Source organism: Styela clava, chromosome 14 (genome assembly GCF_964204865.1).
Source record: "Styela clava chromosome 14, kaStyClav1.hap1.2, whole genome shotgun sequence".
Lineage (NCBI taxonomy): Eukaryota > Metazoa > Chordata > Ascidiacea > Stolidobranchia > Styelidae > Styela > Styela clava.
In genome coordinates this window covers 10,934,808-11,050,479 of record NC_135263.1, presented here as the reverse complement: position 1 = coordinate 11,050,479, position 115,672 = coordinate 10,934,808, and the positions used below count along the sequence as shown (strand labels likewise).

The 115,672-nt window shown below is 34.7% G+C and overlaps 15 protein-coding genes and 1 long non-coding RNA gene across 21 annotated transcripts; 10 read left to right on the top strand and 6 right to left on the bottom strand.

Annotated features, from left to right (window-relative positions):
* The first annotated feature begins 566 nt into the window (after positions 1–566).
* Positions 567–3,372, top strand: LOC120340586 (ranBP-type and C3HC4-type zinc finger-containing protein 1-like). Its single transcript, XM_039408884.2, has one exon. The coding sequence runs from the start codon at positions 602–604 to the stop codon at positions 2,330–2,332; it is 1,731 nt and encodes a 576-aa protein (XP_039264818.2). The 5' UTR covers positions 567–601; the 3' UTR covers positions 2,333–3,372.
* A 6,210-nt stretch (positions 3,373–9,582) lies between these two features.
* LOC120340843 (1-acyl-sn-glycerol-3-phosphate acyltransferase epsilon-like) lies at positions 9,583–12,352 on the top strand. The gene has a single exon (XM_039409226.2). The coding sequence runs from the start codon at positions 9,660–9,662 to the stop codon at positions 10,800–10,802; it is 1,143 nt and encodes a 380-aa protein (XP_039265160.2). The 5' UTR covers positions 9,583–9,659; the 3' UTR covers positions 10,803–12,352.
* Positions 12,353–12,389: 37 nt separating this feature from the next.
* Positions 12,390–13,461, top strand: LOC120340844 (uncharacterized). 2 transcript variants are annotated; one of them, XM_039409227.2, is made up of 3 exons: positions 12,390–12,524; positions 12,590–12,692; positions 12,847–13,461. In XM_039409227.2, the coding sequence occupies exons 1-3, from the start codon at positions 12,393–12,395 to the stop codon at positions 13,335–13,337; spliced, it is 726 nt and encodes a 241-aa protein (XP_039265161.2). In that variant the 5' UTR covers positions 12,390–12,392; the 3' UTR covers positions 13,338–13,461. The 2 variants fall into 2 exon arrangements, with proteins under 2 accessions (XP_039265161.2, XP_077975966.1); XM_078119840.1 differs by having other exon boundaries at positions 12,826–13,461.
* A 2,687-nt stretch (positions 13,462–16,148) lies between these two features.
* LOC120340605 (protein-glutamine gamma-glutamyltransferase K-like) lies at positions 16,149–31,688 on the top strand. The gene is made up of 15 exons (XM_039408904.2): positions 16,149–16,259; positions 17,068–17,253; positions 17,996–18,103; positions 18,490–18,642; positions 23,631–23,749; positions 24,123–24,242; positions 25,011–25,173; positions 25,534–25,666; positions 25,801–25,948; positions 26,885–27,092; positions 27,530–27,681; positions 28,137–28,206; positions 28,785–29,014; positions 29,893–30,036; positions 30,443–31,688. Exons 1-15 carry the CDS (start codon positions 16,241–16,243, stop codon positions 30,581–30,583), a joined length of 2,094 nt encoding a protein of 697 aa, XP_039264838.2. The 5' UTR covers positions 16,149–16,240; the 3' UTR covers positions 30,584–31,688.
* Positions 31,689–35,998: 4,310 nt separating this feature from the next.
* LOC120341313 (beta-1,3-galactosyltransferase 6-like) lies at positions 35,999–40,496 on the bottom strand. The gene has a single exon (XM_078119872.1). The coding sequence runs from the start codon at positions 39,679–39,681 to the stop codon at positions 38,491–38,493; it is 1,191 nt and encodes a 396-aa protein (XP_077975998.1). The 5' UTR covers positions 39,682–40,496; the 3' UTR covers positions 35,999–38,490.
* A 2,471-nt stretch (positions 40,497–42,967) lies between these two features.
* Positions 42,968–46,958, bottom strand: LOC120341315 (uncharacterized). Its single transcript, XM_078120078.1, has 3 exons — positions 44,725–46,958; positions 44,225–44,244; positions 42,968–44,176 (listed from the first exon to the last, which is right to left on the bottom strand). The coding sequence occupies exons 1-3, from the start codon at positions 46,327–46,329 to the stop codon at positions 43,150–43,152; spliced, it is 2,652 nt and encodes an 883-aa protein (XP_077976204.1). The 5' UTR covers positions 46,330–46,958; the 3' UTR covers positions 42,968–43,149.
* A 4,419-nt stretch (positions 46,959–51,377) lies between these two features.
* Positions 51,378–55,604, bottom strand: LOC120340580 (polycomb protein suz12-A-like). Of its 2 annotated transcripts, none has more exons than XM_078119835.1 (2): positions 55,513–55,604; positions 51,378–54,425 (listed from the first exon to the last, which is right to left on the bottom strand). In XM_078119835.1, the coding sequence occupies exons 1-2, from the start codon at positions 55,587–55,589 to the stop codon at positions 52,046–52,048; spliced, it is 2,457 nt and encodes an 818-aa protein (XP_077975961.1). In that variant the 5' UTR covers positions 55,590–55,604; the 3' UTR covers positions 51,378–52,045. The 2 variants fall into 2 exon arrangements, with proteins under 2 accessions (XP_077975961.1, XP_039264811.2); XM_039408877.2 differs by lacking the exon at positions 55,513–55,604 and adding an exon at positions 54,723–54,926.
* Positions 55,605–55,747: 143 nt separating this feature from the next.
* Positions 55,748–59,666, top strand: LOC120340581 (deoxycytidylate deaminase-like). The gene is made up of 5 exons (XM_039408878.2): positions 55,748–55,907; positions 56,386–56,488; positions 56,879–57,014; positions 57,477–57,593; positions 59,256–59,666. The coding sequence occupies exons 1-5, from the start codon at positions 55,879–55,881 to the stop codon at positions 59,459–59,461; spliced, it is 591 nt and encodes a 196-aa protein (XP_039264812.1). The 5' UTR covers positions 55,748–55,878; the 3' UTR covers positions 59,462–59,666.
* A 952-nt stretch (positions 59,667–60,618) lies between these two features.
* Positions 60,619–69,590, top strand: LOC120340567 (atlastin-2-like). 4 transcript variants are annotated; one of them, XM_078119895.1, is made up of 17 exons: positions 60,619–61,135; positions 61,885–62,007; positions 62,923–63,084; positions 63,526–63,579; positions 63,777–63,999; positions 64,161–64,330; positions 64,664–64,732; positions 65,045–65,236; positions 65,592–65,663; positions 65,957–66,154; positions 66,829–66,900; positions 66,994–67,194; positions 67,425–67,484; positions 67,632–67,826; positions 68,301–68,342; positions 68,550–68,609; positions 68,980–69,590. In XM_078119895.1, the coding sequence occupies exons 1-17, from the start codon at positions 60,947–60,949 to the stop codon at positions 69,058–69,060; spliced, it is 2,163 nt and encodes a 720-aa protein (XP_077976021.1). In that variant the 5' UTR covers positions 60,619–60,946; the 3' UTR covers positions 69,061–69,590. The 4 variants fall into 4 exon arrangements, with proteins under 4 accessions (XP_077976021.1, XP_077976020.1, XP_039264791.2 ...); XM_078119894.1 differs by having other exon boundaries at positions 60,621–61,135; positions 68,977–69,590; XM_039408857.2 differs by having other exon boundaries at positions 60,622–61,135; positions 68,547–68,609.
* A 46-nt stretch (positions 69,591–69,636) lies between these two features.
* Positions 69,637–74,878, bottom strand: LOC120340569 (CCR4-NOT transcription complex subunit 7-like). Its single transcript, XM_039408860.2, has 6 exons — positions 74,671–74,878; positions 73,567–73,760; positions 72,284–72,445; positions 71,560–71,704; positions 70,893–71,003; positions 69,637–70,513 (listed from the first exon to the last, which is right to left on the bottom strand). Exons 1-6 carry the CDS (start codon positions 74,785–74,787, stop codon positions 70,397–70,399), a joined length of 846 nt encoding a protein of 281 aa, XP_039264794.1. The 5' UTR covers positions 74,788–74,878; the 3' UTR covers positions 69,637–70,396.
* A 2,347-nt stretch (positions 74,879–77,225) lies between these two features.
* Positions 77,226–80,939, top strand: LOC120329965 (uncharacterized). Its single transcript, XM_039396775.2, has one exon. It carries the CDS (start codon positions 77,226–77,228, stop codon positions 80,937–80,939), a length of 3,714 nt encoding a protein of 1,237 aa, XP_039252709.2.
* Positions 80,940–82,365: 1,426 nt separating this feature from the next.
* Positions 82,366–84,452, bottom strand: LOC144431959 (uncharacterized). Its single transcript, XR_013480309.1, has 2 exons — positions 83,799–84,452; positions 82,366–83,513 (listed from the first exon to the last, which is right to left on the bottom strand). It is a non-coding gene; the product is annotated as an uncharacterized LOC144431959 (long non-coding RNA).
* Positions 84,453–84,602: 150 nt separating this feature from the next.
* Positions 84,603–85,970, top strand: LOC120340571 (dehydrogenase/reductase SDR family member 13-like). The gene has a single exon (XM_039408862.2). It carries the CDS (start codon positions 84,634–84,636, stop codon positions 85,648–85,650), a length of 1,017 nt encoding a protein of 338 aa, XP_039264796.2. The 5' UTR covers positions 84,603–84,633; the 3' UTR covers positions 85,651–85,970.
* A 53-nt stretch (positions 85,971–86,023) lies between these two features.
* On the top strand, positions 86,024–87,043 carry LOC120340570 (DNA-directed RNA polymerase II subunit RPB4-like). Its single transcript, XM_039408861.2, has 2 exons — positions 86,024–86,218; positions 86,443–87,043. The coding sequence occupies exons 1-2, from the start codon at positions 86,033–86,035 to the stop codon at positions 86,692–86,694; spliced, it is 438 nt and encodes a 145-aa protein (XP_039264795.1). The 5' UTR covers positions 86,024–86,032; the 3' UTR covers positions 86,695–87,043.
* Positions 87,044–87,190: 147 nt separating this feature from the next.
* On the bottom strand, positions 87,191–92,767 carry LOC120340568 (homeodomain-interacting protein kinase 4-like). Its single transcript, XM_039408859.2, has 9 exons — positions 92,697–92,767; positions 92,298–92,450; positions 91,910–92,064; positions 91,643–91,810; positions 90,991–91,114; positions 90,758–90,896; positions 90,370–90,590; positions 89,737–90,222; positions 87,191–89,558 (listed from the first exon to the last, which is right to left on the bottom strand). Exons 1-9 carry the CDS (start codon positions 92,748–92,750, stop codon positions 89,022–89,024), a joined length of 2,037 nt encoding a protein of 678 aa, XP_039264793.2. The 5' UTR covers positions 92,751–92,767; the 3' UTR covers positions 87,191–89,021.
* A 7,982-nt stretch (positions 92,768–100,749) lies between these two features.
* On the top strand, positions 100,750–106,191 carry LOC120340707 (POU domain, class 4, transcription factor 3-like). The gene is made up of 9 exons (XM_039409048.2): positions 100,750–101,425; positions 102,552–102,759; positions 102,921–103,065; positions 103,144–103,331; positions 103,427–103,511; positions 103,694–103,804; positions 103,892–104,081; positions 104,456–104,584; positions 104,861–106,191. The coding sequence occupies exons 1-9, from the start codon at positions 101,087–101,089 to the stop codon at positions 104,873–104,875; spliced, it is 1,410 nt and encodes a 469-aa protein (XP_039264982.2). The 5' UTR covers positions 100,750–101,086; the 3' UTR covers positions 104,876–106,191.
* Positions 106,192–115,672: the final 9,481 nt, after the last annotated feature.

Below are 115,672 nucleotides of genomic sequence, written 5' to 3'. Positions count from 1 at the left end.
CCGCAAGGAGTTCACCGATCCTCTCGCACATAACTATCAGACTATATACCCGCATGGGATTCGAACCTGTGAACCCCATGCAGAGTAATCTTAGGTGCGGTGCCAAGCGTATTCCCAACGCTTAGCACGATGCGCCACATCATTAGGTTTCAGATTGTTGTAGTTGAAATATTGTTTCGTGTACTAAGGCTTTGACAATCAATCAGACAAAACTGACCGATTAACTTTCCAAAAATATTGGAATGTTTATATCCTTGTGACTAAATGCTCATTATTATTAAATAACATTCAATAGCTATTTCTAGCCTGAATTTATGGTTGAAACTATGGTAATGGTACATTCTTACTTTGTTATCTCCAGCAGTTATTGTTTGATTTTCCGAGTGTATACCAGGTGGGTTTATGATATTCTTTTGAACTAAAAACCATGGAAGATAAATTGGTTGCAGATTTATTTATTCATATAGGGTTTGTGCCATTAAAAAAAAAGAAGTACAGCTTAAACAGATGAGATCACCAATATAGGATTGATCAACTTTAATTATTACCATCCCTAGTCATCTATTATCATATTCATTTTATAACTATTTAGAAATCAAACATGAGTGATGATTCAGATAAATACGTAGACAAAGCACAAGTTGCGTTTGTAAAAGATCCGGGAATACTGAAAAAATTTTGCAGAGATCATCCAGAAGATGTTGATGATGTCATCAATTACATTGGAAATATTTTGAACAAAACGAAACAAGCAGAACAATTTATTGTTGCAGAACTTCACATTGAGGAACGGTCTAGATCTCGTGATCCTGCAGAATTTCGCTGTTGTCCCAAATGGACAGTACTTACTGCCAAGTTTAAAATTGTTGAAAAATACCCCAATTATGCTCTTAACAATTTGTATGTCTTGTATAAAAGAACCATTGCTAAGGATTGGATGCATTTGAAAGATTGTGGTGTGGAACAAAATGATGATGTATTATATGTTTATGTGTTTTATCCTCAGCCAAGGATGTTTCCTCTCACGACAAAGCCCAAAGATTTAAAGCGTACTGATCCATTTTTAATTCAACAACCACCTGGCGGGTTTCAAGATATAAATAGGGTCGCAACAAATTTTCAAAACACCCCATCTTTGACTGGGAATTTTGATTTGCCAGATAATGATATCGTACTTCCGCCACTACCCAATGGTGGTTTGGGTGCAAAGTTATGGACTTGTAAATTTTGTACATTTTTAAATGAAGATTGGAGACCTGGATGCGTTATGTGTAGTTCTCCAAGGCCGGGAGAGGAGCTGAAGGACGAAGACATACAAATGATTCCTGATCCTATCCCCACAAGTTTTGAGGAGATATCGGCGAAACCTGAGACAGATAGCCCAGGATGGAAATGTGTTGAGTGTACATATCTGAATGAGCCCACCAGACCTGGATGTGAAATTTGCTCCAAACCTAGGCCTGTTGATTATCAAGTTCCACATGATTATGTGCCATCTAAAAAAGAAGCTGAAAGAATTGAAAAAGAGAAAGAAGAAGAGAAGGCAGCAGCTGAACAACGATCTTTAGAAAGAAGGGAAAATTATAATCGTCATCTTTCAGTATCAGAACAAAGTATTATTCAAAGTATGGAACCTGTAGAGTGTTTGATTTGTTTTGAGGAGACAAATCCAGAGGATACAATAGTGCTTCGTGAATGCCTTCATCGCTTTTGTAAAGATTGCATTGCAGAACATGTCAAAAATAGCGATGAAGCTATTGTGACTTGTCCTTACATGGATGATAATTATAATTGCAACAGTGTAATCACTCACAGAGAAATAAAAGCTCTGTTGCACAACGAAGATTTTCAAAAATATTTGAATCGTGGCCTGATGCAAGCAGAAAAAGAATCACCCAATAGTTTTCATTGCAAAACACCTGATTGCAAGAGCTGGTGTCTTTATGAAGACCAAGTAAATAATTTTTATTGTAATGTTTGTCAAAAGACTAACTGTCTAACTTGTAAGGCCATTCATGAAGGAAAAAACTGCAAGGAATATCAAGATGAATTAACAAGAAAGGCAGCAACAGATGAAGAAGCAAAGAAAACTAAAATATTATTCGATAAAATGGTCAAAGATGGTGACGCAATGCATTGTCCACAGTGCAATATCATCATACAGAAGAAAATCGGATGTGATTGGCTAAGATGTCCAATGTGCAGAATTGAAATATGCTGGGTAACGAAAGGGCCAAGATGGGGACCTAATGGAAGAGGCGACACAAGTGGCGGATGTAGATGCCGAGTTGGAGGCAAAAGCTGTCACAAGGACTGTAATAATTGTCACTGAATTATTCACACTTTTTGAAATGTATCATAAGTTTGTAGCTACTTTGATTCATTTACCATAGTTGTAGAAAAATGATTATTACCCAATACTATTTTAGTATCTGTCATGTTTGAAGTGTCCATTACTCTACAAATGTCATTACAATGCATGATCACTTTCTGACATCTTATTATATCATTTTGTTTAAATTTCAATTACTTGGATAATACCAAACTTGGAAATTGTTTTGTGAAAAAATTGTTCTACTCTGGCTAAATGTTGAACATGTTTTAAAGCGATATAAGTGAAGATTGTATCGACAATAGATATATGCATATTATTCCCCTGTTGGTACTCATGATGTTGTACATACTAGTTGTAATATAGGACTACTTATTATTGTATTAAGCAACATTTTATAGTGTAATATGTGCTTATTGTAATCATTTGAACCTCCTTTTATTATGTGCCAGAGAATCCGCTCAGGTGGATTCGATCATTATTAGGAAGATGTTTAGTTATCAGCTCAAGTGTTACTGGCCGCCCCAAGTATATTAATAATAATACAATATAATTTTTAGAAACAAAATCCTACAAGAGTGATATTGAATGAAAATATCGAACTCGTCTTGCCTAAGCATGTTCACTTGGGCTGCTTCAAGATTGTGTTAACCTTGTTCTATTGTAATTAAACAACCAGAAACTATCACTTATTTGTAAAAACGCGTTCAGTGTAGCGTAATGAATGCAGCTTGTAAATATGAATTTTATTGTTATTACACTGCTTTGTTTTATTAGCTTATTGAATTCAATGACAATAAGTAATCAGGACTGTTTCATCAAATGGTGATTTATAAACTACCAGTGGAGCAATCAGTGACGTGTTCCCGGCCTCCGCTCGAGAGTTGAGAATATAGCCTTTTCATGTTTTTCTTTGCGGCATTACTGACTTGAATTTCAACTGTTTAACTCGTATGAAAGTTTAAGTGTATATTTCAATATATCTGTATATGGATTAATTCATTGCTATAACACTGCATTACAATCTATTGTGTACTTTTTGACATGTGAGGAGTCATTTAGGGTTATTCCGCTAAAGTACGTTAAATAGTGCTAGCGTGAGAACACGCACAGGGCCATCTTCCTCCCACACCAAAATTTAATCAATACAATATTCGATGCCCTAAAATGTTTTTATTTTTTTATTATCAGTTCAAATAATTTTTGTACCAAATATTTCCCGTTTGAAAAGTTAAAAATTTGGTTACGTCAAATACCTCTTATTTTATAAGTTATAAGTTTATTTTGACCTCATAGTCAGCAAAAAAGACGATAAAATAATTGATAAACAAAGTAAACGAAACTGATTACAGAATCTGGGAAGCGAACGAATCCTTAAGAAAAATTAAAACGTACAGATTATGACGTAACTTTTTCCTGTGCCATTACGTTTTATTACAGCCTCCTTAAATCAGGTACAGGCTCCTCAGCGCAGGTAGGTATCAAATATTTTAATGAATTTAGGACTTCATCACATATCAACACAAATATAAGAGTAAATATTTCTAGAAATCAAGTGAATTCTACTCAAATGAAATGGTCCTTAGAGCTAATGTAATTATTTGCTTGGGCCGCTCGTCGTCTAAATGTTGCTTAAATCTTTAAAATTCTTCGCCAATCGGTTAAGGACTACTTCTTTGAAGTATCGAATCTTAGCTTGAAACAATTTATAGCTAATTTCAATGAAACAATTATGAACCACTTAATTTAGAATTCGGAGCAAACTAGGTTTCGGGATAAGAAAGATTATCATTAAGGGATTAGCCATATAACCATCCTTTACCTGCTTTTGTTTCTTGTGTCCCCGGAGTGGATGATAAGTTGTAAATTTCAATAAAATGCAAGTCCTCTGTGTGCTATTTATGTCAGAGGATTTCGGTGTCAGCACAGAAGTAACAATAGGAATTTTTCTAGTCGAACGAAAAGTTTCTCCGCCATATTGACCTATTTGAGCATCATTTTTAGCAGGGTATAATTCATGAATGTAGAAATTGTCAGTCAGTTGAAGAACTGAAGCACGAGATATACGGCAGCATTTCTCAACCTTTTTTTGTCGCGGACTATTTATTTTCTCACCGGCAAAAACCTCTGCGGACTCAAGATGCGTTTACGTTTATTGCAACCGTACTATGTGTGAAGAAGCAATAAAACCAAACACAACATGAATTTTTTAACGAATTTCAAAACCGTAAATTCGTCGCAGTTACGTGTTTGTTAAAAGAGCACACTTTTTCAGTGTATAATGGCCTTTTCTGTCGCACAATATGCAGTCCATGACAACGACGAAAATTTAAAATGTCTTTCTATTTTAATTTAATTGTGTTCATGGTAACTCGCGGTTGCGTCGACTTACGACAAGATGAAAGCATTACTTCCTTAAAATGCCACGGCAATCTGCGAACATAATAATGTGAGAATATATTGCACGATTATATTCAGTTTTGATACATATTTTTTTGCGAATTTGTTATCGCCGTCAGAAAAATCCTACTATCTGCTATAAATTTCCAGAAAGTACAACTTGATTTAGCACTTATTAAAAAAAAGAGCAATGCACTGCCCGATAAAACCCAAATTTTAAACAAAAATATAATCTTATCTTCAGTAGTTTTTATTAAATCAAAAATTAAGCAGATGTAAACGCTGCATTCGATACACGGGTGCTTAAAAGTTAAAAACTATTGCATTTTAAAATTAAAATAACCAAATTGGCAAAATTCAGATGCTCTGTGAAAATGCCCATCCCAATCCTAGATTTAATATTAACGAAGATTGCAGAACAGTTCTCCCAAAAGTAGAAAATACATGGGGTTTGCATAATTATTATTTAATATCGTTATTTCTGAGTCAAATCAATTTGAAATGAAAAAGTTGAAATGAAATTTCAGAAAGTTTATTTTCAAGAACATTTTCATAGCCAACAGCGCATTATAGTATTCTCATGTTAATAGTGACAAAACAACTAGAACATTTCTGAAACAGAGCAGCATAAAATAAATATATATATATAAAAAATTGCCAATGCAAAGGTTTCTCAAGTTTCAAGTAATCAGACTGCGGATGCAAACTGAAGTAGTTATCTATATTACGATATTGAATCTACGCGGCCGTTGTTAAACCTTCGTATTTCAATGTTGATACAGGTCACTACAAATATAAAATTGCTGTAAACCTTGCACTGAGTTGGCGATGGACATTTTAATTAATTAGGCAAAATCCCGATTCATTTGAAATCAATAAGCTAACCAAGCAAGCTTACATATTTCGTCAACACGTGAAATTTTGGTAAATATGTTCACATAATCAGGTTCGTTCCAGAATTTAAAAACAAACAAACACTGATAGCGACAACCGTACTCAAATTGTTACGCCAAGCCCCTTAGAAGTTATTGAGGTAAGAAACTACACAATATCCCCTGGGCACATGGGAAAAAATAAATCTTCTTAGAACAAAGCAACACAAAATAAATATAAACGTTCACTAATGCAAAAGTGTTTAGAATTTTCAAGAAATCAGATTGTACGGTGCAAAATGAAAGAATTACATTACTATATCGAGATCATATAGAAGTTGATTTGATCCTTTCCATTTCGAATGGAATTCAGCTCTGTGTATAAAGCACACCCCAATCCCACAGCAATTTAGTAAAAGACGAATAATTCTGCTTGGAAAATAATAAAAAAATGATACGAATTAAATTTTACATAATATTAATGCAATCATAAAGTATTCAGAAAAAAACTGTTTGCTTCAATACATTCTGGGCGGATAATAGCACGCTCCTTCAATCATTTCAACGTTCACATATTATTTATTCCGGTTCATCTAGTTTCTGATGTTTTTCAGGGCTAAAAACATTTCATTTGGGCATTTTACCACGGTGTAACACGTGTGGCAAGATAGTTCATTACACGTTCATTTGGAATCACTGTTAATGGTCTAAATCTGACATGGGCAAGCTACGGCCCGCGGGCCGAATCCGGCTCGTGGGGCAATTCAATCTGGTCCGCCTGATACTTCCACAACCACATTTTGAGGCTTTAGCGTAAAAATAGCTCAAAAGAAATTTGTGGAGATCAAATTTAGTTTTGACACGAGGCTTATTGTTGTCCCTATTTGCTTTCGTTACACTGTAAATATTGTTCATGAAATGCAACTTTTACGTACCAATTCCGCTTTTTTTTTGGTCAGCCTCAAATGGATAAAGCACATTTAAAAAGCACGGAGTGTTGAAACATCTCACCAAAATTTTAGACAAAAGCGAGAATGTTTTTTTTTCGTAAATAATGGGACAAACCATTCAAATAGTGAAAGATGAAAGACAAATTACGTCACCGTATATGTAGCCTCATACCAATACCCACAACTACAACGACAACTACATAGTGCATAGTGAATGCTACTAGAAAGATTAGTAGTATTATATTATATTTCGATCGCAGTCAATTTTCGATTATCTGGTTTTATACGATACAATAAATCGTTTGATTTTTCATCGACTGACTGCGCAAAGTAGACAAAACGTTGAAGAAAGCGCTCATTTAAGTCCGGTTTTCAACGATATTCCATAACATAACATACTGATTAATGTTTTTATAATTCCACACGATACTATGATCCACATGGATATCATAGTGACAAATAAAACCGCATCTATATATATTGATTTACACCAATTAATATTTATTTCATTTAATCCGTTCATCGAATAAAATATACAGTGCAATGCCACAGTTAGAATTTTTATTGTATCCACGTAACCGAATCTGTTTTATATGTTCAAAGTCGAAATTGACTTTGATGTCCGGCATAATCTTAATAACATGCTTGATTGACTCATGGCGGACTAGCTGCATTCTTCTGATTCCTGGAACCTTAAAATTGGATATATACATATCAATAAATATGTTTGGGTTAAAAGTCATAAAACTATTCATATAAAACATCAGTGAAAAAGCGCGATTCCCCACTTCATAAATCCAGCAAACGCAACATTTTTCTTTTATTATTTATTAGCGTCGGTAAAATTTTAAACAATTTGATGGGAAATGGTATAAAGTAGTAGGAAATGATCCCGAGTTTATATCTGTAATCTTCAACATCCGTAAATAACCTAACATGGCACAATATGAGCACACCTACACCACAAAGCAAAATTAAAAAAAAAGTTTTCATGAAAAGAAACTTCTACAAAATATACTAAATAGTATTTCGTCACAAAACATAACAAATTTGTCAATGAAATTGCGTATCAATGAATCATTCATCCAACGAATGCCCGAAACTTTCAACCGCAAATCATTTATATAACTTTTTGTTATTTTTGCCACATTTTGATAATTTACTTTATCTGATCGGGGTCTACGTTTTTGGCCCGGTTTCCTTGCAATTTCTTGGACAGTGACTGTTCTAAATTTGATTACACTGGCGTTTGTCGTATTTATAAGGGTAAAATTTTCTTGTGTGCGAATTCTTTTTTTCATAAACTTCTCAAACGATTTGTCTTTTTCGTCAACGTTCATCGAGCACCAGACTGCATGAGTTCTAAGACGCTTTTAGTAAGACCCTGTTAACGAATGATTGCCTTTTCCACGAATCGCCAACTTCAAGTCTCCGTATTGAAGGTGGACAGCATTTTGGAGGTGTCTTACCAAATCTGGCAATTTATGTGGTTTCCACTGCAAATCTAACTTCATAATATTGTTTATACTTAGACAATTATTGTTTGTCCATAGTTTTTCCAAATGTTTTATGCTAAGCGGCTTGATTACAAACTCTTAAAGTGCTGGCAAAAACTTTTCTGATAAATATTTTTGCAGATCTTGATGGTCAGCAATCTTATTGTTTATAATCTTCACTTTATTCATTTATTGTTTTATTTTTTAATGAATCAGCAAAGACGACGCTGTTTTCTGAAAAAAAAGTCGTATACTTCGGATCTTTATTTTAGGGCAGGGATGGCGAACCACTGACCCGCGGGTAACAAAGTGACCCACCGCAATTTATTCGTGACCCACCAAGGCACGAATAAAAAAAAATCAGTGATCAAAATTGATGAAACCGGCCTTAAATTAATCTAACAATAACTAACCTATTATAATGTACCGTCAGTTGGGCAGTCAGGGCTCCGATCGCTCATATTCAAATTGCTAATTTTCGGACGGTATGGTGATTTTTAAAATCCCTAATCTTGAACGTTTGTCTGCACTGATGTGTACTGTTAATACTAATCGATTTTAAGATCGGTAAGTATGTTGATAGGTATTTGTCTGTTTGTATGTTTGTCTGTTAGACACTTTCGTATGTTACTCGATCCCCTCCAAATTTTGCATGTGCATTCATCATCAAAAGCCTATTGATTTTGGACGAATTATATCGTATAATTAGCGAGTTATTAATTAATTAGTGACGGGACACACGGTGTCACTATGGAGTAAGAGCGCATGAATCGATCGATAAGTCATCGGTCTCCGACCGATATTCTTGTTTAGCAATTGGCTCTAACATCGTTTATGACATAACAATGCTATTAATCAATGTAACGTCTTGCCTTTTCAAGCGTGCATCTGCAGACTGTTTTAGGGTTTATACGAGAACTAGATACTACCGGTACTTTGCATTTTTTACTTATCGATCTTGATCGGTAAGTTTGTTGATAGGTATTTGTCTGTTTGTTTGTTACGTTTCGATCTTAAGATCAGTAAGTATATTGATAGGTATTTGTCTGTATGTATGTCTGTCTGTGTGTGTGTCTGTTAGATGCACGCGATATCTCACGAAAGCGAGATTGAATCTGCGCCAGATTTTGCATGTGCTTTCATCTTATCTCGGACCAGAAGCCTATTGATTTTGGGCGAATTATGTCGTATAATTAGCGAGTTATCAATCAATTATTGATATAGTGATCTAGATTTTTGTAAAGGAGAGAATTTTGAAACCCGCCGAGTGTGTGTGTGCGATGCGCAGTGCGCAAGTTACAAGAGCGGAATGTGATGAACTTCATTGTGTTCTTGTATTAACACATATTAAAAAAAAGAAATCTGGGAAATATTAGCTGGAATTTTCTGATTGCTTTTTTATTTCTTCTTTGATTCAAGTTATAAATCAGTAAATGATGAGTCTCAGTAATTTCCTAGGGTGACTTCGGAGAGTTAAATTACAATGACATTCATGTTTTTTTGGTATGTGTTGTAGATTAATCAATCTAATTTCAACTGTTATGATATATTTTTAGATTCATGAAATTGTTTAATAAATTTTATCAGTGGCAATACCTTATCTTACAAAATGCTATTAACAGCATTGGCGCACTTGAATAATTTGCGCCCTATTGTGCCAACGGCTGCATTAGTTGCTGTTTCACCAACGATTTTCATTGTGCACTCATCCTGGCGACTTGTGTCAACTGTATTACCAAGAAATATGTTTTATCCAGTTGAGGATGCTATTTGGGGGTGGTATCAAAAATTTGTTGTGTTCGTGTTTGAGGCATGTACTGGCGTGGAAATTATTGTAAAAGGTGACATACCTGACAAAATTGAAAATGTTTTAATGATATGCAACCATCAGACTGCAATGGATTGGATTGTTGCAGACTTTATAGCACTTCGTCAAGGTATGATCGGACATATGCGATTTGTATTCAAAAACATTCTCAAATATTTCCCTCTTTATGGATATGTCTGGGGTGTGCATGGAGGTATATTCGTTAGGAGAGATGGCACTTATAACGCAATGAAGATGAAAAAAACTTTGAAAATGCTCATGGATAGGAAAGTCCCATTATATTTAGTGATATATCCAGAAGGTACAAGATTTTGTCCTGGCAAGACATCTCTTCTAGAAAAGAGTCGAGCGTATGCTTCTGAAAATCGACTCGAGCCGTTAAACAATGTTTTGACACCTAGGATCAAAGCTTTTCATTGTGCAATATCAACACTTGGTGATTACTTGGACGCAGTGTATGATGCTACATTCATATATGAATTCAAAGGTGAGGAATCAAGTGAAAGAATTCGACACATAGCTCCATCCATGTGGGATTTCCTTGCTGGAAAATGCAGCAGAGTGTTTATACAATTCAATAGAATACCTGCATCTGAGGTACCCGTTGTAGATGGAATGGAAGGCCCAACTTTCCAGTGGCTCCACATGCGATTTAAATTGAAGGATAATTTGTTGAAGCGGTATTACAGCTTTGATAATAACAATATCACGGATGCAGATTCAAAAGCAGAATTGAAAAATAGAATTCTACAAGTGTCTGATATGGGATGTGTTTCACCAATCGGTAATACCATTGCTGCTTCGGTATCTTTAGTTGGATTGACCCTCTTGCTTCTGAGTTCTCATACGGGAAGAATGGTATATGCAACAACCGCTGCAGCGGGAACTGTATTTGGTTTAGTTTATGCACATTTAATGTTTTAAATTGCATTAGTAGGAGACTACTAAATTCTTAGAATTGTATATATTGCTATGCACACACTAACTAAGTTCATACACACATAGAATTTAATAATTTTTGCAGTACTGAATTATGTTATGAATTTTCAAATGCAAAATAATTTTATGAGCCATCTAAAGTTGTTCAATTTAGTGTTACGGAATAGTGATAGTTTACCCCATGATTTCATGTCATGGTCTCAAATATATAATTCGTAATGCTGTTGAAAATGAATTTTCCATTAATTTATAGTTCACTTAATTATCTCACTTTTTATTACCTACATATTACTGCCTATTGCATTCATTAGGTTCATGCTACATGTTACCTATCCTAATTCTCTTGCTGATAGTTAGGACTTCTTCAGGCAAGCAATTTTCAGCTGGGAATAATGTAGAATATTGGAAAATTTGTCTGAACAATTCTGACGAAACGTTAGCGGAATACATTTTTGTTGGTGTGGAGCAAGACTCTTGAATCAAATAGAATAGTCATCCTAATTCAGCATCCTTGTTACAGCATCCTTGCGTTACACGCATACATATCCGCGAAATTGGGGGGATAATGCAATTCTCTTCTATCAATAGAAGATGTATTCGATTCGGTTTTTGCATTATTATTTCCCCCATATTTGTGTTTATTTTAAAAAATATGGTGCCAAAACTGCATCAGTGTAATTTAGTATTCTTGTCAGCTACTGTATTTTTTGATGCACGAGTACTGTTTGTCTCAATGATTCAATATGCTTATTTGCACACATATTTGATGTTTTTTTTCAACTGATATCAAAGACATCAATTTATGGAAAAACTGGAGAACAATTGTTTAACAAATATTTTTTTTCTTTATCAAACCATTCTCATTGTTTGTCATACACCCACACCCTAATATACAATTTTTTTATATCAAGATATTTACATTAAAAATCGATTTCCAAGTAACTTGAAGGCAAATTTATTATATCATCCCAAGTTTTATCAGAACTCTATTTTTTGTCAGTATATGTCGGTGGGTCTTAGTTTTCAATATGGTATATTTTATGAATAGTTAGAGATGCAAAGTGACCAAAAAAGTTCAGTTTTTTTGCCATATTTAAGATTTTATATTGTTGTATGATATATCTGTTGTAGTACTTATGTTACTAGTGTGTGTCAAAAATTGAAATGTGGAATTAGTATAATATATAACTTTAATTTGGATTGTCTTCATTCAAGATTCGCTTCTGTATAAAATTGTTCATGTGCTGCAAATGTTTTATTACAAATACTGATAATTGCTTGTTTTGTTTTTTATCCATGCTTTCATATTTTTTATACACTGTATGGTAGTTGTTTTTGTGTGTATTGCAAGTGTGTATCAGATGGATGAATAAAATGAATTGGAATTACCACAGTATATATTAGTATTGCAGTTAAATAGAGTTGTCGTCTCTCTTTATTTTTGAGTGTTGGCATTGATAGGTACATGATCACCAGACTGCATTTTAATATTTGAAGATAAGCATTTTTTGTTTATGCACTCCTGCAACTTTTAGTGTTTATTTTATATAGACCTGTCTGAGTTAATAAACAACAATGCCTCAAGAATTTATGATTTTAAAATGCTTCACTTGTTCCATGTTTCAAGTACATCAGATAAGAAAAAGTAAAACATGGACATGTAAAATGTGCAATGAAAAACAGAGTCAGCAAAAGTTGTATGGGCAGGTTGGTGCTATTTTTAAATCTAGACTTCTTCAGGCAAGCAATTTACTTACATCTATTGTAACAAGGGTTCGGGAAAAGAATGTCGGATGATGGTGCAACAACTCAATATAAAGAAAAGAGAGTTGGAAGACGTGGAAATTGCAGATCTGGATGTTGAAACTGTTCAAGGTATTTACTTACTAGCAATACTTCTTTCAATGCTTTTTTGATAATAAAATTTCAATTTGCGATTTTTATAGATCTATTTACAGCTGACGTGATAATTTTTTTCAATCATACACAGATTTTGTTATTATTACAGGGTTATCATCAATTACTTCAGGGGTCAGAACTAAAACTCAGTCTACCAATGGTGGCAGCCAAACAAGTAAATGGCAAATATTCAAAGAAAGTTCCAATATTCCCGAGGACAGTTGTCATAAATCGTCCGATGATGAAGATGACAGACGGATGACACCATATCATATTAAAAATATTATTACCTCTACTACACTGGACGTTGATGAATGGTCAGGTAATAGGAAAAGAAAAATGCGAGGAAACAATACAAAACAGGCAAAGCATGATAAGGACTTTATAGTTGATCAAATTATGAAGCCTGAAAGAGAGAATGTAAATGTTGGTGTCAGTCCTCCGAAAATACCAAATTTCTCAATGAGAAAAGATGTTCCTATGAAAAGGTGTTATGAGTCAACAACAGTAGCTGTTGCCACCCAAAATTCTGAATCTGCAACGTCCTCGAAATGGTCGAAATTTGGTTCTAAGGAAGAAGATTCTGACGAAAATTCGTCTGGTGAAGATTATTTAACCTGATATTTTTGAAGCTTCCTGTGTATAGACTTTTAGTACATAACGATGTATTTGAATGCCACATTATACTTTTCTGTCTTTTGTTTTGATATTTTCATTTTTATAAAATAAACTGATTAAATGACAATTTTGAATTGTGATAGTACTGGCTATCCAATCAAGTTGGCAAATTTGCAAAGGTATGTTGTGGCGCTGAAACCATATACTATGTCTGGCTGAAACACTCTTACGTGACTAAAACCAATTTGTATTGTAAAACTAATCAATACGGTATATTCATATTGCATATATATTTTTTTTAAATGCAAGGCGGACCTACCGTGTTTTCCCCAAAAATAAAACGGTCTTGTTTCAATTTTATTTCGAAAAATACCAATAAGGCTTATTTTTGTGCGATGTCATTCAATTTCATTTACCCAAAACAAAATTACAAAGTAAAGAATTACGAGATTTTCAAATATACAAAAGATGAAAACTGATGTCCATTTACTTATAAATAACGCATTTTTATTTAAAAAAAACTGCTAAACATTTATTATACAAAAATAACCATATCATCATCCTATGGAATATCTTGCAAGTCACTATGTTCATATCGACTAGATAAAAAAAATTCGCGCTATCGAGTAGGTCTTATTTTAAGGGAATGGCTCATATTAAAATCATTTTTAAAATTCAGGTTAGGTCTTATTTTCGGGAAAACACGGTATGTCACATTTTGGAAACGTTTCTGCCTTCTGCACAAAAAACTTATAAGACGTAAGTGTCTCCAATTGTCATTATCGATCTTAAGATCGATAAGTATTTTGATAGGTATTTGTCTGTTAGATGAACGCGATATCTCACGAAGGCGAGGTTGAATCTGCTCCAAATTGCATGTGCATTCATCATATCTCGGACCAGAAGCCTATCGATTTTGAATGAATTATGTCGTATAAGTAGCGAGTTATTAATTAATTAGTGATGTGACACGCAGTGTCCGTATAGAGTCATGAATCGAAACCGCAGTTTCGATCGATAAGTCTTCGGTCTCCGACCGATATTCTTGTATTGCTTGCTATCATCATTATTGTCATTTTCTCTCGGGAGCCATGAAAATTTGCGTATTTCAATAATCTAATTAGTAATTCTGACCAAAATCTTCAAAAGTTTAGAAAAATGATAAGAATTGCTATTAGCGAGGTTCTTCTTTTAAATTTTGATGGTATAAAATTCTTATTTAAGAATTGTCAATTATCATATACCAAGTATTTAAAAGACGTTGATTTCATTTGTTTTGAACAAGTATTGGGAAGACCAGCATTTGAAAACTTCGAGTTGACCAGTTTTGTTTTTTGATTCATCCTTTGTGGGCTAAAAGTTTTTGCACATCCGCTACGACCCCTTGATTGACGTGATCGTTGTTTGTTGCGTTCGTTATTTTGTAAAGACGTTTCTATGGTTTGGAATGTATTTTTTACCCAAAATTCACATCTTAAACAAAGCTGGAACTTTGGAACAGTCACCTGCTGTACCAATACGAATGTTAATTGTACCCGGTCCTAACCAACGGTCGGCAACCAACTTGTCTAATGTTAAATAAGTTCAAGGACGCCATATCTGGAAAACGCGAAACAATAGAGTCTTATCGAAATTTTCGTCGTGTTGTTGTACCGAATCGAACAAGCCAGCTGTTATAAGGACTGGAATGAAACCGGAGAGTGGATTTTGAACTTTAAGTTATATGCTACCTACATATATAACGCATTTAAAAATGAAAAACTATCTAATACGTTAAATTTGGCCACAAACACAACGTAGAACCATTTTTTGGTCATTTTTTTTCGAAGATTTTATAGCGATACGCCAATTTGACGCTGTAAAATGTCTTCGCAACAATCCTACAATGTCATTTGTTCTTCTGACATAGCTTGGAGCTGAGCAGTAGGGCATTATGGAGCTTGACAGATGAAAAATGTTACGCAGAAAATAAAAACTGCCATTGAAGCGAAGTTGAGTCGGCCGGTAATTTCGACGAATAAATACAACTTTTCATCTGTGACGTTATAAGGAACTTCATTGTCAAATGGTTAATTAATAATAACAAAACGATGCATAGGTTTATTACGTGTCCAACAATATGAGCGCGTTTTTCAATACCGCAATGGCAGCGGGAAAGAGTCATCACGTGACCCATGTTTTGGATTGCTATAGGCTGAAAGTGGAAGCAGTCTGCACCTTGCAGTCGGGTGAACGGCTGCGACTTTTGCAGTGCTGCGTATCCAATTTAGACCAGGTACTGAGGTTATCGACAAAGCGGCTGTGAGAGGATTTGTACTCTGTTATTATGTCTGTATGTTGTTGTTACTATTCTTATGGTGAAAAAAATCTATCTTCTTAACTAATTCAGCAATTGCCTTTACTGCTTTAAGTCTGTAAGTGGTTTAAGATTGTTGTCACTCTGTGACTGCTTAAAGTTATTTCTGTGAGCTCTATTATGTCACTGCAGCACTGTGACGTAATTTTCGAGTGACGTTGTCAGGTGGGGGTGGGGATTGACATTGTTAATCTACGCCCAGTCAGCCAGTGGACGTACTTTCAGCATAGCCTAAATACGGAAATACAGAAATATCCCATTCTAAGTTCTGAAGTTTGAGCTTAATCTTGCAATTCTTTGCAATTTTCCTGGGAATCAAATTCATCATGCTGTCATAGGCTACTGTCATACATTTTCAGACTTTTATTGCAGTATTGTCTTTTCAAAACCTAAGGTTTAGACCCTATAAGTGTATTAATTCTACACTCATTGATTATTCTGTTTGTATTTAAATTATATTTTAGTTTTATCTGCACCAGTGTGAGTAGCAGTATTGTTACGATTTATGTTATTGATATAACATCTATTCAAGATCAAAAATCAAGTTACAATGTCAAATTACAATAAAGGTGAGTAATTTAAACTTGGCTTCTATACCGTAACCTGTTTGTTACACTTACTGCTGTACTGCAGTACTGTATTAAGCCTGCCACCTGTTGACCTATTTGGATCAATCTGATATAAATTGAATATTTTATTGAATTTTGCAACAATATATATCTACAACTACAAGCACAGTACTATATTCTGATATTTCACTCGGAGAAGAACAGGCATTTCTTTACGTCAGTATTTTAGTGCGATTCAACTTCGTCCTAACTTTTATTTTCTCGTGTCTGCGCGTAGTTTCGTACCTCAAGTACATCTAGTTGGCGTAGGATAGGCCTAACAATTTTTGCTTGTGTCAATCCCAACCTCCTCATGACTATGCCATCCAAAAATTATGCCATATAGCTTGCTGAAGTATAGCTACGATCACCTGAAATGGCATCTGTGCGGACGATAATGAGTTCACGCCAGCGATCTCTCTCATATTGGGATCGATGCGGCGAGAAAACGAGAGAAATAGCTTGCTCGATGGTTGATCGTCTGCGCATCTTGGATGACAGTTTATATAGTTTGAAGGGCCTTATTACGTCACTGTGACGCCATAGTGACGTAATTTTTGGATGACATAGTCAGGTGGGGGTTCGGATTGACATATACAAAAACTGTTAAGCATGCCCACTAGAAGTACTTGAGGTACGAAACTACACTGGACCAAAAAAATAGTAGCATCATCAACATCACTTCCTGATAGCAGAAGAGTCTGCACTTCGATAGTGATGACTCAAAACAGATACCAAAATGTTTAATACCTTCTTTACATTTTTTCAGACCCTCTGGGAATCGAGAAATGCAATTTACTGAAAGATAAAAATGGTCCAGCTCATCATACTGATGATTATGAGACTGTATCATCGAGGTTGGTTGTGCGACGTGGAAAACCTTTCCTTCTTCGCTTAACTTTTGACAGAGATACTAACTTCCCATCAGACAAAATCAGATTTGAATTTCGCACAGGTTTGTAATGATCGATCCTTCTATTTCTCAATCATATCGAGAAGATTGCTGTTTCTTAAGTACAAAACTGTATATTACTTCTCTCTCAGTAATTATTATAGCTCTGATTTACAGGATTTTTAAGTTCTGTATTATCTTTTTTGATGATCGTTGTTAATATCGGAACTGTCATAATGAGGACTTCGTTTTTCTTTTTGTCGGGAATAGTCAAAATTACGAAGGAGGCTCTTGAGGTTATATTTTTGTCTTGATATTCCTCAAAGTATCCAATACTCAAAAACATTTTTCAATTCACACAAAAAAGTGAATCAAGACTATAATTTTCAGTAAAATTTCTATTTTGCTGGCAGAAAATTGTAAAATAATTTATTAATATTTTGTTGTTTATTTATGTACCCAACTAATAAAACGAGATAGCGATCGGAGCCCGCCGACTTATCGATCTTCCGCAAAAAAAATCATTATTTAATATCTCGCTAGTTATCCGACATAATTCATCCAAAATCAATAGGCTACTGGTCCGATATATGATTAATGCACATGCAAAATTTGGAGCAGATTAAACCCCGCTTATATATCTCATAACATACGAAAGTGTCTAACAGACAAATACCGGTCAACATACTTACCGATCAAGATCAATAAGTAATGATTTAATATATTAAAACTTTCAATATTATATATGTTTCTATTTATCATGCACTGTATTCAGAATTCATAAATAATACAAACAACTATTTAGGTGGAAGTCCAAGAGTGACGCAAAAGTCGAGATATTATCTTGACCCAATTGATCCCAAGGCTGGTGATTCAAATAATGTTGGTGTACGGTTTTCCTCCGTAAATACAGGTATACTATAGGTCTAACTCTTTTATCTAGAAAATCTTTACACAGGAAAAATTTATTGCTTTTGATGTGTTATTCTACATGTGTGGCAAAACAGCTACATTCAGCATTGATGATATGGTACTGTGACACTGACAAGTGACAACATAAGCAAATTTGTGCCCACATACCTTATAAAAGCATAATCAGCACTAATACGTCTGTTGGGCGACCTATGTACAATTCAAATTAAGCTCAATATATCATATGCCAGCAATGGGCATGTATATTGATTTCTTTTCATTTTTTGATAGTTCAGACAAGACTTTGTGACAAGTGATATTTGTATGCAAAAGAATCTATTTTCATTGTTTCACTTTTCTTTATATAATATTGGAATATCTTTTCAGGAAAAGAGGTTGATATTGAGGTGTTCACACCATCTGATATGGGTGTAGGACAATGGATGTTGTTCATGTATTCTAAAGGAAAAGGAAGACGTAGTGAGAAGAAATCTGTTGTATCGGACAACATTGTCATTCTCTTCAATGCCTGGAACAAAGGTGATCCTGAGAATTCTAAATATAAATTTCAAGATCAGATTACGATGCTTTGTAAAAACCGTATTTTACTGCTAATAAGTCTACCAGGCAAATAAGTCGATGCCTAATTTTAGCACTTGGAAGTTTTTTTTTATATATTTTTCCAATAAGACGGGGCAGAAAAATTATTTCTCTGATCGTCAGTTAGGCACTAATAAATTAAGCGCTCATAATTTTATATAGTTAGAACCAGGGGCCCCATTCGCCTAACTTCTTTATCATTCAATGTGTTAGTAAAGCACCGACTTTCTCGTAAAAGGTAAAAATGGTATTCACGAAGCATCATAAATATTCGAGAGAATTTTTTGCACTCCAAAACAGACGTCTCGTAAAGTACCTTCTCTCATTTTACCGACAATCGGTATTCACCGAAGTTCTTTAACATGCTGGAGTGCTCGCAAACTAACGAGGGCTAAATTATCCTCGTTAACAGTAAGTTCTTATCATGGATTCAAGTTGAAATAGTCATGCTGTGGTCAGGGATGGCCATTTCCGAATACTAAACTATTCCGAATACATTCTAAAATAATGTTTTCGAATCTGGAATTCCGAATACATTCTAAAATCGAAAATAACACATTTTTGCTTAGTTTATTAAAACCCAGTAAATTAGGAAATAAGCTTCAATAAAAATATCAGAATAAAGCCACAAACCAACAATATATGTACACAATGTAATTGATAGTTTATAGCTATCAATAAAAAATAATAGCAGCTTGTGACACAGTCAGTTTATTAAAATTATTCACTTTGTACAAAGGACCATATGAAATGATAGCCAAAGAGTTGTCTGACGCTTTCTATCATTGGTACCATGCAATTACGATATTACGATAATAGTCAAGTCTATTGACAAAAATACTACTTGTATTCAGATAATTGTGTATATTTTCTGAGAGTAATAAAATTTATTGGCAATACAGGCAACTGAAATAACAAAAACAATCGAAAATCCATTATGCCTTTAAAAATTCTAATATTTAAGCCTAGAGTATTCTACTACCTACCAGCATATTTGTATATTAATTTATGTGAACCATATTGTTATTATGTGTAACATATTGTTGTGTTTGAAATTAGAAATAAATTAGTAGTGGATAGATGACCCCCACTGCCAGCCGCGCAGCCAGGATTTTTGAAATCGGAAATTCCCATTGCCGGCTGTAACACCCACCGCGCTTCCGCGCTCGTTTAAAGAGCCGTCTTTTCAGCGTATACTGATCATCCTGTTACGTAAAATATTCAATCCATGACAACTACGAGATTCTAAAATATTCTTATATATTAATTTAATGTGTCCAACGTAACTCGCGGTTTCTTCTTCTTACGTCAAAAAAAAAAAATTACTATTCGGTCCACGGCGATATGTGACCTAAAAGTACGAGATAAACTGCCTGATGTATTTAATTTTAATACGTATTTTTGCAATCTTGCCAACTCGTTATCGCCGTTAGAAAAATCTCAAATAAAGATATAAAATCCTGTTAAGTGTAGAGTATACGGTAATTCATTTCATACAATGAATATACATATAAAGTTAAGCAGTAAATTAAAAATACATATTCATCGCCGCGATTATGCCACCTGTTAGAAGAGTCGACCTTTACAACAAATAATATAACAACGAATATATATTTTTCTGTTGTGCAAAGTGATGAATTCGTGACCGATACGGGCATATATAAAATGTCTTGCTTTATTTATTTAATTGTCTTCAATTTACCCTGCGGTTGCGTCGACAAAATAAAATCCTCACCACTCTTATATACCATTGCAATCTGCGGTCATAAAAATAAAAACGTGTGGTAAACTGCCCGATTAAATAATGTTTTGATCCGTATTTTGCGAATTCGGCAAATATTTGGATGTACTTGTTAACAGTGTCTCCGCTCAATCGAAATGCTGCCATTCTGATTATTTTTAGATAAAACCGTTCGAAAAATCCATAAATCTTCTGTAACATCTCAGAGTGAAATTTATTTCATCAAAATAAAATTAATTGAATATACTTTGAAAATATTCGACGGCAATTTAAAGTAATGGATAATCAGGCAAATCCCGCCCTCAATTCGTGACGATATGTTTCTAAACGCCGACCAAACATAATGTGTGACAGAGGCACACGAAATTCTGTGATTTTCACTGCCTAAAAAAGCGTTTTTTTAAATTTTCGCGGGCCTCAATAAAACTTATATTGTTTACGGTTTTATTTTCAGTATTAATTGCCGCTTTTCAATCAAAAAGTTGCGTTGTCTTTAGAAACTTGCCGCCGATGAACGTATTTACCAGATTCAAAATTCTGTGTGCGTGCAAAAATAAAATAATTGTAATCGTTATCGTGGAACAAATTTGTGAAAAAATTCGTTTTAGAGAAAATAACACAAACGTAACGGCCTAAATGACGCGTTACGCTGATGAGTGATGAAAACAATCATGCGCAAGTTTCTATCGAGAATGTTTTCATTCAACGGAAACGTGTTGAGAGCGGCGTCGAAAATGTGTGACGTCACACAAATATCCGATATTCTTAGGAACGCCAATTCCGATATTCGAATAACGAGATATTCGAATACATTCGAATAGTTTATTCGAATTGGCCATCCCTGGCTGTGGTGTTTGCGTGCATTTGTAATCTCTAAATGCCTAACTTGAGTAAGGGTGACTGTAGTCCAATACCTGTAGAGTAGTCAACTCTATTCACTGGAGTGCAGCTACAGGTATAGGCCTGAGCCTATACACAGACTAACTCAAACATCCAATCTACTAACATCAAATTTCATTTCATTCATCCATAGATTACTGCTATATGACCCAAATTTTAAAACACAGGCCGCAAACATGGAAACCCTACAGACTGTCGCTTCGGGCGGCCAGCACTTGCCCGATCGTGAGAGAACTTGCCTGACCATGCGTAAAGTGTTTACGAGATCTTTTGTGAATCGTACTTACCGAGATTACGCTGTTGCATTTTTGAGAAACGAGGTTATGTGCTCGTAAACGCGATTGTTCACGAAGTTTTGTGAATGGGGCCCCAGGTCATGTTTGTTTCGGTAGAATCATACTTACAGAATCAACCCTTCTTAATAATAACAACAAAGGTAGGTTTCATTGTACCAGCAATCATTTTAAACAACCAATTAATTGGAAAGTTGTAATAACCTGTGAATATGGTGTGATAAGTACTGCACTGTACGTCCAGGGGCTAGTTACAGCTGTGCTGTCCAGTCTGATGTTCTTTTTCCCTCTGAATCGACAAAACCAAAGGGTCATTGAGTCCAGAAAATCATAATATAAGCAAGTCCAGATCTTATATGTATTGAAACAAAAAAGAATATTTCAGCATAACATATTTTAAGATTAGGAAGTAATAGAGAATGTTTTAAAGGTTAAATTGTAAGAAAAAAATTTACAGTTGAGCTGTTTAGTCGAGGATGTTTGTAATCCATAAATTATAATTGATTGGGTGAATTGACATCCGTTTGATTTCCTTCTGCAATATTTTTGGGAAAATTGCTGAGATTCATATTCTTTTTATTTTTATAAAAAGCATCTTAATCTATTGTAATTTCATTTCTCATTTTCGTTTCCTGCCAATTTGAAGGGATACTTGTAAGAACAGTAATACACTGTCATTATATTATTGAATTCTGGTAACGCCCTAAAGGGGTATTTGTTCTGTATTGTCAATCTACCATGATGCCCGAGTTGCCTGATTTTATTTAAACTATTAACAAATGAAAATACCTACTAAGTTATGCTATGCACTTCAATGACTCTGATTGTTGAACGTTCAAAATTGCCAGACCAAATCCGTTTAATGTTTAGATGAGGACTCTTCATATCAAGACTGCCAAATGCGCCAGTCCTGATTTAGTAATTTACAAGAATTAAATTCTCTTTAGTATTTATTATATTTCCGAACGATTTGTATTGTGTACTTTTGAATATGCCGCAAGAATTGAAATTGAAATAAAAGCATTTTTGAATACCTTTTTAGGGTACAGAGATTGAAATTGATCTAGATGATTTATGATAATTAAGCCTATTAGCCATGCTGGATGGTAATATCATTTGATTGTCGAATATCTCCACAATTTAAATTTATTTCACATTTACTTATAATATAGCTATTCAGTACATATACAATCAAGACAAAATATGAAAGTTAAATATGAAAAATTGAACTGCGTTTCAGCAGTTCCTAACAAAAGCATATTCAGGAAGTATTGATTTGTGATAGTGACACATACCATTTCCATCCACACTTTACATCTTACATTTAATGATCTTTAATTACAGACACGTATTTAACACACAGTAATTATCTTACCACTAATAAAAGTTATTTTCATAGACTTATTGAATGCAAATTTACCGGTGCGACAATGCCTGTCATTTATCTGTGTTTAAATATCTCACGATTTTCTCACCTTTGGGAAAAACTTATCATGGCCAACATGTTGGACTTTTTTGATTCTTTCGTTTAGAATAGACTTGAAATCAAATTTTTTCATTTTAAATTTAGATTCTCATTCTAATCTGCACAAGGGAATTTGCCAATTAGTGGTTATACTACATGATTTTGATTTATATATAATTAGATAAAATGACGTAGTTATATTTTGAAATTCAGGGTAACCAAAAAGTATGGAACATTCAAATATACTCGATAAAGTAATACACACTTTCCATCTCCATGTCTTTATTTGATAATGTTTTGTTTTAAACTTGAAATTATTGCAAAACTGACTATAAATGGAATATTAATATATTATCGGCATCTTTATTTATTATTGAAGATTAGAGTTGAGTAATTTTTTTTTTCAATTTCCATCAATTGGGTAGTTTTGTATTTTTGCATTTTGGTATCTGTGCATATAGGATATCGGTTGAATCAAATCACTTTGTTGTTCATATTCAGCTATATTTTTTTTATTATTTCACTTAAGGGGACGACGTGTACATGGAAAATGAAAAATGGAGGAAGGAATATGTACTGAATGATACTGGACGCCAGTATTATGGTTCTGCTCGAAGTATTGGTGGAATGGATTGGTATTTTGGACAGGTTGGAATTGTTTATTTCTTGTATTCATCTATTTTTATATGTATATTGTTAAATTTATTTATATAATATTATCACAACCCATGGCCACAACTTCTGGATCATATGGAAACAGGTTTTATTGATTTCAAATTTTTCAAGCATACACTCTATACATGCACAGTAAATTCTCTTAGTCATTGCTATTAGTGTTCCAGCGGCAGTTTTCTTGCAATTGCTAGTGGAATATAACATCCTTACTTACACTCATCGGCCATTTACAGAGTGGATATTCAAACTTTTCGAATTACTACTGCCAAAAATATTGTCTTGCTATCAAATCACTTGTAGAATATTCAACTCTGCAGACTTAAATTATTTATTTTCAACGTTCTAGTTTGAAACTGAAGTGCTAAATGCTGTTCTCAAGCTGATTACAATGGAAAAACTTCTTTACCGTAATCGTGGGAGTGCTGTAGAAATAGCAAGACACCTGTCAGCTCTTATGAACGCCAATGTAAGGGAATAGTTTTGTTTTACTCACTAAGAAACGGATTTAAATATTTTGTTGTGATAATTTGAATATATTCTGTAATGATATATTATGTCAGATTATGATTTGTCAACCCCCCTTGGATTGTGAATTCCTTGAAATAATGGGAGATTATTATTGAATTAATGATAACAGCAGTTTAGACTATTTGGTTCTTGTTTCTTTTCTTCTATTTGATTTGGTTCTTTACAATTTGTTTGAATTTATTATCACCAAGGATCCATATCATTCATGTAAAGTTCCAAGCTCATACCCAGTGAGAATGTAAACGAGCGCTACATGGGAGTATGTTTACCAATATGGAGGTAACTAATATCGTTCGCCCATTTTACATCAAGTTGTGTAAAGTGACCGAAACCTATGGACCTATAGAATTATCTATAGAAACCTATAGAATTATTGCCTAACCCTAACCTGGTACACATGCTACGGGAGTACCTGTAAATGCTTGTTGGCTTCATTTATTTACTATTATTACTAACTACTATTATTTGGAAGCGCCAAAATTTGTGGGGTTTGGTAATGCCTACCCAAGATTTCACACCCAGGCGAGGTGGTGAACATGAGATTTGTTCGAAAAATGTGCAGCGATGCAAAGAAGTCGTCCCTTTTTTGTCTAATCACTGCTTACTAAAGTATAAATGGACCCTCACTGCCTCAAATTACCCACCTTAGTATTGTGTCATTTAACTATGGCTACATATTGTAAGCATGTATCATTTCGTAACTCAGGATGACGATGGCGTTCTGGTTGGTAATTGGTCTGGAGAATATGATGATGGAATAAATCCTTCCGATTGGGTCGGAAGTTATGCAATTTTCAAACAATATCTTGAAAAGGGAAAACCTGTGGAATATGGCCAATGCTGGGTGTTTGCTGGTGTTTTGTGCACAGGTAAGTTGAATGATCGTAATCTGATTTATACTGAAATAATACTTTCAAGAATCTTCGCCTAAAAGGGTCGGCAGTAAAACTTTCTTGATTGTCGCCGTTAAATCTGAAATTTTTACTCCAATTTTGAATATTTATTCTTGATTCTGGGGAGAGTTTGGAATTCCAATTCAGACTCTTCTTCACAGCCATGGTTGTAAATACCGGTATTATGGTCGACATTTTTGGGGACTTGTCTCTAGGCAGAACGAATCATACAAGCGGGTTTTTGAATAACAATCTGCCACCTGTCTTACTACCATTTTTAATCCGGCTAATTCTTAGACTACATTTTATGGTAATCTCTTATTTTTTATTTTCCAGCTTTGCGAGCAATCGGAATTCCAGCACGTTGTAATACTAACTTTGAGTCTGCTCATGACACGGATGCAAACCTGACTATTGATGTGGAATATGACAAAGACTACAATTCTCTTGACAAAGATGATTCGATTTGGTACGTAAGTACAATATTAGACAATCGCAACCCAGCAACTTCTGTTTTACGGAGATCAAGAAAAAATAAATCTTTTCATCTTTGAAAAAGTTGGTACCTTTCATGTTAAATTTATTTTTTGTGTTTATTAAAAGGAATTTCCATGTTTGGAATGATGTGTGGATGGCACGTCCTGACCTTCCTAAAGGATTTGGCGGGTGGCAGGCATTAGATGCCACGCCACAGGAAGAAAGCGGCGGAAGAATGAGATGTGGTCCAATGTCTATCAATGCAATTAAACAGGTATTCAAATATTAACTTGGAGGTTGAGCACAGCTAACTTCCAACTTACAAATCCTGTGCAAAATGGCACATAAACGGAAGAAGTCGTGTAAAAATTCAAAGATATAGGTGGTCCACATTTGATGACACTCTGAGAGTCTGAGATAATCGTTAAATAATTACATATTATATTTAGAATGTTGTGCTGATTAATTATGTTCTGAATCATTATAAATGTTCATTTTTTGTTAATTACAAATTGTACCAAAAATTCCAGATCTTTCTGAATCAAACCATCAACCTAAATAATATTTTGAAAATTGCATATAACCACATTGCAATCAAAGCTTTTTCAAAATATTTTAGACTTTGTTAAATTCCCAAAAATTCGAAATTTCAGCTCCTGATTGCATTTCTTTATATGTTGCCTATTCACGACTTTTGCTCCGTACAAGGCCCTATACAAGTAGCCACCAATATATATTTATATGTAACGAGCTACTATTAATTGAAACGTCTGAACTTTTCTGGTTCAGCATTGCCTGCCAAATTTATTATATTCCTCGGAGGTAGGGGGCATGGAATTTTAACCTAAGATATATAATCTACGATGCCAGCACAGTTAAGTCTAACGCTTCAACTGCTAACCCAGCGCTGGGCAATTACTTTCCTTAGTGGGCCGGTTCCAGATAATAGACTTGTTTACTGGGTCGAAAGCTCAATATAAAACTATGAATAAAAACAGTTTATTTACAAAAAACTAGCGAAACAGCTAATGAACAACAAACATCTATTGTATCAAGTGGCACAATGATTAATAAGAGTGATGTAGCATAGCCTATTGCATACGTTCAAAGGCTTGTAGGTGCTTGTGCTGATTTGAATACGTTAAGAAGATATCTGTCCACGGGCCGTAATATTCCGTGATCAATATTATGTTTTAAATTAAATACACAGGGTTTGATTTTCATGGACTATGATGGCCCGTTCATATATGCTGAAGTGAATGGATCAAAACGTCATTGGCTTAAAACGATTGTGTCTGGAAAAACAAAATATGAAGAATTGTATTCTGAACATGGAATAATCGGAAAGCGCATGTCGACCAAACAAGTTGGATCGGATGTGAGAGAAGATGTCACACATCAATACAAGTTTGATGAAGGTTGGCGAAAATTCTAAACGCCATGTAGTGTTTTTACAGTCTCAAAATTAAATTACTAGTAGAAAATAATCATTTTTACATAACATTGATATTACTAGATATTAGCTCAAAGTTAATGGGAAAGCCACTCTTGTTTGCCATCAGTGAGTTAACATATAAAATTATATGTTTTTGTCAAAAAAAAATAAAACTAAATTTGGGTCGCGACACACTGGCCAGGAAACACTGGATTAAATTATGCTAGCAGCAGCCTCTTCTGATAGAAATGTATTCAAATATTTTGTTGTAATTTTTTTTGAATAAAATATTAAAAATCTCTGTTATACTTAGTTATAGTATCAATGTTCATCAAGTTGTTTAGGTTACTGAAATAGAAGTTCTTAAAGTGCGGTAGTTATTTTGGCCATTGCAATAGTAGGAATCATTTTTTATATCAGGAACACCAGAGGAACGCTTGTCATTTAAAACTGCACGGAAGTATGTAACAACTCCTAGAACCGAAAAGAAAGAAACGAAACAAGTTATCAAGTTTACAGGAGATATACCTGACTCTGTTCCTGTCGGAAAAGAAATCGGCGCTTCGTTTACGGTTTGTGCAGGGTTGCTTTTTATATGAAGGATGAATTATTTTGTCTCAGTTTTGGACCTCCTGAAGTATGCGCACCAGTATGGCGCACAACCTGAACTCAGGTTTTGTACCAGGTTAGGGTTCAGGTTATGCGACATCTTGGTGCGCATACTTCAGGAGACCCTTAGTTTCTTTGAATAAATATATAGTTTATTTGCTTTATTTTTGTTTGGAAAAATGGATTTCTTAGATGCGTTTAAAATGTGATATCATATAGATTTGTTTTTCTGAAAAAGTATGCACACCAAGATGTCGCACAACCTGAATCCAACCGATACACACCTACTATGTTCAGGTTGTGCGCCATCTTAGTGCGCATACTTCTGGAGGTCCAATAGGTTTCATGTTTTAATTAAAGATTGTTAGTCTTCGCTTTCTGTTTGTTGTATGTTTATTTATACTTTCTTTTGATTTAGTTTACCAACACTTCTTCCACCACTCAGAGTGTATTTTTGAGGGTTGCAGCAAAACTTATGCAATACAATGGTGAGTTCTATTATTGTATATTGTCTTTGTTAGTATGTTTCATAAAACGAGGATTGATTATTTTTTCATTGTTTCATGTGTTTTTTAAATAGGACGATTTTTATTCATTTTGAAAATTGGGATTTCAAGATTTCGTGCCAGTATTTACATATAAGAGTATATTACATATAAGAGTGGAAATCACTTTGTAGCGAACAGAAACGACATTATCAGTAGTTTTTTTAACTGTAGAAGGATGAAAGCAGTCGTAAGAAGGCTATTACTTTTGTTTTTCAAATTTTCTCAAGGAAGTTATGTAGTTGACATTCTGCTTCATATTTTTCGTGTATCTATAATAATTAGTATAACTTTGGGTAGAATTCTTGATCAGCGATCGTGTCAGTCATTTGACTCTTGTGTCTAAATATTTGTGCATTGTTCTTTTGTCTGCATTGTAACATCACAATTTTCTAAAGCATCTGCTGTTTACAAGCATTGGAATATCAATTTTCACCAAATTGGCTGTATAGATGGAGTTGAAATATTCCCTATTGTTACCTTCTATTCAAAAATTACGGGAATTTTTACAACGCATTCAGGTGCTGTTGTTGCAAAAATTCATGCTGTAAGTTTTGAGGAGACAATTCCTGCCGGAAAATCCAAAACTGTGAAAACTACTCTGTCAGCTGGTGAATACTTATCGAAGGTCAAAAATAACGACAGCATCAAATTTTTTGCACTTGGTGGAGTAAAGGAAGGAAAAGACGTTTTACAAAGTTTTGGTTATCATGATACGGTTGAATTACTCAAGCCAACTATTGCGATCAAGGTTTGGACAGTTTAGCTTGTCTACTTGTAGATTAGGGTTCGCTAAGTGGTATAACCGTATGCATTCTGGTGTAGGCTCAATATCATTATCCCACCAGGGTTTTTCGGATGGTCGCCCAGGGCAGGGCTGTTAAATTATAAAAAGACAAATCGGGAAAATGAGACATGGGCCAAATAGCGTCAACTGTTACATATAGTCTATGATTGGCTCTTATTGAACAGTTGTGTGGTCATGCGTGTAAAAATATGGCGTAGCTGCTACGAGATGATAATTCCTATCACACAAAGAGAGATTTAGTGTCTAATCTTGCCCCTCTTTTTCTATAGTGAAGTGATAATTTCAGTGTACTTTGGCTTTGGGAGTGGTGCTTGGCCGGGCAAGGGTGATATAAATTTATAAATAGGGGACAGAAAGGTTTTGATCCTAGCACAATAATAACGCTAAAACACCAACCTAAAATTAGACCAAGAACTTTCAAGAAAACCCGGATATATTATCTGCATTACAGAATACTGCCTTAAACTTAATTTTGCATGTCACGTTCAAAATAGAATATTCTGAATTGATCCACAAAGTAGCTAAATGATAATATATGCCAAATATTATGTGAAATTTAAATTAATATTATCCATGGTTTCATTGCAATAGTGACAAATTTACAGAAAAATTTCGGTTTACATTGAAAGATGTGAAAGATATCTTTTCTTCAGTCAGTTCAGTGTCAGTTATGTTGTATATAAAATTTTCGTGATTTATATGCCAAGTACTCAATGAAGTTGTAACATTTTTAGTACTTATTTTATGCCACCAGTACATTACCAGTGAAGTATTTTATATTATTATTGAACAAAATTCATAGATACTTCCCTTGTTCTCAGGCTTCTGGGAAAAATTACAAACCTGGGGATTCTGTCACTCTCAATATCAGTTTCACGAATCCGTTGTCAACTACTTTAAAACCAGGAGTTCTAAGGGCTGAAGGTTCCGGAATCGTAGGTGTAATGGAAATTGATGTGACTGCGGTATGTATTATGTATTAGATATATAATATATTGACTAATAACAGTAATATAGTTATAGCGCTCATGATTTTATGTTTATCGCAAAGGTCAGAAAAAATACGGTGGCATGGCTTTATCATATGAAGAGCCATATTGTTGTGATGAATATGGCAATGACTGGTATTTGCACATGCAAAGGGGAAAATAGGAATGAGTTCATGACTATTTTCGTCATGTAGCTAGCTATTCATATATGAATATTAGGTCTTGGTATTTTCTTCATGATACATGATGGGGATATCCTACAGTGAATAAGCAGCAATCCTTGTGTACTTAGAAGTGAAATGAAGTACTATTTTTTGTCTGGTCAAGAGATGTGCAATTCCCAAAATCATCCCAAATAACTTATTGTTATTCTTTGTCACAGATTAAAGGTGGTGCTACCTTTACAAAAACGATCACCGTCAAGCCACGTCGAGTTGGAGAGAGGAGAGTGATTGTCGGGTATTCTTCCCCATCTCTATCTGGTCTGCATGGTAGCATAACTCTCTCAGTAAGTGGGAAGTGAATGATATCGATAATTTAGTGGAAAAGGTGTGATTTTTGGAAGAAAAAGAAGAAGCTTTTTCAGCTGATTTATTGTTTTTGATACGAGCTCAAATTTTGTGCATTCTTATGAAATGAAAAAAAAATTGGCACAGAATTTTCGCGATGCGATTTTTTGTTGCGTTACTGACACTGACTTTTTTCTACGTTCTAGTTATGAGCTAAGCGTCTCTTCTGCAAGATTTTTTAATCGTGCAGTGGATTTATATTTAGATGTTTTGTGTCGTTTTGTATTTTTATACGATTTTAGTTGGTGATTTTTTCACTTTGTTTAATCGTCTAAACTAAACCTCTTTTCACATGGTTTTATAAACTGATATGGTAGTACATGAAATACCAGATTATCGATCTTTGAATACATATGTAATTCTACATCTTTTTTATTGTAAGTGGATCTTTTTGCTGATCAGAGAAGCATTTGTATATAAGTAATTTGTAGTCGTCAATCATTTTTTATTCTGACAAATTTTGAATTTATGCCAAACTAATTTTTAGAATGAAACAGGGACAATCACCATGCATTTTATAGACATTTTCAGCATGTTACTGTCTTCAACAAATTTTTCCGTCCTTTTTTAATTGTCTTGTAGAAAATAGTCAATTGAAAAGTTTGATTTTTTCAAATGAATTCCTCATACCATTTTTTATCGAATACACTAGATGCATAAACACTGCCTACTGACATTAAATATTGCAACCAAGTTGATATTCAAGATTTTTCATTCAATGATGCATTTTCTTAGCATAACTTCGCAGATCTTAGCCCAGATTATGAACATTTCAATTTACAATTAGTTTATGCATTTTTCCTAATTTTTACTTCCCATATTGCTAGCAATTTCTGATAATAATGTGTACATTTTTTCATATTTTTGCTGTGCATACATTAATCTCCTCTGGCGTAACTTAATTCTGATCAGTTTTGAAATTTGGTAAAGAAGAACCGTTCGTATACAAAAAACATCTTGTTTTACAATGTTTCAAATGTTTGTGATAAACAAGAGCAATTGTACGTCATGTAGATCATGTAGCCAATATATATGCAGAAATAAATTGCACAAAAAACATTTGTTGTCGGTATCTGTATTAACTTCCGGTTCAGATAAACGACTAAGAATTATACATTGGATATTATGGCTTATCATACAGTCGCGTCTGTATCGAGACCTACGATTGACTCTCACTGATTTCACCTCATGTGTCGAGTTTGGTGTGTGAAGTGGGCGCACTTTAAGGTGTGATTGCTACTGGCTATAATGGGTGTGCCGCTTGATGATATGACCAAATTACTTTATCTATTTTCTGATATCATTTTATTATATATATAATAATATATATATTTTGGAAAGCCTAGTCGTAGAATTTAATCTTTCCGACGTACGATCATTTTGGCATATCTGTATAAATTATGAAGCGTATTTGGGATATGGAAACGTTGAAAGCACAAATAACTGAATGTTGAAGTGTTCTGATTTATTCTTTTGTTCAATTCGCACAGAATAAAACAGAATCCGATGATTCGAATCGTTTTTAATTGAACAACAATTTTTAAAACTAAAAGTGATGCATGTTTTCTATTTATGTGTTACTAATCTGCACCGTTATTTTAGTCGCTGTAATGTTTATGAAATTATATAACTTCATACGTAATTACCGTGACTATCACGTGTCTACTTAATAATACCGTACAAAAATTCAAATCTATAAGCGTTTCTGTAATGGCGGTGATTCCCATTAAAGTAGTAACAAAAAATTGGAGAATTATTACTATTATTTACTATCTGAAATTATTAACACATAATGCGTGAAATAAAGTATAAACTTCCTGAAGTTGTAACGAAAACGTGAGCTAAATGTTTTAATTACTTTTTACTTGTATGCTTTATTCGATTGTCACGCTCGAATTATGATATCCTCAGTTATAATAATCGATATCATTTTAATAAATCTCTATCAGAGATAGTTGGTTATTTTTTTTTTAATCCATGGTATGCCGCTACAATAACTTATTTTAAGACTATTCTGCCCATCTAAATTCTTGCCAGATCGTAATTATACAATGTCAGAGTTATTGAATTCTGAAGTGATGATTACAAGTTGAATAAAAAATTCGAAGGCCCAATGCCAAATCGAGATAGTATATATAAAACTATCTTTTATTTTCATTATTGTTTCCGACCGTTATGGCTCTCACAAGACGCAGTGCTTTCTGTGTGGCAAAGTTATGACGAATTCGAATCGTTGAAAGCTTGCGCAACTGAAAGAGCATGTCACGTAGGGATTTGTTTGAAAAGAATTGTTTAAAACAATTGTTTTTAGCAAGTTCTTTTGCCTGCTTTGTTTAAAATGGGCTGTAGTATTTGATTTTTTTGTATTGAGTAGGTTAAAACTAAAACATGAATAGCGTATGCGTGCAAAAACTTGCCAATTGCTTCTAATTCGCAATAAACCCTTCGAAACAACACAACTATCGATGAGTTGCCTATTCACGCCTTCCCAAGCTGTAGCGCAATGCGTCCGCAAACGTCGTCGGCGGGGGAAGACGCAACCGATGAGCCATTACGTCAACCACCCTGCGACGACAAGGAGCCCAGGAATCCCCTTGCACATTGTCACATCACTTAGTCCGGCAGATGAGGGGCCTTTTGGGGCCCAACCTTGTTTTCAGACATAAATTTTTTTTTATCTGTGATTATTCATCTTGGGGTTATTGCCCATCATTTCTACATGGGTGTGGAGTATGCAGCCTTGAGTAATTTTTTCTACGGCTTGATATTTGTATTAGGGTTTTTGATCAAATCTGTGCACCATAATGGCGCACAACCTGAAACCTAACCTGTTACAATACTATGTTCCGGTTGTGCGCCATCTTGGTGCACAAACTACGCAAGCACCAAATTTACTAGGAACTAAAATCAATAACTTTCAGGTATTTTTTGAACCCAGCTTTGGGTCGCGACCCATATATATGGAAATACTGTTGAAACATACGCGTAAAATAAAGAGTACTATTTCAAAATACCCGCTTTTGTTGCAATTAACAATACAAGCCTGCTAAAGCAGTCGGCAGTGGTTCAAGTGGATATACACCCGGTGGAGAACAGTCAATTATTTGCTAGCAAGGATTGTTATGCAGCGGGATGATCACGACGATGCAGTGGAAAGATAATGCTATCACGAGAACAAGAATGAGAAAATTGTTACATTTTATTCTATATCCCTGGGAAAGAATGTAGTTCATTCTTATGTTCCATGCCAATGCTTTTCAAACTACCAAAGACTTTCAACACTTTTTCTTCTTCTCTTCTATAAAATACATTGTTATTATATATTCGCATTTCCATCTGTTTGTTCGCGCTCCCAGATAACCGATCAATGGCCTCCAAGGAGGCCGGGGTCCCCTTTTAGGAAACCCCGTCATAAACTATAAGAGGCTACCGTGCTTCTCTTGCCTGTTGTCATGCTGTCCCCCGAATGCAGCTACAACAAAAAAAAATTTTTGTTTTTGTTTTGTTTTTGGGTTTTAGATTCTATGATTTTTTTATTATTCTCGACAATGAATGATATATATACGGGTGGTAAAATGCGGAGTCATGTTTTGCAAATTACAACCAATATTTTATATGTAACTTTGTTTGACAGAGCCCCAAGGCCAAGAGATCTGAATACAAATATCAAAAATGTGAGGCTAAAAAAGTTACACTGCAACATAGCCAAATGTGCTGTATTTACGATAGATAACAGGTTTACCAAAAAGCATTACATGAAAAATGGTAAAATAAAGATAAATTTAGCAATATCTACTTAGGACTTGGTGATATGCATCTGTTGATGATTTTATCTGTTTGTTTCGGAAGTTTAATGACAGAATTAATTGTGGTTGTTGGGGATGTTCAAAAAAAAAGGTTGAATGAAAAAAAAGGTTTGACAAAATGTCAAGGTTGGAGAGTAGTTGAGACGTGGAAAAAATACTCCCATGAGTTCTTCATTTGATAACCACGCCACAGAACTTCTCCGATAAATATACGCAGCAATTGCGAGAGGCAGAAATGCCAAGATGGGATTTCATCGCATTGCAAACAAATAAAATATTAGCGATTCTCAGATATATTCGCGCATTCCCATCTGAACAGCGTGGAAAAGATTATACCTATCTACACACTTGAAAAACTATGTCAGATGAGCGTCATATTATTGAATATCATTAAAGGAAAAGTGCAATGGGAAAAGATATATCAGGCGTAACTTTCAGTAATATGCATCAAATCATTTTATTGTGGAATATATATTTAAAAACATTTCGTAACGCTAATCGCAGCCAGAAACTTTTTGTCTCTGGCTGAGCCTAGATACCAATTGGCACCCATGTAAACTGGTAAGAGGCACGTGATGGAGCAGATAATTTGAGTATCCATCCCCCAGCTGTCATTTGAGTTTATTTGAGTCAGCTGTTTTTATTGCAGATGATACTGATTTTTTTGTATTAAAGATTTACTGGCATCACCGATTTAAGGATGTCAAGTGATGGAGATAAATAAACCATTTGAAAACCAACACGCAGTATTACAAAACTTACTTCAAACACGTGGTTTGAATGATAAAAAAACAGCTGAAACTAGTATTCTTCAAAACAGTATACAAATTCTATGGAATGAAATCATACACAAATACTCGTCAAAAACCTATAGCTCAATAAACAAGTGGAATTTGATGCATGTTCGCAAAAATACGCATACGCATACGCATACCTTCTATCTCCACAAGGATATATTAATTTGGCCAAAGTCAATGCTGCACCTGAAAGGTTCCGGTTCTTCCAAAAGAAAACACGTTACACATCGTCAGATACCAGTGGATGGTTTTATATGGCCTTGTTCGGAGTGAATGACGAGGTCGAATATTCCAATCCATTTCAACAACTAAAATATTTCCCAAGTCCCTAAGCTTTAAGCAGAAAAACGAAATGCCCGCAGCAACACAACTGTAGTTTGACGAGTGCAAAAGAAAGTGGCTAGATGCTGTCAATGGATCTTGGCTTATATTAGTGAAATAAACCAGGGGTGTCAAACATGCGGCCCGCGGGCCGCATGCGGCCCCAGAGAATTTCCAATGCGGCCCTCGAACGCTTAACAATAATTGTAATATTTTGTAAGTTTTTTTTTTCATCTAATTGATTATTCACACAAAAAAAGGACAATTTACAGAAAGTAGTTTTGAAAAATTAATTTTTTTGTTTGTTTTCAATTTGACCCAATTATAGATACACTTCAAGCTAGCAAAAAAGAACACGAAGAAAGTAGCATTTTCAAAAAAGGGGGTTGCAATATTTCTGTATTTCTTAAAATTCTAAAGCACATTGTTCAATTTGGCGCATTTCCATCAGCACAATGAAAGAATACAATATAAGTAGACAATATCAGAATAAGCTCATCAGTCAATATGACAAATTTGAAGATCAACTTGGAATAGAATATTTTTATGTGTTTATATATATATTATTATAATTAAACAACTACCTAGTTACTAAAAGTTAATATATATAAATCATAACCCAAGCAGTCATATGCCACGTGGTGCCAATGGTAGGCAATGTGGTGGGAAATGTATGGTCCGAAAAGTCAGTCATTACTTTTGTTAACAGTATAACCGATAATCATGTGACCCCGTTAATTAGAGTTGGTATTGTAAAATCATTTCAGTCCGATATTAGTAAGCTGGTGGTACAAATGAGATGCCAAACGTCAGGACATATGTAATGAAAAAACATTGAGTTTATTCGTTAGTATTTTAGGGGTATATATTTAGGTAAAGTCATTTTTATTATGTATTATTTTTTTTATCAAATCTTTGTTCAAAAATGTTTCGGGTAGTTGGATTTAAAAAAAACTTGGATTTTTATAATAAATAAATTTGCAATAATAGTAAAATACCAAGAAATTAATATGTAAATGCCATTTGATATTTTAGAAAATACCAAAACTTTATTCGGTTATTTAATTGCATCACAATATATGTCACAAACTACACATATCTAAAAATATGCTATTAAGTTAAGTATACATTATCATAATATATCAAAAGCTGTTTGCGGCCCTTTGCACAATTCCCAAAATGCAATGCGGCCCTTGAAAACTCACGAGTTTGACACCCCTGAAATAAACTACCATTTATTCTACTAAACATTGCATGTGTACCAGGTTAGGATCCAAGTTGTGCGTCATCTTGGTACAAATACTTGAAATCCATTTAAAAAAAATTGCTTAACATTATATACTCCACACCCACCTGGGTATCCTTATTTATGTCATTGACATTATATCTAAACATTAAAAAAAAACTTTATGTCCCAAAACAATGTTAAAGCCCGATTCTGTCGGACTAACTCATGAGATTCTAAGCACGGCCGGATATACAAATAGGTATGGTAGGCTAAAGCCTACGGGCCTCAAACCTCGAGGACTTGACAAACAATTTTGAACTATTATTCATTTTAAATCGTTGTAAAGGCTTGTTCCAGAATATTGTCAGTTTAAAATTCAGGTTACCGATTCCAAATATTTACCATGTGAAATTAACGATTAAAAATTGAGACACGGCCGAATAAATGAATTTGTACAACTTCGAAAATCTCTATTCTTTAAGCCTTAAAAACGCAGTATGCTGATTTGAATTGACTGAACAGTTTTTACCGTAATAATGTCTTTATTTTATGAAAAAAATATCAATATATAGCTATATATACTAATTCTTCTAAGCAACAAAAAATGTAAGCATTAATATATATATATATATAATTTTCACTATGCCAGATCTCACTGAAAACAAATATTATGATGTCGGATTTTTCAGTGTCATGATAATTTATATGTATATATGTATCGGTACCTTGTCTAAGGCTAAAGTTTTGTAATCCAAGCAATTTGAAACTGTCATTGTGGTGTCATGATACATAAACTCGAAATCCCTATTATGACGTTAAACGGATTAGTTGTGGCGTCATTGTTGTAGAGGGGTTTCACAATTTGCACCGCCTAGCCTCAGGGTGTCTCATCGTCCAAATCGTCCTTGAGCTATGTTTTATGTTTGTTTTTTTGCCTTTTTTACTCAAAGCGTCTACTTGATATCTCAAATAAACACTTCTGTTGAAATCTTATGACTTTGATACAGGTACTAACACGGCGATGAAGTTACGCGATGGAAGGGAAAGTCAAACCAGGATTTCTTCTTACATTTTTGAAATTATATCCCAGCAGCGTGTGCAGCTGCCAGAACGAATTAGAATTGATAATAAACAAAACCCTACATGTCAGTCCTAATCATCCTGTGTCTGCGCTGAATAATGCCCATTCTTTTCGCTGAAAGAAGGTTCGGTTTTGAAATCCTGGTATCCTAACAAGTTTAGATTCTGAATTACTGAAATCTTTTTTTGATGGTTTGTTTTTTCAACAATTCATTGGGTTGATAATATATTTTTGAGAATGATTACATTCATTTAAACGCGATACCATGTATTGCAATTCGTTTTGATTTGTGTCCGTTGCTTGAGGGGTTTTAAATGGGTCCGTTAAATTGTTAAGAAATACTGTTTTATTGGGATGGACAGACAGATAGCTAAAGGCTGAAATTACATGGATCTTGTATCAGAATTACTATCAAATCAATTTTCTTATGTGAATCAAAGGCCGTGTCGCACACTAGCACGTTTGGCTCGGGACACGTTTGCATCTGACGAGAATCATTGAGAAATTTATAATGACCTCCACTTCGGCTATTTGTCAATTTACGCGTACAATACACAAACGACATTTTATATATAAATAAATTATTGTTTCATTAAAAAATAAATTTCTCAAGTTTACAAAAATATATTTAGGGTATGTTTGCTGTTCTTTCGCAGCACTGAGATGATGGAGCATCCCAGTTATATTCATACCCCCGAAAAAGGGAAACTTCTTTCCTGCATAAATTGCCGTGAGTCTCAAGTGTTTTTTGTTTTATTTTCATGTCTTGAATACTTTGTTTATGGCTAACAATATAAGTATTGCTGCAACCCCGTGATTTGTATTCCGTATCGAACCTTTTATCGTGGATTCTGTGAACGGCAAGGGGAGCTAGCCACGCTCCGAGCGATACATCTTCATTGACATATCGCTTGAACTGATAAAAGTTATTAGCAACGTAATCCACAATATTTGATGAGATTATATACACTCCACCCAATGCATAAGGAATATAGGTATCACACAGTTGCCAATCATTTTCTTGCTGAGGTCCTTTCTTTTTAACTTTATCATTTCCATAAAAATAACCATAATAAAGTCTTTCAGTTGGAAACTTCAAATGTCGCTCTTTGAGTTCTTCGTATAGAATATCAATTCTGGCAAACGTGAAGTCATTCGCTTTAAAAACATATTTAAATCTAAACTGATTTCTGACATGAATTAGCGTGAGAGCCAACTTTTCCGTACGTATCCCATACGTTTCTGCAAATCCTTCCAGTAAGAGTAGGTCATCGTGTTGCCTTTGTTCTTCTTTGATTTTCTCAATTTGTTGTGGTTCCAGCTTCGCAGTACCAAAAACGAAATAATGTTTGATATATTGTTGTCCCAGGCCTTCTCTTCTGTGGCGTTTTTCAATTGAATTCATGAGCCAAGTTTCACGAATTGCATCTCTTCGGTCTCGCCCCTCCGGCGAAGTCGTAATTATAACTAGTAGAAATATTTCAGCATGGTTTGCATTGACTAACAATGCATTATTAAGTTTCTCATCTAGAATTGCTAATTCATTGTGAACTTGTTTATTCACCAATAGAGCTTTTGGAAACCATAAAAAGAGAAGAACAGCCATGCTGCAAAACAGGATGAAACTGAAATAGTTTCTGAGATACATGGCACATAATATTCCAGATTGCCTCAACAACAAAAAATGTACTATCACTAAGAAGTATCTGAGACAAAAACGTGTAATTACAAAATGCATACTATTATAATAACAATTTCTTCTTAACGTGATGTAAGGGCGTGTAGCACAGTATATATAAACTTTATTTTCATGATTCATAATAATTTTTCTCAGAAAACTAACAAACTAAACACATCGGTTTGTTCGGCCTTTGAAATATTTTGGGTAGAGATTCTATTTCACATCACCCATAAAAATGTATTACCAAAATATTTTTTATCGTATATCGCGGAATAATCAGGGTAACGAATTTTAAATATTAGTGTTGATAGATAATTCTTCTTGAGTTACTCAGGACACAGCCCGGATGCACTGCTGCATATCTACTGTATCAATCAATTAATATTCATCATTTATTTGTACCGCAATATGGAGTAATCATGAAAAAAGTTACTAACAATCAATATTTCAATAAATCAATAATCTATTTATAACTAATTTAAATTGTGTGGCAGTAATCGCCAGGGACCTCGAAAAGTGATCGAACAGCACCACAATGCGACAATGCTGCGTCGGGCTGACGAATATAAAGGGTTATTACATACAAGACATTATCAAGCACTGTTATTACTGCCAAGATAGTAGTAAACGAATCACCAAAACACTTATTTTCTTAAGAAATTTTCATTTAGTTCCTAGCTATTGACTTCGACTCGCCAAGTCTCTAACCTCACCAGAATTAACCAGCGCGTAACAGCCTACAGCACCACAATTCGAGATGTTCCGTGCCGACGGTTCCACTAACCCTTGGAATTACACTGATCACCCGTAAATTAATTGATATTTGTCTACACGTACATATTATGTGTTTCTCGCCTGAACTATATTCAGACTTTGCTTTGAAAACACACACAATCAGAAATAAAACCATTTCTAATGACTTCATTTCTCTGAGACTAGCTTCTCGACCACGAATACAGTTAATAGTCCGTATAAATAGATAAATATTTATCACACCAAACACATACAAGCAATTAACAGATTACCCCTCTAATTAATAATTTGTAGTAGGTATTTTTTTCCATTTTTCGTACTTTTGACCCATGGAGTTTTGTTTTATAGTGTTATCATTTTGGCATGGATTCCTGTAATGAGGGTCGCGCAAGACGAAAAGCTGTAACACCTATAACGCTGGTCGGAGAGTATTTGTTTTAAAACTGTCAAATAATATATACGTTTTATCTGTATTGAAATAGTTAGCACATATTACGGCCATGCAACTGTGTTTGACATAATCGCATTATGCAGTTAATATGTGAGGACCAGGGCAAAACTATATGGGACCTTTGCAGATTGCTTTTGTCCATTTGTTGTTCTGGTCCTCAACGCGTCGTTTTGTTCCTTTTGCGTGCTAAGCGTTAGGAATACGCTCGTCACCGCACCTCTGATTACTCTTCGTAGGTTCGAATCCCATGCGGAGATGATAATGTGCGAGAGGATTGCTGGACTCCTCGTCGCCGTAGGGTGGTTCACGTAACCGCTGGTCGGTAACGGCTTTCTCCACCATCAAGACCCTGCTTCCGAAAAATAACTAATCCCATACCCGACATGGAATGGTAACCGGACGAGAGGCCGTGGTTCGCCATATGGTTAAGTCGTCTTCTCGACTTCCCCCCCCATCCCCGGGATAAATATGTAAATCCTATCTTAAGCGTTAGAAATGCGCTTGCCATCGCAACTCTGATTACCCTGCGTGGGTTAGCAGGTTCAAATCGCATGGAGATAATTATGTAGGAAAAGATTGCTGAACTCCTCGCCGCTTACCACTTCTCACACCAAACCCATGCATCTGAAACAACTAAGCTTGCTAACTAATCCCATACCCAACATGGACTGGTACGCGAACAAGGGCCATGTGATTAAGCTGTCTTATTGACCCCCAGTGCGTATTAGTCATTATTCCAAGGTGCTGTGTTTCCTTCAGGAGAGGCTGTTTTTTTTTTATCTCTTTCAGGTCATCTTTATTTGGAGGATGGTTTAGTCATAGTATAGTTTAGTAGTTGGTTGCTATCTTTTATTCTTGACATCCCAAATCAAATAGACCTGGTATGTAGGTAGTCTTGGTTGTTTGGACCCACATGTTTTTGACTTTTCATTTGCAGCAGTACCTAGTATTTCTATATTTTGTCAGATTCGTACGTTTTTGCTAACCCAAAGTTTTAAAATTTATATTAAACCGTTTCAGTCTCTGTTATCATGTCACAGAGAACAAAATGTTTCGTATCAGTACGTATGTTATATTCATCAACAAACCGCTAGAGGATGCCACTACGAACGATTAGTTTTTAACTGGGAAAAACATCACTTACACAAGTCATCCAAAGACTTCTCTTGAATCGTGAATACGCCCATATTAGTGTGGTAACTGACGCTTCCACTTTTATAATGTAGTTTGTCAGTGCTCATTGTAAGGAGAGTTTCGCCAGATTTTCTCCACAATCTAATTCAGGGTGGTCGAAACCCAGGCCCGCGGGCCACATGTGGCCCGCCGCTTCATTATCTGTGGCCCGCATAGCATTTCGTGTTGTTTCGTCATGAAATTAATCAGAAAAATCTTTCGACGTATTGTCATCACTATTGTCACTGAATCAAATACGGTAGTGTTATGGATAGCTGGGGAAACTAGCGAAGTTGAATGATGTGCTTGGCGGTCTAAATTGTTATCTGGCTTTTTAACTTTTTTGTCTGGAATATATGCAAACAATATAGGCATCATAGAAAACTAAAAATCTAATGTAGATTCTATTAGCCTAGAATGGCTATGCCTGATATTTATGTGTTTGCACAATAAAGATGTTTGTTTTGTATTGCACTGTTTACTTATTCTTGGCACTATTGTGGCCCGCGAGCAATGCAAAAATAATTGTGGCCCGCAGAGCCGACAACCTTGGACCACCTAATTGATAAACCAAAGCCATCGGTTTTAGAGTCGCGCCTTTTCAATTGACAAGACTAGATACGCGTACTTGTAAATTTTGCGATTTTAACTGCTCTAAAAATTCTACTCCATGTTAACACTGGGCCCCCACACTTAGATAATCGAAATGTTGACACGAAAGCATTGCAACCTCCTTATTATACAAAAACTGGATTGTTGGACAAGGACGCTATTGAACCATTTTGCTTTTACACACCACATTGAGAGAGTTTTCTAAAGTAATGTTACCACAATGATTATTACATAGTTGTATTTACATTGATTTCTTGCATGAATTTTACGGCAAGAGCCACAATTAATATACCGGTAAGTGGCTATAGGGTTACCAGGTTATGCGACATCTCGGTGCGCATACTCCAGGAGTACCCAGAGTTTTTTCTAAATTGTTGGGTGACCTATAATTTTTAGACCGTGTACCAAGATCATAGCCATGAAGATTATTTATCACCCGGTTTCAGTTTCATTTTAATACAGTTAACGAAAACTTAATAAAGTATTTTCTGGATCAAGAGTGAGCCAGCACATTCCATTTAACCCATATACAGAATTTAAAAAAATTAGCTAAAATGAAGTGCATTGTCATGTGTTTGTGTATCAATATAATATGAGACACACCTGAATAAATAAATCTATGGTATATCTTTAGTCCTTTCACAACACTGAGATGGAGGCACATCCCAGTTATATTCATATCCTGGAAAATTGGAAAACTCTTTTTCACACAATTTACCATGACTTTCAAGAAATTTCTGCTTCGTTTTCATGTCCAGTATACTCTGTTTATGGCTAACAATATAAGCATTACTGCAACCTCTTGTCTTGTATTCTGTGTCAAATCTTTTATCGTGCACCCGTTGAACTGCGAGTGGAGCTAGCCAAGCACCAAGCGATACATCCTCACTGACATATCGTTGAAACAAATGAAAATTATTGGCAACATAATCCACAATATTAGATGAGATGATATACCCACCACCCCTTGCATAAGGAATATATGTATCACATAATTTCCAATCAGTTTCTTTCCAAGGTCCTTTCTTTTTGACTCTTCCTTTTCCATAAAAATATCCATAATATAGTTTTTCAGTTGGAAATTTCACATGTCTCTTTTTGAGTTCCTCGTAAAGAATATCAATTCTTGCAAATGTATCATCATCGGCTTTAAAAACATATTTGAAATTGATTTGATCTCTAACATTCATTAACATTAAAGCTAATTTTTCTGTGAGTTTCTCATACGCATCCACGAATCCTTCCAGCAAAATTAAATCATTGTGTTGTGTTTGTTCCTCTTTAATTGCCTCGATTTGATCTTGTTCTAACCCTGCTGTGCCAAGGACAAAATAATGACTGATATCTTGCTGGCCTGCAAGACTTTTTTTGCTGTGTTGCTGTATTGAATATTTGAGCCACGTTTCTCTGATTGCATCTCTTCGATCACGACTTTTTGGTGCTGTCATGATTAAAACTAGCAGAAACGTCTCTGCATCTTTTAAGGAAATTAAAGACAATGCATTATTGAATTGTTCATCAAGAGTCAAGGCTTCATCACGAATTCGTTTGTCGTTGACTTTAGCTTTCGAAAACCATAGAAGGAGAAAGGCTATGCCAAGAAATATTCCAAGACTGTGATACTTCCGAAAATGCATTGCTTTTCTTTATACATTTTTCAGAAAATGTCACAAAATATTATACATAACAAACTCAGTTGCATGGAAATTTATCTAAGAAAAAATTATCAAATTATTAAAAAGTGCATATTACTATAAAATCAATCGGTAATAACAAAGCACAGTGCAAATGCAAACTATATTTTAACAGTGGTATGATGCTACTACTTAGTAAAAACAGAAAAGGGATGTCATATCGAAATAAACTTATGCATACTTATGTAAAAAATGCATCACTACCCCTGCAAGAAAGATTGATAGGGGTTGAAATTCCTATTTTAATGAGTTTTTCATAATAATACAAACAAATTACATTTTGCTATTATACATATGAAAATTAAAATCTGCATGGAACATATGCACAGTAAGCAACTTTTTAAGCCTTCATTCCTTATGATAAACATCTTCATAGATAGATCAGTTATAAGTAATTAAAATTCACTTGTCAGTTTTTATCAAACTAAGACTGATACTCTAACTAAGTGATCAATATAATTTATAAGCAGTGACGTTATGTATTTATGATAAATTTTAGGTTTGAACCGAGGCAAGTTCATTCCAAGACCTCTGAACTTCATACAACTTCACCATGACTGGTTTCTCCAGCATATCAGTACATAAGGTGTCAACATTTAAAGTACGAACCAAGTCAACTTGTATGACATGGAGTAATGACAAGCATGCCGTTTCCAATGCGGTCGACTCCCAATTACTCAAAAATAACTGATCCCAAATAAACATCAAAACCGGTAAATCTGTCACCCCAACAAATAAATCCATTATCCATTTTCGCAGACATAACGCTGGGTGCGACAACGACCATAAATTAGTATTTTCAAATAAAGTTCCTTCATATTCCGAGCCGATACTGCCTTGTGAAGCAGATGACAATATCCTATGTAGATCTGAATCAGTACCTTTATTGTCTGGCAATTCTACTCGCAAGATTGAGTTAACATCTGTAGTCTTGTACTTAATTCCAATTTTCATAAGATGCTTGATGAAACTAATCCCAAGATGTGATGAATCTAAGTTGCCATCGACAATTTTTTTCCAAATATTCAAAACTAAAGCATTTACTGAATTGATGTTGGAGGGAAAGCATGATTTGACAATACAGTTCAACCACATAGCAAGTTCGTATTGATGTTCCTTAGTATAACGATCTTGACTTATTGTTATCTGAAGTGGAAATACCCAAAGAATGTAACTGCGTTGAAATTTTCTTGAGAAAGTGTAAAGAATATTAAGAACGTTCGCACATTCCCTTTGAATTTCCATGTTTTTCGAGTGAGGACGCAATCCAGAGATCGTTTCATATACTTCAATCACAGCCATTTGTATCAAATGTTGAAGTGGCGACTTCGTTGGATCCTTGGAACCGAGTTCTCGCATGCCTACTTTCATACCTTTAGCAAAAGCTTCACGCAAACCCTGTTGTGTTATCTCATTGTCCTGTGCAAGTACCCCAATTCCAACATTTGATCCTGGATAACCTGATAATTTTTGCGTTTTTATTAGGACCAGTCTATAAATTAACCTTCGTAAAGTTACAGGCAAAAGTCGGCCCAATAATCGCTGTGAGATATTGGTTAATCTACTCGGCTCTTTTTGTAGAATTTTCATTACAGCTTCACCAAGAATCTCAATATCTTTGCTGACGAGTGTATTCAATGCAATTACACTTGTGTTAGATCCAAACTGTGTTAATTGTGACATTCTGGCAACTTGCAATTTAGATTCTAAACTTGACTCAAATATTTTTCTAACGAGGGAGACCATATCCTGAAAACATTCGGGAGATGAACTGATATCATTTTTTAAGGTACATTTTGCATCACCCGCTGCTTTCACAGTCAAGTCCTTCAACAAGTGTTCTAGTTTTTCATCTCGAATGTTGGGTCTTTTTATAGTTTTGTTCACTGCCGCTTCAGTTCTTTTTAGTTTGTGAGTAGAAGTAAAATCAGTTCCTAAAAAATATCTGAACTTTGCAAATTCATCATCTGTGAGTCCTTCTTGACGTATTCTCTCTATCAAATACTTTGAGATACATTCTTTCACTTCATACCATGGACTTCCTGGAAGATCTAGTTCTTTAATGCATGCATCAAGCCAATCATCATTAAGATAGTTTGCCATATGTACACACAAAACACTATTTAGAATGCACCACTGTCATCAGAACAAAATCTGTTAGAAAACATGTTGTTAAAAAGAAATAAGCATTTCCCCTCACTCATGATCTACAGATCCAAGCATTATAAATGCTGATCAAGCCAAACTTGCTAAGAAATACAGTTAACCTTTCTAAACAGAAATTAATAAAACGATATGCAATTGTTACACACAGCAGCACAGTGAATCTTTACTCCACCAGCCCTATGACATAACATGTAATTCATAGATTTGATCAAATTGTTGAATTTCAAAAATAAAAAGTTCACTTTTAGATAGTTTCACATAAAAAACAATCAAACTTCATGAAAAGTAATTGGCAATTAGACTTAAAACTTACGATACAATTTATTTCAGCGGAAAACGATAGCTTTTATATGAGCCCAGAATTTGGGCCTAAACAAGAAATGATACCTATGAGTGTCTATATGATATGATATGAGTGTCTTAATAATCCATACTTCAGTATTGCTTTAGCACGGTACAGTGCTTTTTATTTTACCATTTTTTCCTAATAGCACTCATTTATTTACAAGGTAATTGAAAGACATGTAAAAACTATCTCACATTCCTTGGCAAGATATTTCAGTCACTTTTTGTATTTGTTGACAATCCACTTAGCATCTTCTACTGCTCGGTTTATAATCTGCTGCACTCTCTGTGGATCTCCCTCGTCCTTGTAGCTTTTGAATTCTTGTCGTATGAAATGTTTATAATGATTTTTTGGTGCACGGGGCAGTTCATTACAGCATTTGATCAAGTACTTGTACAAACTTCGTCCCGTCTTAACATGCGAAGTCATTGTTGTTGGAAATATACTTGACCGACTCCCTCCGAGGCCCGATTGGCCTCACGCACTAACGACCACTAGGCGCGATCATACAAGTAAATTAAAATTGACGGGTAGTTTTATGAAATGGCTATATGATCCCTACCAAAATGACTATGTCCGGCATTGTCCGCTATGTCCCTACTTAAATGGCTATGTCCCTACCTAAATGGCGATGTTCACTATGCCCCTACTAAAATGGCTATGTCCGCCATGTCACTACTAAAATGGCTATGTCCTATCAAAAATAGCGATGTCCGCTATATTCCTACTAAAATGGTTATGGCCCTACTAAAATGGCTATGTCTCTACTGAAATGGATAGTCCCTAGTAATATGGCTACCGTGTTTCCCCGAAAATAAGACTGGGTCTTACTTCAATTTTCCTCCGAAAAATAACATTAGGGCTTATTTTTTGGGGATGTCTTATATTTTCATTTACCAGAAACAAAATTACAAAGTTGAGAAATACGAGATTTTCAAAATACTAAATATAAAACACATTTATATTCAAAATAACTGCAAAACATAGATTAATTATTTAAAACATGCAGAAGAGATTTCTTCTATCGACTGGGTCAAAAAAATATTATGGGTTATTGACTAGGTCTTATTTTAATTACGGGAGGGATTATATTAAAATCATTTTAAAAATTCAGGCTAGGTCTTATTTTCAGGGTAGGTCTTATTTTCGGGGAAACACGGTATGTCCCTTTTTTTAAATCGCGATCCCGATATGTCCCTACCAACGACTAACATACCGGTCCCTACTAAAATGGCGATGTCCGCTATGTCCCTACTAAAACGGCTATGGGCCACAGCAACACTTCCAGGTGGGCCACAAATCTATTACAAATTGCTCGAATTATTGATAATTACAGTTTCATTTGTGGGTCATGGGTCACCGGATATCGAAGTTTTATATTTCTAGTATGCCCAGTATATATTTACGGTATGCCTGTGCGTTCACATCAACGACGGCTGTTGAAAACATTAAGAACTGAACTCAAAACCACATTAATTTTAATCTGAGTTTTATCCTTTGCCTTGGATAAAATATAATGCAAGAATGTTGGAGGAATGAATTCGAATGAATCTCATACAAAATTGTTATTTTATTAGTAGCCTATCGAGCAAGACACTCGGTTTGGACTTCTAGGTGATTTTAAACTTTTGTATTCTAGAAGGATAAAATGGCAGACATGAAATATTGGTGATATATTTGATGGTCGCGATGATGCTTTTTGCAGGGACAATAGCTTGGTTGCGACTAGAGCTGGGCATTTTCGAATACCTGATGATTTCAGAATCGAATCGAATAATTAAGTATTTTAATTATAAGTAAGTTATAAGTAAATTATAAGTATAAGTATTTTAGGCCCTCCAGACACATAATTTACTGAAAACATAGAATACATCAATGACAATAAAAAAAACACGTTTCCATCAATACCTCAATAAGTCAGAAATGTGTTAAAAAAATATGGCTTCAATGAAAAAAAATTGAGAAATTTACCTCGACCATTGGCGGAAAAAGTAAAACAAGATGGCGGCGTTTCGAAAATTTGCTCTAAACCGATTCGAATAATTTACTATTCGATTCGAAATGCCCAGCCCTAGTTGCGACCTCCACCACCAGGATTAGGCAGATTTTTACAGTGAGTATATATAATTAGAGTTTAAGAAACAAAGTATCACGTTCTTTACTCGTTTAAATATATTGTAATGAGGAACGTCACATCCCAAATTGTCTCTGTGTGCATTATAGTTGGTTGTGTATACATATTGCGACGGCTGTGTATGCATGTAAAGTTTATTGTGCATACATATTTGACTGGTTGCATATGCACATTTGGCTGGATGTAGCCTATAAGAATATTTGACTGGCTGTAAATGCCTATTTTGGCTGTATATATATGCGTATTAGACTACTGGCTGTATATGTATATTTGACTACTAGCTTATATGCCCATTTGGCTGGTTTTATATGCATATTTGACTGGTCGTATATGCCTATTTGACTGGCCGTATAGCCATATTTGGCTGGCTGTATAAGCACATTTGACTAATGGCTGTATACGCATTTTCGAATAGTTGTATATGCATATTTGACTACTGTATGTATATGCATATCTGGTTGGCTGTATATGCATATTTGACTACTGGCTGTATATGTACTCTAAGTTGAACTTATATGCATACTTGATTCACTGTATATATATAACGAATTAACAGGATATATGAATCTGAATTGACTTCATAATTTTATTCAATTGACTGTATATGCATATGATTTGGCTATATATATTATGTATATTTTCTTTCGGCTGTAGACGCTTGTTTCCTGAAGGCACTGATTGGATTTGATAGTCGTATTTATTATTAACTTCCTCGCGGTTTTCTGCTGGATAATTATCGCCTATTCGGGTGCAAGAGCACATAGTGTCAGTAGCGTAGCCAGGGGGTGGTTTTGCGGGTAGAACCCCCCCCCCCCCCCTTTTGAGATTTAAAAAAAATAAAATCATTTTTCTGTATCATAGATAGCAATTTTCCGTAGCTTAAAATGCCTTATAGCGCCCCAAGACTAAATAAAAACACGCGTATTCCAGCGTTCGATCGGACCTTCCAGCTGTTTCGATCTAACTTGGAAAATAAAAATTTCAGAACCCCCCTCCCCCTCCCTTTGAAAAATTTCTGGCTACGACCCTGTATAGTGTATTTCCACCCTACTGTTGAAACTCAAGGTTAGAAAAATGGAAATGATGGAAGAACTCGAATGGCCAAAATTTCCAACTATTTTAAAAAGGACCGAAAAGTTTCTGCCGTCCATAGCCTATCGTCATATCTGAGTTAGTTTCACTGACTTGAAAATGAGATAGAAAACTCAAATAAATTATATTCCACCGTAAAACAAGTAACAAAAAGATAGAACGTGTGAACTTGAAACCTGCCTGTAGTGATACTCTGGGATTTGCAAAGCACTTCCCAAATTATAGGGTATACATAAATTCTTTAAAATTTTGTTGCAAGGGAATATGTCGATACCATGTATCCGTATCGTTTTGGCCCACACAATTGTATCAAATGGAGTAAAAATATCTAAACAATTACTGATTAAAAACAACAAACCTGATCAAGATATATTGAGAACTGGCTTCATAACATAATTGAAATTGTAAAGGGACTCTATGAACAGTGAACACCCTGCACTAAAAATCTTGCTGAATAGGCCACACCAGGCCCAAAAGCATACAGCTAATCATTCTATATGACTATTCTTTACTCCACACTCCAGTGGCGGCGCGTGGTCATTTTGACAACCGGGGCAAGCTACTGCGGGACCAAGTCACCCCCATCTACGGGGACAGGATGAACGCTGTAAGTTCTCCCATCATTTTATGAGTATAAAAACCATTCCATCGGTACCAACCAATCGGCAAAAGCGACAATTTTTAACGATAAAAAAGTGTCTTTAAAACCGTTGCCCCGGTTGGCCATATTGACGCGCCGCCACTGCCACACTCTATATCATATTGGGAAGAAAATGAAAATAAAATATTTCATTGTTTTCAATTTCGTTTCTCTTTCGCAGCTACAAGGCCGAGGCAGAAATTGATAACGATTTATTTCTATGATTCGGCAGGTGACGCTATATCTCCGCAACAAATAGCACCTAGGATGCATTTGTTGGTATCGTTTAATATTGTTTATCACAATATTGTTTTATTTTATTAAAATCCAATAAAAAAAAATGAAAAAAAAGACACGCACAATCGGGAAGCGTTTCTCTATAAAAGAAAAAAAAAACAGAAATAGGATTCCAAATTATTGGACGACTTCTGTTGTATTGTACTTCATACTACAGTTGTGAATGGCATGCTGACATCGCCAATTAGGCCATTAACAAACAAATGAATTAGTTTGTTTACGATTTCGCAATAAGCTTTTTAACATTTTGAATCGGGGATTCAAAAATAGATATATATGTATTCACATTTACCACAGTTTTGTCCCGACCCGGAAATATTTCTCGCGAACCGACAAAAACTAGTCCGCGGACAAGCAGCTCGGAAGCGCTGCAATGTACCATTTATTTTGATATATTCTGGAATATTGTCACAAACGACAACGATTCTTGATTTCAACCGTGCCTACACACTAAAACAGATGAAAATAATAATGGATACTGTTATGTTGCAACATTTATTACAATCCTTTGCTCACCAAATCTGAGGTATATTTAAATGTACGTGGCTGCATTGGTTTAGTTGATTTCTCAAGGCACAAAAATTGCCAATTAAACAAGTTTAAGCAAATGATTTGTAAAAATCCCCAATTCCCGAATATAAATATTAGAAATTAACAACCAAAAACAGATTATTATCAAAAAAATTCTTATGACACAAATATACTGCATTAATGTTGGAACCAAATTACAGCAGCAAGTAGTTGTTCAAGTTTCAATTTAAAGATCTACATATGACAAGACATGTAGACGCTCATTGTAAAGCATCAGATTATCAACTAGGTAAAACAAACCAGTGTACTTGGAGAAGCATAATTCATCATTGGTATTTCCACAATAATTTCTCGATCTGCATTGACGAGACTTTTGTATAAAATAACATTGGCAAACAAACACCAAAACAATTCTACTCTCGAATACAAAACATAGGCAGTGAAAATAGGAAGGTCATTTGACCAGTTTCTAAAGATTCAAACTGGGGATGTGGGAATACAAGGCAATAATTAAACATTACATGATCTAAAAAATTACGTTTTAATCAATCACATGACATATTTTTAGAGGCATAAAAAGTAAAAAAGTTCTAATGTGTGCTGTTGTAATAATTCACAAAGTATTAGATTGTGAAACAATTTCTTTCAGCTGTTTTAGACGAGGCAATAAATCCGGCTCAGGAAAATCCGGCGACAAGAGTTCTTTCGCATGATTCTGATTTTCTTGATTTGCACTGGATTTCCTGAAATTATCTTCTACCTCTTCATAGTAATCCATCAATGCCAATACACTTGAAGTCTTGAAAACTCCAAAATCCACCAAGCAGAGAAAATGTAGCAGTAAATTGCGACGGAGTGAATGCCTTGACAAGATTGTGATGTTTTTGTCAATGAATCTTTTGCATTCTTCTTCTATTTGAATATCGGAAAGTATTTCACAACTGATTCTCATGACGTGAAGATTCCATATTTTCATCAATGCTTTTTCACCTTCATTCACATCAGTGAACTCATCTATCATTCGTTTGGTGTGGCCAAAAAGCCAATCAGGCTCAGAAGCCTCTTCTTCGGAATCAATATCAAATTCACAGGGTCTTACAGGTAATGAAGTTAAACTGTGGAAATACAAACGTCTGTGTCCGGTAGACAACTGCGAAGGCTCTAATGCTTCAACATCTTCTCTTTCTAACAATTCCGCTAAGCCACAGGAGAGATCAATTGGTTTTCTCTCTGGTTTATACACAAGTATATCTGTAACTGGTATACGGCGTACTGGTCCGCGGCGGCTGAAAGCCATTCCAGGTTGACAAAATATGGTTTGAGGATTTCCGGCATAAGACCCATCATAACACTCATTGATAGTGACAATTATGTTGGTACCTCTATTTTGTTGTGAATATCTGAATAAAAATCTCGGATGGCAAAGTTTTAGATGCTTCATAAGGCCATACAGTGCCATGCAATTCAATTGGCACCAAGGGCAATAGAAGTCATCTCTTGATTCCGTCTGCTGGCGTGTGTTATTATTGTACATGAATTGATAGAATACTCGTTTAATTGAAGCAGAATTTTCCAATCCATTGGAAAAACCATTGGAAGATTGAATTATCTGATCTGACTTACTTTTTCTGTATTCTACTTTATCAACAGCCAGGGTGCTGATTTCTTTGTCACCATTTGTCAAAGCCACTCCTCTTCTCCTCCTACCACCCAATTCAACCTCCTGTTCCTGTTCATTTGAATTGTTGGATGCAAGCGGACCAGGATTCAGACAAGCTGACCATTTGAGATTCAACATCAGAGTTGGAGAACTGAATGATCCGTATACTTTTACTTCTTTTCCACCATCAAAAGATTCCCAAACCGCCTTTCGTCTGTATTCATCATGTTTTTGTATGTCTTTCTTATTTAAAATAAGTTCATAACCCCCTTCATGAGCCTGACACTCCAAGTCACTGTTAAATGCGAGAAGTTCAGTTTCAAATAAAATATCTTTGGAAATATTTGCATATTTCTTCAAAATAGGAGGTTTAGCATTACGGAAGTAATGAACTTTTCGTTTCACTTCAGTCTTGTTCGTTTCTGCTTTTATGTCTTTAGACCTCGTATTACATTCACGTGTTTTATCCTTCTTTTTTCCATCTTTTTTTAAGCCAACATTTCTGGTTTTTCTTTTTCTGGGTCCAGAAGTGAGATTCTTCAGAGATATTCCAGCAGGGTCATCTTCATCCTCTTCTTCATCTGAATCATTGATTTTCTTCTTTTTAGCCTTGGATGTTTCATCCTCCTGCTCATTGTCACTTCCATCTGCAGAATCTTCACTTTCGCTATCATCTGACTCATCAGAATCGGATGATGCCTCACGAATTCTAAAAATCAGTGAATAAGACTTTATTGATCCTTCCAAAACATTTCGCCTAGAAAAATCAGAAGCAGGGATTTCAATGATACTTGATTCGTCTGCTTTTATCCCTTCAGAATTCAACCTCGGATTGACAGGTATTTCAATAACACCATAAGATGTTTCTTTTGCCGAAAAATCCATGTCTTTCCGCTTATTCAATATTGTACGACTCAATACTACTTCAACATCAACTCTTTTTAATTTTTTGTTATGTTGCACAAAACGAAAACCATGTTTTGCTGGATCAAGTGAAAGGCCAACAACAGAAATATGCAAATCTTCATTCCTTTCACCATTTATTTGTTCATAAGCCGATTCTCTCTTCAATGCTACCGATAGCAAATCTTTGACAGCAAATTTATTTCTTCGTGCGTTTGTTCGTGAACATCTTTCATTCATATACAAAAGATTTCGATGCATAAAACTTGGGGCCAAGATTTGTCTTGCTCTCAAAAAGCGATAAATTTGAGTTGGTTTCTCAAAAGCGAGCAGGAATTGTTCATGATCTTGCTGTATATCTTGAATCGTTTCACCTCTCTTTTTATTTTTCTCAGATTTTTTTTGTCTAGGCATCGCAAAATGTTTGGTTCTGTAATATTACACAAAATAAAAATTAAAAACAAAAAATCAATATCCTAGAATAATATTTGTCATAGTAGTACATTATTTTTTTCGTGAAAAAAAACATTTTATCTATACATAAATTTTACATCCAAAATACCTATTTAAGTACTTTGGTCAAAGCTGAATAACTGTGACAAATGAATTGTTTTTGTCTTTTAAAGCAAATTTCTCTTTCAAATTGAATGTATTTATTGATAACTTTGCAGAAAATAGGCTTTTGCCCTGTCATACTGTGGCTAATTGTTAAGTAAAATAATCTCACATCTAACTATATTTATTCATCTTTGTCTTTCTGAATTTTTAGGATAGGTTTTCACATCGATGCAATAATAAATAATGTGGTCCTTCGATGAATTTTCCATGCAGACACCCTTGACCCGAATAAGGCTCCAGGCAGCTAATCACTGATGAATAAGTAAAAAAGCTGAAAGTGGCTGCTATTCTTATTGCCCCCCCCCCCCCCAAAGTGAAGTTGTCCGAAAGTGGTGGATATGCTGACATGGATGCTATGCTCTAAGCATTAGATCTGTAGATAGTCGACCTAAAAATATTTTTGCATGATAATAGAAGTAGTCAGTCCTCCAATATTTACTAATTCAGTATCCACCCTACACACTTTTCTGACCAATACCGGTATCTGAAGATGGTTTGAGTTATGATTTTGTTTTACATTTGCCAGTTTGCCTTGGAAATTGCTTAAAAATAATAATAGAATACGATCTCCATGACCTAGTCTACACCAAAAAAGGTTGATTTGTTGGCACATCTAGTCAATAATGGACGACCGATACATTATTTTGCTGTTTCGAGTCCCAGTGTTTACTGTTTTCTAGTTCTGTAGCTGACTGTTTGACCAAACAATAATTCTCCCTCCTGCGATCTGCCTTGAATACTGTGAATACCGTAATATCCAACATAACTTGTACGCCTTAAACTTTATTTTAGGTTTCAATGGTTCACTGATTCTGTTAACAGTGAGATTAACTAGACTATTTTATTACAAAAACCTGTTCAGACCCTTCAGTTCTCGACCTCTCACCCGTTACCCTCACATCACGAAATTGCCACTGCCGATCCCATGTCCAACACTTCTCACCTGCCTTCGTAGTTGATTGTCTTCTCTATTCATTAAAGTAGGAAAGTACCAAATTGATCAAACAAAAATGTAAACTAATATTGAATTGAATATATACAGAACATGATTAATTAACTGAACAAATCCCAACAAAACTACCAAATCACAATGAATTTTCGGGCGTATGTGTCCGGGATTTAGAATAACCCACTTTGGCGGGAGTTATGCATGGTTGATAATATTGTGGAGGTGTATTGTGGGCGTTGGTCGTCGTCTTGCTCATTCTATCTTTGTTATATATCACGAATGCAGGAAGATCGGAATTCCAGAATTGGATTGCATCATGACTGGTGATCATACAACAGAATCAAAGTAAGTCTCCAGCCATACGAGAAATTAGGCTAGGTTTATTTAGGATTTACATATTTATCATTTATTACAGCTCGGCGGTGTGGCCATCGTGCTAACTAATCTAATCCCATACCGGTATCCGACATGGACCGGGACGAAAAACCGTGGTCAGGGTTGTAGGCCTACGCCATAAGATCAAGCCGTCTTATCGGCTTTCCCCGGGATAAATATGTACCGGTAAATCCTATAAATCTGTCCTACATTAATTGATGTCTGGATGTAGTCTAAAAGCTTGAAGGTTCTAAAAGCTCTCTCTCTGTCTCCATGTCCATGATGCAGAATTTTTTTATGGAGAATTTGTACCTAGTAAATGCTTTGTTGTAATACTGTATGATAATAGAAGATACTAACAGCATTAATGTATTCTGGTATTAGAAACAGAAAATGTTTGTAAAAAACTTATACTTTCATCAAATTATAAATAATAAATTTTATGCAGAACTGACTTGAACAAGAAAAGAGAAGATTATATATCATGGGAAGATTACTTCATGGCAGTTGCCTTTTTATCGGCTCAAAGGAGTAAAGATCCAAGCACACAAGTAGAATAAATAAAATACATAACTTACCAAATAAAATATGATTTCCATGTTTATCTTGGGAAAGTATGAGGCTTATCTGACTGAATCATGTGGACAACCATGACTTATTACTTGATTGCCATTTTGAATCTGGTAAGGGACTAGGTAATTTACCAGTTACTGTCACTATCCCGGTTCATAAACTTGTTCTGTGGCCCCATTGTAGGGTAAATCAGCATTGCAATAGCTACCATATTGAAAATGCTTAGCATGATGGTCTGACCATGATCGCATGACCCATTTCAGCATTTATACTTAAAATTGGTCATCTGTTCAATATATCGAAAATACATACAAATTTAGCAATTATTTTTCAAGATGAATAAAAAATTTTTATAACCATCATCCAAGGTTGGAGCTTGCATAGTCAATGATGAAAAGAAGATAGTTGGAATTGGATACAATGGAATGCCGAATGGGTGTGATGATGATATTTTACCTTGGCGAAGAAAGGCGAATAGTATATTGGATACAAAGTATCCTTATGGTAATTTAGTTACTGCCTGTTCAGATTGATGCTGGTCTTGATACGCATCCATCTGGTGGATTATAGTAAATTTTGTCTTTATTGTATTGGCATACATTTATTTTCACTGCCAAAGTAGATATATTTATGGGGTTATTTTATGAAACTTGACAACCTATTCAAGAAATGACAGTCGGCACATCATGGTTAATCTAAGAAGTATGTGTGCCATTGCTCCAGATGATTATAATTGTATGGTTAATCTATACTGTTAACTTTCCTCTCCTCCCAGTTATACATAATGTAAAAACAATCCTATCCCAAATTTAAAAGAAAGTCTGCATTGCTGTTTGGTAGTGGTAATGTACGCCAGTTTTCCCAATAATAATTACAACTTTTTTCCTATTTGGCTAAATTTTTGGCCCTTTATTTTTCATGATTCACTGTTTCTTTCTTCAGTTTATTCACTGTTTCTTTCTTCAGTTTGTCATGCTGAACTGAATGCAATATTGAATAAAAATTCGGCATCAGTTCAAGGCTGCACCATCTATGTTGCTCTTTTCCCATGTAATGAATGTGCAAAACTGGTTATACAATCAGGTGGGATATATATACTTTTGCTTATATATGCACAATTTCTTTTTTTGTATGATGGTTAGCATTATTTGTGACGTTCACACCACACTGTGTTATATTTTAAGCCACAGGAAAGTTTATTTTTTGAAAGTTTTTTTTTTAGGTTTGTCTGGTCACTACTTTAGCCATAGAGATTTGATGCCTAAATCTCCACCATGAGTTCCCAATAAAGTTGAGCTAACTGCCTTGCATGGATGCAGCTTGCAGGATGATCAGACCAAGTGTAAACAAATGTTTATTAAAATATCTACAATATGGATATAATAGAGAAAAAAATTATGTTGCAGAAAATAGCAGTATAAAGATAAATAATAGAATTCATTTTTTTTCATTGTTTTTTTGACTGCACCTGGCACATATGGTTTCTTCTGAAATTGTGTCCCAGCAAGTCATCAATCTATGATTTAGAGCAGTTGTTCTCAACCTGATGTACGTTAAACCACTAGTGGTACGCAAGCAGCTTTGAATTATTGCAACAATTAACTTTTGTATTCGCTGACCAGCGTTTATAGCGCTACCAATTCTTGTCTTTAAAGATCGCCGTTACTGTCAACTAAAAACCGAACGGGCATGTTCTCGCCGTTTTGCGTTTTACGTCATAATGCGTCTTCATTACATCGGAAAAATAAGGGAGCGTGATAGCGGCTAGCACTGATCAGAATTCATTTGTCCGAGGTTTCGGATAATTTAGTCGTTATGATGAAGATGTATTGTGAAGTAACGTGCAAAATGGCAAAAACGTGCCCGTTTCGTTTTAGGTGGACAGTAACGGGCGAGAACAATCTCTGAAAAATAAGAACTGGTAGCGCTATAAACGCCGTTTAGCGAATACAAAAGTTAATTGTTGCAATAAATCAAAGCTGCTTTCGTACCACTTGAAAAGCTCCCGCGTATCACTAGTGGTGCGCGCAACTCAGATTGAGAACAACTGCTCTAAATCATAGAATGATGAGTTGTTAGGACAAAATTTCGGAAGAAACCACACGTGCCCAGTGCATTCAAGTTCCAATCAGATCGAGGCGTGTAGTGTAGTGAAGTGCACAGGAAGGATATATCAAAAAATACTAATGAATTCTATCATTTATCTTTATACCGCTATTTTCTGCAGAATAATTTTTTCTCTCTTACATTTATATTGTAGATATTTTAATAAACATTTGTCTACACTTGGTCTGATCACCCGTACATGCCCCACCCACTCCCAACAAAAATTTAACACTTGGCATGGTGTATCAAACTGAAAATCGTGTTTCTTTGACTGATATACATCCAGAAATGTCCAGAAGTCAACATGTTCATAGTCATATACGTATCATAAAACTTTCAGAAATATATATGTGAATGTTATTCTAGATAGGCATGTAATAGTGTTAAATGGGTACTCCCTTAGTTTGTGTACCAGGTTTGGGTTAGGCCATAATTTTATTCTGATTTTCCTTAACTTAATTCTGATTTTCCTTAATTCTATTACGATTTCGGGGACTGTCTGTGTTAGCCAAGTGAATTTACCTGCCCATAGTAATCAGTCCTTTTACAAAACTTGATGTAAAGTAGGCGAACATAATTAGTTACCTCAATATTGGTACACACACTTTCATGGCGCTGTTAAATGTCCTGTTTTTGCAGGTATAAAGAAAGTGATTTACATGTCTGACAAACATCATGAAAAAGAAGAAATGATTGCATCAAGAAAACTGTTTGAACTTGCCAAAATAGAATGCGTGAAATTTCAACCGAAACAAAGAAAATTCGTTATTGATTTTGATACCATAGAACAAACACCTAGCCAAGATAAAAACAGTTCTTCGATTTTGGGACAAAATGGAAACTAAGTTGTATTGATTCATTATTTTTTGTCAAAATGGCCACTCTTGGTCAATTTAAATGAAGTTTTTGTTGTCTTAGCACCATCGGGGTCTTTATATTGCCAATTCTAAAAAGTTGCAATTTCAGTCCGTAATTGTTAATACATATTCTTGTTTAGATGGTTGAGATCGTATAAATATATTGCATTCACACACTTTTCTCAGCATATAATGTAGTCTGTTTTCTTTTGTGCAAGGTGGCACTTTATCAGTATAGTCAGCAGTCGAGCTTGTTACTACGCTTCGAGTCTAGTTGTACGGATGTAGGGCCAATTAGTGGGGAACAGACATTGACTTGTCTACATTAGAATTTTTTATTCAAAATAGAATATGTACCCCGCACAAAGGGCAGTTTAATCGCCATATAATTAGGCCGTCTTAACCACCTTCGTCTCCGTGATGAATATGAGAACCCCAACCTATTATCTATTATTCACAACTGCAGTCTGCCGATAAAACATAATCCACATTTTCACGTGTTTACAAGTCCAGAAGTCACACCGACATTGGTTATTAAAATGAATGCCAACTCTGGGATTGATAACTATGGACCTTTCCCCGAGCATCGACTTCCTTGTTTACTTCGTGACATTCGCCAATCAGCAAGATGCAAAAAGTGATGTAACAATGCCCCCTTTTCGCATCCGCTCAGACAGATTTTCAAGCGTGATTGTAAACATTACCTCGTTTTCGCGTTTTTGAACTCTATTCGTTCGTATTCAGTTGTGTTTTGGGAACTTAAATAAAAATCAGATAATTCAATGATCAATCTGTCTTTCTAGGAGTTTTAATTTAATTGCAGTAATAAAAATTAGTGTAGAAATAGCTGTGATAGACTAGCCTGAAATTCTTTACCTGTACTTTTAAAAAACAGATTGTTGTATGCGATGAATCCTAATGATGGTTTGAAACACATACCCCATTTTACAGACGCCAACTCGCAAAAGCACTCTTAAAATAGCCTTGACAATTTTGCAATGGTAAAGTATGGGGGAGAATTTTCCGAGGGTCAAAGGTCGGGGAAAGGGCCATTACGAAGTGCACTTTAATATTAGGGCTTAAAAACTGTTGAAAAAATAGATCTCATGGAATGACACAAAGTAAAATTCTGATTTAATAACGCTAACATTACCTCGACCTCGCGCGGATTCAAGTTGTGCGCGCTGGTATTTGTAAATTGTTTTCGGTAATACATTGAAAGCAAATAGGGCTCGTCACAAGACCTGGGGAATTACCGGAACAAATACCTAGGCTTGAAGTAGACGGAGCGTATCATATTGTTCCATAGGATGTAAATGCCTTTATAGCAGGCGGAATTGAATTTTGATCGACATTAGGTAATTGTGTAGCGGGGTAAGAATTAAGGTAGAAATCTTTGTTGTTAGATGCGCATCGAATTTGTACAGCTCGCAATTGATAAATCGAACCAGGCGACAGTGCATCAAATACAAAATGGTAAAAACAACATCCATAACGTGCATCAAAGACGGTGAGATTCGACTTGATCGCAATGCTCTATGTAGCATTACTCTGCGATCAGATATTAAAGAAAATCGTATTGCTGTGATTTCCATTTTTCATGATGGCAGATCAAATAATGTGAATGCGGATATATTACATCAATATTTTCAAATTAAAAAGGTTAGTCTACTGGGTTTTGCTTTGTAACAAAGGTCTTTTAGCGTGTATATATAATGTGTTATTCGTGGATGTTCTCTTTAGCCATACCCGGAAAAGCATCTTTTCACTACAAAAAAGGTCGCATGATGAAACAAACGGTTTTGCCTTTTGGCTGACCATTGACATCATAGATGCATAGATGTCAATAATATTGACTATTACGTTCGCTATTATCTGAATTTCGAAGCGCAATGTAGCAACAGAGCAGCGCTGTTAAATATTAACCAGTGTAAAAGTCTACATCGCCTGTTAGCACCAAACTTTCATTGTTATTTTTTATATATTTTTGTCGACAATTTTCGCCGAATTGAGAATTTCTTTCTTATCCAGAGAATAATTACGGTAATGAGTAGCTGAGCCATGTGATGAAAATCCATCGCCTGGTCGGTCAAATCTTTGCTCCTTTACGTCTTTAATCATTATCCATATCTGAAGGTTTGTATCTTAAAGTGACGGTAAATGTCAATTTCGTATTCTGCATTAGCTGCAAGCAAACTACGGAAGCCGGAAATACGTACAAAAACAGCAGACAAGGGGCTCGTTCGAAACGTTCCGATGACGTTCACGAATAGCGCCCTGAAACTACCGAACACTGAAAGAAATTATAAATCGCCGAGCGACTCTTTCTTTTTTGATTTTTGTTATTTACATCAAGTCAAAGCCTATATAGCCTATATATACCTGCATTAAGTTATACATCCATATTTTAGTGGGAAAGAAAGCGATGGATGAGCGAGATCGGAAAGTCACCAGATATTGACAGAAAATCCGACAAACCTGTTATAAGAATATGGGATGACTTGATAATGATAAACACTGAATCTGGAGAAAAGGTAACAATTATAAAATAAATGCGCATTTACTATTCACGTGGGAGTAAGACATCTTTGTGTCAGATAGTAAAGCATCTGGGCAGCAAACTATCTCGAAAATTGAGCCTCTCTATCTTCCAATTTCCGTCCAATACATCCATTAATAACAAAGCTGTTATGTTATACAGTGGCGCTTTTGTGAATCTGAGCGAAAATAAAATAAATTATAATATAATCGATTATTGTTTAATAAAGTTACAGAATTCACTGTCTTTCGCTTGAGGGTTAACTTTCCGCTAAATGAACATGGAGGAATATTATAAAAGCTACATTTTAATTTTACCATCGACACAATTCTGCATCGATACATCACTTAATAGATAACAATTTGTTATGGAAAAAACCTAACCAAAACAGCGACAAATATGCCCCATGAAATATGTCATAGTTTAATATTTTGTCACTATCCATTCTACAATATTTGCCTCGTTACACCCTATGCCATTATATAGTGTGCGCCTGGATGTTGTCGATTTTTTTGCCGCCTATGGTTAAAGCTATTTCTAACTGATGGTCTCGAAGCTACGATTTTTTTTTCATTGTTTCTTTTGCTGGATGAAGTTACGTTGCCGCTACAGTTATTTGCTGCCTGCTAAGATGTAGCCGATCGTCCACGTATACAGAAGATATATCATCTGAGTTTAATCATTTTCATAATTATTTTGTTTGTATTCTTTGTTTTCATTTTTATAATTTATTTGCTTACGCTATTTACTAATGTTTTTTGAAGAGTTAGTTTTCCAGTTTTTTACACAGCGTGATTGTGCCACGTTTGGCCAAGTATTACTCAAATGTGATGCGCACGTATTTTGCCATAAATTATCATTTGAAATTAAACCTTTTAAAGAAACATTCGTTTTTTCATTCCCTGTGTAGATCGGAGTGTTGATCATGGAGAGCATAGTAGCCTTAGATGACAAAGAAGTGATAAAGGAACACAACTCCGTCAAATTACTTACCTGGAGCTTGTTGGCAAGTTCGATTTCGATTGTAAATATTTCCCGAAGGATGCAAAAATGTTACCTTGAAAATTTGCAGGTGAGACCGAATATTCGATTATTGGACGCTATACTCCGTGTTTTTAATTAATCATTAAAACTTATGTATCTAATCATATATTTTTTATATATTCTAATATGAGTCGACAAATAAGACAAAATAAACTGTATTCCCAATTTGTTATATCCGATGCTATTTTCAATTTGTCAATATCTACTATATATACAATATCTATTTACTACTTTGTCATTGAAAATTTTTCATATCATTAGTCTTATATATTTATTTTTTGATAAAAATCTTTTTTTGGTGTAAACTGTGTATGTGCGTGAGTATAAATATAATGAAATATAATCTTCAAGTGTTGTTTACGTGTGTATTTTTCTTCCTATCTGTATTAGTAAAACCGTATTTAAATATTTACAGACGGTTCAAAATAAACTATGTCTACGTATTTCATTGCGCTCTTTGTATTTACAGATTTCAATGGATTACGCTTTGGCAGTCGCAGCAAAGAAAGCGACAAGTTTGAAGGTAAGCGAACTAGGAAATGCCGAGAATTGGGTAATACAATTTTTTGCAAGTTTGAACTAAAATTTTCATTTCCTCTATTTATTTTTTGAAGGCAATGAAACGAAATTACTCAAAAAATAATCTACTAAAATTGATAGCTGGAATATAATGTAATGTATATGTTTCATTGGATTTATGAGAATGTAATCCTTTTTTAGCTTCATTCAGTCATGTTTCTGGTACAAGATTGGATGGGAACAAATAAATACCGTTTTGGATTAGATGGAGGGAAAAGTTATTTAGAAGAGCTTTCTTCTCAAAGTGAAACACGAGAGACGTTAAAAAACCTGAAATCAGCTCAAACAGAAATGGAATGTTTCTTGCTACCACATCGACAAGCAGTGGACATGAATGATCCATTTTGTAACAACAACAACAGAGGTAACATTGGTTAAGAAAAATTAAATTCAAAATATTGTTGAGATTTTCCTTAAGTGACTTCATAAAATTCTTGATGGTCATAGGCCAAGTTAGGAATAGGAAGTAATTTTTATTTTGAATGTGTATTTTATGTGTATCATGTTGTGACTTTATATCCGTAGACAGAGAAACGGTGTTTGGTGGATATGTGTCGTCATTCGGAGATACTTTATTAAATCGAACAAAGAGCTTCAAGGATTCAAAAGCTCCAATGGAGATCTTTGAACTATTGACCTCTCATGATCAACTATTCGATTCTCCTGTGATACGTGAACCAAAACTATTATTGCAGGTAAAAAGAGATTTACATTTATAAAACTTCATATGGGAAGTTTACATGATATATACTGTTCTACATGTACAAAAAATGCTTCGAATATCAATAATATTAAGTTATGCCAATAAATGCGTGTGCATACGTAACGTAAACTACATGTTTTCTCTTGAATATGTACGTGACATTGTTACGCGTTCAATTTCAAAATATATTTATTCTTGTATATACACATATAAAACTTATTGCCGTTTTCGTTGCTTACTACACCGTTTTTACGATTAAAGAATCAAGTACAATTTTTATAACATACGGGATAGGTGCATTGCTTGACCGGTGTACCTTATTTAGGAAGCGTCCAAGGATCATTATGAAAATGTCTGTGCACAATGCTTTAAGAAATATGATCGAACAATGAGGGTATGTAGCGTATTGATTTATTATACTAAAAAGATACCTGAAAAAATATCATGAAAAGTACAGTGGAAAGTTATTTCGAATTGAAAATTTGAAGGCAATATTTTTCGACCGTTTCTACGTTTTCTCTGTTATGGAATATGGTTACCATAATGGTTTATACTCACTTGTACTCATTCAAAAACGTTATTACATTATTTGAAAAGTCGTTGCAGTCGTTCACGTGTATTTATTTATTAATTATTAGCAACATATTTTTTCGTAACTAATAATTCAAATCAACCTACATAATATATAATATAAGATTTGATACAGGTTCGTACAAAAGGAGTTCAGTTTGACGAAATATTGGATATAAACCGGGAAGTTACTGTGAATACCTTGAAAGAATTTGACTCGTCATCAAGGGTCGGTCTAGAATCTTTGAGAACTGAATTTCGCGACAAACTAGCAAACAAATGTAATAACCTTCACAGACAATATGAAGATACTGCAAATAATCGAATGGTTGGTAACAGCCATGCATTTTGGTACCAGATTCTGTTTATTTCGTATTTGATTGTCAATAATTATTTAAAATTCATAGAAAATACCTAAAATCTAGTCTTGAGATATTTTATCAGCATTTTATTTTAATTAAACACTGCTTATAGTAAATAAACAATATGCTACTTTTCTTTTTCTATAGTTCTGTATCATATTTATGAAATATATTTTACATTAATATTTTATATACTTACACACTTTTTAAACTCTCTTGCTGTTACGAACGTTTACCAATACGCTTGCTTTCATTGTTACGTAGGATTTAATTAAGTGCAGTTGTTTATTTTCTCAATACGGTTAATTATATATTTTACAGTTAGAAGCAGAAAAACAGTTGACAGAAATTGCAGACAGGGAAATGTGTGAATATATTGCCGAGATTGAGAAAGTAAGTAGTGCATATTATTTTATCATTGAATCAATACATTTATCTTCTTTTGGACTTATAATCAGGTGGTTGGATTTATTCAAATCAAGTTCCCTATTGTATTTGATGAATTCCTCGGTAACTACGATTAGTTGTTTATAATGAGTCTAGCATTGCGCTAGTTAGAACATTCACGCCTTGAAACCAATCTTTACAGCTAGAGAAAAACAGATATAACTTACTGTTTGTATGTGTATCGTTACATATTACCACCGTAAAACGCAAGTGATTAGTATCGTTATTTTGCAATACAGAAACTAGTCGGTCAGATATCTGATGCTGACCTCGATATGTGTCATCAGCAGTATTATTTAGGCGCAATCAAATCTTTCCGATCGAAAACATCCACACCGATATTTGAACGCTGTGAAAAGCTCAAGAACAAATTTAATGAAAAGATGCAAAATGATATTAAAGAATATTATAAAGGATTAAAGGACGAAAACGAGAAGGTAAATGTATTTTATAGTATCTTCCTTCAAGCTCTGGTAGGTAAACTTAATGAAAATTTAACAAAGTTGAATGATTGTCGGGATACCGATACAAGTGCAGATAACAGGTTTAGTTATATTTTCTACTGCTGTCTAAAATGTGCTGTTTTTAACATCTTTTACTCACCCAGGACTTGAGCGTTAAAACTGTGATTGCATTGGTAAGGAAAATTACATATCAAATTGAAGAATATAACGTATCGATTTACATATTAAATATAAATTAAATCAAGTGAGCAATGCCCAAATATATGGACACAAGCTCAATAACTAACGTAAATCTGTTATCTGGTTATGTATATGATTTAAATCGAACTACAGAGTACAGATAACGACCTACCTGTTTAACACAGCAATTCACATCTGTACCGGTAAGACGTCGTAGTTATTAAATAAGAGCGGGATTGTCGAGAAGATGGCGAACTAGCCTGATGTAATGCCCATCAGGAGGTCAAGTGTCAAAACAGCATTCGAAACGGCGCAGCATTGATGTTAAGGTATCAATGGGCGCAGTTCCTGTTTAACAGGAATTAAAACAATGAGGAGCAAAAATGACAGTGTACTTAACTCATACTTGCTTATTTTGTACCAAACAAATATCGACAAACCGTACTTTATTTGACAACCTTTTTCAGAACTGGAACATGAAAGAGTTACAAAAATTGGTGAATGACATGACTGACCAATATCGGAAAAGAATAAACGATGTGCGTTGATTTCATAACATCAGAGATGTCTTTTTTATTACCCAAAGCAAACCGAAGATGTTTATTTCTTAAACGAAATTTTTGTTTTGTCAGCATTCAACAAAGGGAGTTGCTGAAAAAAGTTTACAGGAGGAACATACCAAAATTTGTGCCTCTGTTGGTTCTCAATTCAACGATAAGGCATCTTTCGCGCCAAGTGCATTAGTGAAAACGAATAAAGGAAATCTCGACGACAGAATCAGAACAATGTATTTTGAAGCGCTTACTGAAAACAGGAATGTGGCAAGGGTGAAGGTATATACCTAATATATAGTCATTGTGTAATATGGTAAATAATATTATAATCATACTTTCAAAAAATCACCGTACATTCGTTGCGCTAAAGAGTATTATTTTATATTTTACTTACACATGACAATGTTCTGCAGACAAAGTTGCTTCAAATGATGATCTTACATTTGCTTTTTCCTACTTCGGCGAAAATTTACTTAATGCTTCTCTTCAACAACACTTTCGTTTTACAGAATAAGAAATTGGAAGAATTAGTCAACCAGATGGCAAAACAATTTCAACAAAAAATTAACGTCAGTAAAACATTCACCAATCTCGATTATTTTTTATAATTTTAGCTTGCATAAACTTACTATTTGTCTTCTATTTTATGTTTTCGTTTCATCAGTATCTGCGTAATTCTATAGTTTCAAAATTACAATTATATACATTTATCACAGGAGGTAGCAAAAGGCATCAATGCAAATGAACTACAGGCAAAATACAATCAGATTCGTCATTCGGTCCTATCGCTGTTCAATACTACAGCATCATCGATTTCTGTGAGTGATCTGGTTGAAACGCACAGACGAAATCTAATGCAGATTATAGAAAGGATGTACAATGAAGCATGTACCAAGAATAGGAATATGGCGGTAAGAGTGCCGTATTTTACGAAACATAATACGCACCTTAAAATCCCATTTTTCCTTCAAAAAATCGATCGTGCGCCTTATAAGCCGATGCGCCCAATGAGGGATCAGGTAGCATTTTATGCTTAATTGTCTACACTCAAAACTACCGTAGTACCTCTACTATTGTTTAATACAAACCGCCGTCTTGAACTTCCTAAAACCGTTGCGTATATATATATAGTATATAAGCATTTTGAATTGGATGAAAATTTCGAGATTAATGCCTTAGGCTGCTTTCTCAAATGTGAAATATTAATAATGTGGAATGTAACTTTCTTCAATTTTCTTTCGCATCTTTAGTTGCTGTATAAATGCATATTTATTTATTTATATATATATCTACAACCAATTCTGGACAGATTTGTTCTGTCTCTGGCTTTGTTTACTTTTCGATTTATTTTTTTCATAATTCTAACTAAATCTCATCATATTCAGCAAACTGCAATTGAACGCAATCGTCTCGAGCAACGGTTAATGGTAAGTAGTAAATTTCACAAGTTATTCATATCTTATCGTATTTATTCAGATGGTGATGATTAACATAGGTCATTGTTTCATATAAATGTACTCAGATAGGGGATGTTGGTGTCTAAAGTCTTATATACTTACAGAAATAAATACTATTTTCACAACAACCCGAAATATATGCACAATTAATTGAATCCAAATTATTATTTTTAGCAGTTGGGAAACCATGGGTCTCCCGAAGGCCCTCATCTAGTCGGAGCTGTGTTGGAACATACGGTAAGATATCATTCAAATGCTACCTGTCAGCAGGTGTTGTTGATGAAACAATACTCAAAATAAGCCCTCGCTACTAATGCGAAAATTTAAGATTTGAGAAAAACACCCCCGTCAGGTATCAAGTGTATACTTCAGGTTTCGCTCGCCACGTTCCAGGTAATTGCGCGTTCACAATTTATAAATAGCTGGTTTAAAGTTGAATTCCATTTATTTCAATATTCGTGCAATAATTCTAAATACAAATGTATTTACACTAGTTTATTGATGTTCTTCCAAGTATACAGATACAGAGGAGACCTGCAAATATTCTTCCAAAAATATACCCATTTTCAGTAAAAAAACTTTAAATTCGTAATTATCGTTTTAGCAGGTACAACAGGGCCCCAATGGTGTAAGAGTAACTCGTACAGTTCGAAGAGTATTTCTTCCAGGCGGCGGTATTGGACGATAATTAGTTTTTCGTCGTCTTCTGCAATCTATAAATATCCGACGCATCTACATTCCGAGGGAAGAGGAATTTATTGTTTCAATAGCAGGGCGGTCGCTAGAAAAACAGATTTTTTTAAAAGCATCTGTTATACTCATAGATGCGAAAAATGTCGTCCGTGCAATGTCTCAACCTAGGAGTACGAGCTTGCAGGAGTTTTGAAGGTTAACTTAACTTGAAGGTGGGATATCATTCCAATTCGACCTATACGCATTTATTCGTGATCTTGTCAGACCTTCAAATTTTCTGCTTTCCTAGCGACCACCATGTAGTATTCAATTTTAGTTGAAAAGCTAAAAAACTTGAAACTGCCACTTTGCATTCAAACTTCTATATTATGAATATTTTTTTTTCTATGTTCTATTGATTATTAGATATACTTGATAATTATTTTCAGTATTGAAAAACTCGCAGAATAAATGTACGTCATGGTTTTGAGTGCTAAATGTAATATTCCCAAGAAGCTCTATAACCATACGAAATATATTTTAAACCTGCTATCGACCTGTCTCCATAGCACAGAATGACAGAGAATGCAAATCACAGACGTGGGCTATTTATTCACAATCATATTACATACTTCAATACCGGCATCGAAGAGGGAGTCTGGGTGGTATTTTCAAAATTTAGTTGAGAGATGCAACTCGGCTGAATATAATATACGGTAGCACATATATTGACTTGACGCAAACGTTTTATGCGAATATGGTTACATTCACATAAGATAACAAATAAATTCTTCATGCATGAGTGGAGCAAAACATACTGAATAAAGGAGCTAACATGTACGATATAGGCAATTTTCTTTCTTCATCCCGAAGAATATGATTGATATGAATTGCCAGGGCAATAAGCTGAGTAATAACAAGCACGCACTGAGAGCTCAGTGGATATACAAGTAACCTTTGTCTAAATATTCAGTAAAGTATTCCAATGAAGTGCCATACAACTTGTCCAGTTTGAAAGCTAAATCAGGTCCAGATACAAGTACACCACCTATAGCTAACCTTGTTATTTGAGTAATAACAATTAATTGATCCTCATCAAAAATCAAGATATTATAATTCATTTCATGTTGGCTTTCATTTAAACAAATTCCTTATTAAGCCATAATCTATCCGTATTAAAGCATATGGGCTTGATTTACATTAAAACATGTCTTGCAAAGCAATGGGCACTCTCTCCATATTATTCAATATTAATGCATCATGTGGTTTCACTTGGCGCAGTACACATTCCCTATACTTAGGTGCATTTAATGCAGATAAACAATGTTTAGTTGGTGATCCACAGTTAGCAGTCAACTTTTGTTAAATTCTTCTGCACTATAAGGATTACCGTTCTGTACATAACTACTGCCCAAGCCATATAAATGGCCACAGTACTTGGTCTCATCAATATGGTCTTCAAAAAACATCTGTGAATATAGGATGAAAGTCAATTAGATAAAAATGACCGACAATATTGAAATGAGTCTGAATATAATTACGCCTAATTGGGATGATTATGGATGCTCTGGCAATGAGGTTGAAACTAGACACCTACCCTTAGCTAAGAAGTCTTGCATAAAATTTGAAAAAAAAAATTTTTTAAAAACGTTTCTTACAGTTAACCACAATTTCAAACAAACAACCTATTACACCATAAAATTTCACATCATAAAATTGATCGAAGGGCGAATTGTCACAAAAAAAATTGGATAATTTGGCATCAATGTTTCCAAACTATATTTCAACCTTACATCCCTATCAATTCATGAAAAATCAACTTTTTTTTTAACAAAGCAACTTCATTACCTCCCTCATCTTGAAAAATGTTTGTCCTGTAAGTAGACTATCACTCCCAGCTTGATGCTGTGGTCCTGTTCTTTCAATTTCTAACTGTTGAGCAACTTCTTGAAGACCACCCTGTTATAGGATAGAATGCCATTAGCGTTCTGACGAAGAAACTAAGAAGGTGTGAAACACTGAATAACTTGAAAAAAAATCGCATGTGGGACAATTAATATTACCGGTAATTAAAGTGGAGCACCAACTGTGAGATCAAACATGGAAATTTTTTTATTGCTGTGATTTATGAAGTTTCCACAGTTCAACCAACTTTAACTATGTTCAGGAATTTATTTACGCTATCATATAAATGAAAGCGAAATGAAAGTTTGAAATTGATACTCATAAGAACATAGAGATAGAAACATTATTTTTTTTTAAATCTTACACTTAAGATTTAGCATGATCCAATATAATACTAGATTAAGATTAGAAATCCATTTATCAATGGCATTTGATAAGTCTCATTTCATCTACAATACCTGTTAAAACAGAAATAGGTATATGCTTTGTTTTGTTGAATAGATAACATAATTGAGTACAAAGAAAAGTAAACTCGAAAAATAAAATTTTTTAAATTAACCAAGACAAAAGTAAAATAATTCTCTTTTTAAAAAAATCATGTTTTTCATACCTTCAAATTTTTGCAGCTTTTCATTAAATATTTAACATCATAAATATTTGGAAAAAATATTTTAATCAATTCAAAAAATTCGCTTTCTTCAGATGGCAAGTTGTTATTAGTCAATATCTTCAATAAATATCCAAAGTCATATCCACTGTAAATGAAAGAGAAATATTTATATGAATAAGTATGGAAGGCATGCAAACTCAAACATTGGCTGTTTGAGAAATGCATAACCAAACATGATCAAAGAGGTACAATACATTCATACCATTCACAACTATACAGTATGCTCAAATATCTCGAAGCAAAAAAAAAAAACTTTGTTATTTAACAAAAAATACCAATCAGAAAAAAATATTTCAAAACTAACTCCTACTCCTGTATATCAATATACATGCTTGCTGACATAAAGTTGGTAACAAAAATTAACTAAGACACGCAAAATTTAGAGTCATACACTCAAAAATAAACCATTTACAATACAAGTGAATGGCCATTACAATTGCAATTAATTGTATAAAAATACTGATACACTGGAACAGGAGTGAATTTTTTTAATAAATTATGGAGAGTTGCATAGTGTATGAGCACCGTTTAAATACCCATACACTAAAGCAAAGAATAATTTTTTCAATATAGGTATTGTGAAGTGTTGTAAAGTGTGAGAGTGCTGTTTTAATATACGTTTGTGAAAGAATTTAATTTTGGTATTACCAGTAACACCACAAACCTGTGGAATGTCACCCATTTAACATTATCCATGAGGACAATGCCTGATGTCATTAACAGCTCTGCGAAATATAAAGGTTCTACTCCCTCGTCTTCGTGTTGTTTAAATTGAATTCCGCTTTCATGCAGTAGATCAATTGATTCTTGGGCGTACATATCCTCGCTAAATTAACGAGATAGAGAAACGATAAAATCATAAAACATATGGTTACCAATTGCATTCCATATGATAATATGCATAGTATATTTGAAAAAATATTTCCCAGAATTGTGGCCCTACTCATAAAGAATATTAACGCTACACTTTTTTGATGATTAATTCAATTGATATTTTGATCTAAACGTCTCAAAATTACACAGGGTCAAATACATTACTATGACACATTCTTTTATTTTAACTTGGTACTTATGGGTTGTGCTGGCATACTTAGATACAAAAATCGAGGCTCCAGTCCAGAAGTGTGTGTACCAATATGGAAGTAACTAATTTTGTTCGCTTACTCTACAAGTTGTATAAACACGGATTAAAACCTATGGGCAAGGCGTATATTCACTTGGCTAACACAGACAGTCCCCGAACTCGTAATAGAACTAAAATAAGGAAAATCGGAATAAAATTATGCCCTAACCTGGTACTCACACTACGGGAGTACCCAAAAATCAGATAGGCCTACAAATACCGGATATAATAATCATAAAAAATGCCTAAAATTTTGCATAAACACAAAAGTGAACTTGTATGTATAAATCTATATTAGAAAAATTAAAGTCATGCATTCAGCTCAATTGGATATAATTTATAGGGTGACCGTACATTTGAACCCACGTACATTTGAACCCATGTGTATATCCACGGGTTCAATCTATATGCAGGTGCTAAAACCCATGGGTTAGGGTTAGTATGGGTTCAACTATCCGAAAAACAAAAAAAATTCCATAGGTGCAATAGCATACAGGTACAATTGTCATGGGTTCAAATGTAATGGAACCAATTTATAGATGCAATATTGGACCAAAAGAAAAAGTGCTGGTCGAAATAAACTGGTTAAAAAACAGTTATTTACATTCTAAAATATACCAAGAAAGGATTACAGTAAATTAAGCAATAAAAAGTCTTGAATATAACTGTATAAATACAATTTCGGCATATTTACTCAAAAATGTAAAAAAAGGCACAATCAATATGGTGGAATTATAATAAAAACCTTATTTTACAATTTACTATTTAGGTGAATTTTCAAAACAAAAATAAACCAAAGAACTATTTATTGATAACAAACTCACTTCAAACTGAAAGCAAAGTTGAACTGCCATGTTGATATTCCAGGTGGAGTTTCACCCTTGTCATTCATAAAAGTCAATCCTAGTTGAATTATTTTCAAAAGATCGACATTACATTTTAAAAGTTGATATTGATAGTCTGAATTGCTTCGAAACTCTCCAATTGGCCTTGCAACAACACCAGGAAATTCTGTGTCCTAAATTAAATGTTTATATTAGTAATAGTATCTGGGTCAAGCCTACTCTCAAGCCTATATTTTTACTTTAACAATCGGAACAAACAGATATTTCCATATGAAATAAATATTTGGATACATTTAAATTCGATTATATTCAATATGATTACTTGTTGATTTTAGGAATAATTTAGAATTTTTCATCTGACAATTTTTCATCTTCAACATTTGACCTCTATCAGTCAGACTAGGGAAGTCTGAGAGTTACCCCAATATTTTAAAATCTATTCATTATGACACAATAGGAAGTACTATTTCAGTATGTCTTCAGAACGCATTCTTGTCATCAATGGTTGAAAAAAGGTTTATTCATTGACTAAGGTTTGGGGGTCAAACTATGATAGAATATATAAAATGAGAAAAAATTTACTTATTTTTCAATAAAAACATAGATGAATAAAACTTCAACACTGAGCAGTTCAGCATTATTTAACCCATACTGTACAAAAATTTATATTTCTCAATTTATATTTTTTACCTGATTCGAACTGGAAATTAAATTCATATTCTCAGGTTAAAATGATGTTATACCGGTATTTATATGTTCAAATACATTAAGTGACAAACCACTAAAACAACGATTCGGTTTTTCAACAATATCGCGTTTCCATTTCTCTGTCTAAATTTATGAAAATCAACTATATAAGATTTTCATATTTATCCCGGGGGAGAGGGAATGCGATAAGACGGCTTAATCATATGGCAAACCACGGCCTCTCGAACGGTGACCAGTTCATGTCAGGTATGGGGTTAGTTAGCCAGGTATTAGTTTTCAGAAGCTTGGATATAAAAAATACAACATTATATAACAGTAAAATGGATTATTGTACCGGTAATCATCCAGCCTGTTGCAATATGATAAAACGCTTACCATAGAAACATAAGGATAATGATGAATCAACTTCCTAATTTTTTTGAATTCTTCGTCAACATTTGATGCCCAAACTTCGAGGATTGGATCATCTGCATTCTGACCAGGCATCTTCATATGCTAGTGCTATTTTTAAAGAAGTCGAAACACAGAAACAGTCTTAGGCTATTTGATTTTTCATTCGCTTTATTTTATTTAATGGAAAAAGAACATAAAATAATAATCACCATAATTTTTACAATTTTAACAGTAAAGTACTGTTATATTATTAACATTTAAATATAGCATGTAAAGAGAAGTTTTTTTGAAATATTAGCTTTATTTTAATACTTCAACACCACCTGATCGTACCAACATAAATAATTTTAAGCAAACGCAATTGTCAGGTTGTATGTACCATGTTTTAAATCAAATCCTACGCGGTTAAAATTGTGGAACGAATACTGTAAACTGAAACTAATGTTTTTAAACAATCATCAATTAGAAGAAAAAACAAAAATATTTTATAAATGTTATAAAAACTCCAACTTTATCGCTGTTTTATTAACTCCCTTTCCCAACTGTATAAATATGAAATTTCAATCTGATACGAAAACTGAGACAACATACGGACATCATAACAAAATCGAAAGATGAATACAACAGGGATTGATTCAGATATTTTATTTTGTGACAAAGAGTATGATATACTGCTATTTCTAGAAATTCCGCTTGAATACCGAGTATTCAACTATATATGTGTAAATAGTTTGCAGTGTAACTTACAGTGTAACATTTTTAAACATTCATTTAGTGGCATATTTTTGATTTGTTCTCTCTGTGTGTATACCGGTACTGTTTTAACAATGTTGGCCACGTCAATGTATCAATTAGGCTACAGACCTGCTCATGTGTGATTAGTGTTTTTCCTAATAATTGCTTTTATGAGTGTCCGCACACCGAATTTGCCGCCATGGTTTTGCGTTTGTTTGTATATGAAACCACTTATCACCTTTTCTGCAATGCCCAATCTAGCAATCAGTGTAGTTTTTCGTGGCTTGGTTTTTCCCAAAGCTTTCATGGCTTCATGAGTATGACTATCGTCGCAAATTTATTACATTCCACTCCCCACATTATCTTTGCATGAGGTTGTAGGTATTGGTCATTATCAACGTAATTGTTGAAAGAGAGTACAACAGCCCGAAAGTTTATTACTATCGTGTATTTTGTTTTTTAAGTTTGGCCCAAGCTTCATTTAATTGGGCTTGTGTTTTTGTGTGCGTGCTGGTGGGCAGGCACATGAGATACTTCATGTTTTAAACTTTTTTGCAGGTTTTGCTTGCCCTCCAGAATTCTCCATTTTAAATTTAGGTTTGCTATGAAGTTTTCGAAATAAACTATCTATCTATCTATCTGTGCGCACTTATTATTTCCGCGTAATATTTTCAATCCAGTTGCAATCTTCATTAACATATTAGGCCGCGAGCCGAGGCCCTGAAAAACGCCTAGAAAATGAGTTTCGTAGCGCACATCAGGTAACTACCTGAAAATGATTTTAAAATGTTCCTTAAAAATTTAGTAACAAATATTGCCTTGTTCCCACGTCCAAAAGTTGCACGTTTTACGGAAAAGACGCTTTTACTACAAGAAATATGTGCTACGATCTGTCCTATATTCTCTACATTGTCGGCACTGAACAATGACTTCTGTTACAGGCAGAAATTTAACTTTCGTGAACTAACCTATTAGTTTTAGTTATTCTGGTCCCGATAAACATGTTCAGACTTGCTCTCGTTTATTTATTTGTTTATTTATATTAAGCGTCACTGACCGAGAGAAAGTTTGAAGTCTTGGCAATGATGGTGCAATACTCTCTTATATCAGCTGATTTGTATTCATGCCCTTGTTTTTCTTATTGTATTATACTAAATGTCCTATTTATTAGTGTGGGAGACAGTGCAATGAGGCCTGGTCACATGAATTTCTTTGTTAGTAGCTGCGATTACTTTGCGGCATTGAGTTGCAAATTGTAGGGTTTTGATTATGCTAATTTAGGATTGTTAGGATGTTTAGGGTTATTTAGTAATATAGGTTCTAATTGAGTTGTATGTCGAAGGCTAATTATACTCTTTTATTGTTTTTGTGTCTTGTAGCTAAATTTAAGTACTGTTGTTGGGCTGGAGACACAAATATATTGTAACCACATCATACAACACATCATACAATACACATACAATACATTTACATACAGACATCAAGTTTTGACATTCACTGTGTTACACTGCCGTTATACTTGCTGTGGAAATTTATCTATCTACTGTGGAACTTTTAACCTGATTGTGGAATTTTACTGGACTGTGACTTGTATATACTGTAAATATACTTTCATTACAAGTTCTTTCATACAAGTTGGATGTGTTTATGTGTGCGTTACTACTGTGTCGAGAGTTAGCTACGGAAGTAGATTGACAAGACAGCCCAATAATCAGAAATAGGACCTGTAGAACCTCTTAACTCTACATTAAGTTACAATATATGTCTCGACTGTTGTCTTGAAAGTTTAAAGTCAAGTGAAGATGTCAACTGTTTCTGGATCAACTACTAAGTCATGTATGTCTGAAAGAGCAAAGGCAGAGAAGAGATTGCGACTTGCAAATCTGAGAAAGCAACAAATTCTGAAGCAAGCTGAGTTGAAACGTAAGCAACTTGAATTAGATTCTCAAACTTTAGCAGCCGAAGCAGATGCTGAAGAAGCTCAAATTGAGTATGATATGCTGTCAAGTGCTAGCCATTCAAGACAAGGTTCAGTTGTTGACGGGTCAACATTTTATGGATTTGAGGCTCAATCTAGTTCTGAGAAAGTTGTCAAGTCAACTCCGATTACTGATCATTTGAAGTTATTAAGTCAAGATGATGTGGCTGATACGTCACTTCCGCCTCCTATGAAACCATCAAATGTGTCGGACTTTGATCCAGAGAAAGCAAATAGAATCTTGCGGCAAATTTTTACTCCTATGGCAAAGGATGACAAAGGATGTATGTTGGATCCGAACGTTCCATTCATATCAAATGAGAATCAAATTCCATCACCTGCGAAGAATTTGGTGAGTGATATTATGCATGATCATAGATTTGATGCCAGTACAAATCAGCATCTCATTCGCTTGATTCCCACTGAAGTGCCGAATGTTGAACCTGTAAACAGGTCAGCAGCCCATGAAATTAAGATTGAGTCACCGGGTACTATAAGAAGCCATGCTAAGATGGAATATGGTATGCCGGATCACACTGTTCATGCGATGGCGCAGCTGACGCAAGCTTTACAGGGAGGAATGCTGAATGTAGCAAATATCATTAAGCAAGGTTTGATGTTCCCTCATATTAAGATGACAACATTTAAAGGAGAAATTCTTAAATATACAGAGTTTGTTCGAGAGTTCAATACTTTTATTGGTTCGAGTCAATTGGATGTTGCTCAGAAATTGAATTGTTTGATTTCCAATTGTGAAGGTTCTGCTAAAGAAGCAATATTGTCATGTGGTTCTTTACCTGCAGAAAGAGGTTATGAACTGGCACGAAGTATTTTGCATCGAAATTATGGTCAGAGGCATCTCATAATTGATGCACATATGCAATTACTTACTGAAGGTCCCTCAATAAAGGCAAATGATGTTAATGCATGGGATGAATTGGTCACCCAGGCACGGAATTGCCTCATTGTATTCAAGGAATATGATGCCAGATGTAGTTTGGATGATTTAACTACATTAAGAAAGATTGTAAAGAGATTTCCAATACAACATTTATGGAAATTTGCTCACATTGCTAATGAGAAGTACACCAATGGAGATATTGTCAATTTTGATACTCTTCTTACATTTATGGAGACAGTTTCAAATGTGAATAGATCTGGATTTGGTAAGCTTGCACTTGAGACACATAAAGGAAAGAAATATGTTGACAGTCCGAGTCAGCGGGGCAACCGCAGTGTGTCATCATTTCTTATTTCTGAAGAGTCATCTTCTAAAGCACCCACAGCTGATCCTAAGTTGAGTAATGCCACGTTGAGAAAACCACTACGAGAGTGCGTTGTGTGCAAATCTGATCATCAGTTGTGGAGGTGTGAAGAATTTAAGAAAAGGAAAGCCAAAGAGATGTTCGAGATTGTTTCCAGGAACAAGTTGTGTTTCAATTGTTTGCTTCCAGATCATTTTGCAAGCCAGTGCAAGTCAAATTATCATTGTAGAGCACCAGGTTGCAATAGAAGACATCACACACTGTTGCACGTTAATAAGAAGCCTGATTCAGTGAAACCAAATGGTAGTACAGATGTGCAATCACCTCAAGATGTGAGGTCTAATGAGGCCGGAGCTACGACCGCCAATGAGGCCGGTGTAACTTCGACTCAGTTGTGTGCTACTGAAGTTAAACCTGCCACCTTTATAAGAAGAAAGGTGGTTCCTGTGCGAGTATGGGGAACCGATAATCAATCATACGACACATATGGATTCATTGATGATGGCAGTAATGTTAGCATTATAAAAACTGAGCTTATGAAGAAACTTGGTTTACATGGCAACAGCGACCCACTCGTAATTAAGACGTTGGGTGGAAAAATTGAACATAAATCAAGTCCTGAAGTGTCACTGAATATTCAAGGACTCAATGAAACTAGGATTATTCAGATGCATGGAGTTCGAGTGTTGGACGATCTTCCCTCGGATTTGGAATGCAACATACCGTCTAATAGTGCGATGGCGAAATACGAATACTTGAAAGATATCAATTTTCCAAATGCAAAGAATGCAAAAGTTGAAGTCCTGATTGGTGTAGATGTGCCTGAAGCTCATGCGTGTTATGGAATGCGACGTGGGAGTAATTCAGAGCCATTTGCTGTACATACTGGTCTTGGATGGGCATTATTCGGGCCGGATGGTAAATTTCATCAACCAAGTGTAAAACATCTTGATTGGATTCATTTGGATAATGAAGAATTGCATGTTCAGATGGAGCAAGCTTTTCGGAATGAATTAAAGGATTCTAATGTCAGTGGATTTGACACTTTACCATCTATTGAAGACAAACAGGCTTTAAAGATCATGAATGATTCAATTTGTAAAGTGAATGGAAGATATCAAGTCAAGATTCCATGGAGGTCATCTGATATCGAGTTGCCTGATAATAAGCAAGTTGCTGAAAGAAGATTTGAGAATTTACAGAGACGTTGTGTCAAAGATTCTGGATATTATGAAAAATATAAAGCCAAGATGGATGAATACATCTCTAAAGGATATGCTAGTAAAATTGAAGACCAAGATTTGATACACAAGAAAAATACATGGTATATTCCTCACCATGGGGTTGGAGGAAAATTTCGAATTGTTTTTGACGCGTCTGCCAAGTGTAACGATATATCATTGAATGACAATGTTTTAAGCGGACCACCGGAAACAAGTAGTTTGTTTGGTGTCCTTACAAGATGTCGCGAAGAGAAAGTTCTGATCATTGGTGATATTTCTGCAATGTATCATCAAGTTTTGGTTGCACCGGAAGACAGAGATTCTCTGCGGTTCCTTTGGTGGCAAGATGGAGATTACAATCAACCAGTTGCAGAGTATCGTTGGAATGTTCACATTTTTGGTGGCTCTTGGGCTCCTAGTGTATGCTGTTATGCCCTGAGGAAAGTTGCTGTCGACAATCGAGATCACATGGACAAGGAAACTTTAAGTGCAATTAATGAAAATTTTTACGTCGATGATTTGCTTCGGTCAGAGCCAACCGTGGAAGATGCAGTTCATCGTATAAAGGATTTGTCCTGTCTTCTTGATGGTTCGGGATTTCATCTTACTAAGTTTTTGAGTTCTCAACCTGAAGTTTTGGAAACTATCTCTGAAGCAGATAGATCACCTACTACAATAAGTTTTAATTTTGAAGAAAATATGTCACAGAAGGCATTGGGTTTACTGTGGGATGTATCTACTGATGCATTTCGTTTCGAAGTCAATATTGAGCAAAAACCATATACAAGACGTGGATTGTTAGCGATGCAAGCACAGATTTTTGATCCTCTTGGTATTTTGGGTCCTTTTTTGTTACCTATGAAGAGATTACTTCAACAATTATGTGCAGAGAATTTTACCTGGGATCAACAGTTACCTGATAAAGCTATTGATTTATGGAAAAAGTGGATGGTTCAACTTCCTGAAAAAGAGTTTCTATGCCAAGATGGTTCAAGGGCTCCAAATATGGTGATTGTACAATGCAGTTACCTATTTACAGTGTCATCTTGAAGCTGTTTAATAATTTTAATTACTAGTGAACATTTCATGTTTTATTATGTTTAATATTGAAGTTGAAATTTCCTGTTGCCTGTAATTTGAATTATTTATAATTAACTCTGTTTTCCCAGAGTTACTTAGAGGCCGGAATGTTACAGGCAGAAATTTAACTTTCGTGAACTAACCTATTAGTTTTAGTTATTCTGGTCCCGATAAACATGTTCAGACTTGCTCTCGTTTATTTATTTGTTTATTTATATTAAGCGTCACTGACCGAGAGAAAGTTTGAAGTCTTGGCAATGATGGTGCAATACTCTCTTATATCAGCTGATTTGTATTCATGCCCTTGTTTTTCTTATTGTATTATACTAAATGTCCTATTTATTAGTGTGGGAGACAGTGCAATGAGGCCTGGTCACATGAATTTCTTTGTTAGTAGCTGCGATTACTTTGCGGCATTGAGTTGCAAATTGTAGGGTTTTGATTATGCTAATTTAGGATTGTTAGGATGTTTAGGGTTATTTAGTAATATAGGTTCTAATTGAGTTGTATGTCGAAGGCTAATTATACTCTTTTATTGTTTTTGTGTCTTGTAGCTAAATTTAAGTACTGTTGTTGGGCTGGAGACACAAATATATTGTAACCACATCATACAACACATCATACAATACACATACAATACATTTACATACAGACATCAAGTTTTGACATTCACTGTGTTACACTGCCGTTATACTTGCTGTGGAAATTTATCTATCTACTGTGGAACTTTTAACCTGATTGTGGAATTTTACTGGACTGTGACTTGTATATACTGTAAATATACTTTCATTACAAGTTCTTTCATACAAGTTGGATGTGTTTATGTGTGCGTTACTACTGTGTCGAGAGTTAGCTACGGAAGTAGATTGACAAGACAGCCCAATAATCAGAAATAGGACCTGTAGAACCTCTTAACTCTACAACTTCTGCATGACGTAACAATTGAATTAAACCAGCTGTTAGCGAGCGGATGAATATTAGTTATTTCTGCTCGACCTTGCGCTGAGTTGGGCAGGCTTTCCATAGCCCTGTTTAGTTATTATTAGTTAAGTTATGCTAAGACGTTGTTGAAAAATGTATAAGTAAATTATTAAACACTTGTAGATCCTTACCACGGATATGGGCCGTGAGACGAAACCATGAAAACGCCCAGAAAATGAGTTTCGTAGCGCACATCTGGTAACTAAATAAATTCTTCAGTTTTGTGTGAAAACGAACATAATGAACGCATTACAGCTTGTTCCACAATCCTGGTGCGAAATTGAATATAAGAGGTTCCCGGAAATTCAATAACCATAAGTTTACAACGCATACATAAGAACTATACAATTCGAGAGCCCTACAGCACACTAACACAAATGTATTCCTGTAATGTTTTGCCTGACCAAAATCGGACTTCCTCAGTCAATCATAATTTATTAGGTAGATTACGAAAAATATGGCATACATGTAACCAACAACAAAAAATACTTTAATTGTGTGACAGGAGTCGGGAGTGACCTCGAAAGCAGCGACACCAACAACGCTGATTCACATTTGAGAATAAATTTTATGTAATAACCACAAGCAGTTTACAACAAGAACAGCATAAAAAGCTACATCCATTTTATAGAAGCTATCAAGTATCAAACGTATTTATTTTTAAGCAATGAAGTCACAAATTAACATCGTGAGCACGAAAACACAAATAAATCAGTTATTTCTCACTTAGAAATTTACCGCAAAAGTCAAGAAAATTAAATGAATGTACAATATGTACATAACATAGTGAACAGAAATATTACAATTTACAATTAATCTTTTTTTAGTTTATGTGGTTATGTATTTGAACAAAGGCAATAATATTTCTAGAAACAGGACTACGACACTAACAAATGTCCGAAAAAAAAAACAAATGTATGATACTTATTAAATCAACTGTAATATCTAATTCACTTTCTTCTGAATTGTTTTCGAAATCCACTATCTCAAAATTCGACTTTTCCTCTATAGGTGTACTGTGATTTCTGCAGTCAATACAAAAACAAAAATCTGTGCAATTTAAGTTGATTTTGCCACACTTTCATAAATTATTTTGACTATTTTTCTTTGCAGTTTGCCAACTCAAGAACTGATTTGAGGGCCACATGCTTCTTCAGTGAATCATTGTTGGGTGGAGAGTATAATCCTTATGTTTGACAGTGTTAAATAGACGTGCCCTGGTATCATTTACATTCTTCATATCCTCTTCAAATTCCTCAGCTTTATTTATTAATACCTCGTTAACCTCAAAAGATCTTCATAGTCGAGGGAAAAAAATGAATTGAAAATCTCAATGAAGTCTCCAACATGAATTTGATGGGCAGTTCCAATTGCAGAAAAGTGCTAAAGTATTTCAATATGAATAGCCCATCTAAGCTGTTTGCAACTATTATGATTCTCATATACCTTTAAGCTTCAAGACTTCTTGTTTAATCCATTTTATAGCACTGATAGCAGCAGGGATCAGAGCCTGCGTTAGGTCGGATTGGTGGAACATTGCCGTTTTCTTTTGTAGTACAGTATCTAAAATAAGGAAGAAAATAATATTTGGAGCAGCATGATTTTAAAAATACCCCTAAATACTAACTAATACCTTGAATACATAATGCATTTTATCTGATGTACTAAATGAGCGTATATATGCTCATTGCATGTTCTACAGTCCAGCAGTGTTTGCATACCATTACTAGACTATATCTACACTAAATTTTGATATATCACAGTCTGAAATGTCCTATGACAGTATGAGTATGGACTATAGACTATATTTTGAAACATCAACTGTTTGTCTACAACTTCATTTCTCACCTCTCAATCATTTCCAATGCTACCTTTCTTTCCACTCCGGCATAACTTATCATTGCTTCCCAGGTTCTTGTCGACTCTATGAATTTAGATTTAGACCAACCGACATTAGTAAAATTGATTAATTTCTTCTCTTTCACACAACCGTGCATTACAGAAACAGCCATTCATTTCTATTTCCAAATATGCTGTGGCCTATATAGTAGTATAAGTCTGCTGAATAGTCAAGAAGAGTCATTAAATTAATCATAAACATTTCATGCAAGCCAGAAAATATCGTTGTTTGTGACATATTATTCTAGGTCTAGCCTTCCTTGGAGTTACCGCACCGTACGGTACCTATTTAACAACGTCTTATGAGCTAGTGCTCAACTAAAATTGCTATTTATGGCAAGGATATACAAGTGTTTAATATCTTACCTATACTTTTCAACACCTCCTTAGAATAACTGGACTAATATTACCGGTAACTGAAAAAAACTATGGAAAGGCTACTCAACGCAAAAGCGAGCAGTTGAGTACATCTGATATTCATCCGACCACTGGGGATCCACCTACAGCTGACTAACTTGACTGTTACGTCGTGCAGAAGTCTGCGTTCATTGGCCCATGATACCGGAAAAGCAGAGAAAATAGGACAGATGGTAACACATATTTATTGTAGTAAAAGCGTCTTTTCTGTAAAACGTGCAACTTTTGGAAGTGGGAACAAGGCAATATTTGTTACTAAATTTCTAAGGAACATTTTAAAATCATTTTCAGGTAGTTACCTGATGTGCGCTACGAAACTGAAAGATAAATGGCCTCGGCTCGCGGCCTATATGGATTCCCGAATGCAATGGATGGTGGTCTATTGGTAGCGCTGAGTTGTTTACTCATTATCATAACTTATGCGTGGATGAAGTTTGTCAAAACAGGACCCGTATTCAAGAATGATTTGGAAATTGACGGAAAAACTGTCCTTATTACCGGTGGAAGTTATGGAATAGGAAAAGAGACAGCTCTACAACTTGCAAAACGCAAGGCACGGGTAATTATCGCCAGTAGAAATGAACAGCGTGCGTCAGAAGCTATTTTTGATATCAAGAGCCAGAGTGGAAACGATATGGTGCACTACATGAAGCTGGATTTATCAGATTTTGCGGATGTAAGAAGATTTGTGAGGAATTTCATTGATACAGAACCTAGGCTGGACATTTTAATAAACAATGCAGGTGTTGCTGTTCCTGGAATGACAAATGATGGGAATGATATTATTTTAGCAACAAATCAACTCGGACCTTTTCTTTTAACTAATCTTTTAATTCCACTTTTGAAAAGTTCATCAGATTCCCAACATGTTCGAATAGTAAATGTCAGTGCTGATTTATATACAATTGGAAAAATTGACTTTGGTAATATAAATTTAGGACTTACCAAGGAAAGCCCTTATCAGCAGATAATTCAACAATATTCAAATACAAAATTGATGAATGTATATTTTACAACAGAACTGAATAAAAGACTGAGATCCGAGGATCCAGAAAACAGTTCTATATCAACCTATGCTCTTCATCCTGGTGTGATTGCCAGTGAACTTGGTACAGGAGCAATCCATAATACCTTGATGAAGGTTGGCCACTTGATACTAAAAGCTTGCTTCATGCGTCCACTTTTTTATGGCTGCCAAACCATTTTGTACTGTTGCCTTCAAAAAGGACTCAAGGAAAAAAGTGGAGGGTATTTCTCAAATATGAGGATGAGACAATTAAAAGCAGTTGCAACAGATTCAGAAACTGGTCTGAAACTTTGGAAAGTATGTGAACAAATGACTGGATTAACTAAAGAAGAAGATTATTTTGCAAAAAGCGATTAAAGTATTCTGCATGTTGGATATTTCATAAATTACAGTACTGGTGGGACAGGTCTTCTCAGTGGAAAACTACCTCACAAATATAGCAATTTTGTGAAAGATGTATGGTATCAGTTTAGAACTACATTACATTCATTTTTTTGCATGCAGAATTTTTTATTGGATTTTCTATTTTGAATTTTGTTTACTTGACGAACAGTGAAAAATGCTTGATTGTGTTATAGTTAGTCCAATTGAACCCTTTTTCTGCCATGCTTGTTTCCCATTGTAGAAATAAAGTTATTTAAGTCCTAAATTATGCCACAAAATGGCATTGAAGATGATATCTTATATTTATCCAGATAAAATATTTATATACTTTATAATTTCTTTGTAAATTTCTGTCATGACGTCCTCCTCCACAAAAGCTCTTAGTTCTGTGTTGGAAGACAAAGAAGAAGATGCATCGCAGCTACAATTTCCTCCTGAATTTGAGAATGCAGAAACTTTGCTCAACTCGGAAGTTCATATGTTACTTGAACATCGGAAACAGCAAAATGAAAATGTTGAAGAAGAACAAGAATTATCAGAGGTATAAATCTTGCCCAACAATTGGAAACAAGAATAAATATGAAAATGCTGAACTATATTTTATGAAGCATAGCTACATAAAAAGCGCATACAAGATGAACGAAACTTATGGATAGTTGTCTTTGCTATTATTATTGAGATATAAATAGCAACATCCTGTTGCAAAATACATTTTTTCCATATTTTTAGTGTTCCCATTATTCATTTATTTTTTGTTTTATTTAGGTATTTATGAAAACACTGAACTACACACAGCGTTTCAGTCGATTTAAAAATCGTGAAACAATAGCAAGTGTTCGCAGCCTGTTACTTCAAAAGAAACTCCATAAATTCGAGCTTGCATCTCTCGCGAACTTATGTCCTGAAACTGCCGAAGAAGCTAAAGCACTTATCCCCAGTCTAGAAGGCCGATTTGAAGATGAGGAACTACTACAAGTTCTCAATGATATTCAATTAAAAAGAAGTTTCCAGGCTTGATGATGAATAAATGAAACAAATTTCATCGATTAAGAGCAAAGTGCAGCCTTGCTGGATTGTTCAGTTCCAGTTCTAAATGTCTGGGGTCCAAATTATATGAAGGCTGCATGAATTTTAATACTGCAATCATTGAAAAACAGCATGAGTGATGGTAAAGACAAAATAATAGTTTGAAACCAAGTACTGATGTATACAAGAGAAGATTTTTCTCATACAGGTAAAATGGTCACATAACATAAACTCTAGGGAGGATGTACTGTACTTAATAATGAGATATTCTAGGGGTTTTTCTATTTTTATATGAGGAGTTCCTCTGTGCTTCTGATATTAAAGAGCATCTTGGAGCAGAGATTTTGCATCCATTTTATAATTGCTTCACCAATGTTGATATAGAAACCAGCAGTTCCGGTTGCCTGGACTCTATTATTTGATAGTTCAGCCATAGAAAAAGTATATAAGCAACAATGCTATTATTCAATTAGCTGCGGACAGTGCGGTCTGATTGTGGTGTACTTTGATTATCATAAACAAATTCTCTTGAGGTCACGTGCCACGTTATGTAAATCCCTATGCCAGGAATGACACAGAATTTTATATATTGGAATGGAACTAAAGGCACAATCAATGTGTTGTTGTCTTTAGGGGATGTCACTAAAATGTGTGTCCATATATAGACACCAGATATTTAGGACACCCGTCTTTCGTTGTAGTCTCCAAATACTAGTGTTTGCAGAACGACTTCCTCATCCGTTTTTAAAATAGGATTGGTTATTTTTTCACACTCGTTTCAGCAGAGAAAGCCTATAAGAACATGTTGTCATTCGGCTAGTCACGTGTTCTCGACATCAGTCTTGGCAAAAGCAAGTTGGTTGGTCGCTTTATTTGGGTGGCGGTCGTAACCGACCAGCACTTGCGCGAGGAGCGTACCCACAATTCTCTCGCCTACACAAGATTCGAACGTACCAGCCCTCTCAGCAGCACGAGTGAATGCATTAAAGTTGTGTGCGTACAAAGGTCAATAGCAAATCAAAACACGTGGTTCAAAACGTTAAAACGATAAACCTGAAACGTGCCAAGAACGAGTTCCAGAAGTAAAGCATAATCGTAATTAAACTTGTACGCCCAGAGATTTTTTCGAGACATACCAACGTGCCTCTACAATGGATGTTTCCACGATCTTTGACCTCGGGGAAATTCTACCTATTCTTTACCATAACATTTTTGGTGCTCATTTAAAAAGAAGTTTCGCGAGTGTTTCAAACGATCAATTTCATTCACAATATTCAACAACCTATCATTTAAAAACAACGATAGAAAATTTCAGTAAGCCTAGTCTATCACAGCTATTTGTAGATATGCACAACTAACAAATAGCGTGCATCAACGCAAATACGAGGTAATGTTTACAACCATGCATGCTTGAAAATCTATCTGAGTGACAAAAGTGTCTGGGAGGCCGCTAAAATGTCCATTGTTACGTCACATTTACATCTTATTGATTAGCCAATCTTAAGCAAATAGTCACTTTGATGTTTAGTAAGTAAACAACAAGTCGATGCAGTTAAAGATACAGTTGGATGCATGCGCCCGTGGCAAGTTTTATCGCCACACTTCTCTACTAATTACCGTTCGTCTCTGTAGATTTTTGATCTGAGAATTATAAATTTACTTTTCATACTGATATATTTCAAGAAACCTAATAGATTTCGACTCTAGGCGACAACCTAATAAACATTGCATGGTAAGTGCAGAGGTCAGCTTGAGTTGCCAGATTGTGCAAATATGGAATGGCAAAGCCCGATCTTTTGTTGAAAAATAACAGCGAGTCCCACTCTTAAATCAGGAGTAAGGTAACCATACCGGTGTTTTACATTCCAACCTAACTGAGGTTTTAGTATGTCTTTGTTGTGAATGTTCTAATCGCATTTATCTTTGACACCCTATTCTGGTATATTGTCCATAGACGTTTGGGCGTTTCCGAAGTATGTGTATAATATGGCGCACAGCCTAAACCCTAACCTGGTACACATACTATGTTCAGGTTGTGTACCATCTTGGTGCACATACTTCTGGAGGCCCGACGTTTGTGGACTTGCAATTAACATCGAATAATACTCACTCGCCAAAATAACTACGACACACATTATTTGTCATATCCAATACCAATCGGCGTAAATCTGGTACAAGTAACACCCCATTTTGTATTTTATTTGAAAATTTATGTTCATTGAAATTGTAATGGCCGGATAAAAATTCACTGGATATAAAATATCGTGCTGCTTCTGGTGCTTGAACGCGGTCGTAGTTATGATTAAACGGAAAGTATTTCAATGACCGGTTCCGGGATATTTTCGTAGCTGAAGGTATGCTGCAACGTCTTGTGAACACGCAACAGATAATGGCGTTGTCACGGCTTCCACGTTTCTTTCATTTTGCTTGTCTTCATAACATCCTTCTGGATGGGGAACTCGACATTGATCAAAAACTTCGTTGATATCATGAACGGTACTGCTCAAAGTAAAGTCGATATTCCTGCTTTGTTGAGCAATTGAAGAAGTATGCTGATTTGGGAATCTCTCATCTGAGTTCTTTATGATTGTTCTGCATTTCTTTGTTCCTATGGGAGCTTGTTTATGAGTTGCCGCTGTCTTGCCGTAACAAATTTGATTGGGTTCGTCATTATGAGGCAATGAGAACAAAATTGCACTGTCATATGTTTCAGGTGGTCCCGACGGATTCGCACGTATTGCCTGGAAGCCGTTGTACGGTGCATAGAAGTTATACACGTTATCAGATGGATGGTTAACATGTTGTATCGTCGACGAAGGAAAATATACAGTGTTGCTTGAGGCATCTGGGTGGTTCTGTTAATTGAAATATATTTAATAATATAGTATTTGTAAATTATTGTTAAATAAAAACTTTATAAAAAGTTATATAAAACTTTTTTTGTATGTTTTTGTAAAATTCACAAATATTAACCACGTTCCCTCGCATCGCCATTTCTTTCTCGCTGTTTGAATAAATTTTATTAAAACTAACCATAACAGTCCTTTCCTGCTCTGCAATTGTTCCGTCAGGTCCCAATCCACCGGCGTTCGTGTTAACCTGGTTTGTCTCCGCTGTGTATCTGCTGTCGCCAATAACACGTGGGCATCCACTAGTTTGATTTATCTTCATCGAATAACTTTGCATACCCGACGGTCCGTGGGCATTTTCATGTCCACTCATCGCCGCAGTAGTCAATTCGTTGGTAATCGACGTATGCGATTTAGTTTGTGTGCCTGGCCAAAAATTACACTGTAAAGATTGGCCGAGCATCCCCCAGAATGGATTGTAAAATGAAGTTGCGGGAGTATAGTTTCGGATTATCCAAGGAATTCCAAATGCTTTTAAAGATGATTCATCCGTGTTTTTGATATATTCTGCTCTGGTGTCATACCAGGATAAATGTGTAGCGGTGACAAATTCGTGAAAGAGCGCTTGGCAAGGCTTTATCCTTCGGGACGAATCGAGTGCCAGTATTTTCTAAAACAAAAATATATAATATTTAATTAACCATAAACTTGCAAACTGTACAATAAATTATATAATGAAAGATAGTGGATGGAACGCAATCAGAAGATTTTTGGAAAAAGGTTAAAACGTGATGTAAAGACGTGATTATGCACACACCTCAAGTAAATTGGCGAACATCAGGCTGTCACAGTGTTGAATAGAATCGTTGTATGTTGGAGTAGTTTGATTGGTATGATATCGACGCCACTGTGCGAGATGAGAAAGACTGGAAAATTTGAGTTTTCTTGTCTCTGCTGGATCCTTTCCCGTTTCATTTTTGTATTCAAATATGTTCTTGCGTCTCCATGGACAATTACATGTTGAGTAGTTGGACTCGTCTAAAATTTAGATGTTTAAGAATTTTTTTTATTTGTTTTTAACTTGTGATAACTTGAAGAGCGGTTAAAATCAGAGGCATATTCCGAAATACACACGAAATTAAAATAGTTGTACTAAGTAATCAAGTTATAGGGATCTGTATATATCGAATGCATAGCCTACATACCTCTGAGTGTATTTGGCTTGCACATAAATTGCTTTTCACACTTTGGATGATGTACTCGGATGAAATATTTTTCTGTTTTTCGACCGTTTTTCAATATATTGCATGGAAAATCACCTTGCATATCTTCAATATAACGGATCTGTGAAAATAATCGACCGAAATCATGTTATAATCTAATAATGTCTCTATCCCCGTTTACACTAGTAAATGAACTTTGAAATGCTATATTTTACCTGGTCGTATTCAGATGTCCCTGGATAGAGTGGGTGGCCGATACATATTTCAGCAAGCACGCAACCAACAGACCACATATCAATTGCTTCGGAAAAACTGCTTCCAATAAGTATTTCAGGTGATCTACAGTGAAGAAATAATCTATGAGACTCTAGTTGTTTAATTTACTTTGTGGTACGACAAAATATTCGTATTTTCAATTTTACAAAACATTTTAAAACTAAAAGATCAGCACCAACATTTTGATTCTATGAGGTAGATCTTGAACTAATTAGTAGGCATGTAGATATATAATTCTGATGAATCCGCCATGGAAGCTATACAATAAGAGTAATATTTATTCGGTAAACCTATTCGAAGTGTTCTCATTGGACAAGATCGACAAAAAGTTTTAATGTACTGCATTTACTATGTCTAAGTGCCAAATAAAAATTGAGAAATATTATGAAATTTATTTTTTGAATAAAGAATATACATTCATTTGTCCTTCGCGTACAATATATGTGTATATATATATACTCCTCCTAATTATTTTATTCATTTAAATATTTGATATTGATCTAAATTCTCGTAAGAGTATGTACGAAATTTCTAACGGATATTTGTAGGTTAATGACAATATGATAAATATATATTTAAACATAAAACAACCTGTAGAACCGACTTTGTATGTATGGCGCATTATAAATCCTGGCCGTGCTCAATCTACTTGCAGATCCAAAGTCAATTATCTTCACTCTAAACGGCCACTTTCTATGATCAACTAGCATTATGTTCTCTGGCTTTATATCAGTATGCAACAAGCTCAATTCAAATAATCTTAATAAAAATAAAATAACTCTCATTAGTTTGTAATTTATTTTGATAAAATGCTGTGCATCAGCCCTCCACCACATTCGTGCAATTTTTTACACTTACCGCTGTAGGGCACTAAAGAGCTGATAAGCAATGATGCGGATGTCGTAAAATGGTAATGGAAGAAATTTCCTTTCTTTCATCAACTGATACAAGCTTTTATCTAGTAATTCAAACACGAGACAAGTTCTGGATGGTTCTTCAATAATATCCAAGGTCTGCAACGTAATTGAAATATCACTCATCACATCAATAAAAATAATTTCATAGTTCATATTTCAATCATCATGCCAAATGTTTCTATTTAATTGATATCTGTTTGAAAATTATAAACATTTTGCGTATGTTTTGACCAAAAATACTCACATTGAAGCGTTATACGACAACCACGCGAAGAGCGCACATTGAATTCGTGATGGATTAGGTTCTAGTATCATATTGAAATAACAACCTGCATGATAAAGTTATTTTCTTGAATTCCATTTCTCGTGAGTTTTTTTAATATGTCCACTTCATTTAGAAGTACTTGTTCACGAAATTTGTCTCTCACAAGTTCTTTTATTGCTACGAGTCTTCCACTAGAGACATGTTTACATTTGAAAACCTGTGTGAAATAATTTTTTCGTGTGTTAGACTGTTTTCCATCATAATGAGACGTGCTGGAATGGAACGAGCGGTTTCGTTCTACAAGTTCTTGCATTTAAAAACATTTATAAGATTGTGATTTTCTTTCAGAATTAAAATTTTATTTTACTAGTAGCTATAGCGAGCTCAACAAGTATATCATCACGCTCAAGACAATATGTACGCATTCATCCTTCTGTTTATATTCCTATAAAGTAGGCCTCACCTTTCCAAAAGTCCCGGATCCGACATGGGATATTATATTGTAATTGCTCTGCATCGTCAACACTTCGCCAATATAGTGAATTTTTATTTAAAATTAATTGAATTTTATTTTTGATGCGATATTCTAATTGTTTGGAAATAATTACCATATCTTTTATTACGTCATAGAAGCTTTTAAGAAACTTTGCCTTCATGGCTGGAAGAAATTTCCCCAAATGGATGAATTTTATTTTGTCAAAAAAAAAAAAAGAATTTCAACTTATAATCTTAAAATTATATCACAATATTACTTAAAACTTTTATTAATTAAAAAACTTAATTTTAGTCGCGACATTTTTAACGGTTAAAAATCCAAAATAATGTGGTAATCATATTGAATTGACGTCCAAATTTTGGCAATTTATTTTCATAATCTGATCGCTGGAATCTTGAATTATTAGTGCAAAAATAATAAAGTTAGTTTGTAAACAGGTAGAATCCTTGTATTAATACAACAAAAAATGTTAAGTTCTGAGAGGTCTGTCTGGTATAGCTTTACTTACCTAATTTAGCGAGAAAGGGGAATGTTCATTCTTGCACTGGATTAACGTAAAACCTCAAAAAATGTACTGAAGAGCGCACATTCTCTGGTTTGCACTCTGGGGAACATGGCTACAATTTATATGAGGTTTACATCGATTTTTACTTCCATATACTTATCGGAGAATCGCGCCCGCAATGTGTACCCTTGGCATAATCATGTACAACGATTCAAAAATTTTATATCTGCAATTTCTCTAAAGATTTGAACCGCATTCATTATATCTGTGGGTGTGGTGTAATATATTATGTTGTTTATGTTTCATGTATTGTGACATTTTTCGACTTGAATTCGTTTCATTCAAAAAGAACGAGATTAAAACATGGTTGACTTTGTGAGGATTCAAACATTTTTCATATATATTCTATATCTCGTGAGCTCAGTAAACGAAATGAAAGAGAAAACATGAGAGCTTTAAGAATGTTTAGGTTGGGAAGTTCACGATTAATGGATTTTTTGGACGACGATCTTATTGTTTCCCTTCTGATCTCTTATTTAGTAAACCTATGCATACCTCTAATTTTGCAAACTGGACTGCTTATTATTATTATTTTAAAACGAGATGGAGATCCCTAATGAATAGCGTGTCACAGTTCCTAGTTGTGAATATTTTTGTTGCTTTTTACATCTTCGTTGGCTGACAATTTCTTCTATTGAAAAATGGATCGAACGCGCGATGTTACTCATTGAAAGAGAAAGGAGGAGCGAAAATGGGAATTCATCAATTATTTAACAGGGTTGCACGAACAGAACACACTGCTAGAAATATCAGAAAAATCCATTATTAACACGTGAAAGTAAAACTTACATATAGATATAGACATATCATACTCACGGGGGCTCACAAACATACACTCAAAAGACTATCATTTGAACCACTCAAATTATTTCAGTATTAAAGTCTTTTAGGACAACACATTCTGATAACATTTTAAAAATATGTGAGGTTTTTCAGCATGCAACTAATTTCCTTCTGACCATGCAACCTTCCCAATATCTTGTCACTCCTGGAGCTCAGTAAAATAAGTAAAACATTATAAGTATTTTAAATTTTTACCAGCTTATCATAATAGTAATGTATTGGCTACGCATGCACATATATATATATATATATATATATATATATGTAAAGTAGCCTATGGTATTTTTAATGGACAATTGACTCAATTGAATCGATGCAGATATTTAGTCCAGATTTGTTTCTGTATATGTATGTATACTTGACTATATACTACTCTAGAGTAAACACTTGGGACACAAGCTCCTGGATAAAACATCTTTAGGATGTAAATTCAGTATCTACCTATATGTGTATGAAGCTTCTTCGTGATTGATAAAGTAAAAATGAAGGGAAATTTTTTGATATGGGCTACCAATCAACAGAACTCCCTCCTGTTGGTGAAATTAGACATTTATCGGAAGACGGCTGTTGATTATTGATGGTGCGATATGTCTTGCAATTTTTTAGGAATATTTTATGCTGACAGAAATTTCTAAAATATAGCCTCGCACTTAATATCAAGTATAAATAACAACAAAAATGGCGGGTTTATAATGTGGACATGGTGGCGTTAGAGAGCTCATCTGATATTCAGGATACGTCAGAATTTTATTTTTATGGGGATGTACTATAAGCCCCAAATCCGTGTGAGGTGAGAATTTTGCTAAATTATGTACAAGTTTTAATGGTCTTTTGGGACTGCGGTACATTTATATTGAAAATTCCATTCGACATTAAAGACTTCATTAAATATAGATAGGGTGTAGTAGGCCGGGACCTATCGTGGGAACTATTTTAATTTTTAATAAGTATTTTTTCATTCATGACTTTGTTCAAATTGCAAGCTTATAATGTACCAAAAGTTGAGTTATTTGTCTCGAATGAAAGATATAAATATCGGAGGATATTGTTCTCATATTGTTCATTTATCTATCGGGAGATCGAATGAAGATTTGTTTTTGGAATTGTTCAATAAAAAAAGAATCACCTGCGACTCTTTGCTAAAACTTGCCCAATTTATTGTACTTGAGGTCTGGTTTTCAATTGAAATTTTGCCTAGTTTTTCAATTAATGTTATGCGATTTGGATTATTACCAATGGTTAAATTGCAAGGGTTATGGGAAAGCGTGTGCAGCAATGATATCAGGTAAATATGCGCATCATTTCAATAACTGAAAATTTGACTTATAGTATATGTACTATGTACTAATTCGTATAAATAGACTGCCTTTCCGACAATCACGCACATTGTATATATGTTTGTTTGGAGTGTATATTTTAAAAGTGGAAAAGGAAGTTTTATTTGACAATAATTGCCACAACGTCTCGAACCATTCATTTGGTGATTAGTTAACGTTATAATCGAACTCGTCAGGTGTTCACTGGACATGTGGTAAACCGACAGCGAAATTGCACCGTTCAGAACAGACGGTTGATGAGACGTAACATCATGCTCTGTCGGGGAGAAGTTTAGAAATAACTTGTGATTATCGACACCAACCTCTATTGTCCCTATTGCCATCGTCCTTTTCCCTCAATAATGTTTATGGAAATTATTTCGTCGTAATTATCTAACATGTTTTTAAACTATGTTTTATTGTGGTGAGATTGATACCAATTATCACACCCATTGGTCTAAAAATTTAATGACTGTGTGGCAGGTAATATTGGTCTGCCATACAGACATCTCTCACTAATGTGTATAATTTAATGTTATATCTCAGTAATAAAAATATTTCACATTTGCAATGAGCCGGCATTTGCAAAAAGTATGTGCGTGGATGAGATACCGTAAAATACAAAAGTGTTTATAAAGCTAGGAGGGATGTGCAATATTGGTATTGGCAAACCACCTGTTAAGAGGACGATTATATATAAGACGAAAGGCATACGATGTGCAATAAAAATGGTGACGAAAACCATGTGCAAACCATATGTTTCAACGATGCAAACAATATTTTGTCATGAATAATTTACCCCAAAACGCTCATGACGTGCAAATAACATAGATCACATGGTCATTGATCACTTATCCTTGAGAAAAGATTATTCGTTTTCAGTATATTGATTTCCAACTCGTTTTTTTTAAATTGCATTTCAGGAGTGACCAACAAAACATCTACGTTTCACAGTGGCACCATCAACCAACTTTATGTTCAATATCTGCCGGAGCAGAAAAAACAATCTGCTTGATTAATATCATATATTTCACTCTCATTTTTCCGCTGATGTATGTAACATTCACGATTGTAAACAACCACCCAATGCATACAAGTTGCATTCCGTCACCAATACTAATCATAATATCTGCATAGCATAATAAGTAGTCAGAAAACATTTTTTTTTATCAGATTTGCGTATTTTAACTATTTACAGACAGTGGCAACGTTTATTGCAAAGCATAACCGAATTAATCTGTCTATGATGATAAGAAAATCCTAATCGAATTAAACTCAAATTCAATGCAATAAAGACCCGGAACAATAGTAATTCGGATTTAATAGTCGATACATGAATTTTGTTCTCATTAATATTCTACAACTCTCCGTTTAGTCGATTGTAATATCGTTTTCGGGATATCGATGTGGAATTTTTTTCTGTGAATATTTTCCCATTCACAAACGCAACTCTGCTTTAGGTGTCATACTATTTTTGGAAATTTTAGTGAGAGATGTGTGAATTCAAGCTTTACTTGAAAGACATATTCTGGAATAACTGAGATGAAAGAATTAGACTAATCAAAATAGATATCGTCAAAGAAAATAAACGATGAATTAAAAATAGGGCGTAAAAGATCGTAAACGAATAATTGTTCTTTTGCAGATATTCAGTATATATATTGTTAAAACTCATGCTTTGGTCACCCATTGTTAAATTGATGCTCGCTAATCTGAGTATGAAGGCTATATTCTAGCTACAGAAAATACAATTTTTGTTATTGTAAGGTTTAACATAGGAACAATTCGTGAATTATTATCGGCGTTAAAAATAAAACCTTTGCAGAAGTAATTAGCATTATTCGCATACGGTAGAAATCAAGCTTGTGATCTAGTCAGTTTAGTCTTAGTCAGTCAGATATTTAAGGTGAGAACAAAAATAGATCTATTGTTTCAAAGTATATTGTAACAAAAGCTTTGGTGTGAAATTAATTAAAATCAATTAGGGCTGTTCAAACGGTATTCATCGAATAAACTAAGATCTATAATATATTAATCATTTATACCTATAACTTCTAACTTTTTGTGTAATCGTGAAATCTCTGCTGAAGTGCTGACTTCTCATTCAAAGGAGTTGTGAAAATGGTTACACCATATGTATTCATACTGTGACCATACAAAAAGTAGACAAATACATTTAAAATTTACCACCTAACGAGATTGCGGTGTCATCTCGCGATTATAGCTCTTTTCCCGCTGAGAAATAATTTCATAATGTGACGTCATAATCAAACACGCATCTGTCAGAGCACGAGAGACGCGTGGCTTCCTCGCGCTCGCGCCACTCCTGTTCAGGGACTGGTAATGTGATTTCGTTTCACTCAATTTTACACTTGGGTTTACTCCATCAACTTACTGGAAAATTAGTCCGTTCTGCACCGCGTCCAGAACTGTTAGCGTGTAGTAAGACAAAAACAAAAGGATTTCTGTAAATCACGCAATCCCCGGTCATGCTACACCCTATTATTTTTGCAAGAAATGCTGAAATTTTTTTTCAGTGTAATTTATCAAATAAATGACGTTTTCTCCAAACAGCTACGTAATTATTTGTGAAAAATTCGTCCGTATTTACTGGAATCCCCCGAGAATTTCTGTCATTCTTCTGATCTATGCATTTTCTGACCCCGTGCTGCCAATCCAGCATTGTTTATTGTACAAACGTAATCTTTTTAACAATTCTGCGTACAACGGCAGTGCATTTGCAAGTTAAAGTGAACTATAGTTAATTTTAAGGTGGCGGCAAAATTAGATTTTCAGATTCGATACCTTTTTTAATTACAATCTGTGATGTATTTACTGGTTAATATCCGTCGATGCATATATATAATTCGAATCATTACATTGGTAAATTTGCATTAAACCAATTCTAGAGCCTATTGGCTAAGACTTATGCACTTCACGTCAAATTTCGGACGTCGCCTGGAAGCCTCGCCCATAACTTGCATTCAATACTTTTCACAGACATGACGGAGTCTTCATTTTAAACAAGTTTATATCTTTCCTCTAAGAAAGATCAGCAAGTCAAGCCAATCCGCGAACGTTTACGTATAGAACGCATTGCGCCTTATTGAACTAACGCCGTTTTGAGGATAATGTGTATTTTAGCAAAGCGTCAAAAATTGTATTTAGACGTTGCGACATTGAATTTTTCGACGTCTGGAAGAAATTTGATATGCGTAGTCCACTTGGCAATATAAATAAAAACACTGATTATAATTTATTGCATATAATCCTACTCTTGAAGATTAATATCAATCCCTTTATGTGTATTTCCGTAATCCGTATAATAGTTCATTGACTGAAACACTATCTCTCGCCAATTAAGAGCGAGTGCGCGCAACACATGTCACAGCGGATACCCTTTCTTCCGCTTTAAATGGACTTACATAGAAAGTGAATCTCGGAAACAAATTTATTAAATGAGCCTTTCCGGCTCCGTTTGTGACATTGGGTTGGGTTCTGTTTCACGGCCCATAGCATTTTGTAATTACCAGTAATCGACATCCGAATGCGATCATCCACTTAAAAAATACTCATTATGTTGATGTGTATTATATCGCGTGTCACCTGGTCGCGTGTATCCGGTATGTTCAGCACGTTGAGAAAAATACTCACTCAGTGAGTGTTTCATTTTGGCAATCATCCCTTTACAAAAACTAATCATTACGTTAATGAGTATATTGCGTATCGCCTGGTCGTGCATATTCGTTATGTTTCGAATGATGAGAAAAACACTTATTCAAAGTGGCCAAGCAAGAGTATCCAGCGTAATAATGTCTCCATTCTACGATCACATGCTTGTTCAATTCCAACACTTGTTCTCATTGAAAGGCAGCCTTGCAATTCACACAAAATCATTTCAAATCTACAAAGTTTATCAAGGCAGGAGAGTCTACTCATGAACTGAAATTTATCATATGGCGTCAGCATTTTAGATCGTACAACGTGCTGAATGGGAACAAAAAGGCAATGCATTCATTTTTTGGCATGGACACAAAGCTAGGTGAAATACCAGTCAAACATATGCGTTTAGGTTATGTATCAAGCAAAAAGCTGAAATATAAGAAATAAACGCCATATTGCATGGGTATGCAGAATGCAGAGCATTATCGATAAAAAAACTTTACGCTGTTAGCGAAATATGATAATTGCCAGTTATCATTAAAACAAGTATAATGAATAGATTTTAAATTAGCGGAGTTTCTTAATGAGCCAGCGACATATGCTCCATAAAGAAACTCATAAAGCAATAACAAAGTAATTTTACTATCGTTAATTATTGTATTATCAACACTGGATATTTTATTGTTTGTTTAAAAACTCACATACTTAAGCACCCATATTATGAAGCATATATAAAACTTTCTTGATTTGTTTATTTATTTGTTACTCATTTGCATTTAAATATTTTAGCGTTTGATTTTAAACGGGCAGCGAACTTTATCGAAAACACTGATTTCCGTTGCCCAAACTTTGATTTGCATCTTGGCATAAGGTTATAAGACAGAAAATTTCTATATATACAACTTACTAGTATGGTCATGATTGTGGGACTTGATAAATTATGAATCACTGGAATAAAATTATCATTTATTCATTTTCCACGCCCAAAAAAATTGTCAACTGTTTTTGAGCAAACCAACAAATTTAACACAACGAGGATTTATTTGTTAGTATATATAATAAAATATGACTTTGCTATATATGATTCATATTGTAAAGAATAAAATGTTTTTAAACGGCGTTTTCCATAAGTTCATTTGTGGCATGCGTCAGGTGTTTTTTTAATCCAGAATTTGCATTACGATGTAATTGAAGGAGGGCGTACACGATGGGACGAGGATTTACGGTGGGACAGGTGCATTCCAGTGTTTTGACTGCGATGATAGCCGATGGAAGATAAAGCGAGAGAAAACAAGGAAGGAAATATTACGTTTAAATGGAAGGGGGAGATACGTAGCCAGCTAAAGAGTGAGTCGAAAGCGAATGGTAATAGATTTGTGCCGCGAACGCGTGCGTCGTCGTCGGAACGACGAAACGAAAAATTAGAAAAAGTAACAAAGAGAGAAAAAGGAAGTCGTGTTCGTCATCGAGGGACGGGCTGGGATAAAACGGTGCCCAATCAAATAATGCTGCGTCTTTCAGAACTATGTAGATTAGGGTGTGCATGGTTAATACAAGCTAGCTATTCCACAAGCTGTGAGTTGAAGGTTTTCAATTTTAAATATCAAACGATATGGATAGAATGGAGAAATCATCAAGGTTTGAGTTCAATACGGATTTTCCCGTGGTAAATTGGAAGTCTCTTCATTTTTGGCCGTGATTTTAGGTTCTTGAAGTTCAGTGATGAATAATAAATATCTCATCTAATATTAAAATCATCCGGTCCCAAGCGGGCGTTTGTCGCTTCTAGGTGGTAAAATTCGGTGGTAGATAGCAAATTTAGCCTAAAGCCGCAAAAAGAGACAAAATTAAAAATTTATATACATAAAGAAAAGGTGTAGTCAGTTAGTTATTACATTACATCGGGAGCTGTAGTATAGTAGACGATATTATATTATCCTATAAATTCTTAGAGAATAGATAAATGTTTTATGAATTGCATTTCGTGTTATAATCAATCAGAATACGTTATATATATATATATTATTTTGTTTTCAGAAAATCGTTTTCTTCGATATTTAAGATATTATATATCAAAAGCTTCTTGGGATATACTTCTTCAAGATCAAGCAACCAGCAAAATGTTCACAAACATGCTGACACACCATCATCATCATAGACCTGGGTCCCCAATGGGTGGTCTCTCAGCGTCTTCAATCGCTGGATCACCGCCAAGCACGGGATCTCCACCGGAGCAAAAATACGCGCCCCTTCACAATGCGGCCGATGCCATGAGACGTCACTGTATGCCTTCACCAGTAACATATTCCGTGAGTGTTGTCTTACAATTTTATTCTTAACTTTCACTGGACTTTTTGAGCAAAGTTTTAAATTGTTTTGTCCACTTGTTGAGGATTTAGTGTCATCTCTTTATGCAAATAACCATTTAGTTTCGGTTAATTATAAAGAACCTCGCGAGCATGTCTTTGATGTGGTAATGATTCCTTTATAAAAGCGAAACATCGATTTTAAGCTCGGATGACTACGCTTTGGGAAAACTCACGGGTGCATCAAATGGGACTTAAAATGACAATCGATTTTTCATTTCCAAATCAAACATGGTGTATTGGCTAATTACTGGCAGAGAGAACTAAAGACGACAAAATGTAGTTCCTGTTATAATTTAACAATATTTTATTTCGTATAAATTATACTGAGTTATATTTTGTCTTAAAATAAATATATTTTACAGTATAAGGTTGTGCTCAACTAGTTCCCATATAGTTCCATCTTGCTGCGAAATTGTTGTCGATAAGGCGCGCATCAAAAACTGGGATATTTTGCAAAATATAGTTGCGAAAGCAGTTGCGAGCCATAGTTTAATCGCGCTTGGCTTTTTCAGTGAAAAATCGTTTTTTTTTGGCAAGATAACCCCACTTTTACAAGTTTAATCCCAGTAAGAAATATAATTAGAAAATTTTGTTGGATTGTTCAAATAGACTAAGTATCAGTCGATAGTTACAACCAAATACCCTAGAATGCGATTTCCCTAATTCAATAATATCTAATGTGATCGTATTTTGTCTTTCCTTATAATATAGAAATAATGTTCGAGACATATGTTGAAGCGGGTCGTTTTGTGTACGCAATTTCACGCCTCCAGATCGAGCGAGCTTCGATATTACGGAAAATGGCGTCCTCGGCCTGTTTTAAAAAGTCCGCTTTGAGCTCCATTGTTACGGAAACATATTAGAGCGTAACGAATCGAATTAAGCGAAGGGCATGTTCCATACGGAAAAAGAGGATGTATGAATTATTGCATGGTCACTATGAATATGCCAATTAACATACAAAGCTCTAACAACCCCTCTTTTCTCTTAAATTAGCTTGACAACTTTCGCAATTATATCACACAATGTTCCCACGTTATTTAATTTGAAATGTTTTTTTTTCTAGGGAAATTTATTTGCCGGGTTTGATGAAACATTCCTAGCTAGAGCTGAAGCACTGGCTGCTGTAGACTACCCCGGAAAAAATCAATTCAAACCAGAATCGACTGTGTCAGGTTATTACCCAATGGGCGCACCACCGCCACACCATATGCCACCACAAGCACACCACGCAGGAATGGGCATGGGACCTGGATCTGTACACCCGCCTCCAGGTATAACAAACTTTCATTCATTATCGTAACAAGTATTCGCTATAAATTCATTCTGCGATTAACTAGTTCATGGGTATGCGCATAATGTTCTTGTCTGAGATACGTGTAAAGTGAATAGCACAGGTAGAGATAACAACAACTGACAAACGTTTTTTATTTAGTATATGGAGCTATGCCACCTCCACCCGGAATACACCACCCATCTCCGCTTCACACTATGCACCAAGGTCCACTCACACAAGGTCCTCTCAGCATCACAGATTCTGGCGCAGATTTGATGGAGCAACTGAGCAATCCATCTCATTGGTAAGTACATATATGACTCTCTAAAGTTCTTATTTTTTAATATATACATTTTGTGATTTTTTATATTTCTTTTGATAGTTCTTCGTTTTCGACCTACCAACCACCTTCCTTCAGCGCGTCATCAGGAATGATGCCGACATCAGAAAGCGGGTTGCCAGGTTTTAACACACAACCACCGTCTTCAATGGCGTTTCATCCCGGTGTGGCCATGGCTACTCCTGCTTCATCAGCCTCTTCTGATATGCACTCCCAACAACATAACGGAGGTAAGTTGCTTGAATTTTTCATACGTTAACAATCGAAATATATATATATATTGAGTTTTACTAGTTATGCATAACAGATTTCTTTGTTTTTAAAGCTTGTTCCCCGCCTATCACACACCCATCGCTACCGGTAGGCGACTATGACACAGATCCTCGTGAACTTGAAGCTTTCGCTGAACGGTTAGTATCTACATGTTGTATGAAAATAGCAGAATGAATTTGAGTTTCAAAATATTCTGTGATATATTCTAAAAAATGTCAAACTTATACCTCTGTTTTTATTGTGGTTTGAATCCCTTTTCGCAATATACATAGTTTTAATACCTTCGTCTCTAACATAATTTCTATAACATTACAAACAGATTCAAGCAAAGGAGAATCAAATTAGGAGTAACACAATGTGATGTTGGACAAGCACTCGCAAAATTGAAGTTACCTGGAGTTGGGTCATTAAGCCAAAGCACAATTTGTAGGTAAGTCATTCCAAAGTCAGTTGAAACGATATATATATCGAAATGAAAATGTAACAAACAATGTAAACAAATTTTTCCTTCTTTCAGGTTTGAGTCATTAACCCTGAGTCATAACAACATGGTTGCGTTGAAGCCAATTTTAATGACTTGGCTTGAGCAAGCTGAAGCCGAATATCGCAGAAAAATGGAAGAATCGGGTTTAGCTGAAAAGAAACGCAAACGTACTTCAATTGCGGCCCCGGAAAAAAGATCACTTGAAGCATATTTTTCTTTGCAGGTTTGTTTGCCATACAATAATAATGTTTGTATTCCACCATTTTGAGACATTTTCTGTCATGTTTCTAATCATTTTAATGTAAATATTAGATTCTAAATTCCGCCATTTTTGATTTTTTTAACATATATATATATCACTAATAGCGCTTCGGAATCATCCATTTTTGTGTCAAACAAGGCAACTCGCTTGTTGCTAAATCTTTCTTGGCCTTTACATGAAACAATTTTATTTTAAAACGCATATTTTTATAAATTTGTCATTTGAATATACAATATCGGTTCGATATTGTTTGAGCGAACGTTATTGTACAAAGGATATTACGAAGCTTCTACTGTTATATCACACGTATATAACGCTTCATTTTTCATTTTCAGCCAAGACCGTCGTCAGAAAAAATTGCCGCAATCGCCGACAAATTGGATTTAAAAAAGAATGTCGTCCGAGTTTGGTTTTGCAATCAGAGGCAAAAACAAAAGCGAATGAAGTTCTCTGCATTCAATGGGGTGAGTAACACTTTTGTTTCGCGGTATATTTTAAAGATAAATGGTAATTTGAAATTTCCAAATATTATATATATTTATTTTATTCATATCATTTCTGAGCACCTTAAAATAACAAATATGGGGTTATGCTCCCAATTAATGGTTGAGTTTCGTCTACATTTTGCTGAATATCAGCTACCTATACAAAAAAAGTCGGGTTGATTCCCTGATATAAACTTAAAACTTTCTTTGTGTTTTTGTTAGTACTGAAATTCAAAAAATCTTTTCATTTTGTAGGAAAACATGATGTAACTTTTTATAAAGAAAAGTTCAAACGACTGGAATGCGTCAGCAAAACACAGGCTGTCAACTTCGTGTTGCTTGGTACAAGGCAACGTCATTGCCAGCGATCGATAGCTGTTCGGAATAGTCGCTCTATTTGGCGGTTATACCATGAAGGTTCATGAACAGCAAGTTACTTAGTCACTGAGTGAGCGAACTAAAAAACGATAAAACTGGGTTTAACCGTTGCCACATCTCGACAAAATTAAAGCCGCCTGAGAATAAAGAAGAATAATTGCGTTGACTATGAATATATCTACGACGCACTTTCTTGACTCCGTGTTTTCAAAACAAGGATTCACAAAAATATTTGATAAATTCACAACAGCAAGTTCAATCAAACATAAAACGACTCAATTTGCCCGAATTGGACTTATATTTTTTTTTTAATAATATCATTAACCAAAATCGTATTTAGGATAATACCAAACAGTCTTTATTATTATTTGTTTTTGTGATATATAATTGTTTTTTGAACAAGCGTAGAAGGTAATAGAATTTCATCAGCGGCTCAATTTTTATAATGTTAAAAAATAATCAAGAAAATAACTGATGAACCCTGTGATACACTATTTCAACAATCTAAGATCCGTTTAATTTACGATAAATTTACCAGCTTTTACGCTTTTTTTTTATTGTTTTGGGATTATCTTGAAAAACTGTTTGAAACTGCAAACTTCAACCACTAACTAACTCTTTGGTTATCTCCAAAACAAAAGTTTATTTTTGTTATCCAAAGTTATTCTTGCGTTTCATTTTATTTATTTTATTTTTCTTGTTATTTTGATTCTCAACGATTACCTTTTCATCCATTCATATACCAAATGTTTTGTACTGCAAACAAACGGTGACTTGAGTCGTAGTGCACGGTGGTTCATTTTATTGTAGCTAAACTTCTCTTGGTCCAATTCAAAAAATCTTGGATTTATTGATTGGAGCATGTCACTTGAATTAATGAGGCAAATTAAAAAAAGTATGCTGAAGGTAATGGTATGGTAAAGTATTCCATTCTATTATTCACTGGGATCAAAATAATTTATGTTGATTTATTTAGTCGACCATTCAGCATTAACTGAGAGATGTTTTGCCTTTCTTCTACCTGGGTCCACTTTTAAAGTCCTTTTTATTATTGTTATTATTATTATTATGATATTTTAGTTTTACAGTTCCGATATTTTTGTATTTCTTGTTTTACATTCCCTTTTCGATTTGATTTATGATGAGTGTGATTTTAATATAATATCGTGGCCGAGGCAATATACAATAAAATGTTGAAAACCAAACAGCACGGATTTTTTTTGGGCTTGTGATGACGTACTGCTGGCAACGAGAAAAGTGAGAAATCAGGTTGAAAAAACGCTATTCTGCTACAGCGAAACTAGACAGGTAGAATTTCAAATTTGAATTCTGAATTTTTGCTCTAGCGAAAACAATAGTTTAATGATGATGGAATGAATTTGACGTGTTTTAGTTCATTGGTATTTATTGGTATAAGATTACCTTTGAATTATTGCTAAATATTTTTGTTTTTGCTGGCCCAATGTCATTTACAACTAGATTTCTTTATGATGCCAAAATGTAGACACAAGTAAAGATCAAAATTACGATATATAGACCTTCTGGCGAACGCACCATAGCCCGAATCGGGGCCCGAGGGCATTCTGCCGGCGGGTCACATGGCAGCAGCCCATACACCAGCAGTTGACTGCCGCCTCTTCAAGCTGACGCACAGTTGCCGAGCGAACGAACCGCTGTTGAAATCGGAGCTTTTACGTGATGCTTACAATTTTCAGATAAGATCGGATCTGAATCAACTACAGTCTATTTGTTATCTCGGTACAATATTATTTCCCCAAGTCGTGGGTTGGGTGCCCTTTGAAGCACCGTCTTTCGTAATTTCTCTCAAAAAAATCTTTTTTTGATGACCATTTGTTCTTAGACGAGAAATTTCACGCCCATCAGATTTGCCCGACAATTAGCGTCGTTATACGATGTGCGCCAGATGACATTCGGTCGTTACATTTCGATCGCAACATTCGCATTCCCCCGGTGTACCTGTATACGCCAATATTTTTTTCCTTTTCGCTGTGAACTAAAATACCGCAACAAACTTATAAAAATTGGATCAGACTAACCCTAATATATATTTTTGCAATGAGTTTAGCTCAATATATTACAACAGGATTTGAAACGACACCATTCATTAACTTCTAGTCAGGTCGATAAAGACATTGTTGAATAACTTTTTAGTTTAGAACCAAACGTCGACAGAAAACCTTGCTTACGTGAAAGCAAGTAACCAACCAAGTTGTCGTCGCATGTACCTTTCAGGTAAAACTATCAAATAAGGAGAAGTCCCGAGGCATGGCAAGGCTTCTTTACTCCCATCATAATAGTGCCAAACTTTTTGCATTTACTTTTTATTCATTTATTTTAAATGACATTGAATCACAAATATTTTAACTTATATCACACTCCTAAAATGGTTATCACCAGCTTTTTGGTTGTGCCATAAAATATTGTTTCTTGCATAACATAACGAGAATGCATCATTCGAATGGCGTGGTGAATGTTTACTGTTGAATAATAGATATTTCCTGGCGCCAAATTGTTAGGAGCACCTGACACGCATTACACATTACTGAGTGAAATATTTTTCATATTCTCTCAACGATTGATATCGTGAAATAGCAATTTTGGGCGGTCAAAATGTCATACGAGGCAACTTACATACTGACGAAAGCCTAAATTCGGACAACTAAATGAAAAATTCAAGAGTTTCTAATCAACTTAAGTGCCGGAACAGCCGTATCTCATGGTTTACCTTTGTAACAAGACCCCGGTCATGAATATTCAAAGGCATATCGCAAATTCACACGTACTCAGCCGGGTCTTTAAAATTAACCGTTCGTGTGATTTATTCATGAAGTGTCTGTATATTTCTGCATTACTTTTGTCCTTTCCCTATTATCCTGTCGGGTGGGGACGATTGGATGACGTTGGGAGGAAGGTCCTGGGCCGACGAAAACGTATGAAATATTCAGAAGATTTATGCCGAGTCCTCATTACTTATTTATCCGGGAATGGATAGATAGACTAGCTCTAGCTAAAGGAAGGCAGGCTTTTTCCGGAGCCAGGCTCAAATTTCGCGGCGGGGCACAGTCTCGTTTGAAGCTCAAATTATTAGCATGGACCCGAGGTGAGTTCTTTTTTTCATGACATCGAGACCCGTTATCGTCAACCTTTACGCTTGAGGTGATTTCTTGCATGTCTAGTGTCGCCATTTTGTTTCAGACGGGGATGTATGACTGCGTGGTACAGCATGAAGCTGTTTTCATGAAACATCACGCTTGCTGAATTGTAACGTTGTTTATCCAAGTTAGCATTTCAATATTTTGTTTTTAAAAGCTTCTGTCACAAAGATTTTGTCGCTAGATTGTGTTCCTGACTGTGCTTTTCCGTGGTGTCACATTGGATCGTCAGTCTAGATGTGGGAAGAAAAGAAAAAACATTAGCATCGATCTCGTGCAGTCAGCCGCTACTTAATGCAACGAAATTCGGTAATGGTTGCTGCCAATTTCACCAGGGGGATGACGTAATCATATCATTACAAAAGGGGCAACGGCTTGATATCATCAATCCATGCAAGATTTTATGGTCACAATATACTAAATCAACAAGAAACGATTTCAGCACAATGGCCGTTCACTGTTTGTAACTTTCAAATATTGCGTACTGTTGTGTAGAAAGCCTATGCAGTTCAGAGACTACTGTCACAACCCCATATGTGTAATGTGAATCAAAACTTTCTATATAAAAAACACTGCACAATTTCTAAAACGAAAAATTGGCTATGCATGTAGGCTGTGGATTAATCGATCAATTTTGCCTCACCCTACTTTCGTCTCCTTGTTTCTTTATTACATACTCCAACATCCACCCGATACACAACAGGCGCGTGTCTGGTACCGTGACTAATCTATCATTAGGTCGTCAAATGCGTATTTGGCTGAGCACATTATGAGATCAAAAATTGTCCTGTGACCAAGGAATTTCGAATTCCTACATACCATATAATGTGTATAATTATACAAGTTGACAACTTTTATTGTTTTAAAACTATATTTGTATTGAGACCATGAATGTGTTGAATAACGTTACTGTAAGATACTTCAATTAGGGTAATCAAAAAGTTAAGGATTCATTTTTCATGTCCAAAGTAGATGCACTGTTTTTGTTAACAATTACTTGGAAAACATGAATCAATTTTATAAAATCGGATTCGATGTTTTTAGAATCAAGTCCGACTTGAACCGGCTTAAAACTCTTTACTAATCTTGATCGTGAATACATTGAGGAATGAATACATTGAAGAGGGCGTTTGCGTTTCATTCTAATCCTTCACATCTGCTTCTTTTTAGTCGTGTGCGCAAACCCGAAATGATTATGGTATTCCAAACAAATTCGGTGTTTTTGAGTCGGTAACAATATACGACTATCTGGCATATTTTTACTATATACTGATTATCTGATTCACTTTTCAACAGGCGCTTTTCTGGTGATATAAAAATGCATTATATATCCAGATTCTGTACAATTTTGGTAATATTTGCACTACAAGATCAACGGGGCATTAGATGAAACATATAAAGTACTAGGATAATACAACCTTTTCCATTAAAAAATCACATTTTTCTTCTTTCATATATATACTGTGTAATTTTACTTTTTTATGACATTACAATTTAATTCATTTCACAATATCACGAAAATATCCCTAAATGGGGAGAAGAGGGTAAACAAATCCATAATGAGAAGCTTGGGGACATAACTACAAGTAATTGGTGCCCAATAACACGCGAACGTCTTTAATCATCATTCGCCCCACGCGTTTTCTACTGGATTTCGACCCCCATCAAAAAGGTTACATATTACGTTATTGCTACACCATTACATTGTCTTTTTATCCTTTAATTGAATTGAAGGTTGCAATTATATGGACAAAATATATCTGCTTGACTTGTAAGCCTGGTATTAATAATATTGGAATTTTACCTTTGTACGATATGTACTACCCGGTAATTTTGCTGATCGTTATAACAAATTCGCATAATAAAGTTTCATTCAATTCAGATCGGCTGTTGATTGCCATGCGTGGTCTGTGTTTAAAGAAAGACTTTTTAGATACGCTTTTCTTGCGACACGTATCTTGTTATTCAATTATTGGGATTGGGGTGTCTCTTTCATGAAACATTTAAATAGCGAAGGATTTGTTCTGAATACTTGCCTGGGTAACTGATTCGTGACGTGAAGTCTGATTGGTGGTTATATTCATTCATTGAATTGGATAATAATGACGGGGCAGTTGCTACTTTGAACTGTTTATTGGTTCAATAACAAAATATACCGGCAATTTGCTTCTTCATCCTTGTTGGTGGCGATTTCCGAGACCACAAACAAGACTGAGGTGATTTTTGCCGCGTCGTACTCGAATTGGAAAGAGAGTCTGTTTATTTATGATATTGGCGAGACGCGCAGGACGGGTATCCGAATCCGACTGAAGCTTGACCCAAAATTTTCTTTAGATTGTGTTTGACAAAATTACAAAAAATATAGGTTATTTCAGTCGCCAAACAGTTGATTGATTCATTCCGCGTTTCCTGCATACCTAAACTTTGGGAGCTACTACATTATTTGTTTTGATTATTTAGCTGCACATGACAAATAGCCGGAGGGTAATGTCACGTGACAGTACCCGCTATTTAATATCAAACATTGTGCGCAACGCGACTAATTTGGCTTTTACACTTAAGTTAAAGACAGTCAAGTTGAAATTCGTCAGTAGTGCATTTTCTTGCAATAGTCAATTCGAAAGTATCGATATCAAAATTGTTTGGTTTGTTGAACAACCCGTAAAACGATTTAGATTTCATGCGCATTCGTTCTATCACAAATAGTCGTTGACCTTACGTGACCCGAGTAATAATATTCATGAACAAATCACGATATATATAGACTGTTGATGACTTAGCTTTTAAAATGCAAATTAGACAGGAATAACATATCTAACCAACGCGGCATCTCTCGCGACATATTGGCCATTGATGTTGACTCTTTTCTGTGATAACGAGTTTCGATTTTTTTTGTTTACCGTTCCAACCGATCAAAGGTCCATTACCATCGATTTACCAAATCTGTATATCCCTTTGGGAAGCCACGGATGCCGCTTTGCAGTCTTTACAGTCGCCACGAGAGCGATTTTTTACCAAACAACTGACATCAAGAGACATTGACATCCATATGTGCAACTTAATTGGGGTTGACTGTTGAATAAACAAAGAAATAACAAACACGGAAAGCAAAGCGATTTTACATTTTGGTGATTTTGACTGATAAGCTTCAAAATAATGCTATATATATGTATGATGTTTTTACACCATCGATTTTTGAAATATGGAGACGACGTTATCAGTAGAAATGGATATATTCTTAAATAAAATAAAAAACAGTACATCCACATACCTCCCCTACTGAACATATTGCTATGCATTTCTTTTGTAGCAATTTCAATAGCACGCTTTCAGTACGTATCCCTCTTCAGCATATATTCCACTGTAATAAATTTTTTCATGGCTGTATTCCAACAGGTCGCCCATTATCAACGTTTGTAAAAATTATCTATACATTATTTTGCCCGCATTGTAGATCCGAATTTTTTTTTGATATTATTAAAGTTATATATATTCCATTTCAGTAATCGTTTACTCCTTTGCCAGCGTCAATTACATTCTTCTTTTTTTTAAAGCGATTCAAACATGAGTTCACATCCAAATATATAAACTTGATAATATATCATTTATACTTGGTTTCTTCATCAAGCACTAGAACCAAATAAAAATCCGACTGGTGAATTGGTCCTTTTTAATGCAATATGCAGGATGGCGTCGTGTATTTAAATATTTAGTTGCACATTTCATATTCTAGCTCTACGTCTGAATTTTGCATTCCATGGGGGATGGGCCCCTTTAATTTTTTATCAGTAAAATATTGGATTCTTTGTATATGTGCTATACCATGCATGCTGTCTTATTTCTTATTCATTATTTTCGCCTTCGATACCACATACTGTGTTGTAATTTTAATGTGGGTCCGATTCCCCAGGTGGACAATTTGTTTTGTGTCATGCATAATCAAGTATGTTAAATATTTAAATTAAGTTTATAATTTACGGCCCATGCTTGTCAGAAATAAATTCGTTGACTGAATTATCAAATGGGTCACATGGGACGGGGCAGTCTACCATATGCGTATTCATGTATAAAATATTTAGTTGTACGTACCGAATTCGCTCATTTTAAATGCACGGTGCCATTTCAACTTCAATAAATATTAAACAGCCTAATTTTTATGCATAAAAGCAGAATTTCCGCCTCATACCTACAGAACTAGTAAGACGCGACAACCCCAAACAACGTTTCAATGTTATGGAATTAGCATAAAAACCTAGATCAAACAACATGCTTAAATTCAAATTTTGCGATATTTACAAGAAATAAATCTGGCAAGTGGATTTTTTACCAATATTGACCACAAAAACATAAGTCCACCTTGTAATATGCTTCTTATTTTCTATCAGTGCTTTCAAAAAATAGTTTTGATTGAAATGTTAATATGAAACACCTCAAAGAATTCTCAGATATGTTTTGGGTAAACTAACATTATGATTTTAGACCTAAATATGCAAGTAAATACTATACTGTGTCTCAAATGAATGTGTGTGTTTTAACGTTGTTAACATAAACCTATGTAAGTTTTGCTTCCGTCATTTGCAAAAGCTGATCATTTTGTTTTAATTTTTTCATCCAAACTTTAAATCCAAAATGCAAGGTGGTAGATGGAAAATGTTTTTAGGGATTTGAATCAATTATTGAAATAAGTTCGTGAATAATGAACAACCAATATCAATTTCAACCTTTGAAATAAACACGATTTCATGTCAATTTCATCGCTGTCTTCCCATTAGATATTTCATTAATATTAAAACCTCAATTAATGTTTCAAATCGTAATTAATTATTAAGGTCTTTTTGTCCGAACGAAGTACTCTCACCGATGATTAGATAAATAAGAGAATACTATGTTTTGGTTGTATTGTTGAATAGATAGGTGCTAGATAGGTATATAACATGTTTTTCGTTATCTAGAATGTTTATCGTGTCAGTTATTTCTTAGTGAAAAGTAATTTGTTTATTTTTAAAGTCTTCTATGATCTCGACAAAATGAATTTTTGATTAGTTTTTCTAGGTCAGAAGTAAACAATGACATGACCTATTATTTAGATCAGTGAAAATATAGATGAAATTTAACTTATTTTTTCTTATATTTACTTCGAACTAAAGCAATATTTTACCAAGCAAGACTAATTAAAATTATATATGCGGTACCGAGAAAGTGTTGCGTATTTTTTGATATATGCTCACGTGGTAGCCCAGATTTTAAATGTAGTGACTAACCAATCAGGTGCCTGGAACTAAATTTCAAATTCAAAGCTGGAGATGCGACACTGGCAGACGAGTTCTGAAAATGATACCGAAATACGTTTAAATGTCTAAATATTCTATGATGATATTTTTACAATTATACCTTTTATTCAATGATAAGAAAGGCTAAGTGGTAGGATATCAAAAGGATACGGTTACTGGTTTCATTAATATATTATTTTATTAGCCAATATATTGGCTTTCTTTTTGTGATTGCAAATATTAACGTGCAAAATACATACTCTGGCCTTGCATTACAATCTTATGATTGTATTTTACTCATCTGCCATGTGTTTTATTACTATTAGCAAAGAATTTGGTATATTTACATTTATCAAAAAAAAAAATTACAAAGTTGACAATTGCGGAATTTTCAAAAATCTTTTTACACGTTTTTATTCAAAATAACTGCAAAACATAGATTATTAATCATTTAAAACGTGTAGGACAATTTTTTTGCTATCCACTAGACAAAAAAAATTCTCGTTATTGACTTGGTATTATTTGAAAGAGAGGGCTTATATTAAAATCGTTTTTAAAATTCAGGCTAGGTCTTATTTTCGGGGAAACACGGTAGCAACATAGATTCAAATGCAGAACCACTACATCCTTTGAATGATAATCGAAATACACAAGATGATTTATATTTGGATTAACAATACAATCGTTCAGTACTTGCCAACATTACATCACTATACACGATGAAAATGAATGCACGAAAAAATGATTTATGAATTAGAGAAAAAGTTGATTTCGACTTTTAACGCTTGCGACGAACTTTTGGAGCAAAAGTTATAGTAAGTTGCAAAATCATAAATTATTCACGATCCCAAAATGATTTATCAATAAAATCCCCCAAAAGGCCCCGAGAGTAGAGCACTAAGTTTACTTTCTTATTCACATGCAAGCACGATGTATATATAACTTAAGGCGCTAAAGGTTGGATTTAGATGTGGTCCTCGCTTGACAACAAGAATTACAAAAAGCAGCTTCCTGAAATAGACACTGTGTCTTCACTGCAATACAGCTGACATTCAACTTTGACTGTTGACCCTTGACATCACTTTTATGGCTCGTTATATATAAAGAAACATTGATTCTTTATATAATAACGATTAAAAAAAAACTCGAATAAATTCAGAAAAATACGTTGAAAAAATACAATCATTGTTGTGTGAAATACAAATCCTATGTTGAATTTAAAAGTTATCGATGATGCATTTTCTTATAAATTTTATTTACTCTCTTCTACAGTCACGCCATTACCAAACACCTTCGACCCTTGGGTTTTAGAAGAACTTAATGGATTTTTCACGATGGAACCAATTCATCTAAGTCTAGGCGAAGCGATGTATTTCAACTACTTGATTTTATTGACAAATAGCCTACATGTATTCGGAAAAACTGGCGTGGTCTGTATGTAGAGATTTACTTTAAGCGCGGTTTTTATTCCGTCGATTATGCTTTCAATAGTAATTTTCTTTTTCACCAATTTTTAGTTCAAATTTCTGATATGCTGACAGAGTATCAGCAATATAATGTTATTATATTATCTTTTTTGGGTTTAGAAAGAAGATAATTAAGACTATTCTTGTGGCTATGGGAGAGTATGTTATGTAGTATACTGATATATATTGAAAATTTCCAATATTTTTATGAGTAAGTGCTTGCTTTTTGAGTGCTTGATTTGCATGAATGTTTGCATAAACATAGTCTAATCTAAAGTAATGTTCACCATATTCAAAATGAAAAAAAAAAAAAAACATTGATAAAACGGCGATTGATATTTTGATTCTCTCAGTTGCCTTGACTGATGTAATATACTTATTCAATTTTCACATTTCAAATAAAAATTTATTTCAAATTATGTAACAGGGAGCTCGAGATTAAAATTTGATTGAATTTTCAGTGCTTATCAGAGCTTGTTGTAACAGACTCTGCTCATTGGAGGATTAAATTCCTTTATTAAATTAAATCAAAATTTCTGACGTTGGAGGAATAAAAGGATTCAAAAGCGCCAAGTTGTGTGTAAACTGTAATGAAAATCGCAGTTAGTTAAGTCCTGCCAGCTTCCTGGAGTAACATAAAGAAACAAATAACAAGATGTTGATTTTTGAATCAATCTGAGGCACATATTTCTCCGATGAAGAATAAATTTGCTGGACGATAGGTATCGAATTCACTATTGACATCTAGCGGCAAAATTTATTGTATCAAAACTTTGTACA

Excerpts from the sequence above, each read along its gene's own strand:
- LOC120340586 (XM_039408884.2), top strand. The coding sequence starts at position 602 with ATGAGTGATGATTCAGATAAATACGTAGACAAAGCACAAGTTGCGTTT.
- LOC120340571 (XM_039408862.2), top strand. The coding sequence starts at position 84,634 with ATGGATGGTGGTCTATTGGTAGCGCTGAGTTGTTTACTCATTATCATA.
- LOC120340581 (XM_039408878.2), top strand. The coding sequence starts at position 55,879 with ATGACTGGTGATCATACAACAGAATCAAA. Across the intron at positions 55,908-56,385 it reads GATCATACAACAGAATCAAA|AACTGACTTGAACAAGAAAA; the intron begins GTAAGTCTCCAG and ends AATTTTATGCAG. Across the intron at positions 57,594-59,255 it reads AAAACTGGTTATACAATCAG|GTATAAAGAAAGTGATTTAC; the intron begins GTGGGATATATA and ends CTGTTTTTGCAG.
- LOC120340605 (XM_039408904.2), top strand. Across the intron at positions 18,104-18,489 it reads GTTTTCCTCCGTAAATACAG|GAAAAGAGGTTGATATTGAG; the intron begins GTATACTATAGG and ends ATATCTTTTCAG. Across the intron at positions 27,682-28,136 it reads AAATCGGCGCTTCGTTTACG|TTTACCAACACTTCTTCCAC; the intron begins GTTTGTGCAGGG and ends CTTTTGATTTAG.
- LOC120340570 (XM_039408861.2), top strand. The coding sequence starts at position 86,033 with ATGACGTCCTCCTCCACAAAAGCTCTTAGTTCTGTGTTGGAAGACAAA. Across the intron at positions 86,219-86,442 it reads AAGAACAAGAATTATCAGAG|GTATTTATGAAAACACTGAA; the intron begins GTATAAATCTTG and ends TGTTTTATTTAG.
- LOC120340580 (XM_078119835.1), bottom strand. The coding sequence starts at position 55,589 with ATGAATAGAGAAGACAATCAACTACGAAGGCAGGTGAGAAGTGTTGGA. Across the intron at positions 54,426-55,512 it reads GGCAGTGGCAATTTCGTGAT|AACCAAACATTTTGCGATGC; the intron begins GTGAGGGTAACG and ends GTAATATTACAG.
- LOC120341313 (XM_078119872.1), bottom strand. The coding sequence starts at position 39,681 with ATGAATCATGAAAATAAAGTTTATATATACTGTGCTACACGCCCTTAC.
- LOC120329965 (XM_039396775.2), top strand. The coding sequence starts at position 77,226 with ATGTCAACTGTTTCTGGATCAACTACTAAGTCATGTATGTCTGAAAGA.
- LOC120340569 (XM_039408860.2), bottom strand. The coding sequence starts at position 74,787 with ATGAAGATGCCTGGTCAGAATGCAGATGATCCAATCCTCGAAGTTTGG. Across the intron at positions 71,705-72,283 it reads AAATGGGTGACATTCCACAG|TGGATATGACTTTGGATATT; the intron begins GTTTGTGGTGTT and ends TTTCATTTACAG. Across the intron at positions 71,004-71,559 it reads AAAGCTGCAAAAATTTGAAG|GGTGGTCTTCAAGAAGTTGC; the intron begins GTATGAAAAACA and ends ATCCTATAACAG.
- LOC120341315 (XM_078120078.1), bottom strand. The coding sequence starts at position 46,329 with ATGGCAAACTATCTTAATGATGATTGGCTTGATGCATGCATTAAAGAA. Across the intron at positions 44,245-44,724 it reads AACTTGCCTCGGTTCAAACC|ATAAATTTCCATGCAACTGA; the intron begins TAAAATTTATCA and ends ATTTTTTCTTAG. Across the intron at positions 44,177-44,224 it reads ATAAATTTCCATGCAACTGA|AAAAGCAATGCATTTTCGGA; the intron begins GTTTGTTATGTA and ends AAATGTATAAAG.
- LOC120340844 (XM_078119840.1), top strand. The coding sequence starts at position 12,393 with ATGCCTCAAGAATTTATGATTTTAAAATGCTTCACTTGTTCCATGTTT. Across the intron at positions 12,525-12,589 it reads AGCAAAAGTTGTATGGGCAG|GGTTCGGGAAAAGAATGTCG; the intron begins GTTGGTGCTATT and ends TATTGTAACAAG. Across the intron at positions 12,693-12,825 it reads GGATGTTGAAACTGTTCAAG|GGTTATCATCAATTACTTCA; the intron begins GTATTTACTTAC and ends TTATTATTACAG.
- LOC120340707 (XM_039409048.2), top strand. The coding sequence starts at position 101,087 with ATGAATTGCATTTCGTGTTATAATCAATCAGAATACGTTATATATATA. Across the intron at positions 103,066-103,143 it reads CTGAGCAATCCATCTCATTG|TTCTTCGTTTTCGACCTACC; the intron begins GTAAGTACATAT and ends TTCTTTTGATAG. Across the intron at positions 103,512-103,693 it reads CTTGAAGCTTTCGCTGAACG|ATTCAAGCAAAGGAGAATCA; the intron begins GTTAGTATCTAC and ends CATTACAAACAG.
- LOC120340843 (XM_039409226.2), top strand. The coding sequence starts at position 9,660 with ATGCTATTAACAGCATTGGCGCACTTGAATAATTTGCGCCCTATTGTG.
- LOC120340568 (XM_039408859.2), bottom strand. The coding sequence starts at position 92,750 with ATGCAGAGCAATTACAATATAATATCCCATGTCGGATCCGGGACTTTT. Across the intron at positions 92,451-92,696 it reads GATCCGGGACTTTTGGAAAG|GTTTTCAAATGTAAACATGT; the intron begins GTGAGGCCTACT and ends TATTTCACACAG. Across the intron at positions 91,115-91,642 it reads ATACAAAGTCGGTTCTACAG|ATCACCTGAAATACTTATTG; the intron begins GTTGTTTTATGT and ends TCTTCACTGTAG.
- LOC120340567 (XM_039408856.2), top strand. The coding sequence starts at position 60,947 with ATGGTAAAAACAACATCCATAACGTGCATCAAAGACGGTGAGATTCGA. Across the intron at positions 65,664-65,956 it reads ATATTGCCGAGATTGAGAAA|AAACTAGTCGGTCAGATATC; the intron begins GTAAGTAGTGCA and ends TTTGCAATACAG. Across the intron at positions 67,485-67,631 it reads AATTTCAACAAAAAATTAAC|GAGGTAGCAAAAGGCATCAA; the intron begins GTCAGTAAAACA and ends CATTTATCACAG.